The 143635-nt window shown below is 50.1% G+C and overlaps 1 protein-coding gene across 1 annotated transcript; it reads left to right on the top strand.

Annotated features, from left to right (window-relative positions):
• Positions 1 to 54786: 54786 nt before the first annotated feature.
• On the top strand, positions 54787 to 132928 carry FA2H (fatty acid 2-hydroxylase). Its single transcript, XM_065416764.1, has 7 exons — positions 54787 to 55059; positions 93848 to 93940; positions 106684 to 106826; positions 108172 to 108278; positions 113640 to 113812; positions 114940 to 115192; positions 132849 to 132928. Exons 1-7 carry the CDS (start codon positions 54787 to 54789, stop codon positions 132926 to 132928), a joined length of 1122 nt encoding a protein of 373 aa, XP_065272836.1.
• Positions 132929 to 143635: the final 10707 nt, after the last annotated feature.

The following is a 143635-nucleotide window of genomic DNA, read 5'->3' as shown; positions in this document are numbered from 1 at the left end:
CAAGGACCCCCACAGCACTCCTGGCTGGCCACGCAAGGTAGCTCAGAGGCCAGCACTGGACAGTGACACTGGCATAGGCGGCATGTGAACGTCCCCGTTGGAGAGGCTAGCCCCTGGTCCCGCCCCTTCCACCTGAGGTCCCACCCATACCCTGCCCCTTCTACCTCCCCCCCACCCGCCAGAGCCCTGAGCCCCTTCCCCACCCCTGCAGCCGGAGAAGCCTCAGCCAAACCGCCCTGATCCCCGGGCCGCCCAGCCGGCCTTGAGCTGCCCCCTGGCCCAAGTCAACCCGGGCTGCCCCTGGCTGGCCAGCCGAGCCCCAGCTCCAGGCTGCCAGCTTGAGCTGAGCTCCCCGCCTGCTTTGAGGGAGAGGGAGAGCCAGGGTGGGGCCTTGGGCCAGGCCATGGGCGGGGCTACAGCCTGGGATAAGAGAAGCTTAGTCTCCCTTGGCCTATGATACCCGTCACCCAGGGGCACTGGGCCATCAGGTGGCATGCCATCTTCTGCCACTGGCAATGCCCCAGGCATGGCAGAGCACAGCGATCCATTCTGCTCTGTGAACCTAGCCTCCCAGGGACAGCTCCAGGCCCCGGCTGAAATGACTCTCTAGCTTTGCTCTTCAGTGTTACGAAGGGAGAGCTGCAAATCACTGTGGCTCTGAACGGGTGGCTCATCTGCTCCCGTCAGGCAGAGGCAGACGCGCATTCCCTGGTAGAGCTGCACCTGCTCTGAGGCTGCTTGTGCTGGGACTGGTCCCTGGCTTGTGAAAGGGCTTCAATCCCTCCCCTCCCTGGAAGGAGCAGCTCCAGGCTTCCAGTCTCTGTCCTGGGAACTCAGCTGCCGAGGACGTGGGAATGGACTGCCAGGAGGCTCCCATCCGTGGCTTCTTGGCCCCGTGCTCAGGGAGGTGTTGGGCCTTTATCACTCCATTCAAGGAAGGTCTTTGAATAGCTCTGAAGCCAGCTGTTATTCCCGACTCCCCAGGCACAGCTGTACTGGGCAGGGTGGGTCCCATTGTGCTCTAGCAACAATGGGGCCTCTTTTTCCCCTGCTTGTTTGTACACAGCGCACTCCGTCTGTGCCTCTCTCCAGCAGCACGTTGTCAAGGGAATGCCACGGGGCTAGCCAGGGACCAGCAGAGAGGCAAGTAACTGGAAGCCAGGAAGAGCCCATAGCTCTCCACTGGTGGGAGCTGTAGAGTGACCCTGGGGGGCTCTCTCATCACCTCAGTTTACCCCGCTCAGAGCAAGATTAGGCGAATGCCGGAGTAGCTTCCACCTGGCTGTGAATAAAGGAGTCCCAGGGTTAACAAGGCCCCTTTCTGTGACCCTGGGCAAGTCAGGTGGTCTCATGTTGGGGCCTCCATGAGCCCAGATCAAGAAGCAAGAGCCTCATTAGCAAACAGGAGGCTGCTGCTGGGGGGAAGGGGGTGTCACTCTGGGGGACATATGCAATTACTAGTAAAACATCCTGGAGGGGGGGGGGGGGGTTGAAAAATAACAGCCACTTTCTAACGCACTAAGTCTTGCAACTAGCTCAGAGCAATTATTTTTCAGACCTAATGCTGAAGGATAAAGGCAAGCTAATTGCAGAACACAAAAATAATGCTTGCCAATGTGCAAGTGATCAGGACCTTATTTTACTGGTTATGGGGAACCAGAATATGGCCCTGACCAGTTAGACATACATATATATCTGTGCGTGTGTGTACTTGGTGCTTTAAAAAGGCTAATCTCCTGCAGGGGCTGCCCAGAGGCTTCAGGGGACCTGGGGCAAAGCAGGGGAGTGGACATAAAAAAAGGCGCCACCCGCTGTGGCGCTTGTACTCACGCCGCAGACTCGGCGGCGCTCCGAGTCGGCGGCGGCGGCGGGTCCTTCAGTCACTCTGCGTCTTCGGCAGCACTGAAGGACCTGCCGCCGAAATGCCACCAAAGACCCGGAGCGACTGAAGGGCCCGCCGCCAAAGTGCCGCCGAAGACTGGACCGCTGCCAGGTGAGTAGCCAGGGAAGGGATTCTCGGACAGGGCTTGCGGGGCCCCTGTGGGGCCCGGGGCAAATTGCCTCACTTGCCCCCTCTCCCCCCTCCCGGGCGGCCCTGATCTCCTGACGCTGAAAACAATTATGAGTGGGAGGCAAACTTTAGCACAGGAATGTGGCTGATAATTGAAACTTTTTAAAGAATGCTTTAGTAGATGTCCCCAACCCCCCACTATGTTGCAGTCCCCAAAGAAGCCTGCTGTGGGTAAAAACTAGGGCTGTCAAGCGATTAAAAAAATTAACCGTGATTAATCACGCAATTAAAAAAATTTATTGCGATTTATTGCGCAATTAATCACACTGTTAAACAATAATAGAATATCATTTATTTAACTATTTTTGGATGTTTTCTACATTTTTAAATATATTGATTTCAATTACAACACAGAATACAAAAAGTGTACAGTGCTCATTTTTGATTATAAGTAATTGCACTGTAAAAAAACAAAAGAAATAGTATTTTTCAATTCACCTCATACAAGTACAGTAGTGCAATCTCTTTATCGTGAAAGTTGAACTTAGAAATGTAGAATTATGTACACAAAAAACCTGCATTCAAAAATAAAACAATGTAAAATTTTAGAGCCTACAAGTCCACTCAGTCCTACTTCTTGTTCAGTCAATCGCTCAAACAAGTTTATTTACATTTGCAGGAGATAATTCTGCCCACTTCTTGTTTACAATGTCACCTGAAAGTGAGAACAGGCGTTTGCATGGCATTGTTATAGCCAGTGTAGCAAGATATTTAACATGCCAGATGTGCTAAAGATTCATATGTCTCTTCATGCTTCAACCATCATTCCAGGGGACATGTGTCCATGCTGATGACCGGTTCTGCTCGATAACAACCCAAAGCAGAGCGGACCGACGCATGTTCATTTTCATCATCTGAGTCAGATGCCACCAGCAGAAGGTTGAGTTTCTTTTTTGGTGGTTCAAGTTCTGTAGTTTCCACATTGGAGTGTTGCTCTTTTAAGACTTCTGAAAGCATGCTCCACACCTCGTCCCTCTCAGATTTTGAAGGCACTTCAGATTCTTAAACCTTGGGTCGAGTGCTGTAGCTATCTTTAGAAATCTCACATTGGTCCTTTGTGTGTTGTCAAATCTGCAGTGAAAGTGTTCTTAAAATGAACATGTGCTGGGTCATCATTCGAGACTGCTATAACAGGAAATGTATGGCAGAATGTGGGTAAAACAGAGCAGGGGACGTACAATTCTCCCCCAAGGAGTTCAATCAAAAATGTAATGAATGCATTATTTTTGTAACGAGCGTCATCAGCATGGACACATATCCTCTGGAATGGTGGCCGAAGCATGAAGGGGCATATGAATGTTTAGCATATCTGGCATGTAAATACCTTGAAACGCGAGCTACAAAAGTGCCATGTGAACACCTGTTCTCACTTTCTGGTGACACTGTAAATAAGAAGAGAGCAGCATTATCTCCTGTAAACGTAAACAAACTTGCTTGTCTTAGTGATTGGCTGAACAAGAAGTAGGACTGAGTGGACTTGTAGGCTCTGAAGTTTTACATTGTTTAGTTTTTGAATGCAGTTATGTAACAACAACAAAATCTACATTTGTAAGTTGAAGTTTCATGACAAAGAGATTGCACCACAGTACTTGTATGAGGTGAACTGAAAAATACTTTTTCTTTTGTTTATCATTTTTACAGTGCAAATATTTGTATTAAAATAATATACACTTTGATTTCAATTACAACACAGAATACAATATATATGAAAATGTAGAAAAACATCCAAAACATTTAATAAATTTCAATTGGTATTCTATTGTTTAACAGAATGATTAAAACTGTGATTAATCATGATTAATTTTTTAAATCACGATTAATCTTTTTGAGTTAATTGCGTGAGTTAACTGTGATAATCGACAGCTCTAGGAATAACCATCCTGGTTAAGGGGGGGGGAGAGAAGAGGTGAAGGCAGCTATAAAAAAATAAAAGAAACCACTACTGGAAAAAATGGAGACACTGCTAGCTGATAGCTGAGTACAAACCAGCAGTTAGGAAAAGCAGACAATTCAAAGGAAAGCTAAAGGTATCAGTGAAAAATCTGTAGCCAGTAGGGTTAAGGACAATAAAAAGAACTTCTTCAAATATACCAGGGACAAATGAAATCCTAGCTATGGTATAGGTTCACTACTGGGAAAGGATAATAAAGTTATCAGTCATGATATAGAAAAGACAGCAGTATTTAATACATATTTCTGTATTTGGAAAGCAGCAGGACGATGTATTAATATCTTACAGTGATAAGGAGATACTTCCTATTCCTTTGCTAACTGGGGGGGGCCGTAAAAAAGCAACCATTAAAGTAAAAAATTGTAAATGAGCAGGGCTGGATAACTTAGAGCCAAGACTATTAAAAGAATTGGCCGAGGAGCAATCTAAACCATTAATGTTGATTTTTAACAAATCTTGGTACACGGGTAAAGTTCCAGAGGACTGGAACTATAGATCAATTAGCCTGACATTGGTCCTTGATAAAATTATGGGAAGGTTGATATGGGATGCAATCAGCATAGGAAAAGATGGTAGCATAATTAATGCCAATCAACATGGTTTACGGAAAACGGGTCTTTTCAAGCAAACTTGATTTTTTTAAAAATGAGATTACACATTTGATTGATATCATAGGTGCCGACTCCGTGGGTGCTCCGGGGCTGGAGCACCCACGGGGAAAAAAATGGTGGGTGCTGAGCAACCACCAGCAGCCCCCCCGTCAGCTCCCCCCAGCATCTTCCGCCCTCTGCAATCAGCTGTTTTGTGGCATGCAGGCAGGAGGCTGGGAGGGAGTGGGGAGGAGGGAGGACGCGACATGCTCAGGGGAGGGGGCGGAACTGGACGGGAAGGGGTGGGGGTGGAGCGGGGGCGGGGTCTGGGGCAGAGCCGGGAGTTGAGCACCCCCGGCAGTTTGAAAAGTTGGTGCCTCTGGTTGATATAACATACTTGGACTTCTGTAAGGCATTTAAATGGATTAAAAATGAGTTAGCAGATGGATTGTAAAAAAAAAATAATTGTAAATGGGGAATTGTCATTTGATGGGCTTTTTCTAGTAGGGTCCCGCAGGGATCTTTGTTCATAGCCTAATGCTATTCAATATGTTTATCAATGATCTGGAAGAAAATATAAACTAATTGATATAATTTACAACAACATAAAAATGGTTGCCATGGTAACTAATGCTGGGGCTAGGCCAGTTACACAGGCCAACCTGGAGTTCCTGGTGGACCCCTTATTCGCTTTGATGAACCCTTTGCATGTGAACGGTCTATTTGACTTCAACTGACTTATTCACGTGAGCCAGGCTTTCCCAATTCAGGCCTATCGGAGAGTCTGCTGCAATACGTGGGGTCTAGTGCCCCAATTGTGATGGTTCATAAAATGTCACAATAACCTATGAACAATGAATGGTGTCCAAAGGGGTACGAACAAGAGACAGCCTGAATTAGTCCACACAAAAAGGTCTCCTGATACCACCCATGGACTGCGTTAAGGTTGTTACTGGTGAGCAAGAGGAGAGGGGAACTGGAAATTAATGGACCAAAATTTGTATGTCAGAAATTAGGACTAACTGGTTGACAGTGTAATGAGGCAATGGACTATTGTGCCCATCATCCCTTCATGGGGTCCTTAAGCAGAGACCTTGGTGGATCACCATGCCAGGCTGGAGGGCAGGTGGGCTGGAAGAAGCAAGTTTTACCATCATAGCTATCACCCCCAACATCTGCTGGGACCCTGGGATCCACAGTCGCACCATATCCGGGCATCTGACCCACCCGCGCCAGGGAACGGCTCTTGCTGCCCTTTCTCTGAGCAGCCACCTCCCCTCTTGTGTTGCCCTCTTTGTTCGGGACCTGTTGAGCCCTCCCCCTCACCTGGTTTCGGATCGAGCCGCCCTGGGCACGACCAGCTGTGTAGCCACAGAAGTGCCATGCTGCCAATAGACCCACTGTACTGACCAGTTCATCCATTGTCCACCATCCCGGCCTGTGGAATTTCCTCTCCCCAGTTGCTAACTTGTAAGAGTTTGGGTGGCTACACAGTAAAATTAAGCAACATGCAGGTGTCATTCAGCATCTTCCCATTTACCCAGCTGTTTGATCTATCTACCGCAGCGTCGGCACGCACTCATTATGTGCTACTCAAGCTAGGGGTGAGCTGTTTCTCAGCTTGAGGCACATTTTAATTCCCTTTAGTCATACTCCCAACATTACTACATTCCCTTAATAATCACAGTGTGTAGCTGGGGAAGGGGAAGGGCCTCACGCAAGCTGGAACATAGGAACACTGGGGTTGCCAGACAGGATCAGACCCATGATCAGTCTAGCCCAGTAAGCTGTCTCTGACAGTGGCAAGAGCCAGATGCTTCATAGGAAGGTTCAAAACAAAGAAACAAAAACCTTGCAGTAGCAGATGTGGGATAAATTCCCCCCCCCCCCAAAGGCAATAAATAAATTAAAAAACGAATTATACTAAGAGATTGGCTTGAGCCCTGAAGTCTGAGGTTTTAACTTCTCAGACTCTGTAGCATTATTTATGATAACTCTGAATAGTCCTATCATCCATATAAACATCAAATCCCTCTTTAAATGTTGCTAAATTCTTGGCCTCAATGACATCATGTGGCCATGAGTTCCGCAGTGAAATTGTGCATAGTATGAAGAAGTAATCCCTTTGAATTGGCAGGAAAGGTGTTATTTCCAACTCAGGGGATCCTCCCCACTCATTGCTTAATGTATCATTAGAGACCATCAGAGGAATAATAGCCCTGAAATCACCTCTGGCTAATTGATTATCCTAAATATACAACGAACATGGCTGCTGGGACAGACTGACAACATCCTGAATGAAGTTTTATTGAATTAAGTTAAACTTTATTGAATTAGTTTTAATACCTTTGGGGTCCTGTGACAGAGCACTGGGAACCAGCAGCTGAGCCAGCCTCTAATAATTTAAAACACCAATTAATTCCCATCCACCACCCACCCCAGTTGGACCTGACTATGCCTAATTAGTGAATTAGAATGGGCTGGGGAGAAGTAAAGCACTAATTAGCCCACTAATGCAGAGGATAGAAGGCAGCACAGGAAGGACATGCTGGGTGAAGAGACAGGCTAGCAGAGCCAGAAGGATCTCTGGGTGGAGATCTTGTCCCCGTCTCCTCAGCAGAGGGCTGAGGAGGAACTGGGGCTGTGAATGCTGGGGTGCTTGGATCAGGAAGGGGGGAGCCATGTAAATGAACTACATGGTGGTGTTTAACAACTGAGGGCTCTGAACAGTCTGTGTGGACTGAGCAAAAGGCAGGCGCTGGACCCTGCCCTGTCGCACATAGGGCTTGTCCAGGGTCAGCCTTTATCTGCGCAGACAAGAGACATCAGGAAGAAGCCAGCGAAGGTTACATGGCCTGGACCACGGAGGAGACTTCTTCCCTCTCCTCGGCAGAGGGCTGAGGAGGAACTGGGGCTGTGAATGCTGTGGTGTTTGGAGCAGTGAGGTGGGGGAAAGAGCCATGTAAATGAACTACACGGTGGTATTTCACAACTGGAGGCCAACATTTTTATGGCTGACTTAGAACAACGCTTCCTTAGCTCTCGTCCCCTAACGCCCCTACTCTACTTGCGCTACATTGATGACATCTTCATCATCTGGACCCATGGAAAAGAAGCCCTTGAGGAATTCCACCATGATTTCAATAATTTCCATCCCACCATCAACCTCAGCCTAGATCAATCCACACAAGCGGTCCATTTCCTGGACACTACTGTGCTAATAAGCGATGGTCACATAAATACCACCCTATACCGGAAACCTACTGTCATAACTATAAAGGGAAGGGTGACAGCCATACTGTGTACAGTACTAAAGTCCCTCCTGGTCAGAGACTCTAAAATCCTTTTACCTGTAAAGGGTTAAGAAGCTCGGGTAACCTGGCTGACACCTGACCCAGAGGACCAATAAGGGGACAAGATACTTTCAAATCTTGGGGGGGGAAAGGCTTTTGTGTGTGTCCTTTGTTTAAGGGGTTGTTCGCTCTTGGGACTGAGAGGGACCAGACATCAATCCAGGTTCTCCCCATCTTTCTAAACAAGTCTCTCTTATTTCAAAATTGTAAGTAAAAGCCAGGCAAGGCGTCTTAGATTTACTTTGTTTTCTCAACTTGTAAATGTACCTTTTACCAGAGTGCTTATCTTGTTTGCTATACTTTAAACCTAAGACAGAGGGGATTCCTCTGAGCTCTTTAAGTTTGATTACCCTGTAAAGTTATTTTCCATACTGATTTTGCAGAGATGATTTTTACCTTTTGCTTTAATTAAAAGCCTTCTTTTTAAGAACCTGATTGATTTCTCCTTGTTTTAAGATCCAAAGGGGGTTTGGATCTGTATTCACCAGGAGTTGGTGAAAGGAAGGAGGGGGGAAGGGTCAATCTCTCCTTGTTTAAGATCCAAGCAGTTTGGATCTGTATTCACCAGGAAATTGGTGAAAGGTTTCTCAAGGCTTCCCAGGGAGGGAATCCATCGAGAATGGTGGCAGCGGGACCAGAGCTAAGCTGGTAGATAAGCTTAGCAGTTTTCATGCAGGCCCCTACATTTGTACCCTAAAGTTCAAAGTAGGGATACAGCCTTGACATGGTGGCAGTGGTGGGATCGTTTTAAACCCAAAAGCCAGTAAGAGATTTTTTTTTCCTTCTAGCTGCTTGGAGAGCAGAGCTGAAGGTAGATGCATATCTTATCTCTCCTTGCCTGAAGGCAGAGGTGTTAAGTTTTTTTAACAAGGTCCTTTGTTAAGAGAAGGGTTCAATGAATGAGCAAACAACTGGTGAAGATAATTTACAAGCTGAATTGTGTTTTTTTTCTTTTTACATCCTCGGGAGTAGCTTGTTAGAAAGTCTCTGTTAACTCAGCAGCACTCAGCAGGAGCCTGAGCTAAATACATCCCAGTTTCAGTCAACTGCAGAGGGGTGTGGCCCAGCACAGAAAACCAGAAAAATGACTACCAGTGAAGCAGCTAGCAAACTAGAACTGGCCAGACTAGAAGCAAAAGAAAATGAGAAAAAACATCAAAGACTACTTCAAATTAAAAAACTTAAACAGGAGGCCCATGACAGAGAAGAGAAAGCCAAACAGGAGGCCCATGAAAGAGAAGAGAAAGCCAAACAGGAGGCCCATAAAAGAGAGATGAAACTGGAAGCAGCAAGGACTAGGCAGGGTGCATCAGACCATCCTAACAACTCCTCTCCAGGTACCACTTCCCATCCCAGGAAATTCCCCACCTACAAGGCAGGCGATGATACTGAGGCCTTCTTAGAAAATTTTGAAAGGGCCTGCCTTGGATACAACATCCCTCCAACCCAGTACATGGTAGAGCTGAGGCCGCAGCTCAGTGGACCCTTAGCAGAGGTGGCGGCTGAAATGCCTAAGGAACACATGAACAGTTATGAACTTTTTAAAAACAAGGCCAGAATCAGAATGGGGCTAACACCTGAGCATGCCCGTCGGCGGTTCAGAGCCCTAAGGTGGAAACCTGATGTGTCATTTACCCGACATGCCTACCACATTGGGAAAAATTGGGATGCCTGGATATCAGGAGCAAATGTTAAATCTACGGAAGAGTTGCCCTTCCTATTGCAAATGGAGCAGTTTTTAGAGGGTGTTCCTGAGGAAATAGAAAGGTACATCCTAGATGGGAAGCCCAAAACTGTAACCGAGGCGGGGGAGATTGGAGCCAAATGGGTGGAGGTGACAGAAAAGAAAAAAGCTAGTAGCAGTTGGAGCGAATATCAGAAGGGGCAAGCCGAAACAAAACCTTATCACCGGGGACAACCCAAGGCCCCACCCACATCCCAAGGGAAACCCCAGACGCCTTCTCACCCCACCACACCAGTCTCCAGCAACCAACATCGCCCCGGTGATACCTTAGCAGGGCGATGTTTTAAATGTAATGAACTGGGGCACATAAAGGCTCACTGCCCCAAGAACCCCAACCGATTACAGTTCATTACACCCCAATCACACCAAAGAACCCCAGACCCAGATGCCTCTCTCATACCCTCGGAGCCAAGGGAAACCTTGAGAGTGGGCGGAAAGAAGGTTATCGCTTGGAGGGACACTGGGGCACAAGTGTCAACTATCCACCAATCCCTAGTGGACCCCAAACTCATCAACCCTGAGGCTACAGTGACAATTCAACCCTTTGTGTCACAGTCTGTAACCTTGCCTACAGCCCAGTTGCATGTCCAGTACAAGGGCTGGTCAGGAATGTGGACTTTTGCAGTCTATGACAATTATCCCATTCCCATGCTGCTGGGGGAAGACTTGGCCAACCATGTGAAGCTAGCCAAGAGGGTGGGAATAGTCACCCGCAGCCAGGCTAAGCAAGCTTTCACCCCCATCCCTGTTCCTGAGCCGTTCACCAGGGCCCCGTCTGTGTTACCGGAGACCCAAAACCAGGTGGTGGAACCGGATCCCCTGCCAACGACTGCAACAGCCGTAGTGGATCCAATCCCAGAGACCCAGCCAAAGCCAGTCCCAGAACCGGAACTGGCAACGCAACCAGCACCAGAACCATTGCCAGCACTGAGTCCAGCGCTTGCAACCCCGTCTACAACTCCAATGCCAGAGGGCACCAGCGAGCCTAAACTGGCGGAAGCAGCAGATAACCCTACCCAAGAGGCTCAGCCAGAGCCTAAAATACCACATAGTGCACCAGCGGACAGCGGTTCACAGTCAATGGAAAAAGCCCCAGCACCTGCATCGCTTCCAGAGGGACCAAGCCCCAGTCCACAGTCCAAGGAGGAACTGATGTCTCCAGCATCAAGGGAACAGTTCCAGGCCGAGCAGGAAGCAGATGACAGCCTTCAAAAAGCTTGGGCAGCGGCACGGAGCACCCCACCGCCTCTCAGCTCTTCTAACCGATCCCGGTTTGTTGTAGAAAAAGGACTTTTATACAAGGAGACTCTTTCTGGTGGGCACCAGGAAGACTGGCATCCTCAAAGACAGCTGGTAGTTCCCACTAAGTATAGGGTAAAACTCTTGAGCTTAGCCCATGATCATCCCAGTGGCCATTCTGGGGTGAACAGAACCAAAGACCGGTTGGGGAAGTCCTTCCACTGGGAGGGAATGGGCAAGGACGTTGCTAATTATGTCCGGTCTTGTGAGGTGTGCCAACAAGTGGGAAAGCCCCAAGACCAGGTTAAAGCCCCTCTCCAGCCACTACCCATAATTGAGGTCCCATTTCAGCGAGTAGCTGTGGATATTCTGGGTCCTTTCCCAAAGAAGACACCCAGAGGAAAGCAGTACGTACTGACTTTCATGGATTTTGCTACCCGATGGCCGGAAGCTGTACCCTTAAGCAACACCAAGACTAAAAGTGTGTGCCAGGCATTAGCAGACATTTTTGCCAGGGTAGGGTGGCCCTCCGACATACTTACAGATTCGGGAACTAATTTCCTGGCAGGGAACATGAAAAACCTGTGGAAAGCTCATGGGGTGAATCACTTGGTTGCCACCCCTCATCACCATCAAACCAATGGTCTGGTGGAGAGGTTTAATGGAACTTTGGGGGCCATGATACGTAAATTCGTAAATGAACACTCCAATGATTGGGACCTAGTGTTGCAGCAGTTGCTTTTTGCCTACAGGGCTGTACCACATCCCAGTTTAGGGTTTTCACCATTTGAACTTGTGTATGGCCGCGAGGTTAAGGGGCCATTACAGTTGGTGAAGCAGCAATGGGAGGGGTTTACACCTTCTCCAGGAACTAACATTCTAGACTTTGTAAGCAACCTACAAAACACCCTCCGACACTCTTTAGCCCTTGCTAAAGAAAACCTAAAGGATGCTCAGGAAGAGCAAAAGGCCTGGTATGATAAACATTCCAGAGAACGGTCCTTCAAAGTAGGAGACCAAGTCATGGTCTTAAAGGCGCTCCAGGCCCATAAAATGGAAGCGTCGTGGGAAGGACCATTTACGGTCCAGGAGCGCCTAGGAGCTGTTAACTATCTCATAGCCTCCCCCACCTCCAACATAAAGCCTAAGGTATACCATGTTAATTCTCTTAAGCCCTTTTATTCTAGAGAATTAAACGTTTGCCAGTTTACAGCCCAGGAAACTGATGACGCGGAGTGGCCTGCAGGTGTCTACTATGAAGGAAAAAGGAATGGTGGCGTGGAAGAGGTAAACCTCTCCACGACCCTGGGACGTCTGCAGCGACAGCAAATAAAGGAGCTGTGCACAAGCTTTGCACCGATTTTCTCAGCCACTCCAGGGCGGACCGAACGGGCATACCACTCCATTGACACAGGTAATGCTCACCCAATTAGAACCCCACCCTACCGGGAGTCACCTCATGCCCAAGCGGCTATACAAAGGGAGATCCAGGACATGCTACAGATGGGTATAATCCGCCCCTCTACCAGTGCATGGGCATCTCCAGTGGTTCTAGTTCCCAAACCAGATGGGGAAATACGCTTTTGCGTGGACTACCGTAAGCTAAATGCTGTAACTCGTCCTGACAACTATCCAATGCCACGCACAGATGAGCTATTGGAAAAATTGGGACATGCCCAATTCATCTCTACTTTAGACTTAACAAAAGGGTACTGGCAAGTACCACTAGATGAACCCGCTAAGGAAAGGTCAGCCTTCGTCACCCAGGCAGGGGTGTATGAATTCAATGTACTTCCTTTCGGGTTGCGAAATGCACCCGCCACCTTCCAAAGACTTGTAGATGGTCTCCTAGCAGGATTGGGAGAATCTGCAGTTGCCTACCTCGATGATGTGGCCATTTTTTCTGATTCATGGACAGAACACCTGGAGCACCTGAAACAAGTCTTCGAGCGCATCCGGCAGGCAGGACTAACTGTTAAGGCTAAAAAGTGTCAAATAGGCCAAAACAGAGTGACGTACCTGGGGCACCAGGTGGGTCAAGGAACTATAAATCCCCTACAGGCCAAAGTGGATGCTATCCAAAAGTGGCCGGTTCCAAAGTCAAAGAAACAGGTCCAATCCTTCTTAGGCTTGGCCGGATATTATAGGCGATTTGTACCACACTACAGCCAAATCGCCGCCCCGCTGACAGACCTAACCAGAAAGAAACAGCCAAATGCAGTTCAGTGGACTGATAAGTGTCAAAAGGCCTTTAACCAGCTTAAGGCAACACTCATGTCTGACCCTGTGCTAAGGGCCCCAGACTTTGACAAACCGTTCCTAGTAACCACAGATGCTTCCGAGCGAGGCGTGGGAGCAGTTTTAATGCAGGAAGGACCAGATCAAAAATTCCATCCTGTCGTGTTTCTCAGCAAGAAACTGTCTGAGAGGGAAAGCCACTGGTCAATCAGCGAAAAGGAATGCTACGCCATTGTGTACGCGCTGGAAAAGCTACGCCCATATGTTTGGGGACGGCGCTTCCAACTACAAACAGACCATGCTGCGCTACAGTGGCTTCATACCGCCAAGGGGAATAACAAAAAACTTCTTCGGTGGAGTTTAGCTCTCCAAGATTTTGATTTTGAAATACAACACATTTCGGGAGCTTCTAACAAAGTGGCTGACGCACTCTCCCGGGAAAGTTTCCCAGAGTTAACTGGTTAACAATTGTTCTTGTAATGAAACATATTGTTAGTTTTTATATAATCAGTAGTATGTCTAAAGGTACATGTGTCTTGTTAACTCTGTTTTCTCCTAGAACTCCAGGAAAAAAATCACAGCCAGTGTGGAACCGAACGTCCAACACTATCTGTGATTTGGGGGGCGTGTCATAACTATAAAGGGAAGGGTGACAGCCATACTGTGTACAGTACTAAAGTCCCTCCTGGTCAGAGACTCTAAAATCCTTTTACCTGTAAAGGGTTAAGAAGCTCGGGTAACCTGGCTGACACCTGACCCAGAGGACCAATAAGGGGACAAGATACTTTCAAATCTTGGGGGGGGAAAGGCTTTTGTGTGTGTCCTTTGTTTAAGGGGTTGTTCGCTCTTGGGACTGAGAGGGACCAGACATCAATCCAGGTTCTCCCCATCTTTCTAAACAAGTCTCTCTTATTTCAAAATTGTAAGTAAAAGCCAGGCAAGGCGTCTTAGATTTACTTTGTTTTCTCAACTTGTAAATGTACCTTTTACCAGAGTGCTTATCTTGTTTGCTATACTTTAAACCTAAGACAGAGGGGATTCCTCTGAGCTCTTTAAGTTTGATTACCCTGTAAAGTTATTTTCCATACTGATTTTGCAGAGATGATTTTTACCTTTTGCTTTAATTAAAAGCCTTCTTTTTAAGAACCTAATTGATTTCTCCTTGTTTTAAGATCCAAAGGGGGTTTGGATCTGTATTCACCAGGAGTTGGTGAAAGGAAGGAGGGGGGAAGGGTCAATCTCTCCTTGTTTAAGATCCAAGCAGTTTGGATCTGTATTCACCAGGAAATTGGTGAAAGGTTTCTCAAGGCTTCCCAGGGAGGGAATCCATCGAAAATGGTGGCAGCGGAACCAGAGCTAAGCTGGTAGATAAGCTTAGCAGTTTTCATGCAGGCCCCTACATTTGTACCCTAAAGTTCAAAGTAGGGATACAGCCTTGACACCTACTGACCGCTACACTTACCTACATGCCTCCAGCTTCCATCCAGGACACACCACACGTTCCATTGTCTACAGCCAAGCTCTAAGATATAACCGCATTTGCTCCAATCCCTCAGACAGAGACAAGCACCTACAAGATCTCTATCAAGCATTCTTAAAACTACAATACCCACCTGCTGAAGTGAAAAAACAGATTGACAGAGCCAGACGAGTACCCAGGAGTCACCTCCTACAAGACAGGGCCAACAAAGAAAATAACAGAACACCACTAGCTGTCACCTTCAGCCCCCAACTAAAACCTCTCCAGCGCATCATCAGAGATCTACAACCTATCCTGAAAGATGATCCTTTACTCTCACAGATCTTGGGAGACAGATCTGTCCTCGCTTACAGACAACCCCCCAACCTAAAGCAAATACTCACCAGCAACCACACATCACTGAACAAAAACACTGACCCAGGAACCTATCCTTGGGCTGGTCTACACTAACCCCCCCACTTCGGACTAAGGTACGCAAATTCAGCTACGTTAATAACGTAGCTGAATTCGAAGTACCTTAGTCCGAAGTTACCGCGGTCCAGACGCGGCAGGAAGGCTCCCCCGTCGATGCTGCGTACTCCGCTCGCCGAGCTGGAGTACCAGCGTCGAAGGCGAGCACTTCCGGGATCGATCCGGGGCACTTCCGGGATCGATCCGGGATCGATTTATCGCGTCTTAACTAGACGCGATAAATCGAACTCAGAAAATCGATTGCTTACATCCGGACCCGGATGTAAGTGAAGACGTACCCCTTGTAACAAAGCCCGATGCCAACTCTGTCCACATATCTATTCAAGTGACATCATCATAGGGCCTAATCACATCAGCCATACCATCAGGGGCTTGTTCACCTGCACATCTACCAATGTGATATATGCCATCATGTGCCAGCAATGCCCCTCTGCCATGTACATTGGCCAAACCGGACAGTCTCTACGCAAAAGAATTAATGGACACAAATTTGACATCAGGAATCATAATACTCAAAAACCAGTGGGAGAACACTTTAACCTGTCTGGCCATTCTATGACAGACCTGCGGGTGGCTATCTTAAAACAGAAAAACTTCAAAAACAGACTCCAACGAGAGACTGCTGAGCTGGAATTGATATGCAAACTAGACACAATCAACTCAGGATTAAATAAGGACTGGGAATGGCTGAGCCATTACAAACATTGAATCTATCTCCCCTTGTAAGTATTTTCACACTTGCTTCTTATCAAACTGTCTGTACTGAGCTATCTTGATTATCACTTCAAAAGTTTTTTTTCTCTTACTTAACTGGCCTCTCAGAGTTGGTAAGACAACTCCCACCTGTTCATGCTCTCTGTATGTGTGTATATATATCTCCTCAATATATGTTTCACTCTATATGCATCCGAAGAAGTGAGTTGTAGCCCACGAAAGCTTATGCTCTAATAAATTTGTTAGTCTCTAAGGTGCCACAAGTACTCCTGTTCTTTTAACTGGAGGCCTGTGACCAGAAGACAGGAGCAGGGCCTTGTCCTGTCCCAGGCCCATTGTATTAAAGATGTGGTTGTGTATGTGCTTTTGTGGTGCTGTGTGAATGTACCTTCCCTGGGAGACTGGTGAATATTATCTCTGGCACAGGAAATGCCAAAGCATTTGGGGAGCAATGCTTGAAGTGAGTTACCTAGGAAGTACCTGGGGGGATGGGGAATGCAAATGATCTGCTTTGAATCCACCCTATTGAAGCTACGCCCTGGGAGGAAAACTCAGTGTCTACTAACTACCTGCTCTTAGCCCACACCACAGACCACTGAACTATATACAGCACAGACTATGCATGTTACGAACGTGCTAGTTCTGAGCTGGGGCTGGGATGGACTTGGGATCACAAACGGAAATCCTTTGGGGGCGGGGGGTGAAGTATTGCTCCTGTCATGGTTGGTGGATTCCCTGGTGAGCTTATTAGCTTGTGTGTAGGGTCTCCATTGTTTTTAATGTGTTTCCTCTGTGGTGGAATCCAATAGGCTTGCTTGAAGAGAGCTGTGTAGTAACTGAAAACTTTTGACAATCACTCTGCTATCAGTCTCTCAGCAGGAAGCAATCAGGTTCTGCTTGGGCAATAACACAGTGAAGGCTGGGAGCTGTACAGCCCAGGAATAACCTGGTCAGAAAGGATTGAGATGCAGGTCTCCAGCAGAGGAAAGGAGCTGGAATCCTGTAGCTGCGTGCCCTTGTTGGACCACTGAGGGCAAATACGGGTGCAGTTGCCGTGAACTTTGGCAGTTGCCACCTCCTGTTCAGAATAAATGCAGAGAAGCCATTCTAATCAGGTGACAGAAACAAGAGCAGTAGCCCCCACAAGCACATGGAGAAGGTGAATTATGTGGCAGTGATGTTTCACGTGCAGGGGCTGGACGTTGGATTGGTGGAACTGTGTGTATGCGCCAGAGAGTGAGAGCACAAGCTATAACCAGGGGTCAACCGATGAAATTAACAGGCAGAAGGTTTTACACAAACACAAGGAAGTATTTCTTCACACTGTGCACAGTCAACTGGTGGAACTCATTGCCAGGGGATGCTGTGAAGGCCAAAAGTATGACTGGGTTAAAAAATGAATTATCTAAGTTCCTGGAGGATAGGTCCCTCGGTGGCTATTAGCCAAGATGGTCAGGGACACCCCCACATGCTCTGGATGTCCCTAAACCTCTGGCTGGGTTTAGGGACATCCAGAGAAGCTGGGACTGGACGACAGGGGCTTGATCACTCAATAATTGCCCTGTTCTGTTCATTCCCTCTGAAGCATCTGACACAGGCCGCTGTCGGAAGACAGGATACTGGGTTAGATGGACCATTGGTCTGACCCAGAATGACTGTTCAAGCAGCACAGGGAAGGAGAAGGAAAGCCAAACACAAGCTGACTGACTAAACCTGGTGCCATGAGCAAGAAAGCTGCCTCCTGTGTTCAGAGAAGCAAGACTTTCTATAAGTTCTTTGAAAATAAACAAGATTGCATGAAAGGAAATATCAGAGTCCATTGTCAAGTTCTACTCACAACTGGAATATCCCATAGGGCCTCTAACTTTGACTAGCCACTGGGGTCAAAATGGGGGAAATTGGTGTTGAGAAGTGGGATCCAGTTTCCAAATAGAGACATGGTTAAACGGGAACACCAGCTCACAAAGGCGGAACAGATAATGGAGGTGCTTGCAGAAATCAAAGATGGCCACAAGGAATTGAAACAAGACCTAAAGGCATTAAAGCAAAATCTGAAACCATAGCTAGAGGCTCACACGAGGCGCTAAAGCAGCATCTGGCAGTTTCCCAGAATGGGGTGAGGGCTGACTTGCAGGCGGAGGTGAAATCTCTGTTGGAGCAACTACTACAAAGTCTGCAGATAGGGTGGGCAGCCCCGCTGTAGCACTCCCAGGCAGGCATGGCAAGACAGAAAGAGGTGACCGGCCACCTGACTGCTGTAAGCTAGAAGATATTCACTGAAATGGGGGAGACCAAACAAGCTCTGGCCAGTCTGAAACTGGCCAACAGAGATGAGCTGCAGCAAAGGCTTACAGAGCTAAAAATTCAGCTCCAGAAGGAAATCAAAGGGTCACTGACCACAGTGGAAGGCAGATGCCTGGATGAGGAATTGAGCCACACAGAGGACTTGAGGGAAAAACCCATGAAAAGCTTAATTGGATCAATTTAACATTATGGTTCAAATGAATGGCGGGGAACATGGACAGACGGAGTTACTAGCACCCAGCATGGGTGGCCCAGCTGTGATGGTGCTGCAGAACCTTCCTCTGAGAAAAGAGGCTGAGTTATCCATAGAATCATAGAATATCAGGATTGGAAGGGACCTCAGGAGGTCATCTAGTCCACCCCCCTGCTCAAAGCAGGACCAATCCCCATCTAACTCATCCCAGCCAGGACTTTGTCAAGCCAGGCCTTAAAAACCATTAAGGATGGAAATTCCACCACCTCCCTAGATAACCCATTCCAGTGCTTCACCACCCTCCTAGTAAAACAGTGTTTCCTCATATCTGACCTAGACCTCCCCCACTGCAACTTAAGACCATTACTCCTTGTTCTGTCATCTGCTACCACTGAGAACAGCCTAGCTCCATCCTCTTTGGAACCCCCTTTCAGGTAGTTGAAGGCTGCTATCAAATCCCCCCTCACTCTTCCCTTCTGCAGACTAAACAAGCCCAGTTCCCTCAGCCTTTCCTTCTAAGAGATGTGCCCCAGCCCCCTGATCATTTTTGTTGCCCTCCACTGGACTCTCTCCAATTTGTCCGCATCCTTTCTGTAGTGCTGGGCCCAAAACTGGATGCAATACTCCAGATGTGGCCTCACCAGTGCCAAATAGAGGGGAATGATCACTTCCCTCTCTCTGCTGGCAATGCCCCTACTAATGCAGCCCAATATGCTGTTAGACTTCTTGGCAACAAGGGCACACTGCTGACTCATATCCAGTTTCTCATCCACTGTAATCCCCAGGTATATCTAGACCTGGTATCTCTGGTTTGGAATTAGCCCTCAGTCTGAGCTGGCCTGGGCACAACCAAGAGCTAAAAGGAGAAGAAAAGAAGAAACCTTGTGACGGGTTGGACTCTTTGGGGAGCCACCTGATGTGCTGAGATACCACTTAGTCTACCTGTTCTGCCATCATGGGCTGCCTTTAACTTGTCTTGCTGAGCCAGGCTCTTAAAACCCCCTCTAACACACACACAGGCAGTGCCACACCCAGCTGCAGATCAGCTCTGGGAAGACTCAGTTTAAGGAACTCGCTCCAGCACTCAGCTGTCCACCTCACTTTGAGTGCAGACCCAAAGATATATTATGAAATTCACCCCCTCCCGCAATGTAGAGAGAGCTGTGAACACTTCTTATCCTTCCCCACCCCCCAGTTATAAATTACAGAAACTGGATTTAATAATGAACAAAACAAATGTTATTAACTATAAAAGGCAGATTTTAAGTGGTGTGACAAAGTTCCTCCTCTATCTTGGTGGGTCCTGCGCTTATTGGCGGATTTTCTTGCCTCAGAGATTCACCATGTCGGTTGGGGAACAGCCCAGAGACCTTCCCCTCTGGGAGAACCCACAGTCCAGGTCAATTGGGAGGTTTGGGAGGAACCCGGGCCCACCCTCTACTCCGGGTTCCAGCCCAGGGCCCTGTGGACTGCAGCTGTCTATAGTGCCTCCTGTAACAGCTGCATGACAGCTACAACTCCCTGGGCTACTTCCCCATGGCCTCCTCCAAACACCTTTCTTATTCTCACCACAGGACCTTCCTCCTGGTGTCTGATAACGCTTGTGTTCCTCAGTCCTCCAACAGCACACCCTCACCCTCTCCCTCTCAGCTCCTTGCACCTCTTGCTCCCAGCTGCTCACACTCACATCACAAACTGAAGTGAGCTCCTTTTTAAAATCCAGGTTCCCTGATTAGCCTGCCTTAATTGATTCTAGCAGCTTCTTCTTAATTGGCTACAGGTGACCTAATTAGCCTGCCTGCCTTAACTGGTTCTAGCAGGTTCCTGATTTCTCTAGTGCAGCCCTGCTCTGGTCACTCAGGGAACAGAAAACTACTCATCCAGTGACCAGTATATTTGCCCTCTACCAGACTCCTGTACCCCACTGGTCTGGGTCTGTCACAGTGGTAAAAGGGGTAACAAACAGAACAAAGCAGATTACTAAGAAAATGAAATCAAACACGCAAACTAAGCTGGTTTTACTAAAGAAATTGGTTACAAATAGTATTTCTCACCCTAGATATTGTTGCAGGCAGTTAGCACAACGTCTGTGGTTCAGAGTTCCAGTTATATTCCTTTTCAGACTAGACCCCTGTCTCAGGCTGGACTCCCCCCTTGCCTTCAGTTTTTCTTCTTGGGCAGACAGGCCATGGAGAGGAGGAGAAGACCTGTTTGGCTTCCTCCCCACCCTTAAATAGGATTTACATAAAGCGGGAATCCTTTGTTTCCCAAACTTGACACCCCCACCCCCTCCGCCCGACTCCTTCCCTTACAGTGGAAAGTTACAAGAAGTCCCAGGTAATGTTTTAGTATCAGGTGACAAGACCACCTGACTCTGTAGGATCACAGCTTCCATGAGTCGGTGGCTGTATGGAGCATCCCCAGGAAGGCCAAGCTTTTCACAGCTCTTGCTGATGGGCCATCCGCCCTGTCTGTCTTTTCCATTGTTATACCTGAAGTGTTAGCAGTGGGCATCACCCAAAGTAGCATAGTTGAAATACAGATACATAGTCAATATTCCTAACTGCAGATACAGACATGATACATGCATACAAATTAGATAATCATATCCAGTAAATCATAACCTTTGCAATGATACCTCACATGAGCCATCTGGCATAAAGTACATCTCAGTTATGTCATATTCATATCATAAGCATATTTTCATAAGGAATATGGAATGGAATGTCACAAACCCCACCAGAACTGGCTGCAGAAGACCGGTGAAGACTTGAGTTCCTGGCATATCCAAACTTTCCAGGATAAACTGGGGATGAAACAGTTTGTAGATGATCAGCTGGGACTTGGACTTGCAGGTCAAGATCAATGAAAGGACTCCAGAGACACTCAAAGGCTGTGGAATTTGTCCCAGAATTTGAATCTTTTCCTGCAGCAGTGCACCAGAAGAGAAAGCAACTGCTAGTGAGGAAGATGGAAGCCAATTGTCACAAGTGCATTTGTCTGAAAATTGGCCTCAAAGATTGGGCCTCTGGAATTTGAGCAAGAAGTCTGAGTGGATGAGCTAATTAGCTTGGATTTCACTATGGCTACTAACTGTGCAATGGAGGGTATCCGTGTTAGTCTGTATCCAACAACTATGCAATCAGTGCTAGGAAAGATGTCTTCCAAATTCAGGCTGGAACTTCCCTTTAAAGGTGTAGCCCAAAATGGTTTGTAGGCAATTGCTTTGCAGTAAACAAATGGTCCTGCCAAGAGGGGCAGACGCCATTATAACAGCTGCATGCTATGGTGGCTTTCCAGCAAGGGAACAATGAGTAATGGTTGAAACCTTTTCTATTGGACCTTGTCCAGAGTAATGCGGTACACTTAAATGAGGAACGGCGGGGGCAGGGATAGGGACACTGATCAGATCTCAGTCCTACAGGATGGTCTAAGACTTTCTGGTTAGGAATCAGGAGTTGTTCTCCCGATCCTACAGAGATGTAGATTTTATTGCACTAGTCCAGCACAAGAACTGACCCTTTAAACCACCACCTCACCATTTCTAGTAGCGAAGAGGGAAGAGGCATTACATGCCATCCAGGAAACGTACCTGGAAGGCATTACTCAGCCTGCAGCATTACTGAGCCTCACCCACAGTCCTGGCTAAAAGAAAAAGAACAGCAGCACCAGACTATGGACTATGGATAATTAAATGAAGTCACTGTAAAGGATTCTTATCCATTACCATAAATAGCTGATACCCTGCCTGTGTGGCAGGTTCAATCTGGTTTTCCACTGGATCTTAAGAATGGGTATTGGCAAGAGGAAGTGGGTCCAAAGGATGGCAGGGCGGGGGGACTGCTTCCACAGCAGGACAAGGCCTGTGGCAATTTAAAGTGATGGCTTTCAGCTTGTGCAATGCACCAGCCACATTTGAAAGACTAATGGAGAGGGTATTACATGGCATGCTCCTTTCAGCCTCTGTTTATACCGAGGTGATATCCTGGTGCATGCTAACACCTTTGATAGGGAACTAAACCCTTTACAAATGGTCTGGCCGCTGGCAGCTAATCACAGCCTGAAACTGAACCTAAAGAAACGTGAGCTGTGTCAAAAAGAATTAATTTACCCCTGTCCATGAGGAGGGAATTTCCACTGACAAAAAAGAAAACTGGAGGCTGTCCAGAGCTGGCCAAATCCCCAGACACTCAAATATGTGCAGAGTTTTGTAGGGCTTTGTCGCTAGTACAGAAGGTATGACGTTGCACCCCATAATGCTTTATGGAAATATGCTTATGAATGTATATGACATAACTGGAATACATTTTATGCTACATATGCCATGTAACATATCTCTGTAAAGGTTATGATCTACTGAATATATCCATCCTATTTGTATGCATGTATCAATTTTGTATTTGAAGTTATGAATATTGGCTATGTACTTGTTTAATTTTAAGTAGCCTCAGTGAAGCAGTTGGTCAGCTTCCTGAGAAAAGACTATTCTCAGTAAGTGCCCAATCAAGAAACACTTAAGCCAATAAGGAACTTGGCGACGCCAATCCACATCTGAGCTTTCCCAGGAATGTGGCCTGGCTGGTAAGGAACTCAGTCATGCATGGACATGTGACTTGCCCATGTGACTCCAAAACTCCATCTTGGAGCTGAATTCTGGATAGGAGAGAGGAGGGGGACCACCCACAAGAGAGTCTATTTAAGCCCCTGGAAACCCCTCCATTTTGTCTTCAGCTGGCTCAAGAGATAGCCTCTCCGCCCCCAAAGGATAGGACCTACGGGGGTGTGGGTGAGTGCTGGACCCAGACTAGAAGGAGGCTAGTCTGTAAAAGAGGCTTATTGGAACATCTCAGAGGGTGAGATTTTTATCTGTATTGAGTTTCTTACTGTATTAGGCATAGGCCTGCATGTTTTATTTTATTTTGCTTGGTAATTCACTTTGTTCTGTCTGTTATTACTCGGAACCACTTAAATACTACTTTCTGTATATAGTAAAATCACTTTTTACTTATTAAGTAACCCAGAGTATGTATTAATACCTGTCGGGGGCAACAGCTGTGCATATCTCTCTATCAGTGTTATAGAGGACTGTAACAAGGTGCTGGCTAGGAGATCCAAGCCAGGCCCCTGTTAGCCCAGCTCCACTTAAAAGGGGGATTAGTTAGGACTGGCCGGGGAGGAAACACCCTAATCACCTGAGGGGATGCACCTGCAGGCCCGAGTGGCCAGCCTGCTATATAAAGCTGGCTGGGAGGAAGCAGAGGGGGGAGACAGGAAAGGGAGGAGTAAGGAGCGCCAGAGCCCTGCTGGCAGGAGATGCTAGCTGTCTCCCAGGGTGTTGGTCTGTAAGATATGTAAATAGTAGGTGGTGGGGATAGGCACAAACAATAAGAGCACTGGTGCATGTACTTTGGAGCAGTTTGCAACTGAGTTTGTGGTGGGGCCGGGAGAAGGCACCGCTACACGTGGGGGCTTGTCTGGGATTCGGAGCCAGCGACCATGGTTGGTGACCCTGGACATGGAGGAGACCCTCAAATGGCTGGTGAAGCAGCAGGAGGAAATGCAGCAGGCTCTGCGGAACGTCCAGCTGTCCCACCAGACGGAGAAGCAGACCTTCCTGACCTGGCAGATGGAACAGTAACGGAGCCTGCAGGACTTTACCAGGGAGCAGACCAACGCATAAGCACAGCTCCTACAGCGGGTGGTGAGTCCTGCGACGGGTGAGGGCACCCGACCCCCAGGCTGGAGACTGTGTAAAATGAGCCTGGCAGATGACCCGGACATGTTCCTGGGGACATTTGAGCGGGTAGCTACGGGTGCCGGGTGGGAGAAGACAACCTGGGCTCTCTGGCTCGCACTGTACTTGGTGGGAGAGGCTCAAGCGGCCTACATGGCGCTGAGTGAGGAGCACGCCTGGGATTATGAGACCGTACGGGCCGCCATTTTGGACCGCGTGGGCCTGTTGGCCGAGCGCTATCAGCAGAAATTCTGGGCCAAGCACTGGACAACAGCCGTGCGGCCTTGAGTCTTTACCCAGAGGCTAGTGGACTGGGCGACCCGGTGGTTAAGGCCAGAGACACGTGCCACGGCGGAGATAATAGACAGTTTAGTCCTGGAACAATTGTTACAAAGCCTCCCTGAGGCCATACAGGTCTGGGTGAGGTGACACCAGCCGGGTATTCTGAAGGCAGCGGTCAGATTGACCGAAGAATACATCGAGGCTGAGGGACCCCGGAGGGAGGACCGGCCCTGGAAAGAGAGGGGGGCCTCAGAGGAGACAGTCTGAACCCATTTCTGGGGCGGCGCAGGGGAGGAAGGGCGAGCCCCGAGTGGAACCCGAACGAGCAGCCAGGCTAAGCTGCTGGCAATGTGGAAAGCCAGGACGCATAAAACGGGACTGCCCGGAGATGGAGTGCGGGTGGGCCGAATTCTGTGGGTGGACCCAGGTAGAGGGGTGGACAGGGAGACGTAACCTGACCACCATCCCCGTAAGGGTGGGGAGAAAACCCCAAGCCGGCCTGCTAGATACAGCATCCAGCTGTACACTTGTACAGCAGGCATTGGTAAAACCCCATTGGCTGGTCAGGGGGGCGAGAACGGCCCTTGGCTGCATACATGGGGATAAAAAGTTTTGCCAGGTGGCTCAGGTATCCCTGGAAGTGAGGGGCTGCTTCAGGTGGAAGCGGGTGGGAGTCTTGGAGGAGCTACTGTATCCGGTGGTGGTGGGCAGGGACTGGGGCCAACCACTAAGAAGGGAGGGGGGGGGTACCCCAGTTAGGTGGGCGTACCGCCCGCGCCAGAAGGCTGCGAGATGTGAGGACGGGCAAGGGTCTGTCAAGACAAACAAAACTCCTAGACAACAGAGCACAGAGTGGGCAGACCCGCAGGAGGTCTACCTGGGGGAGCTGGCGGGCCCGGGCCCCTCAGAGGAAGGGCTGGCCCCCACGGAGGGTCCCTTGGACGCGGTACCCACGGATGAGACCCCAAACCCACAGGAAGTGCGGGGGAAACTGAGGCAAGGAAGAGCCCCCCCAGAAGAGGGGATAGGTTCCAACCCCGTACCTGAAATATGGGACAAGCGGGGGTTGGGGGCCCTGCCGTCATGCGCGTGGTGTGATGACCTGCGCGCAGAGGCAGAGTTATGGGGACAGCCACTACCGCCGCAGTGTACCTTCGGTGGGTGGGGCTGGAGCGACCACCGGCGGAGGTGGCAGGGCTCCACCCGGCCACAGGTGGAGGCCTCCCACTGGAAGGCCCCACCCCGGGTTCACGGCGAAAAGGCCAAAGGGCAGGCGGGCCGAGGGCGGCCGGGCCTTGTGGCTCTTAAGGGGGGAGGGGTGTAACAGGGTGCTGGCTAGGAGATCCAAGCCAGGCCCCTGTTAGCCCAGCTCCACTTAAAAGGGGGATTAGTTAGGACTGGCCGGGGAGGCCATGCCCTAATCACCTGAGGGGATGCACCTGCGGGCCTGAGTGGCCAGCCTGCTATATAAAGCTGCCTGGGAGGAAGCAGAAGGGGGAGACAGGAAAGGGAGGAGTAAGGAGTGCTAGATGCCTGCTGGCAGGAGATGCTAGTGGTCTCCCAGGGTGTTGGTCTGTAAGATATGTAAATAGTAGGTGGTGGGGATAGGCACGAACAATAAGAGCACTGGTGCATGTACTTTAGAGTGGTTTCCCACTGAGTTTGTGGTGGGGCCAGGAGAAGGCACCGCTACAAGGACGAACAATTTATGAGTTTATCCTGCATAAGCTTTATACAGGGTAAAACGGATTTGTTTGGGGTCTGGACCCCATTGGGAGTTGGGCATCTGAGTGTTGAAGACAGGAACACTTCTTAAGCTGTTTTTAGTTAAGCCTGCAGGGTTCAGGGGACGTGGTTCAGACCTGGGTCTGGGTTTGCAGCAGGCTAGCGTGTCTGGCTCAGACCAAGCAGTGTTCTGAAGTCCCAAGCTGGCAGGGGAAACAGGCTCAGGGGTAGTCTCCCAGCACATCAGATGGCAGTTCCCAAGGGTTTTCTGTGATCCAACCCGTCACAGAAGGTTCATTTGAAGGCTTTTTGTTGCCAAACCACTGCATAGGCTGGGTGAGAAAGGGAAGCCATTTCAGTGCTCAGCAGAGGGTGATGGAGCATTTTCAGAGTTGTAAAGGCTCTTGTATCCGCTCCTGTCTTGGCCTCCCCAGGGTTCAAAACCCTGCTCGTATTGGACACACATGCTCGTGCTTGTGGTCTGGGGGCAGTATTGACCCAAGAACACGAGGGACTTGAGGGGCTGGTGGCTTATAATAGCAAAAGTGGAAGCTCTCCTGAGATAAACTAGTGCAGCACCCAAAAGGCAGTGGTGCAATCAATAGAACACTTTCATCACTATTTGTATGGGAGGAAGTTTATGGTCAGGACAGATGAGACCAGGCTTCCCATAATGGCCCTTTAGATTTAGGAATCCCGAGAGACCACTCACCTGGTGTTTGGGGAAACAACAGTGCTATGCTTTCAGTCACACACTGGCCCGGCCATACGCATGGCAATGCTGATGTCAGACGGCCTTGTTGGGGAGCTAATTGCAAACACTGCCGTAAGCAGAAGAGCAAGGAATTAATTGCTCGAGGAAAAGGTGTGCGTCTCTCCCTCTAATTCACAGAATGGTCCTGTTTCATCCAGTGGATGAAGACCTCCCAAAGCAGATCCAGTGGGAAAGCTTGGACTTTCAAGATGAAATCCTGTATAGGAGCTGCGGGAAACCAGTGGGTGATGGGCACCACCTTCCTGTACTGGATACCATGGAAAAGGAGTGTCTGAGGTTGTGCTGTGATCTTAAAACTGCTGGATATTTTGCAGTTGCAAAAACCTTAGCCAAGCGAAGGGAGAATTTCTGCTGGATTACAATGCAGGCAGGATGTAAAAAGCTGCTGCAGAAAATGGGATGCTTGTGTTGCAAAGAAGGATCGCCCTAAAACTGGGAGAGCTCCTTTGCAGCAGCATCGTGTGGGGGCACCAAGGGAGTGCATTGCTATTGGTGTTCTTGGGCCCTTGCCTGAGACAGACTGCTGGGAGCTATGGACTACTTCACAAAATAGCCTCAAGTTTATCAAGAGGGTGAGACAGTAGCAGGGGGTCTCAGTGAATGAATTTGTCACCAGATCTGGGGTCCCAGGGGAGTTATACCCAGATCAAGGGAGAAACTTTGATTTCAAAGTGTTTCAACAGGTTTGTGAGATGTTAGGGATCCATACAACTCCCAGCACACTCAGTTTGATGGGACTGTGGCAAGGTTCCATGGGACTCGGGTTTGGCAGGCTAGCTTTGCAGAACAGCACCAGAGGGACTGGGACCAGTATCTCCTATTCCTCTTGATGGCTATTAGGTCAGCAGTAGTCCATGAGAGTACAAAGTGTACCGCAGCACTCTTCATGTCTGGGCATGAGTTAATGACCCCAGCAAACCTCTTGTATGGAGTTCCTGGAGAGAGAAAGATTTGGACTATGTGGAAACCCAGCAATCCAAAACTGAAAAAGTTTCCACATTTGTTTGGGAAAATTTTGAGGATAGCCTCTGACGAAATGAAAAGACTCTGTGGCCTAAGGTTATGTGGAGAAACTTTTAAAAGAGGGGGAGTTTGCTCTGGTTTCACAATCCTAGGAGAGGCTAGGAGCCCTAAACTGGATAAACCTTTACAGTACTGACCTGAATAAATGAAGTGGTGTACGGGATACAACTGGGTTGCAGAAGTAAACCCAGTTATACATATGGACCCTCTGAGGAGGCACTGGGGACAGGATTCCAGCTTTGCGGTCCCTGGAGATAGACTGCTGCTGTGGAAGCTGAGGCTGGAAAAGTTGTGACAGAAGTGAACTGCAAGCCCAGAGCGCCCACATGGCTAGGAGAGGATGTGCTTAAATGACCGGGGAGGAGAATGGGGGGGGGGAGGGAGGGAGTCAGCAGTGGTCCTGGAGGCCATGGGCAGATGGGAAGAGATAATGTGCCAGAGAGACCAGGCAGACAGTGCTGCAGCCTACCCCGATCAAGGGAAGCTGAAAGCGCACACGTCCAGTGGATTAGGACCCCATACTGCAGCCCGAGGAGTGTCCAGCAGAGGGAGTTTCACCAGGGCTGTGTGTGAGACACTTCATTTTACAGGTAGGGAAACTGAGGCACGGTTTAATCTGAGGATGCACTTGATTGGGGTGAGAAGTCCTGTGCCATCACAGGAGGGACAGACCCCCTTTGCCCTCAGCAGTTCGGCCTCACCAAAGAGCCTATGAATGTGATCTGCTGATTTTGATTCCTGGAACCAGAGCTACCAACCTAGCAGCTTTCTCAGTAGAGCTGGGCAGGCTCCTTAGTGTAACACAGGGCTTGGGTAGTCAGAGCTAGCTCGGTGATTCTGGCAGCGCAGAGGCAGTGAAGTGCTCAGCCTGTGGGACCAGGAATGCTCTGGGGGATGCAAGGAGCAGCATTGGCCCGGTGTGGGTGCAGTGATGTCCTTGCCGCTCTGCAGAGGGCTGGAGCACGGGACAGCCACCGGGAGCTCTGCTGGGGGGGGGGGGGGTGTTTGGCTGATCCAAAGTGGCTCTTGTTCAGGGTGTTCATGTAAAGGTTTGAGCCATTCTGCATGTGGCTGTTTTACATCAACGGAGTAAATTCTAAGCATGCCCTTGCTCTGCCCCGCAGCGGTTCCCCCTCGTTGCTGCATACCCTGGCTGTGGCTGAGCTCTGCTTTCCCCCCATTTTGATTGGATCCAAACTCGGATGGGCTGAGTTCTTTCTCCTCTGCTTCTCTCCCCCACACTTCATTATTTCCCCTCTCCTTTTCCTCTTCACCCATCCCTCTCATTCAATCCTCCTGACACCCAACACATGTCCCAGCACTCCAACTTCCCACCACCATCAATACTCTCTGGTCCCTCCCATGTCCCTGCCTTCCCCCCACACCATTTCCATTGTGCTGTCCCTCCCACAGTGGGGTTCATCTCAGCCCCTTCCTTCAGGTTCCCCTCTACAGTGGGGGGGAGAACGAGCTCTGTCTTACCAACAGTCTGGGCCTGTAGGACAGGGACGGTAGTGGTTGCTGGGCACTGTACACAAGCAGGAAAATGCCTCCCCAAATCTCTTGCTTGAACTACACATTGAACCAAGATTTCGCAGCCCCCACATTGATCCCAGAGACTCTCCCTTCCCTATGGTTTGCACACTGCAGATATCCCTAGACTGCAGCTTGTGTCAACGTGCCCGAGCCCGCTAGGATCTCCAGGAACAATAGCTGTCAAGCTGCAGCAGCATGGGTGGCACATGTGCTACCTCCGCCCAGGACCCTGGGTCTATATATGAGTGGCCCCCCACTGCCAGGATTTCCCATCTATGGTTACTGAGCTAGCTTGGGAACCTAGCTCAAGAATGTCTGCACAAGCTGCAGTCACTCCTCTGGACTGCAAGGTAGACGTACCCATAGGAGCTTGCACTGGCCGAGAAACGGCAGGCAGGTGGGAAACTCCTCAAGGCTTGGGAGTTAACCTTCAAACTGCTTTTCTCCTTCTCCTTTTAGTGGTGCTACAGTCACCAAACTTCTGTCTATGGCTGAGAGCCCCAGAAGTGAGTGGAGAAAGCACCCAGCATGTTTGAATTTGGATCTGATCAGCCAAAGTGTGTGTGTGGGGGGGGAAGCAGAGCTCAGCCACAGCCAGGGTATGCATCAATGAGGGGTAACTGCTGTGGGACAAAGTAATCGACTTTACTCATCGGCCCGGCCCCGGGGGAGGGAGCCGGAGCCTGTCCCTGTGGGCATCCTTCTTGAATTGTGTACACCACAACTGGACACAGGATTCCAGCAGTGGTTGCATCAGTGTCAAATACAGAGGTAAAATAACCTCTCTGCTCCTCCTTGAGATTCCCCTGTTTAGCCACAGCATTGCACGGGGAGCTCATGTTCAGCTGATTACCCACCATGACCCCCAAATCTTTTCAGAGTCACTGCTTCCCAGGGTAGAGTTGTAAGTATGGCCTGCCTTATGGTCTCTCAAGTCCCAGAGTAGCTCCCCAACCATTGGACTGTCCTCCCTCTCTAGCAAACATCAGTCGAGACCACATTCTGGACTTAAGGGCAGCATGAAAGAAGGCCCAAAGTCACAAGAGGGCAAAGGAGACAAAGGAAGCCATCAGCAGAGAAGCTTGTGAGAAAGAGCAGGAAGGGATGAAGCAAGAGAGACACCAAGGCAGAGTCCTATCCAAACTTGATGGATGGACTAGCTTGAACTTGACATGGCAGCTGGGTGGAACGGGGAAGCAGGAGAGAAAGATTAGCTGACAAGATGTTTGAAGTTTAAAAATTCAGTCCTCTTTGATTGCACAAAAATGTCACAAGATTTCCCCCACCCTTCCCTTTCCACAGACTCTCTCATCTCACAAACCACATGGAGAAAAATTGAAGTTAGGACAAAAAGTGATGGGCTTATTCTGCAGCCAGGAGATGTAGGTAAGATATTAGAAAACCTTTCGAACTCTCAGGGCAGTTCAGCTCTGGAACAGGCTTCCAATGGAGGCTGTGGAATCCCTGTCACTGGAGGTTTAAGAACTGGTTGGACCAACCCCTGTCAAGGCTGGTCTAGGTTTAACGGTCCTGCCTTAGCACAGGGAGTGGACTGGATGACTTCTCAAGGTCCCTTCCATCCTGACATTTCCATGATTCTAGGATGACACTCCTTGTCTTGGCTCACCGAGCCTTTATCAGCTTGCCTATACATGTCACACCCGTTAGGGAAGAAATCAGATCTCAGACAGTGAGTCACTGGAACTGGTCTTCATAGTACATGAGAAAGGTGTGGGCTTTGCCTTGTGACAGGGCTTCAAAACATATTTAATGCTCAGAGGTTGGGTGTAGTCTTGAGCCCTGAAGCATTCGCTAGCCAAGTTTTTAGAGCAAGAGTCCAGAAATTCAGGGCCGTTGAACCACCCCACTGCTGGCCCTTAGGCAACCTCCAATCCAAGTGTATGGACAAGGACAGTGAGAGAGGTCCTCCCATTAGATAACAGAGACTCTTACAACAATGGAAGAGGAAAGGGAAGCCTCGGAGCGGTGGAGTACTTGCAGCTGGCGGCGCGACTACACTCGTGCTTCACAGCACTGCCGTGCACGCATCTTTTGGAACACTTGGCTGTTCAGGAAGATGCAGGCCGAACTGCTGAGGCGTATGCTGACTTATCTCGCCAGCACGTTACGTTTGGCTGTCGAACTATTCCTTAAGATCTAAAGTGACAGTGAGAGTGAGGAGTCCGACGATGCTATCGAGCCGCGTAACACGTACGACACGAAATTGCTTGTGGCATTCACGGACACGCTCAGCACCATGGAACGCCGCTTTTGGGCTCGGGAAACAAGCACCGAGTGGTGGGATCACATCGTCATGGAAGTCTGGGATGACGAGCAGTGGCTTTTCTCATCCAAAAGTTCTGCAGCCACTTTCATGGGACTGTGTGAGGAGCTCGCCCCCACCCTGTGGCGCAAGGACATGAGATTGAGAGCTGCCCTGCCAGTGGAGAAGCGGGTGGCTATTGCAATCTGGAAGCTGGCAACTCCAGACAGCTACCGGTCAGTCGCAAACCAGTTTGGAGTGGGAAAGTCGACCGTTGGAATCGTGTTGATGCAAGTTTGCAAGGCCATTAATCGCATCCTACTCAGAAGAACCGTGACTCTGGGTAACGTGCAAGAAATAGTGGATGGCTTTGCACAAATGGGGTTCCCTAACTGTGGAGGGGCGATAGATGGGATGCACATTCCTATTCTGGCACCACCCCACCTAGGACCCGAGTACGTTCATCGGAAGGGGTATTTCTCTGTGGTTCTCCAGGCGCTTGTGGATCACCGTGGGCATTTCATTGACATTAACACAGGCTGGCCCAGAAAGGTGCATGACGCACGCATCTTTTGGAACACTTGGCTGTTCAGGAAGATGCAGGCCGGGACTTTTTTCCCAGAGCAGAAGATCACGGTAGGGGAAGTTGAAATGCCCATTGTGATCCTTGGAGATCCCGCTTACCCGTTAATGCCGTGGCTCATGAAACCCTACACAGGGAGCCTTGACAGCAGCAAGGAACGGTTCAACTACAGGCTGAGCCGGTGCTGAATGACTGGAGTGTGCCTTTGGCCGTTTAAAGGCCCGCTGGCGATCTCTGTATGGGAAGCTGGACTTGGCCGAAAACAGCATCCCCGCGGTTATATCCGCGTGCTGTGCCCTCCATAATATTTGTGAAGGGAAGGGTGAAAGCTTCACTCAGGCATGGACCTCTGAGGTTCAACACCTGGAGGCTGAATTTGCACAGCCAGAGAGCAGGGCTATTACAGGGGCCCAGCGCGGGGCTGCAAGGATTAGGGATCCCTTGAGGGAGCAATTCGAGTCTGAAAACCAGCAGTGATATCTGGTGCCCTGCATAGGAGTGAAGTGCAGTAGTTCCAATCTTTAGGAATCAGTGTCTGCTTAGCAGACAAGCAGACTTGCAGTGCCTGTTTATTTCCTGGGCTAAGGAGTCTTTTACTTTATGCAATAATAAAGAATGTTTTCAAAGCCAAAAAATCCATTTATTGAAAAGAAACAAGGGGGTGGAGTGGGGAACGGTACAATCACAGATTCGCGTCTGTCCTGTCTGGTGTGCTGTGCAGTGAGTGCTGCACTTCAGGACAGCTATACTGCATGGTGATGGGGGTTGAGTGCAGAGGGTAAGGGTCGTGGTTTTCAGGGCTGGGTGGTGAAGATACTGGTGTTGGAGGCAGTGGGTGGCGTGAAGAACACAGAAGTTGGGGAAAGTGGGTTGGAGGTGACAGTGGGACACAACGGAAAGAGTTTTGAGGCATTTCCACCCCTCTGAGCAATGTAGTTATACCGCCATACGTTTAAGTGTAGCCCAAACCAGCTCATTGTAATGAGACATCAAACCAGCATCTCTACTGAGTCCATGATTTTTGGTGTCTAGGAAGTTATGAATTAAAGCTCCCAGGCTCGTCTCTCGAAGGTGTAATGCAGGTTCCCTTTGAGGTCAGACAGAGTGATTGTTCAGTGAAAGTTGGTCAGCCACAGGCGAGAGGGTGTTTTTGTTTGTTATCGTCGACAGCTCTGCTCCTCTGGCCCAGTCGAACTCTCTGCACTGAGAGTAAAGCTTGTCTGGGCTGAGAGAGAACTTTCATGAGGGTTTGGTCCCAGACTGTGGAACGAACTCCCTGGAGAACTAAGGGCCATCCCAGACCTCCCCACCATCCACTCCAAGTGCAAGGCACATCTGTTTGACCTGGCCTTCGCTAGCATAAATAATGACCACAACAAGACACTCCACTGCACATGTTTCTTCCCTGGGGAGAGGATGGGAGAACAAACGACATGTGGCAGACATGGAGTCCTGTTGGTGAATGGGTTACTGGCAGGCTCTCAGATATTGCAGTGATGAGCGTGATATAGTTGGGAGCAAGGGAGAGATTGTGGAGATATTGCCATATTGCCCTACCAAGTCTCGTAACATACTGGGATACAACTCCAGCACGCAGCTGTGGGGATGGGAATAGAATGGGGGGGATGGAATGCAAGAACAAAGTAGCTGGCATAGCCCACTTGCTTCCTTGGTCCTTTATACAATGGGCAAGAAAATACCTTTTTGATTAGACCAATGGACTTTTCAGAGCCGTTCCCTCCATCCAGCAGCAAGTGGTATGTTCTGCCATGCTGTTTGAGTGGGACAGCAGAACTACATATGCCGCTGGTATCTTAAAGGAAGGAGCGTTATAAGAGTCTCACTTGTGGGAGCTGAATAAACACATCAAAACACAGGCCAGTGGTGATTGGTGTGTGGCGACGGGAGCAGGGCAGTGATGACCGGAAGCACCTCGTCATGGACTGGCACTCAGACGGCTGCTGTTGGATGGTCAGTTTTGCATTTGGACAGAGGCAGGATTACAACTTGGCAGCTGCAACTGTGACTGAGCAGCCCTTTTTAGGATCCACTCTGCTCACCCCTGCATGAGGAGATGCAGGGGTGCTGGAACAGGGAGTCTGGGGGGCTGTGGCCCCATCACTTTTAAAAGTGGGAAGAGGTGGTGTGGGGGCGGGATCTTGAGTGAATGGGCAGCATGAGGGCAGGAGCTCGGCGGAGGAAGGAGTGGCACGGGGGGGCGGGGGGGGGGGCCACTGTTCCAGTGCTAGTGGCCCCCACGGATTTCTAGGTAGCTTCTACTGCTCCTGGAGAGAGGGCTAGAAAAGGTACTCTAAACATAAGAATGGCCAGACTGGGTCAGACCAAAGATCCATCCAGCCCAGTATCCTGTCTACCGACAGTGGCCAATGTCAGGTGCCCCAGAGGGAGTGAACCTAACAGGTAATGATCAAATGAACAGTCTGTCTCACCTCCCCCTGACTGGATAACTGTGCCCAGAGGGATCACCTTACTGCAGTCGAAACTGAATCAAACTCTGAGGGACCGGCGTCGAACACCAAGGGATTGCCGACTGCAAACTGCGGTGAAGCTGCAAAGTGGAAGCACTCTGTCATAAATATAAAGGGAAGGGTAACAACCCTTATGTATGCAGTAACATAAAACCTCTCCTGGCCAGAGGTACAGAATCACTTATCTGCAAGGGGTTAATCGGTTCAATTAACCTAGTTGGCACCTGACCAGAAGGACCAATGGGGAAAGAAGATACTTTCAAATCGGGGGGGGGGGTGTTTGGTGCTCTTTTTGTTGGTTCCCTCTCGGGACAAAGAGAGAGACCAAGCAGGTAAACCAGCTCCTAACAAGATCCTGAAATGATATCTAAAATTACAGAAATTGTAAGTAATAGCAAGGAAATGCGTTAGATTATCTTTTGTTTTAGCCTGTAAATTTTCCCTATGCTAAGAGGTAATTTTATTCCTCTTTTGTAACTGGGAAGCAGAGTCAGAGGGGAATCCTCTGTGTTTTAAATCTTTTTATTTACCCTGTAAAGTTATCTTCCATCCTGATTTTGCAGGTGTGATTCTTTTACTTTTTTTTTTTAAATCAAATTCTTATTTTAAGAACTGATTTAGTGTCCTAAAAACCAGGGATTTTGTCTGTGCTCACTTTGTTAACCTATTGGTTGATATATTATTCTCAAGCCCCTCCAAAAAAGGGGGTGAAAGAGCTTGGATTGATATTTTGGGGAGGATAGGGCTCCAAGTGGCCCCTCCCTGAATGTTTGTTTAAATCACTTGGTGGTGGCAGCAATACCGTCCAAGGACAAGGAAAGGAATTTGTGCCTTGGGGAAGTTTTTAACCTAAGCTGGTGAAATATAAACTTAGGGGGTCTTTCATGCAGGTCTCCACATCTGTACCTCAGAGTTCAGAATGGGGAGGGAACCCTGACCCACTCAAAAAATCAGAAAATGCTGAAGTTAAAGTTGCCCAGATATCCTAAACTCTGCCCCTTTGTGCATATGTGTTATGATACAGTCTCTAATACACGGGTTCATACTCTTATTCCACCTTTATTATAATTACATGGTCAGATACTATTATTTCAATTTGCAAACATCTAGACGATAATAAGGTGATAAGTAACAGTCGACATGGATTTGTCAAGAACAAATCATGTCAAACCAACCTCATAGCTTTCTTTGACAGGGTAACAAGCCTTGTGTGTGTGTGTGTGGGGGGAGTGGTAGACGTGGTGTATCTTGACTTTAGTAAAGCTTTTGATACTGTCTCGCATGTCTTCTCATAAACAAACTAGGGAAAATCGTGTGTGGGGGGGAGTGGTAGACGTGGTGTATCTTGACTTTAGTAAAGCTTTTGATACTGTCTCGCATGTCTTCTCATAAACAAACTAGGGAAAATCGTTCCCAGAGAGTAGTTATCAGTGGTTCACAGTCAGGCTGGAAGGGCATAATGAGTGGGGTCCTGCAGGGATCGGTTCGGGGTCTGGTTCTGTTCAATATCTTCATCAATTATTTAGATAATGGCATAGAGAGTACACTTATGAAGTTTGCGGATGATACCAAGCCAGGAAGGGTTGCAAGTGCTTTGGAGGATAGGATTAACAACATTCGAAATGATCTGGACAAACTGGAGAAATGGCCTGAAGTAAATAGGATGAAATTCAATAAGGACAAATGCAAAGTGCTCCAATTAGGAAGGAACAATCAGTTGCACACATACAAAATGGGAAATGACTGTCTAGGAAGGAGTACTACGGAAAGGGATCTGGGGGTCATAGTGGACCACAAGCTAAATATGAGTCAACAGTGTGACACTATTGCAAAAAAAAAAATGAAAATCATTCTGGGATGTATTAGCAGGAGTGTTGTAAGCAAGACATGAAGTAATTCTTTCGCTCTACTCTGCTCTGATTAGGCCTCAACTGGAGTATTATGTCCAGTTCTGGGTGCCACATTTCAGGAAAGATGTGGACAAATTGGAGAAAGTCCAGAGAAGAGCAACAAAAATGTTTAAAGGTCTAGAAAACATGATCTATGAGGAAAGATTGAAAAAATTGGGTTTGTTTAGTCTGGAAAAGAGAAAACTGAGAGGGGATATGATAAGTTTTCAAGTACATGAAAGATTGCTAAAAGGAGGAGGGAGAAAAATTGTTCTTAACCTCTGAGGATAGGACAAGAAGCAATGGGGTTAAATTGCAGCAAGGGAGGTTTAGGTTGGACATTAGGAAAAACTTCCTAACTGTCAGGATGGTTAAGCACTGGAATAAATTGCCTAGGGAGGCTGTGGAATCTCCAGTATTGGAGATGTTTAAGACCAGGTTAGACAAACACCTGTCAGGGATGGTCTAGCTCAGAGGTGGGCAAACTATGGCCCACGGGCCACATCCGGCCCGCGGAACCCCCCTGCCCGGCCCCTGAGCTCCTGGCCCAGGAGGCTAGCCCCCGGCCCCTCCCCCGCTGTTTCCCCTGCCCCCGCAGCCTCAGCACGCTGTGCCGCCGGCACAGATGCTCTGGGCAGCCGGGCGGTGCAGCTGCAGAGCCGTGGCCTGACCCGGTGCTCTGTGCTGTGCGGTGGTGTGGCTGGTGCCAGCCGGGCGGCGCAGCTGTAGCACCACCAGCCACCAGTGCTCTAGGCAGCGTGGTAAGGGGGCAGGGAGCGGGGGGTTGGATAGAGGGCAGGGGAGTTCAGGGTGGTGGTCAGGGGATGGGGGTGTGGATAGGGGTCGGGGCGGTCAGAGGGCGGGGAACGGGGGGGGGTTGAATGGGTGCAGGGGTCCCGGGGGGCAGTCAGGAAGGAGAGGGGGGTTGGATGGGGCAGTGGGAGGCAGTCAGGGGCGGGGGTTCAGAGGTGGTCAGGGAGAAGGGGTGGTTGGATGGGGCAGGGGCCCTGGGGGGGCAGTCAGGAATGAGGGGAGGGGTTGGATGGGGTGGTGGGGGCAGTCAGGGGTGGAGGTTCTGGGGGCAATCAGGGAGCGGGGGGGTGGATTGGGCGGGGGGGGGCTCATACAATTTCCGAAACCCGATGCGGCCCTCAGGCCAAAAAGTTTGCTCACCCCTGGTCTAGATAATACTTAGTCCTGCCATGAGTGCAGGGGACTGGACTAAATGATCTCTCGAGGTCCCTTCCAGTCCTGTGATTCTAGGATTTCCACGTGGTGTGAAGGAGTGTACTGTCCCTTTAAGGAACAGGCTGGAGCCTTTTTTGTCTTGCAGAAACTTTTGATTTTCATCTCATTGAAAAGTTTTGTTTAGAATCTGATGAAATTGAAAAATAAAGTGGTGGGGAGTTTCCCCCTTTCTCACACGTTTCCCCTGGAAAAGGGGATGAATTCAACCCCAAAATGAAAACGAAATATTTTTTTGTTTTGCTCTGAATCCAGATGTATGGAAATTGGGAACCAGATTTTATTTAGATGGTACCTAATCCCAGAGCAATGACACAGTTTAGAGCAGAGTGTCTGAAATCTCCTTGACGCACACTGGTGTGCTGGAGCCTGCCCATAGCACACTTCTGGGGAAAGATATAGGAAATACTATGGGACAATATTCTCTGTGGTGCTATCTCTCACAATTTTATCACTTGTTTTGAGATATTTGGTGGGGGGTTTTCTCAAAGCCCCAGATCCTGGAGTCATGTTATTTTCTGAAAATCATCAGCTTTCCTTTTTAAAGAGTGAATTTCTAGCCTGGCTGGTTGCAGAGAAAAGATTGAAAACATGAAGCCCACTCCCAGCTTCTGGCAAACAGAGGCTAGGGACACCATCCCTGCCCATCCTGGCTAATAGCCATTGATGGACCTGTCCTCCATGAACTTACCTAGTTCTTTTTTGAACCCTGTTATAGTCTTGGCCTTCACAACATCCTGTGGCAAAGAGTTTCACAGGTTGACTGTGTGAAGAAAAACTTCCTTTTGTTTGCTTTAAACCTGCTGACTGTTAATTTCATTTGGTGAGCCCTAGTTCTTGTGTTATGAGAATGAGTAAATAACACTTTCTTATTTACTTTCTCCACACCAGTCATGATTTTATAGACCTCTATCATATCCCCCTTAGTTATAGAATCATAGAATATCAGGGTTGGAAGGGACCTTGGGACGTCATCTAGTCCAGTGCTTCTCAAAGTCGGGCTTGTGCAGGGAAAGCCCCTGGTGGTCCGGCCCGGTTTGTTTACCTGCAGCATCTGCAGGTTTCGACCGATCGCGGCTCCCACTGGCTGCGGTTTGCCGCTCCAGGCCAATGGGGGCTGTGGGAAGGGCAGCCAGCACATCCCTCGGCCTGCACTGCTTCCTGCAGCCCCCATTGGCCTGGGACGGTGAACTGCGGCCAGTGGGGGCCGCGATTGGCCGAACCTGCGGGCGCGGCAGGTAAACAAACCGGCCCGGCCTGCCAGGGGCTTTCCCTGAACAAGCGGCGGCCCGACTTTGAGAAGCACTGATCTAGTCCAACCCCCTGCTCAAAGCAGGACCAATCACCAACTAAATCATCCCAGACAGGGCTTTGTCAAGCCTGACCTTAAAAACCTCTAAGGAAGGAGATTCCACCACCTCCCTAGATAACCCATTCCAGTGCTTCACCATCCTCCTAGTGAAAAAGTTTTTCCTAATATCCAACCTGCTTCTGATATACTTCAAAAAAATTTTGCTATTACTTTTTGAGTCTTTGTCTAGCTGTTCTTGAAATACTTTTTTGGCCTTCCTAATTATATTTTTACTCTTCATTTGCCAGAGTTTATGCTCCTTTCTGTTTTCCTCACTAGCATTTAACTTCCACTTTTTAAAGGATGCCTTTTTGCCTCTCACTGCTTCTCTTACTTTGTTGTTTAGCCATGGTGGCTCTTTTTTGGTTCTCTTACTATGTTTTTTAATTTGGGGTATACATTTAAGTTGAGCCTCTATTATGGTGTCTTTAAAAAGTTTCCATGCAGCTTGCAGGGATTTCACTTTTGTCACTGTACCTTTGAATTTCTGGGTCTTTGTCCCAGAGCTTAAGATGGTCTTTTAGATATCCTGGGCCCAGGACACGGAGCACTTTGAAGATAAGGACCAAGACTTTGAGCTTGATTAGACATTCTTTGGGATGCCAGTGCAGAGAGTGGAGGAGAGGTGCAATGGGCTTACAGAGGCTGTGTTGCTGAGGAGATGCACTGTAGTGTTTTGTACTACTTGGAGTTTCCTAAGCACTGAAAGTTTAATGCATCGCTGTCATTCAGCTCATAGGTGACAAAGGCATGAATAACTGAGGCCAGGTCATTGTCCACCAGGATGGGATTGGCGTCTCCTAGCCAACTGGAGATGGTGGAAGGGCTTACTTGCAGACACTGGTGTGTGAGAGCTCACTGTTAGCAAGGAAACCAAAAGGGCTCCTCAAGTACAGACTGAACTGGCCAAGTGTGAGTGTGAACCTTCACTGTGGCTGTGAGCTCATGCCCCTGGCATACACCAGAGCCGACCAGTGGGTTGCTCTAATTTACAGCCACTTTACCCAGACTACGTATGGGCCTGGTCATCACCCAGAATCTGTTATGTCATGTGCTATGGAGATGTCCCCTCCCATTCCTGCGTGCCTCTTCCTGCCCCCTATGCTGGGGCTTGCAGGAGCTGCAATGCCGGGCTGATCATATCAGCCCTACACTGCTTCTGCACTGGAGGAACTCTCCCCCAGCCCCTTTCAGACCCTGTCAAGGGTGTAGAGAATCCCTTCCCTGCAACCTCTCTCTGGGCCACATTTGGGCTCTCTGCCCTGCCCTGCTGAGGTTCAGAGCTATTTTAAAATCATATTTTTGCCCTCACAGCCCAAACCAGCTGCACTATTTTTGCTCAGAACTTGCAGAAGACATTTTCCCTAGGGCAGGAACCAGCCCTTGGAGAGGTGAGATGGGTGTGGTAACCCACAAGCTGGAAATACGAGTCCAATCACTGTGAATGTAACCTCCCTGAGAAGGGAAACTGGCTTTAACCAGCCAACTACCCTATTGAAAAAGAGAGAAGAAAAATGCAATTGAGCTGCGCCAGGAACTGGCCCAGTGACAATCCTCAGGCTTGGCTGGAAGACACCAGGCCCCATCCCTAGAATACTCCCAGGGGAAGAAACGTGGGTGAAAGAGAGAGGGGAGATTAAAGTCAGCTCATGCCTCAGGGGCCCACATGAATAGGAATGTCTGGCCTGGGCTACACTTAAAACTTAGGTTAACGCAGCTACAGGGCTCAAGGCTGTGAAAAACCCACACCCCTTAGCCCGGTAGCTCTGTTGTCCTAACACCCAGTGTAGACACAGCTGGGTCGATGGGTGAATGTTTCCGTTGCCCTAGCTGCCATTGCTTGGGGGAGGTGGTGACAAGAACCTTTCCAACACTGTAGTAAGTGAGTACGCTGCAGGGTTACAGTGGCATAACTGTGCTGCTGTAGTGTAGTCATGGCTGGAGTCATTCTGGCTTGAAGCCTGGGTACAACACACTGTTTCACAACGAGTGCAGTATCAGCAGATTTCACCCTCCCACGTCTTCGCTCTTTTATATGCCTAGGCAACAATTTATGTCTTAGCATCCTCGATCCATTTGATTTCCAGCAGTCTATACGGAAGAGGCAGCTCCCAATCCTTTGCTCCAGGAGTCCTTGATACAACTATAGACACAATGAATCAAGAGAGAGCCCAGCAGCCAATGGAACACCACAAAACTCCCTCCTCCATCAAAACTCTTCTGCCTCACAGACAGCAGCCCCCTCCCCAAGGCAGAGCAAATAGAGAGGCCTTGCAGCACTCTCTGAAACGCAACAGACCTGGGCTACATAGGACCAAGGCGGGGAGCTGGGACACCAGAAGGGGCAGGCTCTGAGTCACTACAGGGAATTCTTTCCCAGCTGTCTGGCTGGTGAGTCTTGCTCACATGCTCAGGGTCTAACTGATCACCATATTTGGGGTCAGGAAGGAATTTCCCCCCGGGTCAGATTGGCAGAGATACTGGGGGAGGGGGTTGCCTTCCTCTTCAGCATGGGACACGGGTCACTTGTGCAGCATTGTATTGTATTGTTAAGTGAGTTGGGTTAAATGTCTTAACTGTTGTGACTTCCACCCCTCATTTAAGATAGCTGTGGGAGACCACTAAACATCTCCACCTAAGACAAAGGTGGAATGCAAGCCCACCAGTAATTTGGACCACCCAGGGCACCATAGTCAGGGAGGAACGCCATCTAAGTGCCACAAGCTGGTGGGCCTTGTCTGACAGAGGATGAGTACCATGAGATCCACCACCCAGATCTCTGATGCTTGAGTTGATGGAATAACTTTTAGCAGTAGTAGGTTGTCGCCCTCTGTGTGGACCAGCACTAGAGGGGGATGGTGCACACATTTTGCCGGTGGTTTTCACAGGTATTTGCTGACAGCAGAGGAAGGATGAGACTCCAGAATCCTGGGTTCTATTCCAGGTTCTGATGGGACTGTATGCTAGCAGTTACAGACCCTTCTGCCCCTATCCCCCGGAAGCCTGACCCATTTTGTCTCTGCCTCCTCCAACCTGTTCTTGGCCCAGTCTTCTCCCCCCACCCCATATCTCCACATAGCTCTTTGTCCCAGTCTCCCCACACACCCTGGGACTCTTGTCCCAGTCTCCCTACTTACCATTCCCACAGGCCTGGCTCCTCATTCCTCTGCACTCCAGTCAGAGTGCTTCTTTCTCCTCCTCACGGCCTTGGCACCAGCAGGGGGCAAGGGGGAGTGTGAGCACAGAAGAGACAGTGTCAGCTCTCAGTTCCTGTGCCCAACAGCAGGGAGAAGCAATTGCAGAAAAAGTCCTGCTTAGCCCCTGCATCCCAGGGCTGGAGCATGCTCAGAGCAGATGAAATCTTCAGAGAATTTAGGTGCCACACTCTGACAAGTCTCTACAGAGCATGTGCAAAGTGAGCTTTTCAGAGGCTCATAACTTGGCCAAATTTCATTGAATGTCCTCTTGTTCTTGTGTTATGAGACACTGGGACAAAGTTCTGAGGCCTAGTACTCTGATCATTGTAGCCTCATTTGGTTTCCCCAGAGATGGTTGGTTGAGGAACTAGGGAGGAATTAGCTAATCAGATGGGGAAGCTGGGTGAGGTAAGGAACAAACAGGCCCATCAGCTGACTAGCTTGAAAAAAGGCAGGAAGGAAGTGTTAGAGGGGAGGGGGAAGAGGACAGGATAAGGCAGGGCTAGGCTAGGCTAGGCTAGCTGTGCTCAGACAGAAGGAGATCCCAAGGAAGGGAGATTTCCTCCCAGGGCTTTGATGAACAGGGACTGAAGACAATAAAAAGGATCACTTGATGATTCCCTGTTCTATTCATTCCCTCTGGGGTACCTGGCATTGGCCACTGTTGGAATACAGGATACTGGGCTAGATGGACCTTTGGTCTGACCCAGTATGGCCGTTCTTATGTTCTAAATAGGGTCATAGATAGTAGAATTGTTGTGTTACACTGTGCAGGTGTTGGTGGAGGGGACATGACTAAATTCTATGTAGTGGACACTAAAAGAAGAGAGTCTGAGCAGTTTCTGTCAACCAGTTCTCCTTTATCCACTAATTTACTGCACATTCAAAGAAATCTAAGATAATAGTGCGATGCATTTTACTTGGTAGAAACTACGCTGGTTAGACCATGTCGGATGATGATCTTCCAGGTGGTTTGTTACTCTGTTTTTAATTGTCATCTCAACCAATTTGCCAGTTGTAGATGGAAGGTCTTACTGATTTATAATTCCCCCGATCACATTTTAAAACATAGGGACACTTGCTACCCTCCAGTCCTCTGGAATGGTGGCTCTTTGTAATAAGAGGTGGTATATTTTTGATAGCAGCTCAGCTACTTCATTCTTGAGCTCCTTCACAGCTGTTGGCTTGACCATTTGGGCCTGGCAACTTATTGGAATTTAAATGATCAGTTTGCTCCAGCACCTCTTCTTCTGTCCCTGCAATCTCTGAGAGCGCATCACCTTTGTTGGCAGAAAAGAGCTGGTCGGGGTGGTGAAGACTGATGTAAAAAAATGATGTAGTTTCTCAAAAGAAAGGGAAATGTGTGGCTTGGTAGGTTGTTACCCACCTAGATAGCTCCTCTGCCTCCCTCTCCTCTCACCATCCATAACACTCCCTTCTAGCTTTGTTCCACCTGTGATGGATTTGGGCCCTTTGGGGTATCACCTGATGTGCTGAGATACCACTGAGCCTGCCTGTTATGCCAGCTTGGGCACCCTTTTTACCTGTCTTGCTCAACTAGGCTATTAAGCCTCTTCCAGCCAAGCACACAGGCAGGGCCAAACCCAGGTGCACAGAGAGACAGAGATCCGCTCTGGAAAGATTCAGCCTTAGGGGCTCGCCCCAACACTCTGGTGCCCACTCCCTTTAAGGGGCATAAACCCAAAGGTTTTATGAAATTTGCCCCCAACCTCAATGTGAAGGGAAATATGCACAACTTCTTGGCCGCCCCAATTAGAAATTGCATAAACTGGGTTTCGTTATAAACAAGAAACAAGTTTATTAACTACAAAAGGTGACTTTTAAGTGACTATCCAAGATAACAGACAGACCAAAGCAGATTACTGAGCAAATAAAACAAAGTACACAAACTAAGCTCAATATACTTAAGAAACAGGTTACAAAATGTAATTTCTTACCCTAAATGTTATTTTAGGCAGCTTGCAAAGTTTCTGTGGTTCAGAGTTCCAGTTATATTTCTTTTCAGACTGGACCCCATCTCAGTCTGGACTGCCCTCCCCTCCCTCCCCCGCCTTCCCTTCAGGTGGCTTTAGCAGTCTTTCTTCTTGGGCAGACAGGCTGATGGAGAGGAGGAGGAGACCTGTTTGCCTTCCTCCCCACCCTTAAATAGGATTTACATAAGGTGGGAATAATTTGTTTCCCAAACTTGACCCCCCCTTCCCTTCCAGTGGAAAGTTACAAGAAGTCCCAGGTAATGTTTTAGTATCAGGTGACAAGACCACCTGACTCTGTAGGATCACAGCTTCCATGAGTCAGTGGCTGTATGGAGCATCCCCAGGAAGGCCAAGCTTTTCACAGCCCTCACTGATGGGCCATCCGCCCTGTCTGGCTTTTCCATTGTTGTACCTGAAGTGTTAGCAGTGGGCATCACCCAAAGTAGCATAGCTGAAATACAGATACATAGTCAATATTCCTAACTGCAGATACAGATATGATACAGGCATGCAAATTGGATAATCACATTCAGTAAATTACAACCTTTCTAATGAAACATTACAAGACCCATCTTGAATAAAGTACATCTCAGTTATACCATATTCATATCATAAGCATATTTTCATAAAGAATATGGAGTGAAACGTCACACCACCCCCTCCACTCAATTAAATGTGCTCTTGCTAAGATCTCCCTTCTCTTAGCCATGTCTAACGGCCTCTCTTCTTGTCTCATCCTCCTTGCGTCTCCACTGGCTTGCTGCCCCAAGTACAATCCTATCTAAAACCCTAGGTATGTCCTTGGGCAGCCAGCGCCTCCCACCACTCGCACCACCATGGCGACGCTTCTATTTGTAGCACACTAGCTCGATCAATGCTAGCACGTGTACATCAATGGAAGCTGGAAATGACACTCCCAGCCGCAGTGTAGGTGCATGCAGAGGTCACATCCTGGATGGCTCACCAGCTGCTCAGTCTCAGCACACTGAAAGCTAAGTTCCCTTTCCTCCCAAGGCTATTTCTCCTTCTCGTTGCTGCCAATGGCACCCCTTTCCCTCCTGCCACCCAAGTACGCCACCCTGGTGTCCCATTCATGTTTTCTCTCTTCTCCCCACATATTTCTGGTGTCACCAACTCCTGTTGCTTCTTCCTCCAAGCTCTGCTTTTGTCTCCATTGCTACAGCAATGGCCCTTGTCCCTGTCCCACCTTTGCTCTTTGGCTTCCCTGATTCTGACCTCTTCCTCCTCCAGCCCATCCAGGGTGCAACTGCTGAGCTCAGTTTCCTTTCCCACTGCTTCCGCCTCGTCACTCCCCTATTTGAATCACTTTGCTGACTACATTGCCTTCTGCATGCAGTTCAAACTGCTGGTCCTCATGGCCAAGACTCTACACAACTCCATTTGTGACTCTCTGGCCTTGTCACCACAGGTGGAGGCGTGTAGGGTATGTGTATCTTCATGCATCGCTGCAGTAAAAACTGACTGCAGCCGTACTTTGGTGTGTAGCCACATGCTGCAGTGAAAGGCTCTGGCAGCAGGGAGGCAGCAAGACACTACACTGATATGGGAGGCACCCCTTGGGTGTGTAAAGAGCTGTGTAGTGTATATACCCTAAGGTTCTGGGGTGTCTTTATTCACCTAAGCCATGCCTCTCCATATACACTGGTATTTATATCCATGCGGGGGGGCGGGGCGTGCAGTGTATGTGTGTATGTTCTCGGCACGCGGCCATAAGGCTTTGTCTACACTTGCATGTGTCCCCAGGTACTTGTCCTGTAGTGACAGCACAGGCACCCCACACCCGAAGTGTCCACGTTTGCTGTGCTGGGCATGGGTACACACTGTGTACATGCATATACCCACGTTTACACTGCCTCTTTTTGGTACACGATGCTAGTGCTACCATTTCCGGGGCAGTATCCCAGAATTCTGTGCAGCACAGGAGACACTCTAGGTACTCATAGACTTAAGGTCAGAAGGGACCATTATGATCATCTAGTCTGACCTCCTGCACAACGCAGGCCACAGAATCTCACCCACCCAAGTCCTCAAATCGTGGTTTAAAGACCTCAAGGTGCAGAGAATCCTCCAGCAAGTGACCCGTGCCCCATGCTGCAGAGGAAGGCGAAAAACCTCCAGGGCCTCTGCCAATCTTCCCTGGAGGAAAATTCCTTCCCGACCCCAAATATAGTGGTCAGTTAAACCCTGAGCATGTGGGCAAGACTCACCAGCCAGCACCCAGGAAAGAATTCTCTGTAGCAACTCAGATCCCACCCCATCTAACATCCTATCACAGACCATTGGGTCTAATTACCTGCTAATAATCAAAGATCAATTAATTGCCAAAATTAGGCTATCCCATCATACCATCCCCTCCATAAACTTATCAAGCTTAGTCTTGAAGCCAGATATGTCTTTTGCCCCCACTACTTCACTTGGAAGGCTGTTCAAGAACTTCACTGCTCTAATGGTTAGAAACCTTCATCTAATTTCAAGTCTAAACTTCCTAGTGGCCAGTTTATATCCATTTGTTCTTGTGTCCACATTGGTACTGAGCTTAAATAATTCCTCTCCCTCCCTGGTATTTATCCCTCTGATATATTTATAGAGAGCAATCATATCTCCCCTCAGCCTTCTTTTGGTTAGGCTGAACAAGCCAAGCTCTTTGAGTCTCCTTTCAGAAGACAGGTTTTCCATTCCTCGGATCATCCTCGTAGCCCTTCTCTGTTCTGCCTTGCTGCGTGTTACTGGTATCATAAGCCACCCTCACACATATAGTGATGACAGCTCCTGCTCATCTCTTTCCTATGCCAAACTGGACAGTCAGAGGCTTTCCCTTCCCCCCTCCCCTGGTTCTTGTCACGCAGACAGAAAGCAGAAGACCAGAAGTCCGAAGTGCGGACAATGCGGTGCTTATTGGGGTTAGTTCCAAGCAAACATATCCAGAGCTCTACACGCAGCAGAGTCTGTTTCCCAGTGTTCTGTTCCCAGCTGTGACACCGCAGAGCCTTTACCCCGTGTCCCCCTTCCCAGCTCTGACACCGCAGAGCCTTGCCTGTGTCTCCATTCCCCATTCCCCCTTGTCTATTCCCACCTCCTCCTCCTTAGCAGGCCCAAATATACCTGCAGTGCATGCCCCCTAGTCACACCCCTTACAACTTACGGTCATGTTCCATTTTGGAGGGTCTTGAGTCTAGGGTCTTCATCCCACCTCATCCCATGGGTGGGGTAAGGAGTGAGGTTGTCTTCTGGCCAAGAACAGGCTTTTCTTTGTCTTTTAGTGTTTCTTATGCCTCCCCCCATCCCCCCTTGCCCCTCCTAACTGGTTGCTTGACCTTGGCTTGAGAAAGGAGCCAGGCAGCCTTTCAGTGTATGCTCATATATTACACTCCCACCATGCCCTGTAACACTTTAACTGCTCTATCCCTTATCTCTTCCCATTTTACTAAAAGTCCCATCTGGTTGTGGGAAATGCAACACACAGTGTCTTTGTTCATTGTTCTTCACACATATTGGTATAAGATACAAGAGTATTAAAAAAGTCAAACCCAAAATTGTGTATCAGGTAGACAAACAAGCCTATATACTAACAGGCGGAAGACATGGAGCAAGTTCCTGACAATGTGGTTCTGCTCCTGTTCACGGGACAAATGTTCATGGTGCAGTACCGGATACTGGATGGAATATTTGAGACACCGAAGACGGCTGACCGAGAGGGTGAATGAAGATCCAGTGGGCTCCCATCGAACAGATGTATTGAATGCCGCCGGGATTGCAATGGTATGTCCCTGGTGTTACCCACACACTCCACCTTTCTCTTCTGTGGGCTCAGGGTGTATCCTGGTTAATTTATGCTCTCCCACCCTTACCCAGTTCCTAAGGCTCAGGGTGGAACCTGTTGGTCATTGTAGCAGTGGAGATATGTCTGTAGGTTTTGCATCTGTTATTCTGGCAGGGTCTGGTGCAGCTTTGAGTTGGTGTGTCCTGGTCTGTGGGCAGCTTGCTTCTGATGAGGAGCTTGGAGAGGTTGGGGGGTTGTCTGAAGGCCAGAAGAGGGGGTTCAGGAAAGATTTCTTTCCAGATGGAGTTCTGATTGGGTTGTAGTTTGATGATACCCTGTATAGGTTCCATTGTGGGGTGCTAAGTGACAGATAGAGGTGTGGAAATGTTTTTGTTATATGTTAACAGCTGTCTAAGGATGCTTTTTGGTGAGCACCAATCATTGGTAAAATATGTGAAAACAGGTCAGTAAGGTTTGGGAGGGGCTTAGCACATTCCTTCTTCCCACTCTTTTCTGCCACCAGTGCCCACAGCACTTCCAAGGTTTCAAACAATGAATGTTTGTTGAGGATGGAGGAAGAGAGGCAAGGGTGACAGATTTTCATGGCTTTTACCCTGACCTGGCTCTGGCTTCTGGTCTGGCATGAGGGCGGGGTCTTGGGACCAAAGAGCTGCAATCAGGCCATGGTAAGAGCCTCCCAGGCAGCTGTGGGGCGCTGCAGACCTTCCATCTGCCCTAGGCTGGGACCCGGGGGGCAGGGACATGGGCAGGGAGCTGCTCTTGGTCCTCCCAACCCAGGCAGGAGGAGGGTCCATGGCTCCCCACAGCTGCCTGGGCCTGGCTCCAGCTTCCGGCGCCTGGCTCCAGCTTCCGGCCTGGCCGGTGGGTGGGGCCTCGAGGGGAAGAGGAGGGGCAGGGGGCCAGGCCCATGGCAAAAAGTGGAGATACCAGGCCCATCCACATTCAAAAGTGGAAGAGCCATGGCCCCTTGGCCCCCCTGTTTCAGTGCCCTGATGAGGGGTTGCTAAAGCACAGCTCAGGGTCAGATATCTCCATTCTGCAATGTTCATTTTTTAGTTTTGTTTCCTTTCTCCATGTTGTCACTTGCATTCTTTACAAAGGCATGAAGACGTACATGTACATGTCACTTGTGCTCTGCATTTTGGTGCTGTGGACAACAATCATTATTTCCGAGCTTAGCTCATTGGCATGAACCATGGTTTTGTTGTTGGATTTTTTTTTAAGCTGGGCATGGCTAGGGGGAGTGTGAAAAGGAAAAAAGGATGTGGGGGAGAGAGAGAATTCATTGCATGTGTATGGCACTGGACAGTTACCGAAATCACTGTCATGAGCTGGAAATCCTACTGACCCATTCAAACCATGTGGGAAACATCCCGCTGGTCGCACTCACACTTTAAATGACCAGTAACTTTTATTTAAAGGGAATCATGGGGAACAGAACTAAAACAGTTCAACAGGAACAGGAAATAAACAAAAAATCAGTCAAATACCCTGCAAAATGTACAAACATTCATGTCTGTGGACCCAGCTCCTTGCCCTTGCCCTTCCCCTTCCCCTCGCCAGGGGGAATGGATGTGGAATATTGGGGGGGGGGGGGAGGAGGGGACACAAGCGGGAATGTCAGCTGCATGGAGTTTGGAGGCCACACAGGGACTGGCTTGGGTTCATTGTTCCCCTCCTGCATGCTCTGGGGGGTCCCCTGTGAGGGTTTTCAGGTGCTGGCTGAGGATGCTGCACTGGGCATCTAGCAGGCTCCTTCCCATCACAGGGAGCTGGGTTGAATCCACTGCCTCAACAGCAGCATGGGCAGTAGCTGGGAGTGGAGGAGGAGCAGAAGGAGAAGGTGTGTTCCCAGAGAGGAGCCATGACTATAGCGGCAGGCTGGACCTGAAAGCACTCAGCCACCAGCTGCACTAGTGACTGCCTAAGAGCATGACTTATTCCGTTCAGTACGCAGCACTGCACCGCATGAACATTTGTCTCACAAGCAGGAGAAGAGCCACAGCATCATGGACTTTGCCACATCTTCCACCCAGTTTGGCAGATGGGAGAGATGAGCGGGAGCTGCCTTTGTCAAATGTGTGAAGGCAGCATGCAGTTCCTAGAGTGTTTCCTGTGGAAATGGTAGCACTAACATCACGTACCAAGGAGGGGCAGTGTGGAGGCAGGCATAAGTATGAACACACCTAGAGCATGGGGTTGTGTCCCTGACCATCTTGGCTAATAGCCATTGATGGCTGTATCCCCATGAACTTAGCTAATTCTTTTTGAACCCAATCACACTTTTAGCGTTTACAACATCCCCTGGTTACGAGTTCCACAGCCTGACTGTGTGATGTGGGAAGAAGTTCTTCCTTATGTTTGTTTTAAACCTGCTGCCTGTTAATTTCATTGGGTGACCCCTCGTTGGTGTGTGAAGTGAAGGTGTAAACAACAATTCCTTATTCACTTTCTCCTCCTCCTTCATGATTCTATAGACCTCTAGCATATCCCCTTTAGTCGTCTCTTTTCCAACCTGAACAGTCCCAGTCTTTTTAATCTCTCCTCATATGGAAGCTGTTCCATATCCCTAATCATTTTGTTGCCCTTCTCTATACTCCCCTCCTCCCCATATATCTTTTTTCAGACAGGGTGACCAGAACTGCACGCAGTATTCAAGGTGTGGACGAACCAGGATGACGTGATATGTTTTGTCTAATGGTTCCTAACAGTCTGTTAGCTTTTTTGACTGCCGCTGCACTTGAAGCAGATGTTTTCAGAGAATTATACATGATGACTCCAAGATCTTTTTCTTGAGTGGTAAAAGCTAATTTAGACCCCATCATTTTGTATGAACAGTTGAGATAATGTTTTCCAATGTGCATTACTTTGCATTTATCAACATTGAATTTCATCTGCTATTTTGTTGCTCAGTTGCCCACTTTTGTGAGATCCCTTTGGCATGGCTACACTTGCAGATGTAGAGCGCTTTGAGTTAAACCAGCCTTCGTAGAGCACAGTAGGGAAAGCGCTGCAGTCTGTCCACACTGACAGCTGCAAGCGTACTGGCGTGGCCACATTAGCAGCTCTTGCAACAGCCACAGAAAGCTGTGCATTGTGGTAGCTATCCCAGCATGCAAGTGGCTGCAACGTGCTTTTCAAATGGGGGTGGGGTGAGGTGGAGTGTGACAGGGAGTGTGTTGTGTGTATGTGGGGGAGAGAGAGTGAGTTTTTGGGGGGCTGAGAGGATGTCAGCATGCTGTCTAAGTTCAGACAGCAGCAGACCTCCCCCCGCCCCCCTCTCTCCCACACAGCATTCCACAGTAATGGTTACTTTGTCTCGGAGCAGATAAGCATGCCGGCTGTCAAATGGAGCTTTCAAAGGGCATATCCAAAACAATGACAAGAGTGGCCACTTGACTTAAGGGGATTATGGCACTGTAATTGCGCGCAGACTCACCTGGCAGTGCCTCCTGCTGGTCTCTCAGGGAATTAGCTCTCCAGCCTCCACAGCGCCCTGTTGGCCAGTGTCTTGCCTTGTTCTGGGCCTGGTGTCCCTCCCGGACCTCGGTGCCCCTTTCTCTGGGTGCTGCCTCAGGCAGTACCTCCACAGTTTCTCTGGGTCTCCCACCCAGGGAAACCCCCACCCACTATCCCCGCCTTAGTCATAGGCTACTGCCCGTCACCAACTAGTCCTTGCTCTCTGGGGCAGACGGCAGTATAAGCCACATCACAGGCAAGGTTGGGTTTGGACCTGCTGCCTCTACCTATAGCGGGGCTGCCCCTCTGCAGCCCTAGTACCCTCCAGTGGGCCCTTACTTCGGCCTGCAACCTGGGGCTCTGCTAGGCTGGAGCTCCCCGGCACTTCCCCAGCACTGCTCCGCCCTCAGTATCTTCCTCAGCTCCCCAGGCAGCCTGGTCCCTCCCTTTCCAAAGGCTAGAAAGAGAGTGAGAGTCTCCTGGCCCATGGCCCACTTATAAGGGCCAGTTGGGCCCTGACTGGGGCGTGGCTACAGCTGAGCCTGCCTCCGCAATCAGTCTGGGAGCTACTTGCTCCAGCCACAGCCCTTTCCTGGGCTGTTTTTAAGCCCCTCAGAGCCGGAGTGGGTAACCACCCCTCTACAGGCACGTTTCCGGAGGCTGATCAGAGCGCAGTAATGCAACACCTCGTTCACACTGATGCTGGGGCACTCCAGTGGGGATGCATCAAACGTTATTCCTCTCGCCAAGGTGGAGTACCAGGAGCGCTGTAGCCACAGAGTCAGAGCGCTCTACGTGCCTTGCTAGTGCACCCGGGGCTGCTTTAATGCGCTGTAACTCGCAAGTGTAGCCAAGTCCTTTGTAACTGTTTGCCACTGCACTGTTGGGTTGTTGCTGTTGGCTTTTTTGGGGTGCCACCTCACCTTCTTCCAGATCATTTATGAATATGTTGAACATCATTGGTCCCAATACTGATCGCTGGGGGACCTCGCTATTTACCTTTCTCCTCTGTGAAAACTGACCATTTTTTCCTACCATTTGTTTCCTATCTTTTAATCATGAGAGGACTTCCCCTCTTATCCCATGATGGCTTACTTTGCTTAAGAGCCTTTGGTGGAGGACAAGCACAACTAGCCATAGCCCCCTATCCCCCTCTCTTCCCCACAAGTTTCCTACCTAACCATTCCTTTCCTCATCGTCTCCCCATTCCATTCCTCTGGTCTTCTCCCATGCTGTCCCGTAGGCCTCAGTCTGTCCCCCTCTCCTTGTTCACTGAACAGCCAGTGTTTCCTTATTCTGCACATGCTCATTTTACCAATGCTCATTTTCCAGTGAAAGGTACTTCAGTCACAAAGATATTTATCAGCACAGTAAAGTAGGAAATCTTTGTCACACAGAGTTTTACATTCTTCTGTTTGGGGGAAAGTACAACCCCACCTCACCCGTGTCCCAAGAGCAGTATCCCCTTCCCTCTTTTGCTGTGCCTTTGTGCTCCACACCCTTCCTCACACCATTATCATCAGTTATCCATGCTATGGCTCTTCGCGGCTTGTCCCCACCCTACGTATTATCTCTCATATACTGGGGAACGATGACTCCTGCCTCTGGCCGGCCCATGACACCAGCCTTCACTGCCCCCTTGTTACACCCTTGTGCTGTTTCCCATGCTGCCCCTTAGGTGTGGGAGGTGCTCTCTGCAACCATCTGCAAAGCTCCCTCACTGTGCTCCTTCAAATCCCTCCTTAAAACTCTCCTTGGCTGGGATGCTGCTCACAAAAAGCTGGACAAGGGTGAGGCAGCTGGTGTGCGGGCTGTGTTTGTTTGTACAGCACCTAGCACAACAGGGTCGTGGTCCCTGACCGGGCTTCTGCATCCTACCACAATACAAACAATTGATAATAATGAAAATGGTGGCCCAGAACTTTGTGTCAGGCTCAGTGCAGGACCCAAGGGAGGTGAAGGTGGTTTTACACTATCGTTGCTTTCCCCTGATACCCCAGGCCGAGCTTGCCAAGGGTCAGTTCAGCTACCATCATAAGCAGCCTCAGGGCTGCTCTAATTTATGGCTGTCTGCAAAATCCCCAGCTTCCATAATGGGGACTGGTCTGAGGGCAACCTGTTCTGGCCATGCTCCATCCACAAAACACCCCCTGTGCTGGGGTCCCCTGAGCATCCCCAGCCAGATTCTCTGGCCAGGTTTCATGCTGCATTGGGCCCCCAAAGCAGTGCAAAGGGGCCAAGGATCCGGCCCCTTGTAGGCTCAGCCCGGCTGTAGCTGACCTGCACTTTGGGGAGGGCCGTTGGTACCTTGCCTGTGTGGTTTTCTGGAAGGTGACACACATAGTTATAAACCTAGCAGCTTTTTGTGGATTGTACAGTGAATAGGGCTAATTATTAACCAGAATGGGTAATTATTATTACTAATAACAGTCACCTGCTCCCTTTCTAGGTATCCAAAACCTCTGTGAAGTGGCTTCACACCCTCCTCTGGGTGTCCAAACCCCTCGAGGTGGCTCCCCTCTATCCCCTCTGGGAGGGGTGGGGCATCTTGTCTGTAACCCAGGCTGAGGGAGGCAGTGTGTATCTCTGGACTAGAGCGCTGGAGTGGACTGGCAGGCAGGAGAGTTGGGCTCTGTGCCCTGTTCCCTGCCGGGTGACCTAGGGCAAGCCACAGTCCCCACTCTGTGACTCAGTTTCCCCTCTGTAAAATGGGGCTGCCGCTCCTGCCCACCTGTCTGACGTGCTTTGCCGCTAGAGGGGGGCTGGGCGTTGTTAATAACACTCAGCTGCACCCGGCACCGAAGCAGGGCCCCGCGGCCAGCCCTGCCCGAGTCGGGCGGGATCTCTCCCTTGCTCTGGTTGCCCCCGGGGGAGGCGGGTCTGGCTCAGGGCCCCGCCCTCACCTGGGCGCTCTCGCCCTGCCCGCCGCCCCAGCCACCAATCAGAGCCACGCGCGCCTCGTGAATATTCATGTTCACGGGGCCGGGGCGTGGCGCCGCTCATGCCTATGCATGCCATGTAAACGAGCAGGTGCCAGACTGGCTGCTGAGTGTTCCCTGGCTAGCGGAGCTCGTGCGTCCTGCGCCCGGCTATGGCCTCGCCGCCCCGCGCCTACAGCCCGGCCGAGGTGCGGCAGCGCTGCGCCCAGGGCGCCTGCCTGGTGCTGCGGGGCCGCCGCCTCTACGACCTGAGCGGCTTCGTGCGGCTGCACCCGGGCGGCGAGCAGCTGCTCCGGGAGCGGGCGGGCAGCGACGTGAGCGCCGCGCTGGAGGGGCCGCCGCACCGGCACTCGCGCAACGCGCGCCTCTGGCTGGAGCAGTACTACCTGGGCGAGGTGCGCCCGGCCCCCGCGCCGGAGCTGCAGGTACCGTCCCGCCCGGCCCCCGCCCTCTGCACACCTCCAGCCAGTCCCCCTGCGCCCCGTCCCCGTCCCTGCCCTCTGCGCCCCGTCCCCGTCCTCTGCACCTATCCCTGTACCCCGTCCCTGCCCTCTGCGCCCTCTCCCTGCACTGTGCACACCCTCTGCGCCCCGTCCCTATCCCTGCCCTCTGTGCCCCGACCCCGTCCCTGCATTGTGCACATCTCCAGCCAGTACCCCCTGCCCTCTGTGCCCTGTCCCTATCTCTGTGCCCCGTCCCTGCCCTCTGCACCCTGACCCCGTCCCTGTCCTCTGTGCACTGTCCCTGTATTGCACACACCCGCAGCCTGCACCCCTGGTCCCCCGTCCATCTGTGCCCTATCCCTGTAGTGCACACCCCTAGCTCCTGCATCCATCCCTATACCCTATTTGTGCCCTCTGCACATCAGACCCCCAGGTCCTGTCCCTGCCCTCTACAGCCTGGTCCCTTCCCCGCCCTTCTGTGCCCTGTCCCTGCAGTGTGCGTCCCTATCTCCTGCGTCTATCCCTGTACCCTGTCTCTGGGCTCTGTATTCACCTGCCCTGTGCATGGTGTGCCCCTGCACCCCTCCCCCTGTGTCCCCTGCATCACTCCTTCCTTCATCCCTCCCTTCTGCTCCCCCTTCACTTGTGCTGGGCTCTTCACCCACCTGCACTGCCACTGCTCTGCCCCACCTGGGCCCACTGCACTGGCATCCCACTCTCATGCCCCCCCATCCCATTTGCTTGTTTCTCACTTGCCTTACCCCAAACCTACCTCGTGACACCCCAGCCCCTGCATTCCACCTGGCCCCCATCCTGTGTCCTTCCAGCTGCCCGGATTCCTCCTCCTCCTCATACTGTCCCCTGAGTCCCCCTTTCCCTCCTCCCCCGCCCCTGAACTTCATGTGTTTCCTTGGTCCTGCAACAACCTGCTGTCCCCCCAACCCCTTCCCCAGTAGTTCAGCTGGGAGGAGTGCTTAGGGTTAGCTGAGCCTGGTCTGGCAGATCTCACCACTATAACTGCCCTGTATCCAGGCACTTGTATTTTGCATCCACTCAACTGCATCCAGCCACTTGAACCATGTCCCTGTACCTGTCTCATTTCCTGTCCCTGCCCTTCACCTGCATGCCCCCCCTCACTTCCATGCTGGCTTATTGCTCATTTTCTGAATTCAGCCCCAACCCTCTACCCCCATCCTCTTCCCCTCTGTTCTCTCTAGGATGTGGAAATATAAGGGGGGGGTGTGTGTGTGTGTAACAACCCAAGGTTTGTGGTTCACTAGCCCCGCCTTAGCTCATAGCAAATCCCTTTTGCAATCTCTGCTCAGTTCTAAAATGTTGTGTTGATGGGGAAACTCCCAGAGTTAGAGCAGTTGTTTCTGGATAGCAGGGAGGGGAAGATCGGGGGGGACACAAATCCCAGTGTCAGGTGCCTAGAGGTGGGTCGTATTGTATACATCCCCCTCAAGCCTCCCCCCCCCCCCCCAATCCATTCATACTTCAGAGAATTTCACCACCAAGATTAAAATAATTGTCTCCTTTAGGCTAAAATGAGGGTTTAATATTTCAAAATTGTTCCCAGAAGTGATGGGAAAATGCTTCATTTCTTCATGCAGCCATCCTGGTGCTCAATTCATTAATTCCCCTCTTAAATAGCTTGTATGCTGCTTTGAAAGGCTTCATTTCTGTGCATGGGCGAAAGGGGTGGGAGGGGTAGTTAACAATTGATGCCAGAGCAAATGCCGCACTCCCATCACTGCATGGCACTGCCCAACTGCTCAATCAATATTACACTGTCAATGATTATACAGAAACAGTGAACTAGTCTTTTGAGCTTGTACCCAGCTTCTGTCATAAAGCTCTGTACTGACACACCAGTAACTTTAGCAGTAAAAATTGGTCGGGTCTGAAAAATTACCAGATTTTCTCTGAAGGTGAAGAGGAAAGTTTGTGTAAAGTTTGAAGAAAATCCATCTAACCGGTTTTGAGTAACTGGTCTCTTAAATAATTACCCTGATTTTTAAATCTTGATTCCTGTTTAACGTTTCCTGGTCTCTCATAACCTCAGGAAAAAAATGGCTTGTTACTAGCACTAAATGCAGTTTTTCTTACAAGTACTTTATTTGCTAAAAAATGCAGTTTCCGTTGACCATAAAGGTCAGTGATAGGGTGCTCACCGGAGGTATGAGACATCAGCTTCAAACCATTGCTCTGGAACAGAGCCAAAACAAAATCTTCTGATTTAATTGAAAACTCTGAATTTTTATTTGGTTTGACCTGGATTGAATTTAAAAAAAAAAAATTCTGTACTGGCACTGGACCAGTTGTTCACCAAGCTCTGTTTGTTATTGTCCCTGCAAACTTCCCCTAAAGTTAAATCACCTTCAGCTCATGTGGCCAGCTGGATTTAAAGAAAAGTTTTGCTTAATCCTCACTATTAGCAATAGTGGAGATAGATTTGGGCCCAACCCAGCTGCTGTTAATGCCAACTCTGCACTATGTGTTGCTCGCTTCCATTAGCAGGCATGTGATGTGCTGGGCGTCTTCCCAACATGGAAGTCACTGCCCAAAAGCTTTACACTTCAAAAAGACAACAGGCAGAGATGGAGGGTAGGGGAGAGCAGGGGACAAGAGACAGGTAAGTTGGCCCGGTGATGACAGGCTACATGTTGATGACACACAGCTTGAATGTGTAATCATGTTAAACTACATATTGGAATGTCTAGCAAATGCCAGATTAGCTTAGAGCCTTGCTGTTATCCCTGTAGGGGTCATGGTGGAAATGCATGTTGTGACAGACCCAGACCAGTGGGGTACAGGAGTCTGGTAGAGGGCAAATATACTGGTCACTGGATGAGTAGTTTTCTGTTCCCTGAGTGACCAGAGCTGGGGCTGCACTAGAGTAATCAGGAACCTGCTAGAACCAGTTAAGGCAGGCAGGCTAATTAGGACACCTGGAGCCAATTAAGAACAAGCTTCTAGAATCAATTAAGGCAGGCTAATCAGGGCACCTGGGTTTTAAAAAGGAGCTCACTTCAGTTTGTGGTGGGAGTGTGAGGAGCTGGGAGCAAAAGGTGCAAGGAGCTGAGAGGGTGTGCTGCTGGAGGACTGAGGAGCACAAGCGTTATCAGACACCAGGAGGAAGGTCCTGTGGTGAGAATAAGGAAGGTGTTTGGAGGAGGCCATGGAGAAGTAGCCCAGGGAGTTGTAGTTGTCATGTAGCTGTTATAGGAGGCACTATAGACAGCTGCAGTCCACAGGGCCCTGGGCTGGAACCTGGAGTAGAGGGTGGGCCCGGGTTCCCCCCCAAACCTCCCAATTGACCTGGACTGTGGGTTCTCCCAGAGGGGAAGGTCTCTGGGCTGTTCCCCAACCCACATGGTGAATCTCTGAGGCAAGAAAATCCGCCAATAAGCGCAGGATCCACCAAGATAGAGGAGGAACTTTGTCACAATGTTCAGGAGGGGATAGTAGCTGTGCCACCTGACTCAGGAATCATGCCTGGGAGGTGGTGTGGTGACCTGGGTTGGATAAGCAGAACAGAGGGTCACACTGAGACTGGCACTATTGGGATCGCAGTGGGGATGGAGGTGCTAAATAGGGAAGATCTTGTCCTGTGGCCAAGGAAGGCAATTTTAGCAGTGTTTTGTATCAAGTGTTGGAGGCAACATATAGTAGGGAGGCCAGAGAAGAGTCTGCAATAATCACAGCTGGGTCCTAGCTCAGAGTTCCTGCTGTAGGAATAGAGAGAAGAAGGATGGATCTTAGCTGTATGGCAGAAGTGGCAGCAGGGTTCAGATATGTAGGGCAAAGGAGAGGGACGAGTCAAAGCTCACTTGTGGCATATACACCAGGTTGTTGGGAAGGCCTGTGTGCTGCCCTCAGTTACAGTGCAGGCGGTGCTGCAGGCAGAGGGGGGATAGAAGAGGTTTGGGTGAGAAGGTTAGGAGTTCTGTTGTAGCCAGGGGATGGTTGCATTGGGAGGGAAAGCAGCCACAGGGCATTGAGGTTACAGTGTCTGAGGCGTTTGCAAAGACTGCAGATGTGGTGCCATTAGAAGGCTTACTTTGATTTTCCCCCTTGTAACTGTGGGGCAGTGATCCTTGTGCTTCCATTAGGGTGACCAGATGTCCCGATTTTTATAGGGACAGTCCCGATTTGGGGGCCTTTTTCTTATATAGGCACCTATTACCCCCCACCCCCTGTCCTGATTTTTTACACTTGCTATCTGGTCACCCTAGCTTCCATATTTGTAGGTTTGAGTCTCATCTGCACCTAGACTGTGCTTGAAATGAGGAAGTACTTGGCTTGAGATGAAAAGATCCAAAAATGGCTCCTTGAAATTTCAAATGTTTAATATTACTTGTGTCCCACTGTCTACCCAGTGAAACCATATTGTGCCACAACATTTGTGTGGTAGGTAGCTTTGGAGGCTGACTTGGACGCAGGCCAGCTTTCTAGGGCAGGGATAGAAAAATGGTTAAGGAACTCTCATTATTTGAAAACTAGGCTTGGTTCACTCCCTCTGAAGCTGCTGGAGAGAGATCTTGTGGCAACAGATTATTTTCATCATCAACCTCTGAACCAGCTAAAGAAACTTCTCAAATGTACAGTAAATGCCAGCATCTTGTAGCAGTGCTAGTTGTAAATCAGGCTAATCAGAGAAATGTAGGGTTGGAAAGGACCTTGAGAGTTCATCTAGTCTGACACACCCCTCCACCCCCAGCTGAGGCAGGATCAAGAATACTTAGTAAACCTAGTAATGCTTATTCTCCCTTGTAAATTTGCTTGAATGTTTCAGCTGGAGAAGCAGTACGTCACAGCACGGCTTTGTTAGCCACCCCTTTCAGACAGGCACAAAGAGGGTCTGTTTGGCACGGAGACTCTAAAATCAAGAGCCCAGGTTTTTAATCCTAGCTTGCTTTGACTCTTATTTTTATTCTCTCCTCCCTCTCCCCGCACTCCTTTGCCAATGTTGGAATGAAGGCGGGCACTTCTGTGCGTGCATGGCAGCTACACAGTGAAATGGCATATCTTGTCAGGTGTCCATCCCAACAGGCAGTGCTCTCAAGGAGTCATCATTAGCTTGGCCGGCAGTGCTCACATCTTAAATTTAAAGAGCCAGTGACCCGTTCAATGTTTGTTTAGAACTTAAACCCCAAGCAATATGATCTCAAAAGCTAGTTGTGGGTGAGATGTGAGGGTAGTTACCCAGGTATCTCTCACCAAACTCAAGCACTTGGAAGCAAGGCAGTGGCTACCTAAGGAGGCTGTAAATAGTGTGTCCATGTAACAGACCTGTACAGTATTCTTATCCAGTACAAAGAGCTCCTAGGTCATCACAAGACCCAGGTGGAGAGGGGGGCCTTGAACCTTTAACCTCTGCAATTCCTGAGACTGGGGAGCTGGCTCCTTCCCCTAATGCCCTCACCTCCCCAGTGGGGAAAGCAGCAGCCCAATTCACTTGCCACTGCTGGCAGGGCCGGCTCTACTGTTTTTGCCGCCCCAAGCAGTGCGCCGAATTGCCGCCGCGGACGGCGGGGGCAGTCCGTGTGCCGTTAGGGCAGCACGCACCTTTCTGCGGCGGCGGCAATTCGGCGGCAGCTTCTGTCTTCAGCCGGAAGACAGAAGCCGTGGAATTGCCGCCACGGGCAGCTGAAAGAGAAGCTGCCGCCGCAGAAACATGTGTGCCACCCTAATGGCACACGGACTGCCCTCGCTCTCCGCGGCGGCAATTCGGTGCGCTGCTTGGGGCGGCAAAAACACACAGACTGCCGCCCCTTGCAGATTGCTGCCCCAAGCACCTGCTTGGAATACTGGTGCCTGGAGCCAGCCCTGACTGCTGGTCACCTCCATCCACCTCCCTCCCTGGGTCCTTAACTACTCCCCTGCAGAGAGGGTGCTTGCTGCTGCCATCCAGGGATGCGGAGGTTTAGAAAAGAGCCATCACAGCAGGCCAAGGGAGCGGAAGATGAGGGCTCTCTCTTCTGCTCCTCCCACAGGTCTCTCAGTAGTGGTTCCACTCATTGCTGGCCTGGGGCTCTGTCCGCTTGCTGGCTGATTTCTGATCTCCTGCCTCCTGCTCTCAGATAAGCAGAGGCCGGGGTTATAATCCAAATAGGTCATTCCAAGGGCCTTCTCTCTGGAATGTGGAGGGGCTCCCTTGTTGATAGCTGCCCTGTTCAGGGACACTTGCCTGAGACCCCCTTAGCACTCTGCACCCCCTTCACAGCAGCTAATATCAGCTGGACTCTTGCTGCCTACCCCTGGACCAAGGCCTCCTCCCTTCCCTTCTTTTTGCGGATACAGACTAACACGGCTGCTACTCTGAAACCCATCCCTTCCCTTTGGACTGCTTTCCCTTGGGGAGGATGTCAGAGCCAGCATTGAGTGACATTCATGGCATGGTGTGCAAGGTTCCTGTTTGGTTAATTTTGTTTTTTGTTTTCTTGGCTTAGCTTAGCCCTTGTGTTTCAGCATGGAGCAGCGAGGGCCGTGCACCAGCTGTCTCTCAGAGATGGCTTTGTAAATCGTCTGTATTTTGGTATCCTAGGGCTCCTGTTAGCGTTTTTGAAACAAAATTCTTGTGTCTTTCAAATCCTTGGAATGGCAAACGGTCCCCAGTTCAGAGACTCTTCTCCTTTCTCCCATGCCACTCCCCTTCCAGCCCCCTCCCCCGTACTCCCAGAACAAGTCCAACAAGTTGATGTGAATGAAGCTAGCCGGACAAGCAAGTTCCTACTCCTCAGCCTGTTCTGGGAGGGAATGCCATTCATTGTACAAATGCATCAAGAACCAAGAAAGCAGACAGTGGAGGGAGATCAGACACAACCCGGCACAAGGCAAACTCTCTGTCTGGCAACTGCTGATTTAAGTAATAAGTGGCTTGCTTGCTGCACACGCCACCCTCTGACTCAGATTTGCTTTGCCTGGACCAGGAAGGATTTAAATCCCATTCTAATGGCACTGCAAACACTTGTCACCCAGAGTTCCTGTTAAGAGGGTGAAAGTACACATTTCCCACTTGCCTTCAATGACTGCTCGGGTGTGTAGTGGTGGTGTAGCCATGTCAGTCCCAGGATATTAGCAAAACAAGGTGGCTGAGGGAATAGCTTTTATTGGACCAGGTAATATCTTTTAGTCTCTCTCACTGACAGAAGTTGGTCCAATTGGTCCAATAAAAGCTATTACCTCATCCACCTTGTCTCTCATTTTTTCCATATGTAAATTACCCTGTCCTTTGTTCAGACACCGCAGTTGTTCGGGCTTTAGGAGAGACTTCTCTGCATTTGATGTGCCATGAGGGTTGCACTCAGAGCATTTTTGGTATGTCTACACTACCCACATTACAGCGCGGCCATGGCAGCACTGTGATGGGGGCAGTGTAGACACCCTTCATTGCTGGGGGAGAGCTCTCCCGGCGATTAAACCCCCCCCCCCCCACCTCGAACAAGGGGTGGCGGCGCGGCTCCCGGTGAAAAAGCGCTATCTACAGTGGCGCTTTTCAGCGCTAAAACTTTTGTCACTCGGGGTGTGTTTTTTCACACCCCTGAACGACAAAAGTTTTAGTGCTGAAAGTGGCAGTGTAGACACAGCCTAAGCCTGCCTTTTTAAGGCCCCCATGACATCATGGCATGTCTTCAATTTGTCCCCAAACAGAGGCAAATCCTTCTCGCACAAGTCTGGATTCTGCTGTAGACTTAGGCACTGATTCTGATCTCCGTTTACTACTCTGCTCCGTTCTGTTCTGTGAGAGAGCTTTGCTCTTGTTTCTCACCGGTGGGGAATACCTGGTGTAATCAAAGGATGCTCAAGCAGCCCACGAGCTCTGTGAAATGAGACAAGCATGATTTCCAATAAGCACCTTTCAAATGGTTCCAGTGGAAGAACAAGCCTGCAGCCTATGGTTATCTCCTATTACCGCAACCCTGTGCTAAGGACACCCGTGCAGCTGAAATAAATTCTCCATGTCTCTGGGTGATTCAGTCTCCCCTGGATCATTGGAATGTAGGCTTTAGGCCAGCTCACTTGCCATCTAGGAGTGTTGGTGTGTATGGCTGAAGACTGGACAGGCAGGAGACACATCCTGGAGAGGGAGGATTTTGAGGAATGCTGCATAGAACTTGGATGAGTCTAATGCTGGTTTCTCCGGTCTCTGTTAACGGCTTGAACCTGTTGGACCACATTCTGGCCCTATGTCTTGTATAAAGATACAGTCTTTGACAGCAAAGAGGCTGGAGGACTGGGTGTGCACTTCGAACTGGGGTTTGCTGCCTCTCTCAGCTCTTGGAGGCAGAATTAATTAACAGTAGGTCCAGGGGTGAAAGTAGTGTAAAGGACTTACCGGTACGCTGGAGTCCTGAGCAGGGCGTGGCCTCAACTGGAAGAGGCGTGGCCTCAACCAGAAGAGGCGGGGCCTTTCAAGATTTAAAGGTCCTGGGGCTCCAGCTGTGGCTGGGAGCTCCAGGGCCTTTAAATCACCCTGGAGCTACCAGCTGCAGAGGCGGCTGGGAGCCCCGGAGCTCAGGGGCGAATTAAAGGGCCCGGGGCGCCGGCCGCCGTGGAGCTCCGGGCCCTTTAAATCACCGCGGGAGCCCTGCCGCCACTACCCCGGGGTGGCAGGGCTCGGGCTAGGGCTGGGGTAGTGGTGGCAGGGCTCCGGCGGTGATTTAAAGGGCCCGGGGCTCCCCACAGCGGCTGGAGCCCTGGGCCCTTTAAATCACCACTGGAGAAGCTGGTCTGGCACTGAGTACTGGACTGGCACGGCTTACTTTCACCTCTGAGTAGTTCTGAAATACAGGCAGAAGCCCCCTAGAATGTATGCTGATTTGTTCACTTGAACTTGCACAGTGGCTTGCTCTGTGATTGACTCTAATGATCCCAGATAGTCATGTTATCCAGTTCTGCAATTGCCATTATATCACATTGCCTCTTAAACTTCAGTCATTCAGGTCTTTTTCCACTAGCAAGTCCTTAGAGAGTGTCTTTGAGTTCTAATTGCCAGCTGCACTGTAGGCACTTCTTAGTGAAGTGGTTGATTCTGAGCTAATAGCCTGAACTGTATAGTAGATTCTCTAAAATCCACAGCCTGGCTGATGCAGGAACTGGAGTCCAGAACTATAAAATAGGGCATTATAAACAAGGCATAAAGTTGGGGCCCCCATACAAGAAGTCCAAAATCTGCACAGAAATTAAGTGTGGGGATGTTAAATAGTGCTATATTTAATTAACTTTCATCTTCATTGTCTTGGGCATGAATGATGTTGGAAACTGCTTACATCAGTCGATTCTAATGGGATTTTCCAAATGGAGGGAGGTGAGTGCCCATATACCATCGAAATGCATTGGGAGTTGGGTGTCTTTGAATCTCCCTGTCTAAAGTGACTAATTTTGTAGGCTTAAGTGGTCTAGTTCTCTCTGCCTTGTATGAGACTCAAGGGTCTCTGAACAGTGGCCTGAGTGAATGTTGTCGTGTGGCTACTGCATGTTCTAATCAGGGTTCCTGATTCCCTAATTTTTAATTGCCATTTTCAGAGTTGGTGTCCCATGTGTGCCACCCTTTTGGGGTTCAAGCGTCTCCCATGTCCTGGCTTCCAGGGAGCACTTCTGGGGCTTGGGCTTCCAGGTCTTTGAGTGCCTCAGGCAGGCACGTCCATGTCTGCTCATGCTTCTGGGGGTCCTGAGTATGTGTCCTCCAGACAACCACTCATAGACTCATAGACTTTAAGGTCAGAAGGGACCAATATGGTCATCTAGTCTGACCTCCCGCATGATGCAGGCCACAAAAGCTGACCCACCCACAACAGAATCCTCCAGCCTGCGACCCCTGCCCTATGCTGCGGAGGAAGGCGAAAAACCTCCAGGGCCTCTGCCAATCTACCCTGGAGGAAAATTCCTTCCCGACCCCAAATATGGCGATCAGTAGAACCCCGAGCATACAGGCAAGATTCTACAGCCGGACCCTCATTTTACCCGCGATGGCACGTTAATGCCTAATTGACTAAAATCACGTTATCCCATCAAACCATTCCCTCCATAAACTTATCAAGCCTAATCTTGAAGCCAGAGAGGTCTTTCGCCCCCACCGTTTCCCTCGGAAGGCTGTTCCAAAATTTCACCCCTCTGACGGTTAGAAACCTTCGTCTAATTTCAAGCCTAAACTTCCCCACGGCCAGTTTATATCCATTCGTTCTCGTGTCCACATTACTACTGAGCTGAAATAATTCCTCTCCCTCCTTGGTATTAATCCCTTTGATATATTTAAAGAGAGCAATCATATCCCCCCTCAGCCTTCTTTTGGTTAGGCTAACCAAACCGAGCTCCTCGAGTCTCCTTTCATAGGAAAGGTTTTCCATTCCTCGGATCATCCTAGTGGCCCTTCTCTGTACCCGTTCCAGTTTGAGTTCATCCTTTTTAAACATAGGAGACCAGAACTGCACACAGTACTCCAAATGAGGTCTCACCAGCGCCTTGTATAACGGAAGCAGCACCTCCCTGTCCCTACTAGAAATACCTCGCCTAACGCATCCCAAGATCGCATTAGCTTTTTTCACAGCCACGTCACATTGCCGACTCATAGTCATCCTGCAATCAACCAGGACTCCGAGGTCCTTCTCCTCCTCCGTCACTTCCAACCTATGCGTCCCTAACTTATAACTAAAATTCTTGTTAGTCATCCCTAAATGCATCACCTTACACTTCTCACTATTAAATCTCATCCTATTATTGTTACTCCAATTTACAAGGTCATCCAAGTCTCCCTGCAGAATATCCCGATCCTTCTCCGAATTGGCAATACCTCCCAACTTTGTGTCATCCGCAAACTTTATCAGCCCACTCCTACATTCGGTTCCGAGGTCAGTAATGAATAGATTAAATAAAATCGGACCCAAAACCGAACCTTGAGGAACCCCACTGGTGACCTCCCTCCAACCTGACAGTTCACCTTTCAGTACTACCCGCTGCAGTCTCCCCTTTAACCAGTTCTTTATCCACCTCTGGATTTTCATATCGATCCCCATCTTTTCTAATTTAACCAATAATTCCTCGTGCGGCACAGTATCAAACGCTTTACTAAAATCGAGGTAAATTAGCAAAAATAACAGGAGTACTTGTGGCACCTTAGAGACTAAGGTAAATTAGATCCACCGCATTTCCTTTATCTAGAAGGTCTGTTACTTTCTCAAAGAAGGAGATCAAGTTGGTTTGGCACGATCTGCCTTTCGTAAACCCATGTTGTAATTTGTCCCAATTGCCTCAAGGTCCTTAACTACTTTTTCCTTCAAAATTTTTTCCAAGACCTTGCATACTACAGAAGTTAAACTAACAGGCCTGTAGTTACCCGGGTCACTTTTTTTCCCCTTCTTGAAAATAGGAACCACATTAGCTATTTTCCAGTCCAACGGTACCACCCCCGAGTTTACAGATTCATTAAAAATTATCGCTAAGGGCCTTGCAATTTCTCGCGCCAGCTCCTTCAATATTCTAGGATGAAGATCATCCGGTCCGCCCGATTTAGTCCCATTTAGCTGGTCAAGTTTGGCTTCCACCTCTGATACTGTAATGTCAATTGCCCCTCCTTTATTCCCCTCTGTCCTGCTCCCTCTATTCCTAAGCCCTTCATTAGCCTTATTAAAGACTGACGCAAAATATTCATTTAGATATTGTGCCATGCCTAGATTATCCTTAATCTCCACTCCATCTACATGCTTCAGCGGTCCACTTCCTCTTTCTTTGTTTTCTTCCTATTTATATGGCTATAAAACCTCTTACTATTGGATTTAATTCCCCTCGCGAGGTCCAACTCTACACGGCTTTTGGCCTTTCTCACTGCATCCCTACATGCTCTGACCTCAATAAGGTAGGTTTCCTTGCCGATCTCTCCCCTCTTCCATTCTTTGTACGCTTTCTGTTTTTTCTTAATCGCCCCTTTGAGACGCCCGCTCATCCAGCTAGGTCTAATTCTCCTGCCTACTAACCGTTTCCCCTTTCTCGGGATACAGGCCTCGGACAGCTCGTGCAACTTCAGCTTGAAATAATCCCAGGCCTCATCTGCCTTTAGCTCTCTAAGTATGTTAGCCCAATCCACTTCCCTAAGTAGTTGCCTTAATTTATTAAAGTTGGCCTTTTTGAAATCGTAAACCTTAGTCAGAGTTTTATTTGTGTTAATCCTTCCATTTAGTTTAAACCGAATTAGCTCATGGTCACTCGAGCCAAGGTTGTCCCCTACAACCATTTCCTCAACGAGGTCCTCACTACTCACCAGCACCAAATCTAAAATGGCATCCCCCCTCGTCGGTTCAGCTACTAGATGAAGGAATTCATCTGCTAGCACGTCTAGGAACATCTGAGCCCTATTATTGTTACTAGCATTTGTTCCCCAATCTATGTCTGGGAAGTTAAAGTCCCCCATGATTACACAGCTCTTATTAGTTTTTACTTCCTTAAAAACATTAAATAGTTCTCTGTCCGCATCCAGGCTAGATCCTGGCGGTCTATAGCACACCCCAAGCAGTATCTCAGGGGAGGCTCTAGTAGTTCTTTTACGCAGTGTAATTATTGCCCATACAGACTCCGTCTTATCCATTCCATCACTTATTATTTCTTTACATTTTAGCTCATTATTGACATACAATGCCACACCCCCACCTTTACCTTTTTTCCGGTCATTCCTAAACAGCACATACCCTTCCATATCTGTACTCCAGTCATGACTACAGTTCCACCACGTTTCGGTTATTCCTACGATATCAGGTTTCATTTCTTGGACCAGGAGCTCCAATTCCTCCATTTTGTTACCTAGGCTTCTCGCATTTGTGTATAAACATCTTACCGTATGCTGTCTATCCTTTCTCCCATTAGTTATGCAATTTGGTACGGACCCCGTAGTGTCCATCTGCCCCCTCCCCGGCACGTATCCTAGGATGAATCATTAAACCCAGTGATCTGAAATAAAACATTGTTAGTTTTGCAATCAGAGTAGAAAAATCAAAGCTAAGTGGGATAATTGTAATCTAGTCTCTACTCTGGGTAACAGCCTTGCTAGATGGGGGGGGTGGGGTGGCAGAATCATATAATTTAATCTCTGATTTAAGCAAAATACACTTTGATCAAGGCATCACTAGTGGTCTGCTGCTGTGTCAGTAAAAAGCCCCTGTACTATCACATTCCTTGGCTTGTGGCTTGGCATGGGTAGTGGTGAACTGCCTGCCTTACAAAAAGAATAGGAGTACTTGTGGCACCTTAGAGACTAACAAATTTATTAGAGCATAAGCTTTCGTGGGCTACAACCCACTTCTTCGGATGCATAAGGGGTTGTAGCCCACGAAAGCTTATGCTCTAATAAATTTGTTAGTCTCTAAGGTGCCACAAGTACTCCTGTTCTTTTTGCGGATACAGACTAACACGGCTGCTACTCTGAAACCTGCCTTACAAAAGACGATCTCATGTTCCATTCAGAAGTGCTGTAAATATCGTGATGCTTTTTGTTGCTGAATGAACTTATTCTTCTGCATCTTCTCACAAGTGCACAAAATGTTTAATGATGCTTCTAATTAACATATTACTTTAATGGCTTGTGGCCTGCTGGATGGCTGAAGAGGACAAGAGCTTTGAGGACTCTACTAGACTTCTGTCTTCCTTCTATCTTGGGGTGCAGGGGAAGAGCCTGTCTGGGGATGGGGGAGCAAAGTTCTGTTAGGGCTGGGGCCTGACATTCTCGGGATACAAACCTCACTTATACTCCAGTTTGTCCAATCCATGATCTCTCTCAAGCACATGTAAATAATAAAGGGTGCATTGTGATGAGGGTTGGGTAGCAGTGTCACCTTATCTTGAGTTTGGTATTTTACTTCTTGAATCTTATCCCTCAAGACTGGTTATCTTATCATGGTGAGTGTCGCAAGCCAGCAGCACCTCAGCTGCCTACAGAACTGGCTCCTTGGCTTGAGGGTAGGGTGGGAAATGGTAGAAGCCAGGAGTGTGAATTTACTCTTGTGGAGACGTTAGGAGCCCTACAGGGAAACTCTGCCTCATTAATAGTAACGACTATTTCTTATATACAGTTGTGTTTTAGCTGTGTTGGTCCCAGGATATGAGAGAAGGTGGGTGAGGTAATACCTTTTATTGGACCGACTTCTGTTGTTGAGAGGGATGAGGGCCTGGCCTATGTTACAGGGTCAGGTTGACATAAGCTACCTTGCGTCAACCTAGGTGTGGAAATTTCTTCACTTAAATTTCAGAGGGGTAGCCGTGTTAGTCTGGATCTGTAAAAAGCGACAGAGTCCTGTGGCACCTTATAGACTAACAGATGTATTGGAGCATACGTCCAATACGTCTGTTAGTCTACAAGGTGCCACAGGACTCTTTGTCGCTTTTCACTTAAATCTGGCTCTCACCAACATAAATGCCTCTCTACGCTGATTTAGTAACACACTTCCCCGAGTGGCATAGTCATGGTCGATGTAATTAGGTCAACGCCCCATCTGTGTAGACACTGCATTGTTCACGTCGACTGTTACTGGCTCTCGGGAGCTGTCCCACAATGCGCCATATTGACAATACAATCGATGCAAGTGCTCCTGGTGACAATGCAGACACAAGGAGCCAAGTGTGCGCGCACAAGCAATTTAATAACTGCTGGCTGTATGCCGACGTAATAGTGTAGTGTAGACACAGAGCTCTTCTTCAGGACTGGGAAACTAAGGCCATATCTACACTAGCGAACTCCCAGGGGCACAGCTGTATTGATGCTGTAAGATCACTCATAGCCGCTCTGTGCCAACGGGGGAGAGCTCTCCCATTGACATAATAAAACCACCTAAATGAGTGGTGATAGCTGTGCACATGAGTGCTTATGCCGGCTGCAGTGACATACCTGCACCATTGCAGCTATGCTGTTGATGGGTTCTCCCGTCGACTTAGTTACTCCACCTCCATGAGAGGCGGTAGCTATGTCGGCGAGAGACGCTCTCGGGCCAACATAGCGCTGTCCCGACCAGTGCTTAGGTCGGTGTAACTTATGTCACTCAGGGGTGTGGATTATTCACATCCCATAGTGACGTAAATTATACCGAAGTAAGTGGTAGTGTAGACAAGCCCTGAGTTAGTTTCCCAGACCCGAAGAGCTCTGTGTAAGCTCTAAACAGAAGTTGGTCCAATAGAAGAGATTCTCTCACCCTCCTTGTGTCTCTTTCTTATGTAGCACTTTTCATCAGTAGATTCACAATCTTGTAATGCATTTATCCTGTGAGTTAGGGAAGCAGTGTCATTCCCAATTTAGAGATGGGAAACTGAAGCCCAGAGAGGCTAAGTGACTTGCCCAAGGTCATGTAGGAAGTCCATGGCGGAACAGGAAGCTGAACCTGGGTTTTCCCACATCCTAAACCAGCGCCATAACCATTGGCCCATCCTTCCCTTCTTACGTAAGAGCTGACGACAAAACAGCTATGGCAGGACCTTCCTAACAACTGGCAAACCAGCCAGCAGTTATTTAATAAACCAAATAAAGCAAGGACAATGAATCAGGCTGGTTTATTTTTTGACAGCTGCAATTCAGTTGGCCTGTGTGTTCATAGGGTGTGTGAGATCGGAGCCTCAATCTTGATCTGGGTGCTGTAAAATTTTATGCTAGAGCGCACCGTGCACTAATACTCCATTCTGGGAAGTTAGACAAGGCTGAGAATAATTTGAGCCCTCACTACCGCACTCTTAGAACTGAGTGGTGGGGAGATGCCCTCGGTTTGCTTAAGTGAGCAGATGGGCTAGATTCTATGGTATTTGGGTCCTAACTCCACAAGTGCTGAGCACCCACAAATGGATTTGCAGGAGCTCAACTTCTTTGAAAATCAAAGTTATGTCTGTACAACTGGCTTCCTGAAGCTACTGGCAGAAGGCAGTCTTTTCTCCCCCCCAAAGTAGCAGAAGCTTGTCAGGCATTTTGATTTGGGGTATGCTTTGTTTTTTAAAAAGAATTCCAGCTCCTGATATCTCTTTCCTAAACCTTAGCCCCCAAAATTTAAATAAATCAAACCAAACTAACATGGGGTGTGTGTGTGGGGGGGGGAGAGGGGGGGGTGACCAGATCACCACACTAAAATATCAGGACACATTGGGGTGCCATCAGCCCCACCCCCCGCTCCTCCCAGGCTCTGCCCCAGGTCCCATTCCCTCCCCGCTTGCCCCCCCATGCCCTTCCTCACCCCCCCCCCCGTCCGCCGCTGGCTTGCTGTGTCCCTCCTCAGTCTCTCACCCACTGCTCGCCTCCTCACCCCCCAGCCCGCCCGCCGCTCACTCGCTGCTCACCTCTTCACTCCCCCAACCGCCACTCACCCCTACGGCGCCAACTTCCCTCTGCTGGGTGGGTGCTCGCCCACCCCCCGCCTCTTCCCGCCTCTGCACTGCCCTTGCCCCGCCCCCATTCCACCCTCTTCCCCCAAGTCCCCGCCCCTGCCCTGCCTCTTCTCTACCTCCTCACCTGAGCGTGCCGTGTCCCCGCTCCTCCCCCCCCCTCCTGGAAAGCACTAAGCGCCGCCAAACAGCTGTTAGCGGGAAGCGCTGGAGGGGGGGAGGAGCGGTGATGCGACGCTCTGGGAGGAGGGGGGAGCTTGGTTGCAATTTTTCCCCGTGGCTACTCCAGCCCAGAAGCACCCACAGGGTCAGCACCTCTCTCCCACTCGCCTCCTTATCCGAATATCGGGACACATGGCATCCTGATCGTACATTGATCGGGACATGGGACAAAGGGTTAAATATCGGGACAGTCTCGATTTTATCAGGACATCTGGTCACCCTATGTGTGTAAACAACACACAAGCAGAGTGAAGATCCCTTTCTCCTACTCCATCTGTCTAGTCTATTTAGATTACATGCTCTTTGGGCCAGTGACTGTCTATTACTGCTTGTGCAGTTCCTAGCCCAATCTTGTTTTGGCATTAACATAATAAACAATGATAAATAGTGCATAGTGATCACACTTGCCAGTGGGTGGGACTTTATCTGTGTAGTCCTGCCCTGGTCTTATTGGGACTAACCATAGGCATCATGTAAATGTAATTTATAATCCTTCAGAAAGTACTGTGTTCCAGGTGCAACAGGAAATGGCTCTCCCCTTGCAAGGTCTGGATGAAGACGAGATTGGTTGTTTCCTTGTTTCAGTTTTGTGGGGTTTTCTTTTTCTAGGAGCTTGAGACCTCAATTGGCAGCCATGTGCGTTGTCATGACGAGGCTGTAGCAATGTTGCCTTCACTCATGCTAAGTAGTGTGCGGACTTAGCTAATATGCTGGCTATGCACTTCATGAGCATGTTTGTGTTGACCTTCATTACGTAATACTCCCTTGTGGTGGTTGGAGATGATAGTCAGTCTGGGGGTGAATCATAAAACTTTCCGTCTACCTTAATGACTCAAATTACAGGAGGGCTGCAGTGAGCCCTAGGACAGTGGTTCTCAACCTTTTTTCATTTGCGGACCCTTAAAAATGTCAAATGGCGGTGTGAACCCTTTTGGACATCTATTGTCTGTATATAGAGTCAAATTCTGTTCAGTTTTCAGTCTGTCTTTTGTGGATCCCTTAGTCATAGTCTGCGGACCGCCAGTGGCTGAGAACCTCAGATAAGGAGAGCAAGTCACAACGTCTGTGGGCCTGATTCTGAGTCACAGCAATAGCATCTTTGGCCTCGGAGAAGTTGTTATTGATTTGATCAGAGCCAGCTTCCTACATCATTCAAACAAACTCTCCCCGGCTAAGCAAACTCGGAGGGCAGGATGTCTCCCAAACCCCTTCTTGGAGCAGATTACGATATTGATGGCACAATGCTCATGAATCAAACATGCCTCAGACTATTTTGTGTTTTTCTCTTGAATTGTTGTTCACTTCTTGTAAAGCTTTACCCGTGTTTGTGGAGTACCAGAATAGAAATGGAATACCAGCCCTGAAGAGCTTTCCATTTACATTAATGGAGAGGAGACGATGACACAGATGGGACAGGGTTATTGGAGGCTAATAAGATTTGGTTATTAGGAAAACTTGGGGGGGCGTGTCTTATGTAACATAGAAGGCGTCTGTCTGTTTCTAAACATGTGTTTAAGGAAATTGTAATCGGAGATTCCATGGGGGTATTGGCGACTCATGGAAAACTATAGTTCTTAAATTAGGAAGTTTTTTCAGTCCGTGGTTCTCTTGTCATCATTTATTAGGGCAGTGATACTGCAACTGAGACTCGTGCACCACAAGTGACTCTTTTTAATATGTCTCCTTTGCAGCACATGATATTAAAACACTGCTTTAATTTATTAACCAATCAAGATGCTTTTACTATTTTAACCAATTGTAGTTGATAAAATAATACTTGGTCAGTCATTTTGCTGTGAGAATAGTTACACACACGCACACCCCTTGTTTGTGTATATAAATAACTAAATATTTCCCCAGTCATACTATTACAATATGAATCTATAGCCCTATAGTAAACGAGACAATGAATTCACACTCCTGTGGCTCTTTTGGGTAATGTAGGTCGCTAATTCAGCTCCTGAACCACTGGGGTCTGAGCATCACGGCATTATTTCACAGCTCATCCACTCCTGCTGCTCTTTCCATGTGTTGAAAACAACAGTCCTGCACTGAGCCGTGTTCCTGGCTGCCATGGAAACCATCGTGCAATTGCACCTCGGAGCCATAGCCGGGTGAGGGATCCCTGTGCTTAGAAGAAGTTGTATTGCCTCAGAGGCTGTAAGTCACTTGACAGATTACTGCCTCTGTCCAGCTTTGGACGTGGTTGGAGGGCTGGACGGGTGTTGGGGCCTCTGGGCACAAGTGCCCCAGTTTGCATTGGAGCCCCTTGTGCTAGCTCTGCACAGACCCATCAGGAGCTTTGAAGAATTGACAATCTAAGGTTAAACTGTTGGGTTTAGAAGAATTGACTAGTAGGAAGGTGTCCCCGTTTTGGCTGATATTGAGGAGATTTCTCTGTGTATTGCAGTGAGACGCAATCTCCCTCCTGTAAATAGCTCTCCTGCTTCAGTAAACTGCAGTGACTGTTTCTTCTCACCCCCTCTCTCCTATACAGCAGAGCCAGGGCAGATTTGAACCCCAAAGCTGAATGCTTTGTACACACACGAACATGTGAAATCACAGCTGCGATGGAAGTTGCCTTGCAATCTTTCCTCAAGTGGGTGCTGCTGTCCTCTGGCTCAGCCAGCGCTCCCGAGTTTTCACTGTCTTCTCCAGTCATCTTTTTCCTGTTCTCTGCCCAGATCTTGCTGATGACTATAGACAGGATCAACACTACCCAGCAGACTCCTGCCTCGCCCCAGCCACTCCATTCAACCACTCCTTCCTTTTTTCCATGCAGTAACTCCATGACCTTTTCTCTGTTCTAACCCTTCAACCTGTCCCCTCAGGTCCAGTCCCTTCTCATCTCATTCCTTCTTTCAACCTCTGGGTCCTTTCTCCTAAACCCACTCACTCACACACGTCTCTCTGTCTGTCTCTATTCCTGAAGGGAGACTTCCCTGACCCCACCTCCCCACAGGGCCTGCATGTGCTCTCTGTTCTTGCTGACTCAGCTTCCTTCTCTCCTTCAGTCGCTTCAGTCTGACTTCTGCCGTCTTGGCACTGCCCTTGGCAAGGTCACTGGTTTTACCAATGACCAGCGATGCGTGACCAAAGCAAAGGGTCTCCTCAATCTCTCCTTTGGGGGGCCCCATGCCCTTTTCTAGCTCCGTCTCTTTGGATGTACCTCAGAGTTCAGTCCTTGGTCCCCTGCTCATCAATCTGCGTTCTTTCCTTCAACAGCCTCATCATCTGTCTCCTTCTTAATTCTGCTTTATTTACTGCCCTGCCTCCTATGCTTGGAACAGCCTCCCTCTGCCCAGCCTCCAAGCATCTGCTGTCTTAGCATTCAGGTCATTCCATATTTGCCCAGCCTCCCATGGCCAATAGACCAAGGAGGTCTGCTGCTACCACCCTCCTTTCTCAGCCTCTGAATTATCTGCATTGTGCCTTTCTATCTTTGCCTGGGCAGGTCCCTGGCCTAAGGCACTTAGACTCTTTTTTGTGAGGCACTGTGCATCCCTATGATGCCAATTTAGTTTAATATTAATGCTGGAGAATTAATGAACAAACTTAACTCTTGCCTCATATTGGGCATCTCCATGACTAATGTATTCCTCTAGCTTTGGGAGGTACGGACAGACCTTCTTAGCCTCAGACTTTTGTTCCCTTTTATTAGAGTTGGAAAAGGGCAGAGAAGGGTAACAAAAATGATGAGGGGTGTGGAACAGCTTCCACATGAGGAGAGCCTGGGACTGGTCAGCTCAGAAACAACATGACTAAGGGGGGAGATGATAGAGGTCTCTAAAATCATGAACACTGTGGAAAAACTGAGTAGGGAAGTGTTATTTAGCCCTTCACGTAACACAAGAACTAGGGGTCACCTAATAAAATTAATAGGCAGCAGGTTTAAGACAAAAGGAAGTGCCTCTTCACGCAATGCAACATGTGGAATTTGTTGCCAGGGGATGTTCTGAAGGCCAAAAGTATAACTGGGTTCAAAGAAGAATTAGGTGAGTTCATGGAGGATAGGTCTGTCAGGGACCAACCTCGTGCTCTGGGTGTCCCTAAATCTCTGACTGCCAAGAGCTGGGACTGGACGACAGGATGAATCACTGGAAATAGTCCTGTTCTGTTTATTCCCTCTGGCACAGTCAACTATCAGAAGACAGGACACTGGGCTAGATGGACTACAGTACTTGTATGAGGTGAATTGAAAAATACTATTTTGTTTATCATTTTTACAGTGGAAATATTTGTAATAAAAAATAATATAAAGTGAGCACTGTACACTTTGTATTCTGTGTTGTAATTGAAATAGATATATTTGAAAATGTAGATAAACAACAAAAATATTTAATTAATTTCAATTTGTAGTCTATTGTTTAACAATGCAATTAATTGTGATTAATTTTTTTGAGTTAATTGTGTGAGTTAACTGCGATTAATCGACAGCCCTAGTTCCCTCGTCTGGATGGCCTGATAAGGGCCTTTAGCTTCTGGAAGAGGAAACTTAAATCTAATGCAAGGAATTTTCATTCATTCTTTAAGCACAGGGGTTGGGGTTGGGGAGAAAAGGACACTCGGTCAGCAAGGGGCTAGATTCTTCTTGCTTGATTCTTGTATTGCTCGTGTATGGGGTGAATGGGGTTTTATTCTGAAGATATTTTGTATGCTCCTGTTCCTCATCCCAGCCCTCTGTCTTCTAAATAGCTGCTTCCTGGCTCCCCACGCTCCATACAGCTTGTGCTAACTACTCAAAGTCAGAGGAGTTTCTTTAATTCCACACGTGGCCACTTTTTATTCCAAATGCTGAACAGAGAAAGAGGACAGAGGCAGAATGTTTCCCTTCCTTTAACCACTATAGTATTTCCCCAGTACTTTGCTTTCAAGGCACAGGTGGTTGCATCTGCATGCTCTTTGGTGGTGATGTGGACATAAACTGAATGCGATGGGTGGCAGAAGCCAGACATCTTTGATTTGGCCTGCAGTCTCTAAAACACATGCTCTGAGGAATTCACCATCAACAGGTGCCAGCAGTGAATTTACAACTCTCAGCAAGTAGCTGGCCTGGTCTGAAAAACGTGTCCTGAATACATGCTCCCTAAGGTGAATGCATGACCAAGTAACACAGCAGGTGAAGTGTGTGTGTGTGTGTGTGAGAGAGGATGTGGCAGCAATTACTGGTGAGGGTGTCTTTTGCCATGAGTTCGCTAGATGTCCATCACAGGTGGATCCGGCACTGTCGAGCTCATGGTGAACTCTGCTTTGCAAAGCTAGGCTGGATCTGGTGGAAAATCCAAATTGTACAGACTTCGACTGCCCCAAGAGATGCTGTAGTGGCTGGACGAGCAGTCTACTTCAGCAGTTCCTGGGCTTGATTCACCACTGTTACTTCAGTAACTCCATGGAAATTGATGGAGTTACACCAGCGCAGAACTGGATTAATGTACTGGGGCCTCAGGCCCCTTGTTTGTAACTAGATTTCTAGCTTGTTGACTTCTGGACAATGGACCAACTGAAGGCTGCCTCCTACTTTATTGCTTGTTCCAGCTGAAGGCGTGGGGTTGGCTTCTGGAAATGCAATCTAATCAGTATTTTGACTGGAGCTGCCTTTGTGTTTTTAAGATGGCATGTTTGTGGCTGGGAGGAATTGATGTGGCCACACCCACTAAATCTGAACGTCTGATCTGAAGCAGCGTTTGGCAGCTCTGTGTGGGTGTCCGTGTGGGCTTACAAATCTCAGCCATGCAAGCGTGTCAGAGGAGGGAGGAACTGAGACTGCAGCCACAGGGAGGATGCCTAAGGAGAGTATAAATGACTTTCCAGCTTCTTTGTCGGTGTTACGTATATGAGTTTGGTTGAGGCTACATAGCTACTTACCATCTGCCTTTCACAATGAGGTCACAGATTGGAGTCCAGCCCATCAGCCATTGTTTGGCTAGTCCATGGCTAAAGTGAAACAAATTAGCTCTCAGTCCAGTTCTTAGTAGGACTTTTGGCCGCTAAGTGCTAAATCCCTCTGAAGATGAGACATGGGCGTTTCCAGGCGGCCTCTGTAACACCTACGTACCTGTGAAAATCTGGGCCTGGAGCCTGGGTCGTGCCTGCCCCCAAGAGGGAGCCTCCCTGTTGTCTGACTCTGAGGGCTTGGCCACACTTGCGAGTTAGAGCGCACAGGGCTGCTTTAATGCGCTCTAACTCGTGACCTGTCCACACTGGCAAGGCACGTAGAGCGCTCTGACTCTGCGGGTACAGCGCTTCTGGTACTCCACCTCGGCGAGTGGAATAACGTTTGATGCGTCCCTGCTGGAGTGCCGCGGCGCCAGTGTGAACGCCCTGGTCTGTCAATGCGTTCTGATCGGCCTCCAGAAGTGTCCCTCAATTCCTGTTCTAGCCACTCTGGTCATCACTTTGAACTCTACTGCCCTGCCCTCAGGTGACCAACCATCAGACCCGCCCTTTAAATTCTCTGGGAGTTTTGAAAATCCCCTTCCTGTTTGCTCAGCCAGGTGTGAAGTGCTCTTAGCGCATCTTTCCAGGTGACCATGCCTCCACGTGCGAGGCGATGCCCAGTATGGAGCAATGGCGAGGTGCTGGACCTCATCAGTGTTTGCGGGGAGGAAGCTGTCCAGTTGCAGCTGTCCTCCAGCGGTAGGAATTATACCTTCAGGCAGATATCAAGGGACATGATGGACAGGGGCCATGACTGGGACGCTCTGCAGTGCAGAGTTAAAGTGAAGGAGCTGCGGAATGCTACCGCAAAGCCCGGGAGGCAAACAGCTGCTCTGGTGCTGCCCCTGCAACCTGCCGTTTTTACAAAGCTGGACATGATACTTGGGAGCGACCCCACCTCTACTCCAAGTCATAGGTGCAGACTCCATGGGTGCTCCGGGGCTGGAGCACCCACGGGGGAAAATTGGTGGGTGCGGAGCACCCACTGGCAGCTCCCCAACATGCCCCCCTGCCCCAGCTCACTTCTGCCGCTGCTCCACCTCCGCCTCCTCCCCTGAGCAGGCCGCCACGTCCTGCTTCTCCCCCTTCCCTCCCAGCGCTTGTGCTGCAAAACAGCTGTTCCGCGCGGCAAGCCTGGGAGGGAGGGGGGAGAAGGAGGAATGCAGTGTGCTTGGGGAAGAGGCAGGGCCAGGGCAGGGATTTGGGGCGGGACCCAATAGGGGCAGGGAGGGGGTGGAGTTGGGGGCGGGGAGGGCACGAGCACCCACCGGCGCCAACAAAAGTTGGCGCCTGTGCTCAGAGTACCACCATGGACACTTCAGAGCCCAGTCCAACAAGGCAGGAGGTGGAGTAGGAGGAAAGCAGGAGTGAGGGTGCTGAGGAGGAGGAAGACACCCTGGCATCCCTAGATGCATGCAGCCAGGAGCTGTTCTCAAGCCAGGAGGAAGGTAGCCAGTCCCGGCAGCCAGTGCTTGGGGAAGGACAAACACCAGAGGAGGTTCCCGGTAAGCGGCTTTTATTTTGGGAAGGAAGTTATTCGGTGGGAGCTCTTGGGGCGAGGAGGGTTAGGGCTGCATGCATGCCTAGATGCAGAATAGGGCATTGATGTGCTCTCTCACATCGCGGTAATTGGCCTCAGTGATCTCTTCAAAGGTCTCAGCCAGAACTTGGGCAATGCGCTTGTGCAGGTTTTGTGGGAGAGCCACTGTGGTTCTTGTCCCAGTCGGGCTAACATGTCTGCATCACTGTGCTGTGAGGGGCGGGGGGGACCATTGCTGCACACAGGCAAGCTGCCTATGGGCCAGGGTGGAAGCTGCATTGTAGTAGAAGACCTTCCCTTGCTTCCCTGGTCACCCTCAGCAGTGAGATATCTTCCAGGATGAAGTCCTGTGGAAAATGTGGAGACAGTATTCAGTATAGGGGCCCCCTGCAGCTATTGGCTCTCCCCAAGGCACAGAAACCCAGAGGACAGTACAGCCATGAAAGAATCAGTCCCCCTTGACCCTGTGCTTAATCACCATTTTGGGGCTCCCGGGGGTTATGTGCGCTCACTTGGGGATGGGCAAATTATGCTATTGTGTAGACTGTGCTTGCCCTCCTTAAGTACGGGGGAATCATTGTTCACACCAGACAGAGCAATGCTGCCTCTGTTAAGTGTTGCATTTTGCCTTTACAGATGCAACCTTGAGATCTCAGCCATCCGTGTTATCACCATCCGAGAGGCTGCAAAGAATCAGGAAGAGGCCACGTAGAAGCAAAGAGGACATGCTGCATGAAGTCATGCAGCACTGCCTTAATGAAAATCAAAAAGTGCAGGAGTGGCGGGAGAGTGAAAGGAGGGTCCGCCAGCAGAATGTGGATCGCTGGCACCAAAGCATGGAGCGGCTGATAAGCATCATGGAGCACCAAGCGGACTCGATCAAGGCGCTTGTAGCCATGCAGGTGGAGCACTACTGCGCCCGCCCCCTCCCCCCCACAGCCCTTGTCCCAAAACTCTTTCCCTTGTGCCCCCATGTCACCTCCAACCCACTTTCCCCAACATCTGGGTTCTTATTGCCACCAGCTGCCTCCAACACCTGTAGCTTCACCACCCAGCCTTGAAAACTACCACCCTTACCCACCGCACTCAACCCCCATCCCCATGCAGTACAGCCAGCCTGAAGTGCAGCACTCATTGCACAGCACTCCAAACAGGAAGGCTGAGTATGATAACAGGACATACACAAATCTGTGATTGTACCGTTGCCCACCCCACCCCCTTGCCCTTTCTGTTTCCCAAGCAGTTGTTTCTTTTCAATAAATGGATTTTTTGCTTTGAAAACATTCTTTATTATTGCCTAAAGTAAAAGATACCTTAGCCTAGGAAAGCAACAGGCGCTGCAAGTCAGTGTATCATACATAGCAAACACAGATTACTACTCACATTGGAACCACTGAACTTCACTCCCGTGCAGGGCACCAGACACTACTGGTGGCTTTCAGCCTCAAATTGCTCCCTCAAGGCATCCCTAATCCTTGCAGCCCCGCGCTGGGCCCCTCTAATAGCCCTGCTCTCTGGCTGTTCAAATTCAGCCTCCAGGTGTTGAATCCCTGAGTTCCATTCCTGAGTGAATCTTTCACCCTTCCCTTCACAAATGTTATGGAGGGTCCAGCATGCGGATATAACCTGGGGGATGCTGTTATCGGCCAGGTCCAGCTTCCCATACAGAGAGCGCTTTTAAATAGCCAAAGCACACTCCACAGTCATTCTGCACCGGCTCAGCCTGTTGTTGAACCGCTCCTTGCTGCTGTCAAGGCTTCTTGTGTAGGGTTTCATGAGCCACGGCATTAACGGGTAAGCGGGGTCTCCAAGGATCACAATGGGCATTTTGACTTCCCCTACCGTGATCTTCTGGTCTGGGAAAAAAGTCCTGGCTTGCAGCTTCCTGAACAGGCCAGTGTTCCGAAAGATCCGTGTGTCATGCACCTTTCCAGGCCACCCTGTGTTAATGTCAATGAAACGCCCATGGTGATCCACAAGCACTTGGAGAACCATAGAGAAATACCCCTTCCGATTAACGTACTCGGAGGCTAGGTGGGCTGGTGCCAGAATTGGAATATGCGTCCCATCTATTGCCCCTCCGCAGTTAGGGAAACCCATTTGTGCAAAGCCAGCCACACGTCATGCACGTTACCCAGAGTCACAGTTCTTCTAAGCAGGATGCGATTAATGGCCCTGCAAACTTGCATCAACATGATTCCAACGGTTGACTTCCCCACTCCAAACTGGTTAGCGACCAGTCTGGAGTTGCCAGCTTCCAGATTGCAATAGTCACCCACTTCTCCACCGTCGGAGCAGCTCTCAATCTTGTGTCCTTGCGCCACAGGGTGGAGGTGAGCTCATCACACAGTCCCATGAAAGTGGCTTTACTCATCTGAAAGTTCTGCAAGTCTGGGATGACGAGCAATGGCTGCAGGACCATGTGATCCCATCAGTCAGTGCTTGTTTCCCGAGCCCAAAAGTGCCGTTCCACAGTGGTGAGCATGTCTGTGAATGCCACAAGCAATCTCGTGTCGTATGCGTTACTCGAGTCGATATAGTCGGACTTCTCACCCTCACTCTCACTGTCACTTTGGATCTTAAGGAATAACTCGACTGCCAAACGTGACGAGCTGGTGAGACTTGTCAGCATATTCCTCAGCAGTTCAGGCTCCATTCCCACAGACCAAAAAGGAAGACAGAGTGCACACTATAAAAAAGTTGAAAGATGGCGCCAATTATGGATGGAAGCAGAGGGATTGCTGGGATGCGAACTGATGCATCACGGGGCATTGGGACAGGACACAGAATGCCCTGCTCCCCTGCCCCCTTCCCACAAGCCACAGCGCCAGAATGGGAAGAGGTGCTCTGTGGGATACCTGCCCACAATGCACTGCACCCAATGCCGCTGCAAGTGCCGCAAATGTGGCCACGCCAGTGCGCTTGCAGCTGTCAATGTGGACAGACTGCAGCGCTTTCCCTACTGCGCTCTCCGAAGGCTGGTTTAACTCAAAGCGCTCTACATCAGCAAGTGTAGCCATGCCCTGAGGCAGCAAGGAGACGCACTGCCCATGGCTCAAGGTCACCTGAATAACGAGACCCTCAATCTGCAAGGCTGCCAACCAGAGCTCTTCCACCACCAAACTAGCTGTATTTTTCAATAGTACATAGATCCCTGTGTGATTGTGATGCTTTTCCTAGCACCTAACAGGACTGCAGCCCCTCGAGTACTCTAAAGAGCTCAGATGCGGGAATAGAGCTACAGGGAAGCACTAGAAGTGATGCACTGATGTGTGTCCAGAGCATTCTAGCCCAGGGTCACTTAATCGGGGGAGCTATACAACTTCCTGGGAAGAGTCATTCTCTTTCCACTCTCACTGTCAGACTTGCATATCTTCTAGAATATAGCTAGAAACGCTGCATCATACTCCCTCTGTAATGCGCTGCCGGCTATGGGTCCCCCATAGGGCTAGAAATGCCAGCAGTTTCTAAACCAGCTCTTATTGTAGAGATCCTATTGTGTACACGTCCCCTCCCAGACTCCATGCCCTCCCTGCACCAGAGTGGGTGACACCAGGATGGATTTTTAAGGGGGCTGAATGAAAATAAAATGACTCTTTTGGACCTGTCTGCCCAGCGTGTCTGAGCTGTTCACCTCCTTGCTGGATGTAGGTCTTCTGTGTGGCAAAGGGCTGGATCTCCACTAGTCTGCCTCCTTGCACTGCTCTCCTCTCTTCAAATCCTTCTCTTTGATTCTAACCTCCTGTTTGCTACTCCGGCTGACTTCTAGGTTGTCTGAAGCTTGCTCATGGTTCAATTTTATACCAGTGAAACTCCTGGCAGAGGTGAGTTGGCCATGGACTGTACACACAGGAGCTTTCTGTCTTTGGTCTAGATGGCTGAGGTTTATGGGAGTCATAGGAGTATTGGAGTGGGGAGCAGCCAGCAGCTCTCCCTTTGGGGACTGATGCCTGCATTGTCCCTGACAGCTGTGCATGGCTTGCTGAGAACTGCTGCTCTCCAGAAGTCATGCACCTGGAAAACTAAACAGCCGTTACCCAGTCAGCGCTGTTGATCAAGTGAAATGCGCTTGGATGTGCAGTTACCTGCTGTCTAGTTAATGGGTAACTCAATGTGAAATACCTGGAGGAAGGGCATGCTTAGTCTGCTGCTGTTCAGAGAGCTAGCCTTCAGCTCTGTGCTTCCTTGCTGGGGTGGCTAGCTGTGGGCTTGTGCATGCAGGTTAGATACGATAGATCAGGATCCTTCACTGCTCTGAATATGGAGGCAGATTTCCTGGCTTTGGAACTCAGTTGGAGGCCAGAGAGCCCAGACCACCTATAGCACTTGGTACCTAGGTGTGGCCGTTGCATAGTACCTGTCAGGACCCTGGTCGCTGGATATTGGCTGGAGATCCTGCCCATCCTGAAAGCACTTGGCAACTGGTCTGTTGCTCCCATATCTGTCAAGGGGCTCAGACTTGTAGGGCTTGACTCTGCTGTCTTGTTAATGCTTCTGGAGTTGGCCTAGCTCCAGTGAGAGCTCCAAAACACCACTGGAGCTGCACAGTGGTTGGAAGTATCAGAGGGGTAGCCATGTTAGTCTGTAGCCACAAAAACAATGAGGAGTCTGGTGGCACCTTAAAGACTAACAGATTTATTTGGCCATAAGCTTTCGTGGGTAAAAAACCCACTCCATGCATCTGAAGAAATGGGCTTTACCCACGAAAGCTTAAGCGAATAAATCTGTTAGTCTTTAAGGTGCCACCAGACTCCTCATTGTTACAGTCAGGGCCGGCGCAACCCATTAGGCGACCTAGGGTGGGCGGCATTTCATGGCGGCGCTCCTGGTTACAGTGGTTGGATTACTGCAGAGTCTATTAGCATCACAGAACAGCTGAGTCCCCACTGCGCTACTAGCTCCAGTGTTGTCAGCACATGAGTGTCACCTGGCCGGTCAGCTAGCTCCAGGTTAAAGCACCATTTAACTCGTGCTAAAGGATTCCATGTGTGGACAGGAGCCAGGGTAGGGGGCCACGCTTGTTATAGCTGAAGGTAATATTACAGCTGCAGCAGCGTAAGCTGCAGAGGTGATGTTTGGTCTTGATGCTTCTGGTGGGGGACAGCAATCGCACTGGGGACTTTTAAGCAGATACAAATCTGCTGGGAAGTGACCATCCGATGGCAATGCCTTTATATGAAAAAAAGTGTAGCTATCAACAGTCATCTGCAGACCTGAGAGAGGCTTTCAACTAGCTCTGTAGTACCTGCAGACGCTCACGTAGGAGGTGTCTGCCTCCACGAGTGGTGTAATGCAGATCGCCACTGTTCTCCGTACTCTCCCCATGCTTGATCTTGAAAACTCCTTCAGCCCTGATGAAAACCTATTGTGGGGGTCAGGCTGTGTCAGAACAGTGACTGTGACCTTGTTTCTCATAGCCACGATGGTGCAGGCAGGGCCATTCCTTGGTCTGCCCTCGCTCAGAGAAGCACTAGTATGTTCCTCCATACTTGGGAATGCGTTGGATCCTGGACATTTAGCCACAGAGGGTTTTCTGAACCCCTGTTTGAACTCTTTCCCACAAAAGAGACCTTTGCAGCTTGCCATGATGCAGAGATGAGGTGATGTGGCTGGTCACCTATCAGAGCTGGGAACCTCGCCTTGTTCCAGAGTTCCTGTGACCGAGAAGGGTGTTGGCTAGCAAAGAAGGATGTCCAACCTGCTGAAGTGTCCCATGTTAGTGAGCGCTCCGGTGAGATCTCCTTCTACTGGATGGATCCTTTGCACTAGCCCAATAACTATAGGGTTTGTGATCCGTGTATGCCCATGGGATAATCCAAAGTCCATTGAGTTACTGTCTCGCACTGAGAAGAACACGGGAATAAAGGATGATGCATTATTACAGTCAGAGCTGGATGAATAATGCAACAAAATTACTTGAACGCTCATTCACATTTTCAAGCACAGTTGCTTTGGCTGTTTGCTTTCTACAGACACTGGAATGAACAAAAACATTCGGAAGTGAGGTTTTTACCCACGAAAGCTTATGCCCAAATAAATCTGTTAGTCTTTAAGGTGCCACCAGACTCCTCCTTGTTTTTGTAGATACAGACTAACACGGCTACCCCCTGGAATGAACAAGTTCACTGGGAATACTGCCTGAAATGCCAATTTTTCACCAGTTAGTGTAATTCAGTCAACAAACAAACATACCACAGACCAATCAAAACAACCCATCAGTTAAAGGCACAGAGCAAAGACTTCACAAGCCGCCCGTGGGCAGAGATTGGCATAAAACAACTGCAATACCTCAAAAAAACAACCTCTGGAACTTCGGATCTGCTCACAGGCCTGGAGGGAAGCTGTGGATGGAGTCTCAGTGCTGCAAAGTGTGTGCATACACTAGTAAAACGTGTGTGTTTGAGAGCAGGGGTAGAGGACATGATAGCAATCCCTCTGCACCAGGGTGCACGATGGTTTGCACCATTGAGTCTGGTGCAGCTGTAGCACTGGAGGAAAAACATTTTAGACTTTCCTTAGTGTGGGTGAAGCCAAGGAAGCTGACTATGAAGTCTGAGTTGGGGATCTTCCCAGGGCATAACATCCACCTTAGCCTGAGACTGGAAACTTGCAATGTGGGGTCATGGACTCATGGGACTGACAGAAGGGTGAGAATCTTGGACCTTACATTATTCGTATTCAGATAGCGCGCACACACACTGCCTTGCAGAAGAGAGGGGGAGGAGGTACAGGATGGGGCATTGAGCAGAGATTGCCGGTAGAGGAGCATCTGTAGGGTTTCGATAGATGGGTAGACACCCTGCATGGGAAGACAAACTGCAGCCTCTCTCGTGCGGGGCTGAGGAATATGAATTCATGAAATGGGCTAGGTGTTTCTCCTTTGACGTCTTGATAACTCGTGCCGTGATAGCGCTGCCAGACGGTACCATGGTGTACTGCACAGAGGGCATGTTTACATGCGATAAAAGAGGCTGCTAATGCGTCTCTCTAACCTTGGCACACGTGTGCCCTTCTAGCACTCTTTAACTTGCTTTCTAATGGTATCTCTTGTGTTTAAAGTTTCTGCTCATAAAAGGGATGTTTTACTGAATGTTTCTAAACCAGGGCTGATGCGGTATTAAATTCCCACCACCCCCATCAAATCCAACGTGCATATGGGTGTCATGCCACCCCTCCACTCTGTCCTCTCTTTCTGAGCAGGCAGGTGACCGTCAAACATCCTGGTTTCTGAGCATTGCTGAGAGCAGCAGCCTGTATGTTCCATCTCCAGCTAGCAGGAACAACACGGGTGAGCATCTGAATCATGGGCAGCGGGTATCACAGGCCAGGGGAGGCTGAGCCTCCCCAAACAGCCCTGCATGGCCCCGCCCATCCTCCACCCCCAGAGTCTCTCCTGTTTCCTGCTAGTGCTCTTCTCTCATGGCCGGCTTGTGGCCCAGGACTCCCGGGGCTGGGAGGTGCTGGGGGCCGCACTGCCTGCCTGGCGCTCCAGGGCTGTGCCACCAACCTAGTGCTCTGGGGCTGGGGGCACTAGGAGCTGCGCTGCCTGCCTGGCCAGCACTCCGGGCCTGGAGGCGCTGGGGTGGTGGGGCCGGCAGCTGCGGTTGGGGGGCTCTGGGTTACGGCGGGGAAGGGGAGCAGAAGGGGCAGGGCAGGGGCTAGTCTCCCCAAGCCGGCAGTTCATGCACCGCCCATGATCTGTATTTATAATACTTGGCCTTGTGGGGGGTTGTAAAGTTGTCACAGGAGTTCAGGAGTGGTGGGCCCTCTAACTTAGGGTGGGGTAGTGTACAATGTTTGACAAGTGTCTTTTTCTCTTTAAATAGTGGCAGCGGAGCTAGTTCAGACTGGTGCCTGCCTGGTTTCCAGCCTGGGGGAAGGTGATTTACTGCAGCTGGGAGCAGGTGGGGAGGGGATTGGGAGTGTCCAGCATCCTGCTCCATGAATTGCCAAGTAGAACAAAAGCACAATTCGCACACTCTTCCCCCTCTCAACCCTTTCCGAAATTGTGAGCAAGAGTTTAGTTGGAGGCTTTCTTCCAAGTGGAAGCATTGGCTTCTTCAGTTAAATGTTTCTTGCTCCTGGCTATGCTTGGCTACAAAGAGGCCTTTCTGGCATTAATACTCAATGGGTGGGGTGGGAACACTAGCATGTAGATTGTCTGTCAGTGTTTACTTTAACCACCATGTCATCTAACTGAGCTGGTGGGGTTTAGATAACAGGGCAACTCTCTGGCATCCTCTGTCAGTTTCTCTGGAGTAGTGCTCTCACCATTGGGCCAGTAGCAATGGTGGGAAACTTTAGGAGAAAGGACAGTGAATGCAGGAGGAATTAAATCCTTTAGGTTTAATCAGGTGCAAGGCCTCTCTGCCTTCTCCCTTGTGGAGAACCTTGTAATGGATCTATTCTAGAGCATGACAAAGGTAATGTTTGTTAAACTAATCATGCCTCCACTAGGTCTGTACTAGGAGCTGGACTTTCTCCTTTGATCAAATGATACATTTTAAAAAAATCATAAATTTATTATATAAACCAATGGAAGAAAGGGGAAGTTGATAGTAATGAATATAAATTAGAAGCTAGGAATTGTAGACTATTGATAAGGGAAGCAAAGGGACACAAGGAGAAATCTATTGCCTGCAGAGTTAAGGATAATGAGGAGGTTTTTCAAGTATATTTAAGAACAAAAATAATCCTAACAATGGTATTGGTATATTACTAGATGGAAATGGTAGAATTATCAATAATACAGAGAAGGGAGCAATGTTCAATAAATATTTCTATTTTGTATTTAGGAAATAAACAGATGATGTCATACCATATGCTAATACTCTTTCCATTCCACTAGTATCTCAGGAGGATGTTAAACAGCAGCTACTAAGGCTAGAACTTTTTTAAATCAGCCGACACAGATAACTTGCATCCAGGAGTTTTGAAAGAGTTATCTGAGGAGCTCACTAGACCATTGATATTGATTCTCCCCCCCCATAACTCTTGAAAACTGGGAATTTCCAAAAGAGTGGAAGAAAACTATTGTGCCAATATTTTAAAAGGATAAACAGGATTACCAAAGTAATTATAGGCCTGTCAGTCTGACACCAATCCCAGACAACATAATGGAGCAACTGATATGGGACTTACTTAAAGGAGGGTAATATAATTAATGCCAATCAACATAAATAGATTAAAAGCTGGCGAACTGAGAGGTCTCGAAATGTAACTTTAAACAAGGAGTCATCATCAAAGAGGTGTGTTTCTAATGGGGTCCTGCGGGGATCAGTTCTCGGCCCTATACTGTTAAAGCTAATTAATAAAAGTTGTTGTTCTTCACTGATAAAGTTTGCAGATGACCCCAAAATTGGGGGAGTGGTAAATAATGAAAAGGACAAATCCCTGAGAGAGAGCGATCTAGATTGCTTGGTAAACTGGGTACAAGCAAACAATATGCATGTTAATACAGCTAAATGTAAATGTATACATCTAGGAATGAAGAATGTAGGCCATACATTCAGGATGTGGGGGACTCTATCCTGGGAAGCAGGGACTCTGAAAAAGATTTGGGGGGTCATGGTGGATGATCAGCTGAACATGAACTTCCAGTGTGATACTGTGGCCAAAAGCACTAATGCAATCCTGGGATACATACCCAGGGGAATGTTGAGTAGGAGTAAAGAGGTTATTTTAGCTCTGTATTTGGCATAGGTGAAACCACTGCTGAATACTGCATCCAGTCTACCATTGAGGAAGGATGTTGATAAATTGGAGAGGGTCCAGAGAAGAGCCACCAGAACGATTAAAGGGTTAGAAAACCTGCACGACAGCAGTAGACTCAAGTAACTCAATCTATTTAGCTTAACAAAGAGAAGGTTATAAGGGGTGACTTAATTACAGTCCTATCAATACCTACCCGGGGAACAAATATTTAATAATGGGGTCTTCAGTCTAGCAGAGAAAGGTATAATGTGTCCAATGGCTGGAAGCTGAAGCAAATTCAGACTGAAAATAAAGAAGTAATTTGTAACAGTGAGGGTAATTAACCATTGGCACAATCTACCAAGGGTCACGGTGGATTGTCCATTGCTGACCATTTTTAAATCAAGACGGGATGTTTTCTAAAAGCTCTGCTCTAAGAATTACTTTGGGGCATTTCTCTGGCCTGTGCTATACAGGAGGTCAGATGAGATTATCATGGTTTTCCCTTCTGGCCTTGGAATCTATGAATCAGTGAAAGTGCTATACACCAAGAAGGCAAGGAGACTGTTAGAATACAGTTGCCAGACTGTCCTGCTGAGTGGGACAGGTTATACCCTCTGTATACTGACAACCTAGAGCAAGTCAACAGCTCTGCTGCTTTTTGTTAGTTAATCTGATGGCCATGAGCTTTAGATGCTGTCAAACAGATGAGGTATGTACACAAGCAGGAGGAGGCTCAAACTAACTGAGAGGGTAGGGAGTGAAATGCAACCGACAATTAAGGGACATGGAGGCACTATAGGGCAATCCTTTCGCTGGCCTTCACTGCTGAATGCAGGGTCATGCCATGTGCATTGCTGGTATCGACTGGTTTTCTTGCCTGTGGTAACATTGCACTGGCATTAGATTCCTCAAAAGACAGCATCTCTGGTTTGCAAGGGCAGCACTAGAGGTGTCTTGGCCTCATGTGCCTGGTCTGTGAGGCAGCTGCCTCCCATTGCGTTATCAGCATTCCGACAGCAGGATCTTCAAGTTCATCACAACAACCTCTACCCTTCTCCTAATGTGTTAAGTAATTCTGGCAAAGTTAATTACACTTAACTGTTCTACCCAGCATAAATAAATATGGTCAGCAAGCTGTGGAAACCGTGCATTGGATAACCTCTTGCCTTGCGCATTCTTGCTGGCAATGTTGACTCTTTGGTTCCAGGTACCACTGTGCCTTTGTTGCCTTGTTTTGTCACAACGGTGCTAGGTGGAGATCTGGTCCCCGTACCTCCCACACTCCAATAGGGTTGCAGGCATGTTATATGAGGCGAGATTGGGAGAATAGCAGACATGTCCGCTCTTGTGTTATTTTTGACACACGTAGGTTGGCATAGTAAATACCTGCACACGTTCTGTTGAACTGCTGTCATGCCCATCTGTTTAGTTTTGTGGCAGAAGCTCATGCTCATGCAAGCACTGGCTCTAGGCAAGCACAGGAAAAGCTTTTGATGTAGATAGCTGTTAGTTGTCAGAATCCTTGAGAAGCCCCTATGTCCAGTGGCCTGATTTATTTTTGGATCTGACTTGTTTCCCAAGTTGGGACTCAACTCATGTCTCTGTGGGGTGAAGGCTACTCTGCTGCCCTACATCTACATAATTTAACTCCCGCATCCGCTTTCCTTCCCCCCGGGGCTTTGGAGCTGTGCTCCGCTCCAGCTCCAGGCAAAAACCTGCTGCTCCGCGCTCCACCTCCGGGCTCTGCTCCAAAGCTCTGCTTCCCCCTCCACCTCCAGGCCCGTATACGTGAGGAGGACTCTTTCTTGGAGACATCTGGGTGGGTTTGCTGACTGTAAAACTTGCTCCGAAGCTCTTGCTAAAGCTCTTCTGCTAAGGTGTAGTTAGTTGCAAACAAATGGTGTGTGCTGGGGGATTGGGTGTGTGTGTGTGTGTGTGTGTGTGTGTGTGTGTGTGTGTGTAATAATGTAAAATAACTCTGAATTTCTTGTGTGGGTATAATATAAATATAAAATTTAAGATTATGCTTCAAATACTTTGCAACGTATGGAGTGGGGAGGAGTTCTACCTCAAACGTCTCTGCCTTACTACTGTCTGTGCACCTTTTGTATTGGGTAAAGCCAAATCCTGCATTTTGGCAGGGGGTTAGACTAGATGACCCTTGCGGTCCTTTCTAACTCTATGATTTTAAGTCTTTGACAAGCATCGCAGTTAGTTGGTACCCATACAATATTCTCCAGGTAGGCGGCTTGGCCGTGAATCTTGTACATGTCGCAAAGCAGACAGTTCTTAAGGGCCTTAGTCTGTGGCCATTACACAGTGATTTATGTAACAGGGTCTGTCTGGGGGTATACAGCGCGTCCTTGGTCCCTCTGGAAGTCTGGCCAGCAGGGTCTGAGAGTGATTGATTATGGATGGCCTTCCTGTTTGTATTGGAAGATGCCTAGCTCACTCTTGGATGATGATAAAATCCCAATTGGTGCATTGCTTCCACTCTTGGGTGTAAGGGGTGCTAGAGAGTTTCCCTTCACCCCCCTCTCCCCTGGTTCTTGTCATGCAGACAGAAAGCAGAAGACCAGAAGTCCAAAGTGCAGGCAATGCCATGTTTATTGGAGTAAGCTTCCAGCAAGCATATTCATAGCTTTACATGCCGCAGAGTCTGTTTCCTAGTGTTTCTTTCCCAGCTCTGATGCCGCAGAGCGTTTCCCCTGTGTCCCACCTCCCAGCTATGACACCGCAGGGCCTTGCCTGTGTCCCACCTCCCAGCTATGACACCACAGGGCCTTGCCTGTGTCCCACCTCCCCATTCCCACCTCCTCCTCCTTAGCAGGCCCAAATATACCTGCAGGGCACGCCCCTAGTTACTCCTCTTAGAACTTATGGTCATGTTTTGTTTTGGAGGGTTGTGAGTCTGGGGTCTTCATTCCACCTTTTTTGTATTTTATGGGAGGAGTGAGGTGGTGTTCTGGCCAAGGCCCAGCTTTTCTTTTGGCTTTTAGTGTTTCTGATGTCTTGCGCCTCCTAATTGGTTGCTTGACCTTGGCTTGAGAAAGGAGCCAAGCAGCCTTTTAGTGTATGCTCATATATTACACTCCCACCATACCCTGTAACACTTTAGCTCTATACCTTATCTCTTCCCATTGTACTAAAAGCCCTATCTGGTTGTGAAGAATGCAACACAGTGTCTTTGTTTTATACACATATTAATAAAAATATAAAAGTATCAAAAGTCAAACCCAAAATTCTATTTCAGGCTAACAAAGAAGCCTATATACTAACAAGGGGTCAAAACGGGGAATGGGGCAGAGGCTAGCGTTACTCTCGCCAAGGGGAAGTGAACTGGCTGTGGTCTGTGGACGTGCTGATGGTACTTAGATGAGTAAATTAGCCATGGTGCAGTGGTAGGTGTATGAGGCTAACTGTGTTGAAAGTGTCTGGATTTGATTGCTGATGGCGTCTGTCTAGAGCTATTCATTTCCATACAGTCCACTTCTTGCCCCCAGTGTTAACCTTAATGCTGGATTTCCCATTTTTCCTATGCTTGTGTGTAAACCTCTTTGAAGCACACGTGTCTTAAAAGAATCAATAAACAAGAGATTTCGCTTTCCTGACTGTAACCCCCTAGTCTGGTTCTTCATTAGCTATAAGTAGGTGACCTGATCTTACTTCCAGTTTACTTGGCTATTTGGAGCTGTGGGTTTCCAGCTGCTTTTCATAGTGGTTCTCCTTATTTGCTCATAGTCTCTGCTTACGTGACCCCCTGTTGTCCATAGCGGCTCCTCAACCTTCCACTTCTGCTGTTGTGATGCCTGTCAGGAGTGTTGTGCTTCTGAAACCAAAGGTGTAGAAATGTCTGTCTGCAGATGGGGTGGGGGTGCTGCTACTTGAAAGGTGTCCTCAGGATAGTCACGTGGTATCTAGCTTGCAATGCTGAGAGTGAACTGATGGCCTAGTTAGTAGAAATTAAAGCTGGCTGGGATTAAACGCTGTTCCATCAGAAAATACTGATTTAGTTGAAACCAAAAATTTTGTGGGAATGGGTGGGTTTCAACAAACTTCCTATTTCAAAAGCTCATTGCAGGGAGAGTTCCGAAATTGTTGAAACATCCCATTTTGATGTTTTCTAAATGAAAAATTCAGTTAGGTTTCAATATTAAGTTGTTTTGGACTGAACTGATGGTAAAGACAAAAGTAAAAATTGAAATACACAATTTGATTGACCCGATCCAAAAATTGTTTGGATTGTGGGGGTGTGAAAATTGAGGATGGCTTTTTTTTTTTTTTTTTTTTAACTCTTTATCCCAATCTTGGGCTGGAATTTTTTTCCGAATCTAATACTTGCTGGACAAGGAAACGGTTTCCCAAGTTGGTTTAGTAGAAATGTTTTTTCTCTGGAAAATACAATTGCACATGTCAAGAGTTTTAAAAAGTGGAAAATGATGCTCATTGGTGCTCTGATAATGGTGTGCCAAGATCAGGGTTTAATCTGTGAGGTCTTTGTTCTACACATGGCTATTCCACACGGAGAGGTCATGGCTAAGATTTTTCAAAAGTGACACTAGTGATTTTTGGTGGTCCAACATTTGAGAAGCCTTAATGGGATTTATTTTCAGAAAATACAGAGCACCCACTCTCTGAAGATTGAGAAAGCCTCTTTAAGGTTTCTCAAGTTAGGTGCCCAAAATCTCTGCCCATGTGAATGCGGCTGCAGGAAAAAGTGCCATCAGAACTCACATACATAAAGGCTTTACACAGAAGTCATTATGTCTGTCTGTATGTAACTTACATGATTGTGAGGGGTTGGGGGTGTTTTGCCATTTGTCATGTACCAAAGAACAAAGATTCTAGACTTCTTTGACAGCATAAAACTAGTGCTTCCCTGATACATACAAAATCTGCTGTGGGAACTTAGTAAAAATCCTGACTAGCCACTTAATATGTGGGTTAGCCATACACCTCAGGTTTTATTGCTGACAGACTAAATTCATGTGATCTCTTGTGGATTTAATCATTTCTTGTTCTTGTCTCTAGAGCCTTCTTGAGACAGAGAAACCAGTAAATTCCACAGCTCGGACAACAAACCATAGGATGGATCCTAGATGTAAAACAGTAGATCCAGATAAGGTAAGGAGCTGGTTGTATAGTATTTGCAGAAGCATGTTGGCTTCTCAAACACCGTTACTTTGCTCAAATGATCTCCAGAAGCTAAGGTGTTTGATCACTGTTCTCCGTGTCTGAAAATGGAAATCTCCCTTCTAACCTGTAACAAAGGAACAGTCCAAATCCAGATCAGATGTTCCAAATAAACACAAGGTAGGAAAAGAATGGAGTTTTGCAAAGTTCATCTAGATCCTGCAGGAAGGAGGCTGGATTGGAGTCACAGCATCTCCATTAGAAAGGCTGGCATAAGAACCATGGGCATTGGTGAGGGTTATGCGCATAGCTGGATACCACACAGTACCTTTGCTGGTTCTGCCCTTAGGTGAACGTAGTTAGCGTGCTTATCATGTGTTAGACTGACATCTTTTTCCTCCAGACCAGCCACTGTAGCTTCCCCTGCACTGCCCTACCAACGTTCCATGCCACCATCTCTCGGAGTGAGGAGGGCATGCATTTTCCAAGCCCCTTCAAACCAGGGCCTCTCTGAGAAGTGCACACCAGCAAAGGGGCACGTTGTGATAACTCCTCCACTATGTGTTGGCGATCCACACGCTAGCTTTGTGTAGGTCACCAAATAGCCAATGAATGATAATCACTAGCTACCTGAGCTGCATTTGAGTTGCTGGCCTAGGGTAAAAGGCTCTGTCCCCCCTTCTGCCTCTTTCCCCCTCCCCAACATCCAAATATGCTTCTTTTGTCACCATGATAAATCCAGATTAATTGGAAGAGTCCTCCAGTATCCCAAGTGCAGTCCTAGAGGTCATACTATACCCTTGCACGTTCTATGCTCTCATGAATTGTCCATATGTGACTATGTGAAGGAGAGCTTTCTTCGCTGTTGTACAGCTCCATGCAGTTGTGCCATAACAGAGCAGCAGGCTGAGCGGCAAACACCCCTCTGGGATATATAAACAGTGGCGGCATTGTACGTAAATGGCAGAAAATTATTGTAGGACTATAGGAGAATATAGTGATGGCCAAAATGGAATCCAGGATACTGTTCTAGTGCTCTTATTAGAAGGGCAGCTGGAGTGCTACAGAGACTGACTTCCATAAGAAAGTTATGGAAAAACTGCATCAGGTGGGAGAAGAGGAGGCTGAGGGTCCCTTGTAGAAACACAGCTGTGAAGGGCAGGATGGACTGATAATACAAGGCGATATTTTAGTGTCCGGACAACAAGAGTTGTGGCTTGGTCTTCATTTCGTTCAACCCTCAATACCCAACTGATGCATTTTCATGTTTTTTGTTGTACACGTTAACTAGCCATTGTCTCCTGATCCACGACCCCTTAGAAGGAAATTTCTAAGTTGTTACATTTCAGAAATGGCCTTCTCATTTCAAAAGAACCTTGGAATGCAGAAAATGGTTTGGCCTCCGTAGGCTCAGTGTTGCCAACCCCAGGCATTCAAAAATTATGATTCAGGTTCCCCAAATCCATGAGATCCAGCTACTTGCAGATAACTATGCAAGTTATGTAGAGAGGAGCTGGGGAGGCTTAGCCCAAGTTTCATCCTGGGCTCCTGCAGTAGCGAGTCAGAGCCGAGTATGCTCGGCCCGGGTGCCGCTGGCTGCAGCGTCCTTGTTCGTTGCGGCATTCTACAGAGTCTGGAAGGAGCAGTGGTCCAGTTAGGTAGCCGGCAGACTAGCCCATTGAGGGCTTTGAAGATGACCTTGAATTGGATCAAATATGAATGAAGGTCCAGCGTAGCATGAGGGAGCTCTGGTGTGACTTGTCCTCATTTACCTGCCCTACGTGGATGCACTGCCATGTTTTGAAACTGCCTGCAATGTCTGTGTGGCTTCCCCTGCTTTCCTCTACCCTACTGAGGCCACGGCTTTGCCCATGAAGAGTGGGCACACTTTTGGCCGGTTGGAGGTGGAAAGAGGCCTTCCTGGCCACTTCTGCAGCTTGTGCCTCCAGACACAGCGCAGAGCCAAGAATGACTCTGCACCTTCCTGATGTTCTACAGACAAACTCATGTCCTAGTGTTTGCAAGATCTCCTGCTTGTCCCCTGCCCACCCGTATCGCCCTTTCCTGTCTGAGCTGAGTTTGTCGACTGCGTATGTGCCGCATTCCCATTGCCAGCCCTCATCTCAGGGACTGACACTTAACTTGCTAAGAATAAGCCTCTCACCACAATGGACATTGTGGGTTGCTCCTGACCCTTGGTAAGAGAACTGCTAGTGCTCAAGTGACTGAATGGATACAATGACCTCGCTACCACAAGAGCTCTGTGATTAGTAGAGGCACATGTAGATCCACAGCTGGCCACCCTTCACGTGGGACAAGATTTGCTTTCCTTTGCAGTAGTGAGTGTACAAAGTGCTACAGACATTAGACACTAGGCTTGCCCTGACTGCGTAGTGCTCTCCAGCAGCTCTGTCAGTCTTGGACGCCGGAGTCTGGGTAGAAATGCAGGGGAATGCTGGCCAGGATGCTACTCCCCTTTGACGTGTACCTTTCTATGATCTTCAGCTTTTACCCTTCAAGCATAGGACATGCCTCTTAAAATGCAGCGTGCCCCTCCTTCTGTACCATGCTCCAGCGTCACCACTGGATATGAGCTTAAGTCATTGTGCTAGGAGTGAACCCATGACTGACTGCCTTGACTCAGGCAAGCAAGTTATACACTGCTATGGTTGTTCTCTCGGAGACGTATGTAGTTAGTGTGCAAGAGGCTTTTCCCTCCTCCACACCCATCCACTCCAGAGAGTCAGCATGCTACAATTCTGATAAGGCACTTTCAGCAGGAGGCTGCAACCTGCCCACCTTTGATCCGCTCCCAAGTGCTTACTTCCCTGGTTTAACTGGAGGTGGCTTTCTGGCGGCAGAAGCAGGATTGCAGTTCACAGCTGCTTCCAGACTGCTTGAGATTTGCCAGGCAGCAGCTGCTGTGTGTCTCGTTCATCTTGAAATATACATGACTGAGTCAACTTGCCTGCCCCGCCCCACCAACTGATGGGGCTGCTTATGCTTTGTCACCCAGGTGTGGCTAAATAATGCAGCAGGAGTCATGAGGTGGTTTCTTTGGCAGCAGCCTTGCATCTCACTGTGTGCAGTTCCCCTGCACGCTAACCCTGAGCATCAGCAATGAGACCCGTGTTGCAGAGCCAGGCTGTCACTTCTAACGAAGAACATTGGCTCAGCCTCAAGCCCTCTGGCTCCTTTGAACCCAAGCCTAAGCAACACCTCCACCGAAACACTATAAAACCAATCCTCCCCTCCTTCCCTCTTGCTCTGGAGCAGAGCTCAGACTCCGATCTGCCCTTGGCCATCTCCCGTGTGGAGGGGCAGCCACGTGGGAACAGACTTCACGTTTGGAGTGGAGGTGTGTCCAGAGTTGCTCTGACGCATGGAACTGTCCACTGCCTAGGTCAGTGGCTCTCAACCTTTCCAGACTACTGTACCCCTTTCAGGAGTCTGATTTGTCTTGCGTACCCCCAAGTTATACCTCACTTAAAAACTACTTGCTTACAAAATCAGACCTAAACATACAAAAGTGTCGTAACACACTAGTACTGACAAATTGCTTATTCCCATTTTACCATATAATTCTAAAATAACTATTGTACTTACATTTCCGTGTATAGTCTATACAACAGTATAAACAAGTCATTGTCTGTATGAAATTTTAGTTTGTACAGACTTTGCTAGTGCTTTTTATGTAGCCTGTTGTAAAACCAGGCAAATATCCAGATGAGTTGATGTACCCGGCTGGATGACCTCTGCGTATCCCCAGGGGTACACGTACCCCTGGTGGAGAACCATTGGCTGAGGTCATACAATGTGTTAGGCAACGCAGGCTCATTTGCATCACGTTGAACGCCCACCATAGTCATTACGGAATTTACCAGATCAGTTCCACCCTCAGGCATTAAGCACCACACCCTGGCAAACCCCTGCTCCCTGTGAAGGCCACTCCTTGCAGCACTATCGGATAAGGCAATAACAAAAAGGAAGGGCTGAAGAGTGGGGAAGTGAATGATGATTCCAGTCCCCTCCTCCATGGTCTTGCACAGTCACTCCTGGCCTTATCGGCGTTTCATAGCTGTTCCAACACTGTCATCCTTCAGCATGTACATAAAGGGAGTCAAAGTCCAATCTGACTTCTCTAAGCTGAAAAGTGATTTAAAAACAACTCCTTTGCTCTGAGATGAAGGTGCTGAATTTATTCATAGGTGCTCCACTCTGCAAAGCTGAGGCTGTTTGAAAATGAGGGTCACTAGCGTAAGGGTGTGAAATAGAACAGTGCTTTTCTAGAGAACATGCCCATGCCCAGGAGATCAAAGGTAGGTAGGGCTTTGCCTCCCCTGCCCCAAATGGTGTGGAAATGAAAAGTAAAGGTTCCCCTAATACTCAGTCCAATGAGAGTGACCTGGTGTCAGGGCCGGATCCAGGCACCAGGCAACCAACCTGGTGCTTGGGGCGGCACCTGGAGGGGGGCGGCGCGGCGCTCGGGCCGCCGGGGAGAGCGGGGCCACAGCCGGGCTCGCCGCCCTCCCCCCGGCGCTCTGGCCGCCCTCCCCCCCGCACCCTCCCCCCGGCTGCCGGGGGGAGAGCGGCGAGCCCCTACCGGGGCTCGCCGCCCTGCGCTCTGGCCGCCGGGGGGAGAGCCGAGCCCCAGCCGGGGCTCACCGCCCTCTCGCCGCCCTGCCCCCGCCGGCGCTCTGGCCGCCCTGCCCCCGCCGGCGCTCTGGCCGCCGGGGGGGGAGGGGGAGAGCCGAGCCCCCGCCGGGGCTCACCGCCCTCCTCCCAGGGCTCCGGCCGCCCTCCCCTCTGGCGCCCTCCCCCCGGCCGCCGGCGGGAGAGCGGAGCCCCCGCCGGGGCTCGCCGCCCCCCCCCACGGGCTCCGTCCCCCCCCCGTGGGGGGGGGGCGGCGGAGGCTTTTTTGCCTGGGGCGGCAAAAAAGCCAGAGCCGGCCCTGCCTGGTGTGGAGGGCGGTGTCTAGATATGTTAAATTCTGGGTAATCTACCTTGGCAGTCTGGCCACAAATCCAGCTGGGGAGACACAGGTACCATTTTGTACTGTACAGCCATGATTGGGCAGGCGCACACTTCTAACCAGAGAAATCAATACGACTGTCCAGCATTTAAGACCCTTGCAGATGCAGGGAGTCTCACCAGAGTGTGGTTAAACTGGCTGCATAATAACTTGTCAAACATACTTAGGTGTTTGGGCAAGGTGCCCGCAGTAGGTTGAGTGGGAGGACAGGGCATGCGTAGGGTGTAGTCCTTTTGGCAGTTGGCTAAAGGTGTGTGTGTGTGTACTCATACAAACTGCTCGGTGTTTGAAGCTCAGCCTCTAGTTCTTTTGGAGAAAGAAAGGACACGCATTCTCTCTCCCCGTGTCCAAGAGAACTAAAAATAGACCACAAAGAAATGGTATAACTGGCTTGAAAAAGTGTGCCAAGCCTTACAGAGCTGTGCTATATCAACGCAGAGTTGCTGTCTTGTGGTGTGGAGCCATACAGTCCTGCAGTCAGTGCAGGTACTCTCGGGGAGCAGGCAGTAGGCACTTCATAACGAGCGGTGCCGCAGTGCAATGCATTGTTAGCTAGGTTACTGGACCATATCCCTTCCCGAGCCACTGGAGAAATCCATTTCCAGGGCTTACAGCTCAGGAAGTCTGAGTGCTCTAACTTTACAGAAAGGTTGGCAGTAAACAAGAAGCTGATACTGCTCTTGTTTGGAAGAGAACTGGCTGGATGACCCAAAAGCTCCTTTCCAGCACTCCCAGCTAAGAAACTCTTGGCTCCATCCTCCACCATAGGACGCAAGGGTTGTCCTAGGCAGGATCCTGATACACAGGCATCTCTCCAAAGCAGGCTCCCCCAGTGTGTCTGGAGCCAAAAGGGGTGAAAGGCTGAATATGAGCCCACAACCTGATATCCGAGATGCTGCTGCCCCAGATAGCTAGTGAGACTGTTCAGGCTCCTTAATGGATAAAGCCCCATTGTCCACACTCCCTTGTAGACTGGTAGCTGTGTTTTTAATGTGTCTGGGGTATCCAGAATTGCACGTATCCCAGTGAGTCCTCTCTAAACCCATATCTCTTTGCACCCCCTGCAGAGAGCCGGGAGGCACCTGAGGCCTGGAAAATCAGTCTGGAACATACTCGCATATTAATTGTTAGCGTAACTCCAGAATCCTGCCCGACCTGCCTCGTTTGTCTCCCCCCTTTACAAGGAGATGCTTGCTCTCCTCCTTTGAGCCTCCCTCACCGTTCCAGACTCCAGTTCCCTGTCGTGTGGCCAGTCTTTCTCCTGCTCAGCCTGCCAACGCGCAACGGTCTGTTTCCAGGTAGACACACGCCCTCACCATAACCAGGGCTGGGCAAGTAAATTTTGCTCAATATGCAGGTTACATCCCTCCGCGTCCTCTCATGACATATGGCTGTCAAGTGTCCTTATTAACAGAGCTGGGGGAGGACAGGGTTGCATCTCCACCCCTCACACAAACAGTTTGACCTCACTAGCTGTTAGGGCTCTGAACTGAGAGGGTAACGCAGCTTCCTGGAATGGCTCCTTTGCAGCGATGAAGCAGATACGCTGTGAGGCAGGGTTATATACCTGACCGTGGTGGGAGACTCTAGAGGCCTGCAAGTGATTTGGATAGGAAGTGTTGGAAGTGCAAAGTCCAATCACGGTGTCTGGCTGCGTTTAAAAGCCACCTGGGAGTGAATGGCTGTGGAGAGGAAATTCCCCTCGCCAGGGAAGGATGGTGGTAAATGAGCAACGTTCCCTTCTGCCACTTACGCTCGGGCCACAAGCATGGCTGGGAGTGACACTGCGAACATGGAGCTGGTTCTGATTTGCCTGAAGCAGCTAGACTTAAAGCAGCTGATGTGAATTGGCCCTAGTCTGTGGCTACTCCTGGGGCCCATCCTGCGGGCAGAGCTAGCAGCCTTCCCTCTACCCACCCTGGGCCCATTCTCTACATGGGATGCAATTCGTCCTCTCCTCTTCTGTGCCATTTCTGGCATAGCTCTGTACAACTTCTGACAACTCCTCCCCACCTTTCCCTAGGGAACTTCAGTCTGGAACACACTGCTGGCTGGGCCAGCTCTCTCCTTCCCTGGGACCTTCAGGGGAGAGGAGGGAATGGCTGAAGGGAAGCACTTAACCCACCCACACTGCCTGAAGCAAAGCAGCCTGAACAGTGTTAGAAATGTGGCTGAACCAGATTGCGGTTGCAAAGTGATTCTGGGGAGGAGCGGATGAGACAGTTAAACACTTCCTGCTGTAGTCACTGCTTTAAGCCCCAAGGAAATGTTGTTGGTCTGGAAGATGAAATGCCTGGGCATCTTAGCACTACCTGTCGCTCTGGAGAGTCCCCCCTCACCAGTCCCTCCACCCCCTGGGAGTGGGGAGACTGCAGGGAGCAGCCAGGATGGGACAGAAAGGAGCGGGTCCAGCTCTTGTATTTCATGAATGAAGTCATCTACGTTAGGGGGAAGGGTTTGATGACTTTGTTCTTAAAAGTTTTAAGTGTGAAAGATTATAAATGATGAAACCTCCCTTACCTAAATAAGGGCAGTATCGGCCAGGTGTGATCACGTCATGTATTAGCTGAGTTCTAATGTTCTGCCCAGTCTGGCCCAGTCTCCCCCAGGTTGGAGTGCCAGGGCCCTGACTGTGTAGACTGGTGTGCTGGCTGCTTTGCTGGTGATAGATGCCAAGGCCAGAAGGGACCATTGTGATGATCTACCCTGATCTCCTGTATAGCACAGGCCAGAGACCCCCCCCAAAGTCATTCCTAGTGCAGAGCTGGTAGAAAAACCTCCCATCTTGATTTAACAATTGTCAGTGATGAGAATCCACCATGACCCCCTGGTCAATTGTTCCAGTGGCTAATTGCTCTCCCTTAAAAATATACACCTTGTTTCCAGTCTGAATTTGTCTAGCTTCCACTGCCAGCCATTGGATCCTGGGGCGGGGGGGAAATCAAAGCTCCAAGGGTTGAGCCTCACAGCCCAGCTCCACAGCTTGTACACAGAGACCAACCCACAGCTGGCCCAAACACGCCACTCACCACGTCCCACTGCTTCCAAGCACGGAGTCTGCAGCTTCTCCCTCCGAAACTCCACTGTTGGCTGCCTCTGGTCATGGCTCCAGAAGGAAATGGTTCCATGGAAACCACTCTCTGGGGTGTGAACTTCCACAGCCTGATAGGAACAGAAACCACCTAAATATTGGGCTCGAGTGACTGGCCAGCCTCTGTCTCACTGCAGGCAAGGGAATGAGTGCATGATTGGAACTGCCTACTGCAATTGCATGACAGACGGCCTTGAGCAGAGACTGCTTGTGGCTGTAGCCGTAGGAAGTCCCCTGCAAGCTTCCCTTGCTCCCAGTATTCCAGATGCTTGTATAATGGCAATAACACTTCCCTGTCTCTACTGGAAAGAGAGGAAGTGAGGCCTGCAGAGTTCTGGAAGGCAGGGCTTGTGCTGCCAGAGGCTGGGGACAAAGCTGTCTCCATGCTGAGGGCAGGTGCTGGCGAGGTGCCTCACAACCATGGGCGGCGGGTGAAGGAGGAGGCTAGCCTCTGGCCTCTTCCCCCCTCTGCCCAAGTCCCCCGCCCCTTCTGTCCCCCTCCCCTGCTGGAGCCCAGAGCGAACAGCAAGCAGGAGGAGGCCTGGGGATGGAGTGTGAGCGGGGCCACACCAGGCTGTTTGGGGAGGCACAGACTTCCCCAGCCTACAATACCCGCCACCTATGTTCACAACCCAGGGTGCCCCTGGGGAGTGGCACAGGCAGGCATTGTTATGAGCTGGTACGTGACACTACAGTCCATCAGATAAGCCAAATGACTCATAACATGGCCTGGATGCCGTGTTGTCATAGCGACACTCTGATTTCCTTGGGCAATGGGGAGCCAAGTAGCTGTGCCGGAGTGGTATCAGTCCTGAGCATGGGAGGGATAAAGGAGGAAACGATTTTTATCTCCCTAGATTGACTCACCTTTCACACAGTCAGTACCGTGGGACATGGTCAGCAGCCAGGCGGCTTCATTAACCAGTTCTCTTCAGCAGGCGGAAACGGATGCTGCCGGCTCAACTCTCCCTCTCCTGAGAGCCCCAAAGTTACCTCTACTCCACATACGCTTGGTGGGGCCTCTTTTACTGATAACCAGTGTCTCTCAGAAACGGAGCCTGTCACCCACACTGAGAGGAACTAATCCCATGGCACTTGCTTCTGGCATGTGTAACTTTTTTTTTTTTTTTTTTTGTGCCCTTCAGTTTGGGCGACGCAGTTACAGCTACAGCTGGGGGAACAAACCCTGTCCCTTCAGCAAACGTACTGGGAACTCTCTGCAATTGTTAGTCAAGGAACTACAAACTCTAGTGAATACTGTAAGCTCCTTCTCCTTGGGTAGGGTGACCAGATGTCCCGATTTTATAGGGACAGTCCCGATTTTGGGGTCTTTTTCTTATATAGGCTCCTATTACCCCCCATACCCACTGTCCTGATTTTTACTTGCTGTCTGGTCACCCTATCCTTGGGGTCCCTGAAGGCCAATCTAATGGTCACTAGAAGAGGTTCTTTCAAGTCGGGCTGGCTGCTGACTGCTTTAGTGTCTCTAAAATGGAACATCTCAGGCTGCTGTTGGCACCTTTGCTGTCAGTTTGTTTCCTTGCCCTGTCAGGATTCGGATGCCTGGAAACGTGCTCCGGCATATAATGGTCCAGCAGCTTCACCTTGAGCCTGTGGAAAGCGCCTGAGGCCTTGCTGTGTTTGCACACAAGCACCACAGGTTATCTGGCTCACCCTGTGTTTGTGGGAGATAGGCTTAGCGTCTTGGTCGGCTTCGTTGATGTGCAGTGGGCTTCCACCACCTGGCACCATAAAGCCACTTGTGCTTCCTTGCCCTGACCCAAATACCACAAAGGATAATAGAATTGGCTAAGGCGTGAAACTGCTGCTGGTGTTGGGTGGGACCATGTGCTACTGGGCTGCCATCTAGAAACACCCTGAAGCTGTGAGATGAATTAGTCCCACAGAAATGACTGCGAACTTACACTGCCTAATCAAGCTGCCTCAACTAGCTATGGGCAGCTCAGGATTACACAGGCAGATCCCTCCAGCCTAGCCAGACATATGGATCGTGTCTGTGCACAAGGACATTGCTCTGGGCATGCTGCATGCACCTTCTGTGTCAGTGGAGCAGGATGTGGAGGGGCCACTGTGCCCCCATGGGAGGGACTGGATGGAAGGATTCATTTGGACAGCCCTGGAACCCTGTGTGTAGAGCTGCCAGGTGTGCTATGAGCTAAGCTGTGCCTGCAGCGTGTGTGTGCCAGGCTTCCCAGCTCCTAGAGCTGGAAAAGGAGGCTCCGTTGTCAGAGCCACTGGCCCTTGCTGAGGCTGCTGCTCTGGAAGCAAACCTGCAAACTTGACTTGCAGCATCTCTGGGCACATCTACAGTGCAACCCCTCCCTACCCCCCCAGCTCAGCCAGTCTGAGCCCAGGTCAGCTGCTGCGGGCTCCCACTACGGCTCTAAAAATAGCAGCGTAGCCCTTCTCCCTCGGGCTCTGAAACCCAGCGAGGTGGGTGGGACTTAGAGCCAAAGTGGGAACAGCTCTGCTGCTATTTCTAGCCCCGTAGCATGAGCCCCAGGCAGAGGACCTGGGATCTGAGACTCACTGCGACTACTGTGGTTTGGTTTTTTTGGTATGTGTGTTTTTTCTTTTTTTGCCATGTAGACATGCCCTTTGACAGCACAGATTGCATCTCTGCAACCCTGCTGGGTGTACCAAGGCAGAGCTCTTCAATCTGGATGTGAAGGGGCACTTCCTCGGCTGTGCCCAGGCAGGCAGGGGCTGGATGTGCAGCCCCATGGGCCACCTGCCACTGTGAAGCAGCTGCAGTCTTGTTTGTCAGATCTCCTGGAATTCCAATTGCTGGTCTGTATTTGTGCCATGGGCACGAAAATGCCTCTCTCTGCAGAGGGCCTGGACTGCTGCAAGGGCCGAGGAGTTTCCTTGCCATCTCAGGCTGCTCTGACCATGCCACGTGGACAGAGTTTCTCAAACGCAGTGTGAGATTTTTCTGCACTAAAGTGTTTCCTTCGCTGCCTCTCAGGGCGGTGGTAGTGCACACCCAGGGCTGCCTGCATGACTCCACCATGGCTGTTACACACCGTAATCTCCACCCAGGACTTAAAAAATCACTACTCCCCTTTCTGCCTGTTGTCCCGCTGTGCTCCATTCCTCGCCCACTGGAGCTCACGCTCCAGCAGTCATTTCAGTAATTGTTCGTCTATAGTCCCCAGTTGGTGCAATACCTCCCTAACAGATCCCTCGCCTGCTCTTGGTAAGCACCAGATATCTTTGAGAAGGGGGAATGAAGACATTGAAGAGTAAGCTGCTCTCATGTGCGGCAGCCTGGAATAGCTGGTCCACCCCATTCCCGCGTGTCTCCTGCTCACTTCCAGTGCAGCGCTAGGACGGCATGATGGACAGCGGGAGGCGGCAGGTGCTGTGGTGTAGTCTCTGAGCGAATGCCCAGCAGAGCTTGCTTAGGAGAGCGATGTCAAAGTGACACTGTCAGGTGGCTGAGCCATAAACCAGGATGTAATTGTGCCTGTGAAATCTGGGCATTCAAACAGTGCCGAGGATTGCGGTGTGTGGTACCTCCTGGCACAAAGAACCAGCCAGGGAATCTGAGCAGCCCCCGTGATCTAGCCACAATACCTTGGTCTCTTGTACTCGCGGCCTGTGATAAAGCAAGGGTGGGGATGTTTGTAAGTGCTCTGCCTCCACTGACTTCAGGGAGAGCAACATCAGGCCAGCACTGAGCACTTTTTAATCATCCCTACCCTAACTTGTCTTCCCTGTCCCCCACCCAGCTGCCAGACCTCCTGTTCCTCCTCCCCCACCAGCGACTCCTGCAGTGAAGCTCTTAATTTTCTGTAAGCCAGGGGTCACAGCACTGATTGGGGGGGTCACTTTCATATTCGATTTTAAAAGCTGCCACAGAACTTTCATCCTGCTGCACAAATCCCCAGGGGCTGCAGGGGGCTTTGCTGCATAACTTAGGGGGGCAGCTTGCCACAGGGATCTGTCTATCTGATCACAGTGCGAGGGAGGGCATGTCTCTCTCACAGTGCAGGTAAACAGTGTCTTACAAAAAACTCTCTGGGTGCTTCCATACTTTTAATGCTAGAAAAAAAAATCTGGCCCATAGAGCAGCTCAATAAATAACATGAGTGTTAAACTGAGCAGCACTCAGCATTTCCGATACTGAGAGTTGATTCCAATTCTGTTCTGCCATTGTTTAGCCAGCAGTACGATATCTCTCCTGCACCCTCCGGGCTTACAAAACCCCTAGCCTTTTCTCTAAGGGAGAGGTCCTTTCTTACCCACCTGACTCTAGATTCAGCTCAGTCTACGATGGACATACGATGTTACCATTTTTAGTTTTTGCATAACCTGTCAGCTCCCCGGCCTGGAGAAGTGTCCTAGCTCATACTAACGTAGCAAGCTTAACCTTGAGCCTGGGTAAAGCCCCTTAGGTGTTGCTTTGTACGGAGGAGAAGTTCTTGGATGCTGGTTGCACAAGCTGTCTGGCTCACCCTGATGTTCCATGGGAGATATGCACATCAACCAGTAATACGCAGTAAGGCATTGTGCTAGGTGAGGAATGTAAAATGGCTTAGTGACTTCTTTGTAAAAGATCTCGCCCCCTGTTCTCTGCTCCCCTAGGATCTCGTGGACTGGCACAAACCATTGCTCTGGCAGGTGGGCCATTTGGGGGAGAAATATGACGAGTGGGTGCATCAGCCTGTGGACCGGCCAATTCGCTTGTTCCACTCGGATTTCATAGAGTCCCTCTCTAAAACAGCATGGTAAGTGTCGTCTGAGGGAGGCTTACAGCAGGTCTGGCCTTGTCTGACCCCTCCCCCAGGGCTTGTGCTTCTTGGCACGTCCAAGACTAGAATCTCGAAATAGAGGTTCATTGTGAGACCATGTCCCCAGGGGAAGGGGAAGGAAGCTGGGCCTGTTGGATGGACAGGAAGCTCCTGGGGTCCAGCAGGGAAAGACGGCTCAGTGCAGTGACTCTGAGATGGGCCGAGCTCAGATAACAAGACACAGGGCCGGCTCCAGCATTTCTGCCGCCCCAAGCGCGCAAAAAAAAAAAAAGCCGCGATCGAGATCGGCGGCGGCAATTGGGGGGGGAGGGGAAAGTCGCGAGCGGCAGGTCCTTCGCTCCTAGAGGGAGTGAGGGACCTGCCGCCCCCAAATTGCCGCAGGTGCCGCCCCTCTCCCTTGGCCGCCCCAAGCACCTGCTTGTTAAGCTGGTGCCTGGAGCCGGCCCTGACAAGACACATCCCATCTGGGAGCTTCTTGGAGCATCCAGGTGTTTCTGGAACCCTCAGGCTCTCTGCCTCGTCACCTACCACTCGCCAGTCAATATTGTATCCACAGTGACCGTGGTGAGACTTGCTTCTGCATCCCTCAGCGCCCCTCAAGAGATGAGGCAAAGGGGAGCAGCTGCAGAGCAATGTGAGGTGCTTCCGCCACAGCATTCCTACGATGGGAAGCAAGAGACCTGGAAACTGAGCCTGAGTCTTTGCCGTGGTCACGCACATCCCAAGCCACCGGGCTGACTCCCCTGCAAAGCAGCCTCTGGTACCAGGGCCTGCTCCTTTAGGATGTAGTATTGCTGCTGCTTAAAGCTCTTCTCCCAACAGTTTGTATTGGGTCCCCTCCTCCCTCTCTCTGAGCTTGAGCAGGAAGCGAGGGCCTGTGAAGTGTAGAACAGCCAGAACGCTGGCTTTGGGGCCACTGGTACAGCTGCCTCAATATCCCCCGAAGCATGTGCCCTGTTTGGAATAACTAAGGGCCAGTCTGCACTAGACGCACCACAGCGGCCCAACTGCATTGATGCAGCACATCAGGGGAGGACGCTCTATGCCGATGGAAGAGAGCTCTCCCGCTGGCACAAGAACTCCACCTCCAGGAGAGGCGGTAGCTACGTCTGCGGGAGAAGCTCTCCTGCCGACATAGTGCTATCCACACTGGCTCTTAGGAGTGTGAATAAGCCACACCCGAGTGACATAATTTACACTGAGCTGAGTGACGTACATTATACCAACACAAGTGGTAGTGTGCACAAGCCCTAAGTTTGCCATAGAGCACGGAGAAAGCTTGTGAATTTGCTCAAATGAATTCCTCTCTTCCATCCTCTAGGTACATCGTTATCATGGTGTGGATCCCTGTGGTGCTGTATCTCAGCTGGTTCTGCTACGCGTCTCTTGCACAGGGAACTACCAGACTTTTCTCGTCATTCACAGCAGGTACTGAACTCCAACGCAGCTCCACCTGCCCTGTCTAATCCGGGTCCCTTAAGCCCTAGAAAGGCAATTGCACTCACCTGCATCGCAGCAGTCCCGCTTTCCTGAGGGGAGTCACTAGCATGTACATTGGGACAAGCTCTCCCACTAGCATGAAGGGTCAAATCCGTGTGTGTGCGTGTACACATGTGTTGTGCGTAGAGGGCCCAGGGGCTGGGGGGCTGGCTGGCTTGCTTTCCACCACCCCACCCCACCGGTGCATGTTTGAAGCTACAATTAGTTGCATGGAACAGCAGCAAATTAACCCTTTTTGCCAAGTACAGCTTTTGAAATAACATCCAGTCTCCTTTAAAGCCAGTCATAGCCACAGTTGTCTGCATCCATCCCCATTCTGGGCTAAGTGTTACAGCTTGTGAGCGGCACCAGATCACTGGTTTGCTGCAGAAATCTGGTTGCTAGGGGCTGTGGTCTGGGGCAGCTGTAATCTGTCCATCACGGTGGTGCTTTTGGGCAAGGTGTATCAGAGGAAGAAAATATTGTACCAGTCCAGTGACTTGTGCCAAGTTTGCAACACTTCTCTGTTGTCAGTCCAGCCCCCAAAGCTTTTTACCGAGCACGTGCACGCGGGCTGCAGTGCTGGAACCAGATTCAGCTCCTGTGGTGCTTCACTCCAGACACACCTGCGCAGGCCTGCTTTATCCAGCTCCCTACGGCCGGATCCTGAGCAAAGACACAAGCCATTTCCTCTTTGTCCCACTTCACTAGAACCCCTTATTTGGCCCTTTTGGGTGTCTCTACACAGCGGCTGGGAGATGTAATTCCAGCTTGGGGAGATGTACACGTGCTAGCTCTGCTGGAGCTACCATGCTAAAAATAGCAGCAGGCACCCAAGTACAATCCCGTCTAACCCTGTAAATGGTGGAGTCTCTGTGACTTGAAGTCTTTAAACCATGATTTGAGGATGACAGTGACTCAGCCAGAGGTTAGGGGTCTATCGCAGGAGTGGGCGGGTGAGGTTCTGTGGCCTGCGATGTACAGGTGGTCAGACTAGATGATCATAGAATCATAGAATATCAGGGTTGGAAGGGACCTCAGGAGGTCATCTAGTCCAACCTCCTGCTCAAAGCAGGCCCAACACCAACTAAATCATCCCAGCCAGGGCTTTGTCAAGCCTGACCTTAAAAACCTCTAAGGAAGGAGATTCCACCACCTCCCTAGGTAACCCATTCCAGTGCTTCACCATTCTCCTAGTGAAAAAGTTTTTTTTCTAATACCCAACCTAAACCTCCCCCATTGCAACTTGAGACCATTACTCCTTGTTCTGTCATCTGGTACCACTGAGAACAGTCTAGATCCATCCTCTTTGGAACCCCCTTTCAGGTAGTTGAAAGCAGCTATCAAATCCCCCCTCATTCTTCTCTTCTGCAGACTAAACAATCCCAGTTCCCTCAGCCTCTCCTCATAAGTCATGTGCTCCAGCCCCCTAATCGTGATGGTCCCTGCTAGCTTTGGAGTCTGAGTCTGGGTATGTATTTGTGTGGCTAGTGTTCCCACTACCCATGAACTAGCTCCAGCAGTCAGCATGTGTACAGCTCCCCGAGCTGCGGATTACGCCTCCCAGCTTCAGTATGGAGGTACAGTTAGTGTAACAGAGGTGCACTCGCCATCTTTAGCTGTGTTTCTAACTAAATGGGGGTGTCCTCATGACTGTTTCTGCCAGTGGCTTGCTGCTCCCCCATCTCAGATGGCGTGGTCCCCAGAGCAGACCTTGGCTCTTTGCCAGGGCAGCAGATCACTGTGCCGCTGATGCTTGCTCCCAGTCCAGACAAAGATTTAAAAAAAAAAAATCACTGACTCCAGTCTCAGAAACCCCGGCTCTCGTGCCCTCTGTTTTTCTGGCCCTCCCTGCATTCATGTGTCATCCTGGTGTCGGATAGATATTGAGTCTCTCCAGATTTGAAGGGCTATAGGTGTCCAGACATCAAAGCCTAGCCCAGCCCCCCAGAGGGGTCTGTGAATTGCTTGTGATTCCTAGTTAAGGCTAAGGTTTTATCATGGTTATTTTTAGTCAAAAGTCATGGACAGATCACAGGCAATACACAGAAATTCACAGAACCCGTGACCTGTCCGTGACTTTACTAAAAATAACCGGGGGACAGGGCTAGGTAGGGGGAGGAATGGAGCCCTGTAGTGGGGGACTGCCAGCCAAGCCCCCCGCCATGGCGAGGGGCACAGTCCCAGGTCCAGCAGGGGTCGCACCCACGGGAGGCACACAGCCACCGCTCTGGAGCTGGCTGCGGCTGCAGGATGGGTGCATGGCTCCGGCTGCAGCCCCCGCCAAGCCTGGGGCACTGTGGGGCTGGAGCGCGTGGCCTAGCTGCAGCTCCCGGCGGAAGCCGCGGGGCTGGGGCTGCAGGGTCCTGGTTCCAGCCAGCCCCAGTTGCAGGGCAGGGGTGCACAGTCCCGCCTCCACCTCCTGAAGCCCTGGAAGTCCCAGAGGTTTGGTAAAGTCACAGAATCTGTGGCTGCCGTGATCTCCGTGACTAAATCGTAGCCTTATTCCTACTAGGAGGAGTCTGCAACAATTCCAGCATGGATACTGTCTAGTTATCTTTACAAAGAAAAAGTCGAGAAATTCAGCTGCATGAAAGCTGAGATTCCACTTTTTTGGGGTCCCCCAAATCAAGGGAACCCACAACCATGGGGCTTTGGGGACTGCAGAGGCCATCTCTGGTGGCCTCTAACCTGTTGTGGGGCATGCTGCTCGCCACTCATCCCTGTCCACTTCTGCAGCTGAATGGAAGCAAAAGAAAAGGCCAGCGCTGTCAGTCTGTAGTCCTGTATGGTTGTTTGCCAAGCCCATCCCTCAGTGCTGCTGGTGCTGGGCAGACCTCGCACAGTGTGTGGCTTGTTTGTGTGAAATCCCCCACTGGCCACCCTCCTGCCAGCAACAATTGCAGCCAGAGCATGTTGCCGCCTTTGTTTCTAATGTGCTGTTTTCCTCCCCTGAGCTGCATTCCTTTGGAGATGCCATTTGGTATCGGCGTTGGCTGTGTCCAGGGGTGGGTGAACGGTGGGGAGAGGGAGAATCTCCTCCTCCTCCTCTCATGTAGCCGTGTCCCACCAGAGCCTGCCGTGGTGGCGCGGGTGCAGCTCAATGGGCTGGAGGGGGCACTGCGTTTGGAGCAGATCACTGGCAAATGCTATTAGCTGGGGTCTTAAAGGGACATCTTCCACTTTGGAATCTAGGTGGTTTTTTTGTTTTGTTTTGTTTTTTTTAAACTAGTCTCAAGTAGCTTGAAGTGCTGCCTCTGTGCCCCATCCCCAGCCAACCTCTGTGCCTTTTTTATGAATAATCACATTTCTGACAGCAGGGCCTAAGGGCCAGCTAAGAACAGGCCCCCACTGTGCCAGGTGCTGTACAAACGCAGTAGCCGACAGTCTCTGCCTTGCAGTGCTTACAACCGAAATAGACCAGGCAGACGCGGGTGGGGGAAGGGCTAGAACAGACGAGCAGGGTGAACAGTGCGATGGCAGCAGAGAGCAGGGTAATGCTGTGACTTTTATTATTTTAGGGGCTGGGGTTGAGTGAGGCAGGGATCAGCTAAATGGAAAGAGCAGGGCTGGGCGGGGGATGAGAGGGACGGGGTGCGGGGGCAGAGCGTGAGAAGGGCAGGTGTGAAATGAAGCTGTGGTGAAAAGACCATGAGGCGGGGAAAAGGTTGGTGCAAACAGCCAGTGATGCAGAGCTCAGGAAGTCCAGTCAAACCTGTAGCTAGATCTCCAACTGTCAAGAGGATCCAAACTCCCTGCATTAGGAGCCAGCCAGGAGGGGCAGAAGCAGCTTTGTGACGCTAGGCAGACTTCCTAACGTGTATCTATTGGTGCCCCGCTGCGGTGTTCGCTCTGCTGTGCTCTCAGCTGGGTTAGGGAGAGCGCTTCCCCCTTGCGCCGCTACACGCTTGCAGAGAGTCACCCGTGCAACCAATTTGTTCTGGGGTGAGGCTTTCTCCCCTTCTTCCCCCCACCCCCCAAAAGCTAATTGTGAATCTTCTGTGCTGTTGCCTGAGGCCTGATCCATGACAGACCGTCAGTCACAAGAGAGAGGGCTTGTCATGCCCATTTTAAAGATCTAAAGTGTCAAACCAGTAGTTGTCAGATTCCTGGCCTCAGCTGGTAGCAAGTTGAACAGTCTGTAGCCGGGTCACGTGTGTGTGTGTGTGTGTGTGTGTGTGTTACCTTGTTCCTTTTTCAGTAAGCACTACTGCCTGCGGGAAGCATCCCCTAGGGAATGGGGCTGAGGGCGGGGGGGCACCGTAGGGGCATACTCCAGGCTGAGACTGAGGGCTGCATGTATCGTGTATCACTAGAAGTACGAACCACAGCAGCGTTTAGTGGGGAAGCGGGTAGGCACCACATGGCCCGAGTTGCTAGGGACTCTCACGCTAGCTGGCTTCCCTCTCCAGTGAACATTCCCCCCCAAGAATCTGGCTTTGCTTCTGCAGAGTAAATGACTGGGGATCCTACAAAGCAGCATGTTTGAGCCACGCCCTGGGAAAACAGCCTCCCATTGATGTGCTCTCCCTAGCTCACGCGTCCGGATCAAGGCAGATCTGTCTGTGGGACAATGGGAAAGAGCTCCAGCCTGGCAGCAGCCTCCACACGACCCTCCCTTTAAATACACAGAGAAGACATGGCAGAAGCCTCAGCTGCTCAATTAAAATCTGGTTTGGGGGCGGGGTTTAGTCTTAGCTGGGAGACTCCATGGTCCAGATGGTGGTTCTGCTGTTGCAAGCAGATTCAGAGGGGCTCTGGCCCTTTCCAGTGCGAGGGATATCAGGAAGTCAGGAGGGGCTGAAGGAGCCAAAGGGTGCAATGGGCGGGGTGCAGGAAGCAGGGGTGTGAGGGAAGAGATGGGGTGAGTTAGGCAGAGTCTGGAGAGAGGAAGAGATATGGAAGGAGTGGAGATCACTGAAAGCATCTGAGGGGGACGGGGCGGGTGGACATGGTCAGTGTTGCTCCAGGGGAGGAGGAGAACCTTGACTGTGGCATTTGGAGGGTGGAGAACTGAGAAACTGGAGGTGTTTGTAGTGGCCGAGTCAAGAATTGACAGGCTTTAGTAGTAAGGCTAGCTTGTTGCCAGAACAGAGCCTGGCTGGCAGGGGAGAGGAGAGGAGACTCCTGGCCCTCCTAGAGGGTCTGGGTGGATATGTCTGAAGCTGCTAAAGGGGAAATGCAATAAATCTGGGAAGCACAAAGTAAACGTGAAAGAAGCAGTGACCCATGACGTGATCCCCTGTCTTGCTTGCTAGCCGTGGTAGTGATGCATGGTTGCTGATAGCTGCATGTCTTCTTGTCGTGTAGAGTATTCCATCCCTGTGCACAAGTACTTCTTCCCATTAATCTTCGTGCTGGGAATGTTCCTGTGGTCCTTAGTAGAGTATCTCATCCATCGCTTTCTCTTCCACATGAAGCCGCCTGCTAGTAACTATTATCTCATCACACTGCATTTCTTGTTGCACGGCCAGCATCACAAGGTGAGTAGTGCTCACCCCTGCTTGCAATGTAGGGAGTGGCACAACAGATCTCTGGAGATAACAATCTCAGGCATGGGAATTGTGGAGCTTAGTTATGCATGTCAGCATGACTCGTGGCATCTCTCTGATTAGGAAAGGAGCACCACCCAGTGCTATTAGACTTGCCCAGAGCAACAGCCTTGCCACGAAAGCTAAAATTCAAGGTCTGACCGAAGTTGTGGAGGCATGCTTAGACATGCACAGGGCCAGCTCCGGTGGCAGCCTGCCAGTCTCTTGGCACATGGCATCGCAAGCCATATGCAGCAAGACTCCAGATGCAAGGCGTTTGCCTAAAATTTCTCAATGGTGACTGGAAATGCTTTAGCACCTGCGAAGGCTGCCGACGCAGGGTTGTGTTTCTCAACGACTCAAAGCAGGGTGAGGTGCTACATCCCTTCTACAATAGTAGATGCTTTAGCACTAGTGATGGGGAAATGCGGAAGCCTTGAGGCTTGTTGGGTAACTAGAAATTGGGTGAGTTGATTTGTGAATTTCATATCCCGAATCCGTGAATGCGGTGCCAGCTTCTTGGCTGGCAGAAATCGACATCACTCGATTGAACTCAAAGGAGCCGGGCCAGTCTGCACCGGGTAGGGGTCTGACCAGGTTGAAACTTAGATGGTTAAAAGTAGCTTTTAACAAACTTACCCTTCTGTGGGCACCTGAGCTGCCTTGGCAACCTCTAGCTTTGTTAGGGTTGGGAACGGTGGCAAAGTAGCTTTAGAAGCAGCCGCTGCTGCAACTAGAAGAACCCTAACCCCCGAAAGGCTGGCTTCCCCTGGGAGCTGGCCAGCGTAGCCAGCCTAACACCCCTGCACCTGCAACAGGCGCGTGTAGACGCTTCTGACGCTGCTCGGAAGCTCCCTCATGATGCCTCAAACACATCGCCTTTGACCGGTCAGAGGCTCCACCATAGCTGCTTCTAGACCCCGAGAGCAGAGGCAGACGTGTTTGTAGCTTCTGATCTGATGGTAATTATTCACGTTGCCCCCTCTCTGTCTGGGTCATGTGAACCAGGAGAGTATCACACCTGGGTTCCTTAAACGCGCTAGGAACTCATCCTGTCCATTGTCCTTCTCTGCCTCCAGTCTCCATTTGACAGCTCCCGTCTGGTCTTCCCTCCCGTGCCTGCATCGCTGGTGATTGGGTTTTTCTACACCCTCTTGCGCCTGCTCCTGCCTGAAGCAGTTGGCATGTCCATGTTTGTCGGTGGGCTGTTTGGTTATGTTGTCTACGACATGACTCATTACTACCTGCACTACGGCTCGCCAAAGAAAGGCACCTACCTGTACGGGCTGAAGGCTTATCACGTGAAGCACCACTTTGAACACCAAAAATCAGGTACCTGCCCCTTTCTCCTCCTTCCTGCTGCCCCCTCGGAACAGACATGTGACCAGGGAACACCGCTGACCCCTGGGGAGCCTGAGACAGCATGGCCGAGCCGAGGTCAGACTGTGCTCATTAGGGCTGCATCATCCATGCCTTGGGGCTTGGGGTGACGTGTCTCTGAACCATCATTCATCTCATAACCCCCCCCAGGCTTTGCTCTTCTCCTCTGAGTCAGCTGGAGCTCCGCTCCTGTGTGTGTAAATCTCCTGGAGACAAAACTGGGCCCACGCTTTTAATCACAAGGGCCTGACTTTCAGTGCCCAAGGCCACATTTAGGCAAAGAAAAAAGGGGCCTGATCCTCAAAGATGTTGAGCCCTGGCAGCCCCTCCCAAGGTCAAGAAAAGCTGCAAGTTCTCAGCAACCACTTATTGTGGTGCCTAAACGTGGCCTTGGGTACCTAAAGTTAGGCACGTCCGATTAAAAGCATGGGCCCAGTTTTGAGTTTCCAGGAGGTTTACGCAGCTGAGAAGTTCCAGACTGGCGGTAACGGCACAGACGCATACGCCACACCCCAACATGGCTTTGTAAACAGTGGTGGTACGTTCTCTTGTCAGTCTGTTTTCCTCCAGTTACTGTCTGACGTTTGAAGAAAGCATGGGACGCTTTGCCCCCTCTTGATTCACTTTCTTCAAACTTGCTGTTAATCAGGGGGGCTGAAATCAAGCTCAGGAAATTCCAGTGCATATGGCTGACTACTGAGCCTTAACTCTGACCCTGTTTGTATGTGCCTTGATTAAGGCAAGTTGTGTACTTGAGTCAGGAAACTTACTTTGATTTATTAAATGTGCAGATTTGATACTCTACAATTACATACAAACATATACAAAAAATTAATTTGAATCAGTTACAAACAGATGCTTCCTAGTCTACCAAGAATCCTATTTCAGAGCTTTTTACATTTGAAGCAAACCTTAACTACTTCCTTGTGTGTGCAGACCTAGGTAACGGGGACTGTGCACAGATGCACATGTGTACCTGACATTGTGACATTGTGTACCTGGCATTGTGACATTCCTTGTGACCAGAACGCTAGTATGTGAGATGAAGTTGAGCTTGTGTGATTCTATTGGTGCAAGAGGGCAGAGTTAAAGTGGTGCATTCAGCTGAACTTGGGAGGATTTTAAGGCTGTAAATAAAGCTACGGTAATGTAGAAGCTGGATGGATATCAATAATCATAGAATCCTAGAATATCAGGGTTGGAAAGGACCTCAGGAGGTCATCTAGTCCCACCCCCTGCTCAAAGCAGGACCAATCCCCAACTAAATCATCCCAGCCAGGGCTTTGTCAAGCCGGGCCTTAAAAACCTCTAAGGATGGAGATTCCACCACCTCCCTAGGTAACGCATTCCAGTGCTTCACCACCCTCCTAGTGAAATAGTGTTTCCTAATATCCAACCTAGACCTCCCCCACTGCAACTTGAGACCATTGCTCCTTGTTCTGTCATCTGGTACCACTGAGAACAGCTGAGCTCCATCCTCTTTGGAAACCCCCTTCAGGTAGCTGAAGGCTGCAATCAAATCCCTGCTCACTCTTCTCTTCTGCAGACTAAATAACCCCAGTTCCCTCAGCCTCTCCTCATAAGTCATGTGCCCCAGCCCTCTGATCATTTTTGTTGCCCTCCACTGGACTCTCTCCAATTCGTCCACATCCTTTCTGTAGTGGGGGGCCCAAAACTGGACGCAATACTCCAGATGTGGCCTCACCAGTGTCGAATAGAGGGGAATAATCACTTCCCTCAATCTGCTGGCAGTGCTCCTACTAATACAGCCCAATATACCATTGGCCTTCTTGGCAACAAGGGCACACTGCTGACTCATATCCAGCTTCTCTTTCACTATAATCCCCAGGTCCTTTTCTGCAGAACTGCTGCTTAGCCAGTCGGTCCCCAGCCTGTAGCGGTGCATGGGATTCTTCCTTCCTAAGTATAGGACTCTGCACTTGTCCTTGTTGAACCTCATCAGATTTCTTTTGGCCCAATCCTCTAATTTATCTAGGTCACTCTGGACCCTATCCCTACCCTCCAGCGTATCTACCTTCCCCCCAGCTTAGTGTCATCCACAAACTTGCTGAGGGTGCAATTAATCCCATCATCCAGATCATTAATAAAGATGTTGAACAAAACTGGCCCCAGGACTGACCCCTGGGGCACTCCGCTTGATACCGGCTGCCGACTAGATATGGAGCGATTGATCACTACCCGTTGAGCCCGACAATCTAGCCAGCTTTCTATCCACCTTATAGTCCATTCATCCAATCCATACTTCTTTAACGTGCTGGCAAGAATACTGTGGGAGACTGTATCAAAAGCTTTTCTAAAGTCAAGGTATATCACATCCACCGCTTTCCCCATATCCACAGAGCCAGTTATCTCATCATAGAAGGCAATCAGGTTGGTCAGGCATGACTTGCCTTTGGTGAATCCATGTTGACTGTTCCTGATCACCTTCCTCTCCTCCAAATGCTTCAAAATGGATTCCTAGAGGACCTCCTCCATGATTTTGCCGGGGACTGAAGTGTGGCTGACAGTCTGTAGTTCCCCGGGTTCTCTTTCTTCCCTTTTTTAAATATGGGCACTACATTTGCCTTTTTCCAATTGTCTGGGACCTCCCCTGATCACCACGAGTTTTCAAAGATAATGGTCAATGGCTCTGCAATCACATCAGCCAACTCCCTCGGCACCCTTAGATGCATTAGATCTGGACCCATGGATTTGTGCATGTCCAGCTTTTCCTAATAGTACTTAACCTGAGTAGTACTTTCACTACTGAGGGGTGCTCACCTCCTCCCCATACTGTGTTGCCCAGTGCAGCAGTCTGGGAGTTGACCTTCTCTGTGAAGACCGAGGCAAAAAAAGCATTGAGTACTTCAGTTTTTTCCACATCATCTGTCACTAGGTTGCCTCCCCCATTCAGTAAGGGGCCCACACTTTCCCTGACCTCCTCCTTGTTGCTAACATATCTGTAGAAACCCTTCTTGTTACCCTTCACATCCCTTGCTAGCTGCAACTCCAGTTTTGCCTTGGGCTTCCTGATTACACCCCTGCATGCTCTAGCAATATTTTTATACTCCTCCCTAGCCATCTGTCCAAATTTCCACTTCTTGTAAGCTTCCTTTTTGAATTTAAGCTCACCGAAGATTTCACTGTTAAGCCAAGCTGATCGCCTGCCATATTTGCTATTCTTTCTGCACTTCGGGATGGTTTGTTCTGGCACCCTCGATAAGGCATTTTTAAAATACAGCCAGCTCTCCTGGACTCCTTTCCCCCTCATATTAGCTTCCCAGGGGATCCTGCCCTTCAGTTCCCTAAGGGAGTCAAAGTCTGCTTTTCTGAAGTTCATGGTCCATATTTTGCTACTCTCCTTTCTTCCTTTTGTCAGGATCCTGAACTCAACCATCTCATGGTCACTGCTGCCTAGGTTGCCACCCACTGCTACTTCCCCTACCAATTCCTCCCTGTTTGTAAGCAGCAAGTCAAGAGGAGCATGGCCCCTAGTCAGTTCCTTCAGCACTTGTACCAGGAAGTTGTCCCCAACACTCTCCAAAAACTTCCTGGGATTGTCTGTGCATTGCTGTATTGCTCTCCCAGCAGATGTCAGGATGATTGAAGTCCCCCATTAGAACCAGGGCCTGTGACCTGGAAACTTCAATTAGTTGTCCGAAGAAAGCCTCGTCTACTTCATCCTTCTGATCCGGTGGTCTATAGCACACGCCCACCACGACATTACCCTTGTTGCTCTTGCCTCTAAACTTAACCCAAAGACTCTCAACAGGCTTTTCTCCCGTTTCAAACTGGAGCTCTGAGCAATCACACCGCTCTCTTACATACAATGCAACTCCTCCACCTTTCCTCCCGTACCTGTCCTTCCTGAACAGTTTATATCCATCCATGACAGTGCTCCAGTCATGTGAACTGCCTCACCAAGTTTCTGTTATTCCAATCACATCATAGTTCCTTGATTGTACCAGGACTTCCAATTCTTCCTGCTTGTTTCCCAGGCTTCTTGCGTTCGTGTACATGCACCTAAGATAACTAGCCGATTGCCCTACTTTCTCAGTATGAATCAGGAGGCTTCCCATCTTGTACCCTCCTCCTTGTGTTTCCTCCCGGTATCCCACTCCCCCACTTACCTCTGGGTTTAGGTCACCATCCCCCGGCGAACCTAGTTTAAAGCCCTCCTCACTAGGTTAGCACGCCTACCTGCGAAGATGCTTTTCCCTCTCTTCATTAGGTGGATCCCATCTCTTCCTAGCAATCCTTCTTCCCAGAACAGCATCCCAGAATCCAAAGCCCTCTCTCCGACACCACCTGCGTAACCACGCAATCACCTCCACAATTCGACAGTCCCTACCTGGGCCTTTTCCTTCAACAGGGAGGATGGACAAGAACACCATTTGCACCTCAAACTCCTTTATCCTTCTTCTCAGAGCCACATAGTCTGCAGTGATATGCTCAAGGTCATTCTTAGCAGTATCATTGGTGCCCACGTGGAGAAGTAGGAAGGGGTAGTGATCTGAGGGCTTGATCAGTCTCGGCAAACACTCCATCACATCCTGGATTCTAGCTCCAGACGAGCAGGACACTTCTCTTTGTTCCTCTTGGTTAGAAACTTAAGCCATCTAGTCAGCTGCAGCTCTGCAATGGCTTGACAGGTATATGGATGGGAAAATCTAGGTGCTGAGAAGTGGGTCTAAAGGTTTTAAGAAGTGGCTGCTGCTTTCTGAATTGGCACTAAAATGCAGCAGTGCTAAGGGCACTGTCTCCCTGGGCTTGTAGCCTTTCTGATGGGGTGTAATGCAAATTCCCCCTTGGATGACTAGTCTGTCATGCTAAATTTCCACCTGTAACTTTGCTTGGGTTTTTGTAGAGTTCCTTCCTGCTAAACTGCTGTGTGCATCAGCTGCTGCACTCTCTTCCTCAGAGGTGGCTGCATTTCAGTGGTGGGAGAAGTAATTGTGGCTTCTGCAATCCTCAACCAATTTTTGTTAAAGCTCTGAGGATATGTCTATTCTGAGCACTCCTTACAATGACGGGTCGAGTACATACACTGCATGCCCAGCTAGCCCAAGGACAAAGAGCAGTGTAGATGCTGCCAGTGCCGGAGCCTTTCCTCGCTGCCTCCCCCATGCCAGAGCCTTTCCCTGACACATGTCGCTACATCCCACAGTGTGGATGGATCTTGTTTTTCACTGTGGTGTGTAACTACATATCCCCTACGTGCTGCTGCCAGTGGTGTGCACTGTAGATGTACCCTGCCACTGTTTCATTAGGGTGAAAGGTTCTTATAGAAATTAAAGCTCAGATTTAGCCTGCGGCATGGAGTATGAGGCTTATATCCTTGGGCGTTGCCTAGCCAGCATTATCTGACCAGCCCTGGGCTCTCGGCATCTTCCTCTTCCATTAGCCACTGAGGACGCGCTATCTGAGCTGCCTCCAGGATATGCAGATGGAGAGGCACATCCCAAATGCCTCAGGTTGGGGGAAAGGTCAGGATCCAGGATACCCCTTTCTGCTTCTCAAGTGATCGTTGGCCAGGAGCGCAGTGGTTATCTCCATTTTCCAGATAGGGAAACTGAGGCACACTGGGATTAAGTGACTTTCCCAAGGCTACACTGTCACCAAAGAACAGGCACCCTAAAACCATGCTGATAAGTCTACATCCATACTCTGAGGAGAGGGTGAGGTCTCCAGACAGGCATATCTCTCTGCGTGGTTTCCTAGGAGAAAAGTGCTGTGCAGAGGTAGCTTTTGTCGTCATGAAGGCAGGACAACTTGGCTGTCAAATACTTTCTCCTCCCCCAGGCAGGCAGCCTTTGTTCTCTTCTCTTCTCCTAGGGGAATGGATTTCTCTGTGCCATGCAACCCTCGCTGTCTGGGACTGTTTCTAGAGGAGACCTGGGTTGTTCAGGCTGGCGAGGGTTGGCTGTGTTAGTGGTGACCCATTTGTGGCCCAGAGGGAGGGAGCTGGTCCCGCCTCTGCTTCTCATTCCATGGTTGCTTTTAGTCTCCGAAGTGCATAAAAACCCTCTGGCTTTCCCCAGGAACTCATGCAATTCCCTGGAAATGCTCTGCCCCTCCCGCCTTCTTGGAAGAGCCTCTAAAGGCCAGTGCTGGGTTTTTAAAAACTCCCTCGCTTCTTACCAGTGTCTCTTTTTCAAATAAAACGAGTACTTGTGGCACCTTAGAGACTAACAAATTTATTAGAGCATAAGCTTTCGTGGGCTACAACCCACTTCTTCGGATGCATATAGAGTGAACCATATATTGAGGAGATATATATACACACACATACAGAGAGCATGAACAGGTGGGAGTTGTCTTACCAACTCTGAGAGGCCAATTAAGTAAGAGGAAAAAAACTTTTGAAGTGATAATCAAGATGGCTCAGTACAGACAGTTTGATAAGAAGCAAGTGTGAAAATACTTACAAGGGGAGATAGATTCAATGTTTGTAATGGCTCAGCCATTCCCAATCCCTATTTAGCCCTGAGTTGATTGTGTCCTAAAACTTGCAGCTTTAGGACAACTGATTCGGACCCTTGTTCTGTGTTGGAGCCAGACAGGAGTGTCTGACTCAGCGAGACGGGGTGCTGGAGTCCCGAGCTGGCAGGGAAAACAGGAGCAGGGGTAGTCTTTGCACATTGGGTGGCAGCTCCCAAGGGGGTTTCTGTGATCCAACCCGTCACAATCAACTCAGGGCTAAATAGGGATTGGGAATGGCTGAGCCATTACAAACATTGAATCTATCTCCCCTTGTAAGTATTTTCACACTTGCTTCTTATCAAACTGTCTGTACTGAGCCATCTTGATTATCACTTCAAAAGTTTTTTTTCCTCTTACTTAATTGGCCTCTCAGAGTTGGTAAGACAACTCCCACCTGTTCATGCTCTCTGTATGTGTGTGTATATATATCTCCTCAATATATGGTTCACTCTATATGCATCCGAAGAAGTGGGTTGTAGCCCACGAAAGCTTATGCTCTAATAAATTTGTTAGTCTCTAAGGTGCCACAAGTACTCCTGTTATTTTTGCGGATACAGACTAACACGGCTGCTACTCTGAAACCTGTCTTTTTCAAATGGAACGATTCCCTAGAACAGAGGTATTCCTCCCGCCTGCAAGGCCTGAGTGCCCTTACATCCCCTGCTGCACCGGGAGTGGTGGGAGCGGGCAGGCCTAGCACTCTGCATGAGCCCAGTGCAGAATATGTATTGGGTATTGTGGGTGGCTAGCCGGCGTCAGGGTCCGTGCCGCTGCACCAAGCACATACCCAGGGTCCCCAGCGGGCTCATTGGCCTGGAGCATGGGAGGATCTGTGTCGGGGGGAGGGATAGCTCAGTGGTTTGAGCATTGGCCTGCTAAACCCAGGGTTGTGAGCTCAATCCTTGAGGGGGCCATTTGGGGATTTAGTTGGGGATTGGTCCTGCTTTGAGCAGGGGGTTGGACTAGATGATCTCCTGAGGTCCCTTCCAACCCTGATATTCTATGATTCTATAAATTTAATATCTTCAAATGCAAAATGAGCAAATGCTCTGGATGGTGCCCGAGAGCTCTGCTGTGTTCAGCAAACCAGCAATGACCCTTGGAGCAGCACTCAACGGCGCTCAGACATGCCTGCTTTTGGGGGGGACACTAGCGCTCGTGCCGCTTTCTGAGCCGTGGCACCTTCTCCCACCACTGAAATGCAGCCACCTCTGAGGGAGAGTGCAGCAGCTGTTTAGGCAGGAAGTGAACACTACAAAACCCAGTTGAATATATGGATGGAAATTTAGCATGACAGACTGGTGCAGAGCGCTTGTTGACACAGCTTCCCTCACTGTCCATGCTGAATGTCTAGCTGGGGGGAAGAGTGGGGCGGGACTCGGGAGATGCAGCCGATTCCGTAATGTTCTCCCTCCCTCCGCCAGGAAAACCCCTTCCAAACAGGAGCCACCGCATACAGTGCCTGTGCCAGGTGACCGTTCTTTGGGAATGCCCAGGGCAGGGCCAGTGCAAGGATATTTTGCGCCCTAGGCGAAACTTCCACCTTGCGCCCCCCCCGCCCCCTCTCCCCCATAACATCGGTTCATTGAGGGGCAAATCCCAACGAGCCTTTATGGACCCCATGGACAAACATGCTCAGGGGCCAGCCATGCCCAGTAGCTGCTCCCCAGACCAGGTTCCCCCTCCCTGTCCCCCGAACTCCCCTGGAGGGTGCACAGCCCCCCCGTGAGCCCTCCCCACCCCACCCCGGCGGCCCCCGCCCCAAGTCCACTCACTGGCTTTGCTGGTCTTGGGCTGCTGAAGCAGCTCGGCAGGGAGGAGCTGCCTCCTGGGGGCTCCTGCAGCAGATGCATGTGGGCAGAGGCCCCCATGTGCCCCCCCCAGCTCCCCCTCGCCGTGCTCAGGCTCTGTGGCTCCCGGGAGCGTGAGCCGCCGCCGCCCCTCCCGGAGCAGGCTCAGGGCCCCGGGCGGCGGCTCACATGCCCGGGAGCTGCAGAGCCCGAACGTGGCGAGGGGGAAGCTGAGGGGCGCACGGGGGCTATGCCCGCATGCATCTGCTGCAGCCTGCAGGAGCCCCCCGGGGGGACACCAGGCCACAGCCTGGGCAGGAGGGGCGGGGGGCGCGGCTGCTCCCCACTAGTGTAGGGTTACCATATTTCAGCAAGCAAAAAAGAGGACGGGAGGAGCCCCGCCCCAGTCCTGCCCTAGCCCCGCCCCAGTCCTGCCCTAGCCCTGCCCCTCCCACTTCCCGCCTCCCCTCACGACCCCCAACCCTCCCCCTGCTCCTTGTCCCCTGACTGCCCCCTCCTGGGACCCCTGCCCCTAACTGCCCCCCAGGACTTCACCCCCTACCTAAGCCTCCCTGCTCCTTGTTCCCTGACTGCCCCCTCCTGAGACCCTCCCCCCATCCTAACTGGCCCCCTAGGACCCTACCCCCTACCTGCCCCCTGACTGCCCCAACCCTTATCCACACCCCCACCCCCAGACAGACCCCGGGACTCCCATGCCCCATCCAACCACTCCCCACCCCCTGACAGCCCCCCCAGAACTCCCAACCCATCTAAACCCCTCTGCTCCCTGTCCCCTGACTGCTCCGATCCCTCTCCCCACCCCTGCCCCCTGACAGCCCCCCCACTCCTTGTCCCCTGACTACCCCTCCTGGGACCCCTGCTCCTAACTGCCCTCCAGAACCCCCCACCCCCTATTTATGTACAGGCGTGACTACCTGCCCTTTCCTGGTTATTATACGCGGCCAGTCCGCATCCACATCCAGTAATTAAATAAACTAATAATTTAAATTGGAATTTCATCCATTAATAAGTATTTATTATATAATTAAAACCATTCTATTGAAGGACAGATATTAAATAACACTAAATAAATTAATGTTCAAAACAATATTAAAAATTTGAAAATTTAGAGCATGGAAACCAAAATAGCTAAAATTTAGTTTTGGCAAGATACACGGAATGGAAACTCCGGGATCTTTACCTGTCACTGAATATAGCCATCATACCAATAGTGGAATATAAAACAAGTCTACATATACTCTCCTTAAAATTTTTACTTCTGTCCATTCCCAATAATTGTAACAAATCATTATTACCTTCACTCCACTTGCCACGCGCCCCAAGCACAAAACCAAAGAAGTGAATATTTTTACCTCCCGTTAAGTTTTTAATTTCTTCCTCTAACTCAAGATAATAAGCCACCTTCTCACTGTGGGCTTGTTCCAAACTTCCAGCATTATCCTCCCATCGCACTGTAACATCAACCACCACTGCTGTATCTCCTTTTATAAATATAATATCCGGCTTTCTTAACTCACCCTTACTATTTCTCAAATGGGGCTCTATCATTGCCTTCCACCCTAATTTACCAACCTTATCTACAACTGCAGACACTACTCTATTATGCCTTTTTATCCTAGCATTCTTAGTCTTATAACATTGTCCTGAGATATGGGGAACAGTCTCCTGCACTTTACCGCACCATCTACAAAGAGCATTCACACCTCCTCTTCCTCTTGCTAATGTCTCCCTAGTAGGATAAATATTTGCCCTAAGCTGCAATGCTGCGATATACGCTGACGATTTAACTTTACTAGAATTTCTAAAAATCGAATTACTAATTAAATCATTTTTAAAATATTTTATCCCTATTCCCTGACATCTCAGTTCCGACCATCTTAAAAATTCCTCTTCCCTCCATTTCTTGGGATGAGATGTTACTGCACTAAATGACAATATTTTATCCACAAGATTTTCTCCTGCATATAGATAAGATAGGTCCATCCAATCATCTCTCGAGACAATATGTCTCCTCCATTTACGAATTAACATATTTGGGATTTGCACACTAAACTTAGTGAGAGCTAAACCACCATCCCTACCTCTAGAATAAAATATCCCATCTGTGGTACACTGAGGTAAATGTAAAATCTCTTTAACTATTTTTCTAACTAACACATCAAGCTCGTCTAAAAGATTAAAAGGGGGTTCTATTAAAAGAAGATTATAAAATAGCTTCGGTAAAATATATGTCTGTAAAATTAATATTTTTTGGGCCGGTTTTAATGGGGCCTTAATTAAATTCTCACTCCAATCTTTCAATTTTTCTTTAAGTACCGGTCCCCCTACACCTATCCAGGGATCTATTCTAGCTCCTAAATATTTTTCAAAATCCCTTGGTTGAACATATTCAATCTCCTCTGACCCTATCTGCCAATTATCCTTAGGATTAACTACATAGGTTTTATGTTTAGTTAAAATATGAAAGCCTTTCGTTTTCTTCACATTAACAGAGAGATTAGTATTTTTACAAAACTCCTCTAAGATACCCAAATTTTTAATCATTCCTTTATATGAGCTACTTAAAATTGCCACATCATCGGCAAAAGCCAATGACGTGACACCATTGCCCTTAACATAAAAACCACTTCCTTCTACTTCTAATCTAGTTAAAAGGGGATCCATAGCAATATTAAACAAAATTGGGGACAACGGGTCACCCTGCTTGACCCCCCTCCTAATTAAAATAGACTCAGTAACTTCATCACCCACCCATACCCTAGTTGTGCAATTATCATAAAGGTCCCTAATAATATCTATAAAATGTTCATCTATACCAAATCTTCTCAACCCGGCTATTATATGTCCGTGTCCCACAGAATCAAAAGCTTTAGCCAGATCTACGAACACTATTGCAATTTCATTCCCATTTCGTTTAGCCCCTTTAATCAAATTATCTAATATAGCAATATTTTCCTCACACCCAGGGGCGGATATAAACCCTTTTTGTCTACTACATATCTTAACTGTTTCCACCAGTCTTTTTGCTAATATTTTGGTATAGATTCTAATCCAAACTGACCCAATTGTCAATGGTCTCCAAGATGTTAACTTCTTCATTTCCTCCTCATCTTGTGTCTTTGGTATTAAAATCGTTCTATTTTTCTTAAATTCATCTGGTACCTGTCTATTTAGAAACCATATATTAAAATTTTTTGTAAGTATTAAGGAGTCTAAATTAAAAATATCCCACAAATTGCTCACTTTTACTTTATCTGGGCCAGGAGCACTATCTTTTCTTATTTCTCTTAAAGCTATTCTAATTTCATCCACAGAGATCGGACTCATTAATATATCATTATCCGCATTCTCTGTGGATGATGGCCACCCTATCATATTACCATGTCCAATTGTTCCCAAAATATTCACATAGTATTCCTCAATTTCTTTCATAGGGATAGCACACTTAGCCTTATCTGGCTCTCCCATTATAATGCGAGTCAATCTTCTTCTATCCTTATCAAATAATTGTTGATAGAATTTATACTTAGCTTTCTTTGTAGCATATCTCCTAATTGCATTAAATTGCTTCCTTCTCCCCTCCTTTCTCATCTTCCCTTTTCCTTTATTCCTCAACTCTATTTGACTTTCATTTCTAGGGTCCTTTCCCTCTACTAATGAATAACATAATTTTTCCAACATTGCCCATCCGAGAGCTTTTGTTAAATCCTCCTTTAATAATCCTTCAATTTCCCCTAAACTATTTATTATTTCTCTTCCCTCCCTACTTTGTTTTCCCCGTTTACATATTTTCTCCACTAAATCCACTTCTGGATGTCCTTTTAGTGGGAAAATCCTCTCTCTTGGGGGTGGAATTTCTAATATATTTACTCTAATGTCCTCTACCTCTGTCACTTCCTCCCTATCTCCTGTTACCACTAACTTCTTCTTTGCTAATTCTCGTCTTTTATCTGATATTTGTTTATTCGTTTTGGTCCTCATCTCGCTCTCAATACATTTATTTATATTCCTTTTCCCAATATATTTCCTTTCCAACTGTATAAGCTGCACAACCTCATCTTTGGTCCATATACGAGATCTAGTCGATCCCTCTTTGATCTTACTTTTAGCAGCCATATCTTCTTTTCTTTGCTCATTCCTCACAGCAGGGTGTCTATGTCTACAGTGTTGGCTCAATCCAGATCTAGTATGAAAACCAAGCCCACAGACCGAGCACGTATGGCTCTTCATTGGGGTATCCGCCTTCTTGGGTATGCACTTGGGGTAGTGGCAAGCTATATTATGATATTGAGAAGATTTTCCACATTTACTACATACAACTCGTATGGCTTTACTTTTATGAACCACATTAATGTGTTTGGCCCATTTACCAAATGTTGGTAATATCTGGGGACATATTGGACAATTAAAACTATCAACGGGATACTCTAAATAAAAAACCCCATCCTTCCACGAACTACTTTCTAATATATTTATATTACTACCAGTACTGTTAAGATCCTTATTACGATCCCTATTAAAATCAGTACTTAGTCTAAAACTATTTAATAAACTAGACCCATTAACTAAATGAGCATTAAGATATCCCGATTCGCTAACATATGGATCATCAAATGTACTTAAATATTTAAAATCTGGATTAAAACTTTCCATAGTTAAATCATTAAAAGTGTCCCTTGTAAAAACCATCGGTAAGATAGATAAAATCTCCTCACCATGATCATCACAAACAGTCTCCTCTACCTCCTCTCCATGCTCCACTGGGAGGACTTGATTCTCACTCTCATGCTCATGAGACTTCATTATAGTCCACACCATTTTATCCATTGGTCCAGCGACCCTAATCACACCCCTAATATATTTAACACTGTCAGCCGGGGCATCAAAGCCAACAGCGGGGGCGTTATTAACCCGGTCCAGCGCCAATCCGGTATAAAAATATAAATTACTTTTTTCCATAGCTAAAAGATTTACCCTTCTCAGGGGGAAACTAACCCGTACCTGGGGGAAACTAACCCGTACCTGGGGGAAACTTACCCTTTCCAGGGGGAAACTAACCCGTGCCTGGGGGAGACTACCCTTACCAGGGGGAATCTAACCCGTACCAGGGGGAGTCAACCCGTACCTGGGGGAGGCTACCCTTACCGGGGGGCATCCATGTGGCACCATATGGGGCTGCCCAACCCCGTCCCACACCCCACTGAGTGTGGGATGTGGGTTCGTCCTCCGCAATCCGTCTGGCTATCCAAGCCAGTTACCGACTCTCACCACGAGGAGGTAGCGGTTGGACTTGCAATCCAGAGGCTTTCCTCAAAGAGGGGTCCCAAACAGCATAATGTCGAGCTCTAACGGGCGTGTGAGAAAAGGCTCAGATCTTGGTAGGGGTTGCCCCTATTGACCGGGCTCACGCCCACCCCCACCTCACCGATAACCCATTCTCTCACTACCCTCAGGCAATGTTTCCGTCCAAGCCCGACAGCTGAGAGGGTCCAGAGACGCATGGAGAGCCATTAAGAGAGCCAACATTAAGCCTCTTAATGGCTCTCCAACATTAAGCCTCCCTGTTCCTTGTCCCCTAACTGCCCTCCCCCCAGGATCCTACCCCCTACCTGTACCCTGACTGCCCAAAACCTTATCCACACCCCCCCGAACGCCCGACCCCCCCGTCTCTTGTCTGCCCCCTCCAGAGCCTCCCTGCCCCTTCTCCGACCCCCTGGCCCCCTTACCGTGCCGCTCAGACCAGCGTGCCGGGGAGGAGGAGCAGGGGGAGGAGCTCCAGACTGCCGGTGCGAACGGCCGGCTGGTGATCTGCGAATGCAGGGAGGGAGTGCTCTCAGCTGCAGGGGAGAGGAGGGGGAAGTGGAGGAGGGGCTCTCTCTGGCTGTCGGAGCCCCATGTAAGTGGCACCATCCGGCCGGCTGCCCTGTCAGCAGCGCGTGCTCTGCGGGGGGGGAAGTCCGGACATTTACAAATTCCCCCCGGACGCTATTTTTAACTCTAAAAGCCGGACATGTCTGGGAGGATCCGGACGAATGGTAACCCTACGCTAGTGGCGCCGCCACCTTTGCAGGGCTCCTGCATGGCTGGGGCTCACCGCCCCCGCAAGCTGACGCTCTGGCTCTCTGGTGTCTCCGGAAGGTGGCTCCTCCCTGCCGAGCCAGGGCACCGCTTTTTGGCACCCCCAGGGTCGCCCTTAGGATTTATTTCAGAGTAGCAGCCGTGTTAGTCTGTATCCGCAAAAAGAACAGGAGTATTTGTGGCACCTTAGAGACTAACAAATTTATTAGAGCATAAGCTTTCGTGGGCTACAGCATCCGATGAAGTGGGCTGTAGCCCACGAAAGCTTATGCTCTAATAAATTTGTTAATCTCTAAGGTGCCACAAGTACTCCTGTTCTTCTTAGGATTTATGGGGCCCTATGCAGTATTATTAAACTGGTGCCCCTATGCCAGACGGCAGCCTGAGCTTGCAGCCTGGCGGGGGCGGGAGTGGAGGGACAAGGCAGAAGGAATAACAAGATGTCCGGCCCGCCTCATGGTGGCGGAGAGTCACAGTTCCCCAAGGAGACCCCTGTACCCTCTCCCTCATGCAGAATGGACATGCAGAAGGTACCTAATTAAAAGCACTAAACTTGGGAATAAAAAATGTCAGTCACAGGTTTTTTGATATGCCTTGAAGTTTGTCAGACATTTATTTGCAAAAACTTTGTAGTAAGGGCGAGTCAGCTGTCTTGCTGACTACGACATTAAATATTATGGAATACATGATGCAGCTCTTCTCTGTTTAACATTTTCTTAATCAGTATTTCTAAGCTGATTTTATATTTTAAATGTACTCTTAAACCTTCATAAAGTAATCATTCCAGATTACTACATATTTAACTCACTGAAACAGATATTATTTTAAATTAATCAGTCACAGAGGTTTAGTGTGTTCATAACAATGTTCATTGCTTTTAGAAAAAGGGAACACTAATTTACTGTGTGTGATCTCCATAACAATACACATGTTTATGAAATTTCACCAACTTTAAAAAATATGTTTCCAAAGATTTTAGGCATAACAAAGGATTTTATATCTTACTAAGGTACTGATTTGGCTTAAAACTAGTTCATCTGATAGTCAGAAGTAAAGAAAGGGAAACTCTTTGTCTAGCTATCTGGAAGCAAAGGGCTGTTGCTTCCTTCAATGGGCCGGGGGGGGGGGGGGGTGAAGGGAGAAATGGATGGACAGAAAGACTTCGGAAGTAAGTTTTTGTTTGTTTGTTTACTATAGTAATTAAAATGTGCATTTTAGATAAGGGTGGTCTTTTGAATATTTTTTTTAAAAAACCATATGTCTGAAGATCCAAGCATTTAAGGCTGAAGATGATTGTGCATCTAAAAATCTATGCAAGGATTTTTTTAAAGCAAATTTTAAACTAAGGTCCTGTAGACTGACATGTTCTGAGTAAAAATTTTATTAAAGTGAATGTTTAAAATGAAATATACACAAGTTAAGAGGCAAGGTACTGTACATCTGGGGTCAGGCTTGGGTTATGGGGGGTTACAGGTTTTGTTTGCAAGGATGTAAAGATACATACATATCGCATAACCTGCATAGACCCAGATTGGGGTGCAAGGGTTTTTGAAGTGTCAGTGGATAAGTGGGCTTGGGTACGCCACCCATGGAATGAATAAGGAGTCTGTCAGTATCGATGTAGCGGATAAGTACATGGGTGGGGTACCCTTGGTCTGTCAGGGAAGGAAGTGGGTTATTTCCCTGGTCGGCGGTCTCAGTTACTCAGTGTGGTATTGACGGTGTCCTGTGATGTGTTCCGTATAAATGTCTCTGGACCACCTGATGGTGTCGGACACCATGAGCTGTCTCATGAGCCGGGCGTAGCGTCGACCAACTCCGCACACTCTCAGAACCAGCTCGTTTTGGAGGTCCCAGGAGCCCAGGGCTCCCACGATCAGGGCGTGTATCTGGACCTTGTAGCCCTGGGCTCTCAGGGTCTCGGCCAGCGGGGTGTACTTCACAACTGTTTTTGTCAGTGCATTCAGAAACTGACAGGAGATACCTGGGGGTTGGCAAATGCCTGTTAAATGTCTTCATTACCCCTTGAATGGCTCTTTAACAGTTTCAGTGTTGTGCTAATAGGTCTGGCAGGCTGGAGACTTTCTCTTTTAACTACTAGATCCCCTTCCCAGGAAGACTCAGAGCCTGCAGGAAGGGTCAGAACAGGGATAGGAAAACCAGTAGGATGGACACTAAGACCCAGTGGTGCCCCGAATTTTCAGGTGCCCTACGCAGCTGCCTATGCCTGAGGACGGCCCTCGGCGCCCCCAACCACTTGCCGCCCTAGGCAGCTGCCTAGTTTGCCTAGTGGTTGCACCAGCCCTGGCCCAGGGACCTGGCACCAGCTCTCCCCTTGCTCTTGGGACTTGGCAGTGTGAGGGAAATCTCCCAAATCTCCTGCTGTGCAGGGGCGGCTCGATGTTTTTTGCCGCCCCAAACACGGCAGTCAGGCGGCTTTCGGCAGCACGCCTGTGGGAGGTCCGCTGGTCATGCGGATTCGGCGGTGTGTCTGCGGGTGATGTGCTGGTCCCGCGCCTTTGGCGTGCCTGCCACTGAATTGCCGCCAAAGCCGTGGGACTGGCAGACCTCCCGCAGGCATGCCGCTGAAGGCCGCCTGACTGCCGCCCTCATGGTGACCGGCAGGCCGCCCCCTGCGGCTTGCCACCCCAGGCACGCGCTTGCTGCGCTGGCGCCTGGAGCCGCCCCTGGCGCTGTGTCAGAGAAGTCTCAGGCTGACAGCTGCTCCTGGGCGGCTCATACTCGGGGGCTGAGGCGGGTAGGCCCGAATCTCCTCCCATCGCCTTGGCAGCCCAGCGCTTCGGTTGTTATTTGCCTCAGAATCCGCTTGTGGCTGAAGTTAGTCTAAATTCACCTCTGGGGAGCAGCAGTGTTCCACCCAGAATGCAGCTGGTGTGGAGTCATCATACACTGACCTGGCTGTCTGTGCCCCCTGGGCGTCTCCGCTCTCACTGACTGAGGCAGGAGGAAAGGGCTGGGGGTCTAATGGGCAGGACGCCGGACTGGGCCAATTCCCAGTTCAGCCCCAGGGGGACCTTGGGCGAGTTCCTAACTCTATCCTGTGGCTCCCCGGCTGTAGAATGGGGACCCTTCCCCACCACTCAGGCTCCATTAATGACGGTGAGGTGCTCAGGAAATGATGAGGGCCATATAAGACCGATCAGGTGACCGTTTTTTTAATGCCAATTCACACAGTCTCTCTCTCTTCTCTCTCCTCTCCCCCCCACCTCCCCAAGGCTTTGGCATCACCAGCCGATTTTGGGACCGTCCATTTAAAACACTAATCCCAGAGGAAACCTTTGAGAAAGAGGATTAACATCCGTGGCTCCCCTGCTTGGCATCTGGCTCCCGTGTCCCTGGTGCATCACGCTGCCACCTCCCTTTCCACCAGCTGCAGGACGTTGGGGGGGGGCGTCCACCTTTGCAGAACTGAATGACTGGGGGTTAAAGCCCCTTGACCACAGAGGGAGAACTCTGCTCTGTGTTGCTGGCTTTTGTCACTCTGACCTCACGGCGCTCTGCCTGGCTCCTGGGAGGCGGCGTTGCCTATGAGTTAAAGGCAGGTATTTCTCCCGAGAGGGATCTGCACAGCATTCTCTAATGATGCTTCAAAGGTTGTCCTGCCACTCAGCGTGGAGCAGTAACTTTGTGTGTCTGCAGCGAGTCCGCCAGGAGAAGAGGTGGCTGCTATGTAAATGCTCTGGGTTTCTTTGCTCTGAGCTCATCAGTAAGGAGGGAGGGAGGAGTGGGGACAAGAACTAACGGCCAAGCTATGAGCTGCATCTAAACCATCCTTGCAACCTGCGTTGTAAACACCAGAGCAGGCTGCAGCCAGCTCCGGCGGGGAGCTGCGGCTCAGGGAGACTTCAGATCCCATGATGCACTAAATTCTGCATCATACTGTCCTGGCCCAGTGCTGAACTGGTTGCTCTGGTCAAGAGGAAGCATTGCATGCTGGGACCTGTATTCTCTATGGGCGGCGTCTCCCCATTAAATGTGGGAAAGGGGAGTCTGGGCCTTAGGGGAAGACTCGGCAGGCAGCCACACGCAGCCTAGCTGTTGGCGCTGGAGTGAGGGGATGGATGCTTCAGCTCTCCAAATGCCAGGGGCTGGCCCCACCCCCAAGTGCTTGTTAATTCCATGGCAGTACACTGAGGAGGAGGGGCTGCCGCTCTGTTGGACGCTGGCTTCATGTCCTGCTCGGCAATCAGGGCCCAGTGGGAGGTGAGGACCCTGTGCTGCCATTTGTCCCCCAGTGCATTAGCCGTGCAGTCAGAATCCCGCCCACCCAGCGCGCACACGCGTTGGGTACAAAGCTTTTGGCTTTGGTGCCACATGGCAAAATCGTGCCTGCGACCCCGTCCCCTCTTGGAACCAGCCTGTCCATCATGGCCCCTGCTCTGTGTGCTGGAGAAGGTGATGGGCTGCAGCACCAAAAACCAGCAGATCACAACCCCTTCCTGGGGGGTTGCCTGCCCTCCGGAGGGCAGAGTATCCCGGCTCGCTGCACTCAGTCTGACGCATCTCCTGCTTTGGTGTCTGAGTGGAGAGGAGGCTGTGGCTGAAGGGAGCTCTCTGGGCTTGACGGGCAGAGGGAGAGGAATTGCAGCAATGATACTCCGGCTTCTGCCCCTGCTCAGGCCCCTTCCCTCTGTCTAGTGGGTTTGTTAGGGGTGGGGGTAGGATGTCTGTTCTCCCTGTCCCAACTCAAATCCTTGTAACAGCCAAAGCGAAGGACACTGCCTGTCCAGGCTAGACCCACTGGAAGCTAGGAGTCCCTGAGCCCAGGGGAGGAGGAGGGTGCTGCAGTGAATGGCTGCCTTAGGGCCTGCTGGGAGCAGAACCCCCTCCTTTCCCATTTGATCTCCCCAGTTGTGGGGCCATGGGCTTTCCTCTGGGGTTCCAGAATGGCCGTGTCCTTCCTGGCTAGGTGGGGTGTTTTGAATACAGATGCCGGTGACTCCAGGAGCCACTGAGGGCCCCTCTGAGCCAGGTTGAACTCTTAGGCCACGGCACGGCCTGCGGAGCCGGAACTGCCCTTCCAGCTCTGTCGGGGATGGGCAACGCCCACTGTCTCCTGCCTCTATTAGCCCTGCCCATTCTGCCCAGCGTGTGGCACTGGTGGCTGAGTGCAGACACAGAGAGCGCAACCCATGGGTGGGGCACTGGGACTCCCCGATGGGCGCTCTGTGCTGTGGCACACCTCTGGGCCTGTTGGCTCCCTCGTAGAAGAGGAAAACGGTGCTGCTGTCTTTAATTTTCCTCTCCTCTTTCCCCTTGGCTCTCAGTTCCATGCCTTTACCTACCCCCTCAGGTAAGGTGGGAGGAGAGGGGTGAGGGAAATGAGAAGGGGCTTGTTTGGCTCAGTCATCTGGCCACAAAGCAAGTGATGGAGCAGCAGCCTTTGCCAGGGCTCTCCTGGGTCCTACCCCAAGACCCTTGCTTTGCGTCTGCTGCTCAGAACAGTTCCCTGTGCTGCCGGCAGGTTCAGAAGCATCTGGCACACCCTGCTCCTTGTGGGACCCAGGTGTTACAGTAGCAGAGGTGCCATCTGCTTTCTCTGTGCGTGCCACTCCTGCCCAGTCCCATCCTGGAGAGACACGCCAGCTGGGCGAGTGCTCAGAGTTCCAGGAGAAGTCTCGCTCCCCTTAGAACTAGCTTAACATCTGGTGCTGCTATGCCCTAGGTTTGGGGCCAGTGGGGTAGGGGGCTCTGAGAACTCTGCCCTTCTCAGGGTGGGCCAGACTGTCCACAGCTGACTTGCCAAGGTAGGGGATTCTTGGATCCCCAGTCTTTCCTTCCCCTCGCCAATGGTGGGCCACTGATACATGGGTGGAATCTGCTGCACGGCAGGCCCTGATAGATGAAGTGGCAAACGTGCCCCCACCCCACGCTTCCTGCTCTCCCCTTCCTGGGGCTGCTGCAGGCATTCCCACTCTTTCTGCTCCTCCTCGGCTGGCAGTGTTCTCTAGCTCTCTCTCTGCCTTGCCAGCCCAGCAGTCTCCTGCGGCTCTCCGGGTCCCCTTGCCATGTGTCTCCTTCCCTAATTCAGCACCTTGCTCCACAGCTCGGGGAAAGAGCATCCAAAGTGTAGCTAGCTGCCTCCAAAGTGTCCCCGCCCCCATGAGACGGCACTGACTGCTCCCTTGAGGAGACAGTGTTCATATGGGGTCCAGTACTCCTCCCCCCCGACGATGGGAGAAATCTGGGCCGTTATTGTTAAGCATCGTGCAGTGTTCATGACATTGATGTTAAATAAGCTCCTAGAGTCTGGAAGCTGCTGCTAACATGCTTACCACAAACCTTCAGCTGACTAACCCCTGGACATATGACAGCTCCTGTATTGCAAACTAGGCTGTGCCCTGGTACTACCTTCCCCACCCCGAGATCTGAGGCATGTAGCACTTGTAACATTGACCAGATCACTTCAGAGGGGGCTTTTTTCAAGTCACCCCCCCTAAGCTGGGGGGGGGGGAGGGGAGTTGCTTGGGGAGCCCAGCTGAGCCAGGGGTAAGGGTCTTGCAGTTTTGTGTCTTGCCTTCTTCTAACCCAGTGCACAATATCTTTTTTGCCAGATTTATCCTGTTAATGTTTTTTGTAGACATTGGCTACTTGAAACTTAAACTCCAATAAACATAATTGCTAAGAGGCCTCTTACTTTTGATGATCCTATGATTTGTTTTTCCCTAATGTCTACTGCTGACATTTAAAGGTCTGAAATAAAGTTATCCATAAAACTGTAGATGTGACATAATTGTAAATAAACTGTATATTTTGAAAAAAATTGTTTAAAAAGTGTGTGGATGTGTTACTTCTTGGGATGCTCTCGGCCCGGAGGGGGGGCAACTAGACTGGTTTACCTTAACAAGAGACCACACCCAAGCCTGAAGCCCCATGATGTCACATCTACCTGTGGTTCCTAGGTACCAGTGCTGGCGCATGGTTTCAGATGCCTCCAGTCAGGCGGTTCTAGAAGGAATTTCCCTAGAATCTTTCCCTACTTCACCATCTTCCAGCTCTGTCCCTTGAGACAAGGCAGAGCGCTCAGCCAGGGCACTGGCAGAGCTGGGGGAACTGAATGTCCTGCAGACTTCTGGGCATCCCCATTGGCCATGAATTGGTTGGGAGTATGTAGATTTTCCCTGGACTTGTGCCAATCACTGGGGGAGGGGGACAGCTGCACTGGAGCTGAACTTTCAGATTGCATAGACATACCCACGCTAGCTCTAAGAATGAAGTGTAGCGGTGCAGCGTGAGCACCAGGAGGGTGAACTGCCCCGAGTACAATCCTGTCTGAAACCCTGGCTACATCTGTGGGGAATCTCACCCGTGTAATTGCTGACCACAGGCCAGCAAACTGGCTGGCAGGTGCTACCTGCACTGCAGCGTGGTGGTGGATTTGGGGTTGGAGTGGGAGCTTGAAGGGAGAATTACTGGTTCAGCCTCTAGCGTTCAGCACAGCCGGTGGTGGCTATAATGTCTCGTAATAGCCACCAGAGGCAGCCCACAGTGGTTAACAGGATGGCCCTAGGGCAAGGGAGTGCTGCTGTCTAACTAGGGCAGAGGGATGAAATGGAAGCAAACCCATCCCCATGGTGAGGCGTGTGGGGCAACAGCCCATGGCCCCTCGCCCATGCAATGAGTTCAGCAGCTGACCTGCTCGCAGCTCAGCCCTCTCCTTCCTGCCCACCCTGTGCAGTGTGCCTGTGCCAGGGCCGGCTCCAGGCACCAGCTTAACAAGCAGGTGCTTGGGGCGGCCAAGGGAGAGGGGCGGCACCTGCGGCAATTCGGGGGCGGCAGGTCCCTCACTCCCTCTGGGAGCGAAGGACCTGCCGCTGAACTGCCGCCGCCGATCGCGACTTTTTTTTTGCTTGGGGCGGCAGAAATGCTGGAGCCTGCCCCTGTGATGGCTGAGCCGAAGCAGCTGGCATGGCAGAATGTCTTCCTGAATCAGGAACAGGCTGCCAGGTGCACCATGAGCTCGGCCGCCTCCTGCTGTTGCTTCCCCGTAACCAAAGCAGCTGGCTGCAGCTTTTTTCTCACCTTGGACACCGGGCTCTTGTGTGCTGGAGATGGGGGTAGCTGTGGATTCTCCATCCCGTGGGGCCTTCGCAGCAAGGCCTTTCTAAAGGGTACGCTCTACTTTGATCCCAGGTGACTGGGCTGGATGCAGGAATTACTGGGTGAGTGAGGGAGAGATGCTGCAGGAGGGAGCCGCCCTTCTGACCTGGAAATCTACCAACCCAGGCAGCAGAAGGTGGGGATAGTGGCACAACAGTGGGGGGAGGGGGGGCATCTCCTATTATTTAAAGAGTCTGGAAAACTAGTGAGAGGGGAAGAGCGAGAAGGGGCAGGAAAAGCCATGGCAAGGTTCTGTTTTGTTTTATTCACACTTGGTACCATCCAGGGGCCAGACATGCACTGAGCAGTAGGAATCTAACAGAAAGGGGAGTTGGTAGCTCTGGAGTGCAGCAACCGTGCCACGGCTCAGCGCTGGCGTGGAGTCAATAGGTCAGTGCCAGAGCCAGCACTAGAACCCAGAGGTCCTGATAGCCCATCTCTCCTTCTCTAGCCATTAGACAGCATTGCACTCACAGGTCCCAGTCTCAACCACTAGCTCATTCTCCTGGGTCGGTGCTGAGTGTTAACTTAGACACGAGTGTGCCTTTAAACCCTTGCAGGAGAGGTATTTACATCACACGCTAAAGGGATAAATCCTAGAACCAGGGCAAGCTGCACTGATTCTGTAGCGGGGCCACAGGGCTGACCTGTTTTGACATGGAAAGCCAGAGGGTCCTGGGAGAGTGGAGAAAAACCATCATCAAGCTCACCCGTTAATGGCAATACACACTGATAGACCCGCTGCCACATAGGGCAGAGGGACCCAAAGGCTGGTCCCTGTCTGGGTTCCCATGCAGTTCAGGGGTTAGCAGTGGCACTTGGTCCCTGCTCAGTCTCTCACCATGGCAGGCTGCAGTGGCTAAGCAGAACTTCCCCAGGGTTTAGCCCTGCAAGTTTCTGCTCTGCCCCACCCTGCCCTGGGCCGGGTGCTCCCTGCTGCCCACGCTCTGCCCCATCCCAGGCCCAGCTCCCCTTGCCTCCCATGTGCTGCCCTACCCAGGGTCGAAGCCCCTCACCTCCCATGCTCCACCCCTGCATTAGACCCCGTGACTCCTACCTGCCTCACTCTGCCCCCACCCCTCGGGCCTAGGCACCTCTCTCCTGGCCTACCTTGGTCCCAGCACCCACGTTCCGCCCTTCCCTTGAGCTCTGGACCCTCTCGTCACAAGCCCAGCATCCCTAGCCTGCCCCACCCCATTTCCTTCAATATGTTTAATGCCGTTTGGTTTTTAGTAAGGGTTTCCTTTCACTTCCTGCCCAAGGGGGAACCTCCTCCCCAGCGCTGGCTGGTGGGTGGGTGACCCCGATCCCCACAGTGCCCCCAGCAGCAGGTGCCTCAGATAAGGTGACCAAGTGTCCAGTTTTGGACCAGAACACCCAGTCGAAAAGGGATCCTGGTGGCTCCGGTCAGCACCGCTGCTGGCCTCCACGCCGCACGGCTGGGTCCCGAGGCCAATGGGAGCTGTGGGGGTGGTGCCTGTGGACAGGGCAGCATGCAGCACTGCCTGGCCGCGCCTCCACGTAGGAGCCGGCGGGGAGGACAAGCCACTGCTTCCAGGAGCTGCCTGAGATAAGCGCAGCCCGGAGCCTGCACCCCGACCCCTTCCCGGGCCCCAACCGCTGCCCCAGCCCTGATCCCCCTCCCACCCTCTGAACCCCTCGATCCCAGTCCAAAGCACCCTCTTGCACCCCAAACTCCTCATCCCCAGCGCCCACATCCCCAGATGGAGCCTTCACACTCCCCCCCGCCACAGCCCTAATCCCCCTCCTGCCCGCTGAACCCCTCAATCTCAGCCCAGAACAGCCTCCTGCACCTCAAACTTCTCATCCCCTGCCCCAGCCCTGATCCTGATCCCTCAGCCCCAGCTCAGAGCTCCCCTCCTGCTCCCCAAATCCCTCATCTCTTACCCCACATCAGAGCCCATGCCCCCAGCCAGACCCCTCACACACACCCCTGCCCCAGCCCAGCGCCCCCTCCCATATTCCGAACGTCTCAGCCTGGAGACCCCTCCTGCACCCCAAATCACTAATCCCCAGCCCCCTGAACTCCTCATTTCTCACCCCACCCCAGATCCCTCACCCCCTCCAACACCCCAGCCCCCTGAGCCAGCCGGGTGAAAATGAGCGAGTGAGGGTGGGGAGAGGGAGGGGAGTATGGAGTGAGCAGGGGCGGGGCCTCTGAGAAGGGGCATGGCATGGCAGTCTCAGAGGAGGGCAGGGCAAGGGTGTTCGTTTTTTTGCGAGTAGAAAGTTGGCAACCCTAGCCTCAGAACAGGGCAGCTGTGCGCACTCGACCTCCCCCCCCCCCCCCGCCCCCGCGGCTTCCACGGGCCTGTTTGGAGCCTCAGCTACTCCTGGGGGGACCCCACTCTCATAGCCCCCCTAGTGCCGACCCCCATGTGCAGGGCTGCCCGGGGATGGGGGCAAGTGGGGCAATTTGCCCAGGGCCCCACAGGGGCCCCCACGAGAGTTTTCAGGGGCCCCCACGAGAGTTTTCAGCAGGTCTTCAGCAGCAGCTCCTTCAGTGCTGCCGAACACACCCGGAGCGAGTGAAGGACCCGCTGCCAAAGACCCGGAGCTTCTTCCGCTCTGGGTCTTCAGCGGCAATTCAGTGGCGGGGGGTCCTTCCGCTCCGGGTCTTTGCCGGCGGCAGTTCAGAGCGAGTGAAGGACCCGCCGCTGAAGTGCCCCGAAGACACGGAGTGGAAGGACTCCCGCCGCCGAAGACCCCAGGCCCCCTGAATCCTCTGGGCGGCCCTGCCCACGCAGCTGGGATCATGTTCTCCATGGGTAGCCCCATGCCCTGGAACACTCACCAGCAGAGTAACGACTGCAGTGGTTAGACCAAATGAAGATGCCCCAGGCCTGGTGCCTCAGGGAGCCAGAGCCCAGGGTAGGCAGCACCATCTGGGCAGGGCATAGAGGATGGCAGGGGGGTATCAGGGTTGGGGACTGGTAGTGGAGCAGGCCCCTGCAGCATAGCCCCGCCAGGCAGCAAACCAGAGGCTTATGCGAGGCGAGCAGCAGCTGGCAGGATGGTGTGGTTGGAGACGCGTGCTCGGCCCCCCTGGCCCCACTCAGGCTGGGGAGCTCCCTCTGCGAAGTACGCTGCTCCCTGTGGGCTGGCCCTGGCTCTTTGCTCCATTCACAACTCAGGTATCTTGGTCACCAGCTAACAGCCGGCCTTGCTGCGGGGATGCAGGGTCACCCTGCTACATGCGCGCCCCTCAGCCTACCCCTCCTGCCCTGTAGGGCTGTGGACAAGGATGGGGAGCTGTAGGGACAGTAAAAACCATCTGCCTCCCGCTGGCAAAGGCTGGATGAGCTGAGCCAGGGGCCCCAGCCCCGGCTATGCCATCAGGTTTGGGCAGCACAGCTGGGAGCTCTGGACTAGCCATGTGGTGCTGGGGCCTGCGCTGTATCCTGCCCAGTGCAGCTGTGCACCTTGGCCCTCCGCTCAGAGCTGCCTGAATGTCTCTAGGGCTGAACACAGGTGACAATGGCCCAGCAGCTGCTGACCAGCAACTCCAACATGGGCTAATCCCATTACTCTGCCAGGGCCCCAGGAGACTGTGGCCCACCAGCATGTGGCCAAGGATGCCCCAGAGCCAGGCCACGGCCACGTTAGCCTGCAGCAGTGGGAAGGTGTTTTGAGTGACTGGGCGATTTGCAGCTCATCCATTCCTGTCAACCAGGCTCTCTGCCCCGCAATGCCCAGCCTCTCACCGACACAGCCTCAACCCTGTTGGTGCCTCACAGCCTCCCTCCCGTCACCGCTCCATGGGCACCTCCCACGGACAACAGCCACCACTGCGGGGCATAGGGACCAGCATGGAGACTCGGGTCAAGAGCCCAATGCCCTGGCTCAGAGGTGCATGCTGGCTCTCACCATCCCCTAGGTGCTGACTGGCTCTTGGTCTGTAGTCACCATATTTATTTATGGGTGTTACGAGGGTGTTCACCCCCTCCCAGTGTAGCATAGCCCCTCACAAAGAGCCACCAGTTCATCTCACAACAGCCCTGGCAGGGTGTAACGATGCTGGTTCTGGTGGGACCCAACTGAGAGTGCCAATTCAGGACAAATTGCTTAAAGCAGGGCAGTTACAGCCCAAGGCTGGGGTTTCTTTGCACACCAAGGCAAACCAAACCAGCCAGACAGAGAAAACTTTGGTTTTACCACACGTCACACAAGCAATTCCCTTAGACATTCCAGTTTCCCAGTATCACCACCAGTGACACTTGTTATGGGGACAAATGGTTATGAAAACCAATACCCCAGTAAAAGAAAAAAAGGTTCTCTCGAGCCCAAAGGACCAAGCCCCAGACCCAGGTCAATATACAAATCAGATCTTGCCCACAAATCACGCTGTTGCCAATCCTTTAGAATTTAGATTCTAAAGGTTTATTCATAAAAGGAAAAAGATACACATGAGAGCTAGAATTGGTTAAATGGAATCAATGACGTACAGTGATGGCAAAGTTCTAAGCTGCAGGTTCAAGTCTTTGGAGCACATCCCCAGCTGGGATGGGTCATCAGTCCTTTGTGTAGAGCTTCCATTTGTAGCACAGTCCCTCCAGAGATCAGAAGCAGGATTGAAGACAAGATGGAGGAGCTGCAGCAGCTTTTTATAGTCTCTTGCCATGCAGCCTGTGCTTTCTTGTCCCAAAGACAAGCTGTCCATCACATGGCATGGAAAAACCTCAGAGTTCTGTCCATAGGCATGTCCCTGCATGCCTTGCTGAGTCACAAGGTGTGTCTGCCTTCTCTCAATGGGTCCATTGTATAGCTGATGCTACTTAATGGGCCATCAAGCAGGCTAGGCAGAGCTGACACCAACTTGTCTGGGATGTCACCCAGCACCATAGCATAAGTTTCAAATACAGACAGCATAGAGCCAATATTCATAATTTCAACTACAAAAATGATACACATAGCATAATTATAACCAGCCAATTATAACCTGGCCATAGATACCTCACACGACAACCTTTGTACAATATTTGCTGCAAATATATAACAGTGGTTGCAACAATGATCTATACAGTTACAGATTCTGTCAATAACATCACATGGGGGTAAATATTAGCCCTGTTTTGCAGATGGGGAAACTGAGGCATGGAGTGGCTAAGAGTTTGCAGCTGTGCTGAGCACACAGAACTGCACCTGAAGTCAGCAGGGAGTGGAGCTGCTCAGTGTAAGGACACCCCTGCAGGGACTAAACCTGGATCTAAAAGCACAAGTCTCTAATGCCAGATCTATCAACTTTGCTTCAGTAACAGACTCACAAACGTCATTACATGGGTCAACCAGAGGGGGACAAAGAGCCGCAGTGGGGGCTGATGTAGGTTAGACCATACTCAGCGCCTCTTGTTATTTATAGGTAGGTGGGCTCAGGTCTGTGGTGGGCGGAACCAGGCCTCTAGCTCCACCCCACTACTTCCTGGTATAAATTGGATTTGCAACCTGTCCCTACCCACAGCCACCACCAGGCGCAGACTGAGCTGCCTCCAGGCCTTGCTGGACCAATGGGTTTGCCCCATCTGAGGAGAGCAACGCAAGTGACTTTAGAGTTAAGCTTTGTCCTAGTCCAACCATCTGATGTGCTAGGATGGTGGGGCTTTGGGCCCCTCTAGCACCAGGGGGTAAATGAGGCAGGGGATTTCAGGAAGAGAAAGGCGCATCTCATGGTTCAAAGCAGGTGAATGCTGACCTGGAGAACTAGATTAATGGGATTCTGGGTAGGTCACTTAAATCCAACTTTTCACAGGTGGCCATGGATTTAATTGTGTGTTCCTCATTTTCTGGGTGCCTGACTTGAGACTGTGACAGAGTGCATGAACTGTCACATGGGTGGGGGAGAAAGGAAAAAAACAGAGCAGCTGTAGGCAGTGGAACCCCAGCA

Source organism: Emys orbicularis, chromosome 14 (genome assembly GCF_028017835.1).
Source record: "Emys orbicularis isolate rEmyOrb1 chromosome 14, rEmyOrb1.hap1, whole genome shotgun sequence".
In the NCBI taxonomy this organism is placed as follows: domain Eukaryota; kingdom Metazoa; phylum Chordata; order Testudines; family Emydidae; genus Emys; species Emys orbicularis.
The sequence above is the reverse complement of the archived record's forward strand: the minus strand, read 5'-3'. Positions and strand labels throughout refer to the sequence as shown.

Bases quoted from the DNA above. Each gene is read 5' to 3' on its own strand.
- FA2H (XM_065416764.1), top strand. From the start codon at position 54,787: ATGGCCTCGCCGCCCCGCGCCTACAGCCCGGCCGAGGTGCGGCAGCGC. The intron at 55,060-93,847 runs GTACCGTCCCGC...TCTTGTCTCTAG, and splicing joins CCCCCGCGCCGGAGCTGCAG to AGCCTTCTTGAGACAGAGAA. The intron at 108,279-113,639 runs GTACTGAACTCC...CTTGTCGTGTAG, and splicing joins TTTCTCGTCATTCACAGCAG to AGTATTCCATCCCTGTGCAC.